Source organism: Macaca thibetana, chromosome 11 (assembly GCF_024542745.1).
Source record: "Macaca thibetana thibetana isolate TM-01 chromosome 11, ASM2454274v1, whole genome shotgun sequence".
Taxonomy (NCBI): Eukaryota; Metazoa; Chordata; class Mammalia; order Primates; family Cercopithecidae; genus Macaca; species Macaca thibetana.
The window spans coordinates 96,378,731-96,504,130 of record NC_065588.1 but is presented as its reverse complement, the minus strand read 5'-3'; the positions used below and the strand labels follow the sequence as shown (position 1 = coordinate 96,504,130).

Sequence of the window (125,400 nt, the reverse complement as noted above, 5' to 3'; positions counted from 1 at the left end):
TAATTATATTGTATTTGCATACTAAAGAAACTCCCATCAGGGCCATGACAGTTTACAAATGCCATGGTAACATGGAGAAATGACCCTATATAATCTGAAAGGGGGAGGAACTTTGAGTTCCAGGAACTCCCTGCACCCTTATTAGAAAACTCATGAATAATGTACCTTTTGTTTAGCATATAATCAAGAAATAACCATAAGTACAGTTGGGCAGCCCATGCTGCTACTCTGCTTATGGGGTAGCTATCCTTTTATTTCTTTACTTTCTTAATAAACTTGGTTTCACTTTACTCTGTCAGCTTGGTCTTGAATTCTTTTCTGCAGAAGGCAGGAACCCCAATTTGGGAGTCACCCTACCACAACCAACATAGCTACAAATATCTGCAGAGTTAGGTTTTGATATGGACAGGAGACGGAAATACTGGGTAGAAGAAGGTAGTTCCCTGGCAAACGACCTACTCTCAAGCCTGGAAACCCGCAACCCTAAATGGGAACAGGCATTTCTGTTTTTGTGCTCAAAAGTTGCGTTTTGGCCTGCCACACCCCCCATATCTTGTATTCATAGAAACCCCAAACCCCAGGCTTCACAATCAGACAAGCAGACAAGGAGATGAACAGAAGAGCAGAGAGAAGTAGTGACTGAACTCCAAGAGGAGTTCCTCTCGGGGGCGGTCAGAGGAGATTGGCCACTGGGTGGCCAAACTCCAGGGGAAGATCATCTTCCCACTCTATCCCCTTTCTTGCTTCCCATCCATCCTGTTGAGAGCCACCTCCACCACTCAATAAAACCCCCACATTCACCATCCTTCAAGTCCGTGTGTGACCAGATTCTTTCTGGATGCCTGGCAAGGACCTGGATACTAAGAGGGCACTGAGCTGGTTAACACTTAAGCCACCTGTGGACAACAAACCTAAAAGAGTGCAGTGTAACACATGCCCACTTGGGCTTCAGGAGTTGCAGGTACCCACCCCTAGACGCTACCATGGGGCCAGAGTCCAAAAGTGCTTGCCCCAGCTTCTGCACTTGCCCATCTGTGTGCTCCTCCTCCTGTAAGGGGTTTGTGTGTGCTCGGTGGCCGAACAGATGAGTCACAACCCTGTGTACTTCGTGCATTGCTGTTAGTCCTGTGAGTGAAGTCAGGGAAACCTGCTTCAGTTTTAAATTCAAGCCTTTGATTTCAGGGTCCATTCTTTTAAAAAAATTAAATGGATTTATTCACATCTTTGAAATAATACCTGCACTATAAGTCTGTCGCCAAATGAATTACTCCTTCCTCTGTGTTCTTATAACACTTTGCTTGTTTTTGGTAAAGTTATTAATATCTAGCTTTATTGAGCTTGGTATATATTAGGGAATTTGTTAAACAGTAGGTACTGATAATATTATCTCTTAATACATGAGATCACTGAAACTGAGAAAGATTAATTAGATGAAGTTTACACAGTCACAAAGTGGCCAGCATTTGAACCAGAGTCTACTAACAGAAATGAAAGTCTAAGTAACATGAATCTGCCTTCCAAGCCAGGTCGTTAACTCTGATGGCAGGAACAGAGTTTTGTTTTTATTAAGGCAACCCCAGGATACTTGAACAGTGCCTGGTTTATAATCTATGATAAATGTTGAGTGTAGTTGGCCGGGTGTGGTGGCTGACGCCTGTAATCCCAACACTTTGGGAGGCTGAGGTGGGCCGATCACATGAGGTCAGGAGTTCGAGACTACCCTGGCCAACATGGTGAAACCCCGTCTCTACTAAAAATACAAAAATTAGTCTGATAATCCCAGCTAATCGGGAGGCTGAGGCAGGAGCATTGTTTGAACCTGGGAGGCAGAGGTTGCAGTGAGCCGAGATCATGATGCTGCACTCCAGCCTGAGTAACAGAGTGAGACTCTGCCTCAAAAATAAAATAAAATGTTGAGTGTAGTCAATCTACACATCTTTCCAGTCTTCAAAAAGGGCCAGCTTATTGGACTACATGTAAACTACCTCCCACCTAATCCCCAAGATGTACAACCACACATCTTGCTAATACATCCCTCAGGGGTGGTACAATTTCTTTTCCTGTTGTAGATGTCACTAATGTTAAAAGAAAAACTTCAGCCAAATTAAAGGAGTTTAATTTAACAATGAACGATTCGTGAGTCCGGCAGCCCCCATAATCACAGCAGATTCAGAGAGATTCCAGCACAGCCACATGCTGGAAAAAGATTTCTGGACAATAAAAGGAAAGTGAGGTCCAGAAAATGGAAGTGAGGTACAGAAACAACTGGATTGGTTACAGCTCAGCGTTTGCCTTATTTGAATACAATCTGAACAATTGGCTACATTTGGCCAAAAACTCAGTGATTGGCACAGGTGTGGGCTATGGTTGGTTTATACCTCTGCTTATTTTCGTAAGTTTATGATGTACAGAAAAACCTTTAGGCCAAAGTCAATTATGTAAGGAGGTAGCTTTAGGCTAAACTTAACACTGAGTGATTTTTTTTTTTTTTTTTTGAGACAGTCTAGCTCTGCCGCCCAGGCTGGAGTGCAGTGGCTTGATCTCGGCTTACTGCAACCTTTGCCTCCCAGGTTCAAGCAATTCTCCTGCCTCAGCATCCCGAGTAGCTGGGATTACAGGCGCCTGCCACCACGCCCAGCTAATTTTTGTATTTTTTGCAGAGACAGCGTTTCACCATGTTGGTCAGGCCAGTCTTGAACTCCTGACCTCAAGTGATCTGCCTGCCTCGGCCTCCCAAAGTGCTGGGATGACAGGAGTAGTCATTTTAATCCCTGAAAATGTTAGCTCTGTTTGGGGCTGGGTAGGGCAGAGCTGTAGAATTGTAGTAGTTTTCCCTATTTTAACAATTTCCTTCCTTCCTTACAGAAATTTTCACATGATATTTACATCTTTAGGTACAACCTAGTGAAGTGGGTAAGGCTGCTGATTAACCTATTTCACAGATGACTAAAATGAAGCTAAAAGTAAAGAAATTATTTTCCCCCGGATAACAGCTAGAAAATACCAGAGTCAGGAGTTGAATTATAGGCCTTCTAACTCCTAGGTCCTAGACTATTAGGAACCATTGTCAACCTTTACTTCCTTTAGGATAGCAATAACCAAGGGAAACATTAAATTGCCACATTCAGGTAAGGGAAAGGCTGAATATCTTAGAAAAAGAAAAAAACAAACAAACAAACAAACAAAAAAAAAGAAAAACCGAAGGAAGAATATGAAGAAAGGCGAGTAGGTCAAGAGAGCAAAGCAAGCAGAGGAGTTAATGGCCGATACTTAAACCATTCTGAGGAGGCCGGGTGCAGTGGCTCACGCCTGTAATCTCATCACTTTGGGAGGCGAGGCGGGTGGATCAGGAGGTCAGGAGTTCGAGACCTACTGGCCAATATGGTGAAACCTCGTCTCTAATAAAAATACAAAAATTTGCCGGCAGTGGTGGTGCGCACCTGTAATCCCAGCTACTCAGGAGGCTGAAGCAGGAGAATCGCTTGAACCCTGGAGGCGGAGGTTGCAATGAGCCGAGATCGCACCACTGGACTCCAGCCTGGGCGACAGAGCGAGACTCCTCTCAAAAAAAAAAAACAAAAGCAAAAAAAAAAAAAAAAAAAAAGTCTGAGGAAATGAAAAAGGGAAGTAGGACGTAGATAAATCAGCCACGGATCAGCGATGGAGGCAGGAACAACATCAGCGGAGGAAGGAGGGAGGAGGGAGCATTAAGGCCAAGACGGTTGGTGGATTGGGAGTCAAGGGCCTTGTGTCGCGATGTCTAAAAGGGACACTGGCGCCAGGGCCGCAAACCTCCCGCCCCCGCCCAGAGCCCGCCCAGAGCCGGCGTTGGCCCCGCCCGGCCTCGTGCCGGCCCCGCCTGGAGCCGCCCCGCCCCCGCCCTCCCCCGAGTCTCTTAGGTGATGCTGCAGCCAAGATGGCGCCCGCGGCGGCTGTGGCGGCCTGAGCGCGATGCTCCGGGTTCTCGGCGGCGGCTGTGGCCTTGGCCGGGGCCTCGCGTCTCTCCCGGTCGTGAGCGATCAGCGCCTCTCCTGTGGCCGGGCTAGCCGGGACAGAGAGGAGACGACCACGAAGAGAGGAGGCAGTGAGCAACAGGACGAGAGCGCGTCGACTCCAGCCTCGGCACCATGGCCGGGATCATCAAGAAACAAATCCTTAAGCACCTCTCCAGGTCAGTGAGCGCCTTGGACGTCGGCGCCAGTCGGCCTCCGCCCCAGCCGGCACTGGAGTCAGCCTGCGGCTTCGGGGGCGGCGGCGCATGGCGGCTGTGCGGGAGGCGACCTTCGGACTTCCCCGCTCTGGCCGGGGCAGAGGTCGCGGCCCCGGATCTCGTCGCCCCCGGCGCCGGGGGCTGGCCTCACGAGTCGGTCCCTGACGCGTCCTGCCCCCGGGCGGGGGCGCGGAGGAGCGCGGAGCGTGGCTGGCTGGGATCGCTCCCGGCGCGGCGTCTGGGGGCGTCCCGGGTCCGCTCTGTGTGGTACTGCGCGGAGGCTGGTGGTGGCCTGGTGTCACCCAGGTGCCTGGTTAATGTGCGGGGCTGCAACTCGAGCTCGGTGCTCGTTCCCCTTGGAGCAGAGCGGTTCCGTTAACCGAGGGCTTCTGGCGCAATGTGGACTCTTAGTGGAGGCTGTGTTCTCAGTAAAACGTTAACCTTGTGATTGTTCTTCTGAATTCCTCCCACCTTGGCGTTCCCGCTCTGAGGCATCAGAGGGTGTGCCTGTTTGCACAGTTAGGATTTGTTTTAGGTAAATAAGCAGAGTTCGCAGCTTTGGCGAGTTCTTTCTGGAGTCATAAGACCCACATCATTCTTACTGAACTTTTTTTTTTTTTTTTGGTTTTTGCTCTTTTTCCTCTGCAACTCTAAAATTCAGGGAGTTAACATCTGTGGTGATTAAACCCAAGACATGTCATTCTCTCCATTTCATAACGCGATTTTAGTCAGAAACATGACTCAGTAAAGCTGGCAATTTGTTACTGCTCTTGGCTTCTCCATGTTTGTCTCAAGGCAGGCTAAATGTAAGATCTTGTTCCAAGTTGTTACCAGCGAACTCAAAGCGCTTGGTTAGGATACCTTTCTGTTCTATTTGTAAGTTAATTTTAACTGATTTTGGGAAGACACTTGGTATGATGATAGACTCGTATAGTAACCATAATTCTTGATTCCCCAGATTGTCTTATACCACAGGTTATATATTGGGAACAGAATTACTACTTGTGTGATTCAGCAAATATTTTCCTCACTTATAATATTGAATAAGATATAGCACTTTTTTAAAAAAGTAGCAAAGTATAGCAGCGTGTGTGTGTGTATGTGTGTATGTGTGTGTATGTGTGTATATATATTTAGTATTTTTTAATAGTAGAGACGGGGGTTTCACCATGTTGGCCAGGCTGGTCTCAAACGCCCAACCTCAGGTGATCCGCCCTCCCGGCCTCCCAAAGTGCTGGGATTACAGGTGTGAGCCACCACGCCCTGCGTGAATGTATATTTCTTAATGTTACCACTCATTGGAAAGTTTCTTTTAAAATTATATATATGGTCCAATTCTGAACTATCTTATTTTGGAAGGTTTTATCTATTTTTAATTTATGTCCTCCAGCCTTTCTCATACCCAGCTCCACAAGAAAATTCAGATCTGCAGAAAATGATTTGAATGCCTATTTTCTCACTCGTCCAAGGATGATGCTGCATAGCTAGTACCACTCTAGATGCTTAGAAGAACAGTAAATTAAATCAACAAATAGTGCATTAGAGTTTAATTCTTTTATAGAACTCCATTTGAGAGAGGCTCTTAAAAATTAATAGCATGTATACCAAAGTATAATAACAAAATTAAGAACAAAGATGTAATGGCTTACTGCATGAGATAGAAAACACCCAAATATTGAAAATTGAGTCCTTAGGACTAATTTTTATTTTATTATTTATTTACATCTTTTTTGAAATGGAGTTTGGTTCTTGTTACCCAGACTGGAGTGCAATGGTGCAATCTTGGCTCACTGCAGTCTCCGCCTCCTGGGTTCAATCAATTCTCCTGCCTTAGCTTCCCAAGTAGCTGGGATTACAGGCATGCGCCACCACGCCTGGCTAATTTTTTACTTTTAGTAGGGACAGGGTTTCTCCATGGTGGTCAGGCTGGTCTCGAACTCCCACTCTCAGGTGATTCACCTGCCTCGGCCTCCCAAAATGCTGGGATTACAGGCCTGAGCCACCGAGCCCGGCCCTTAGGGTTAGTTTCTAAATCTTTATGATTTCTAATAGCTGTGTGATAAGTAATGTGATGAGGATTTTTTTGTTTTTTCAGAGATGAATTTTTGGGACGCTTGAATTTTCAGTTATTTCATATTTCAAAACATCCTTAACTCAGGTGACTAAAGAGTATCAAATTCTTATTTTTGGTTAATAAGTTAATCTTAATGCTAATTGCTGTCATCTCCTAAGAGAAATAGTTATTCAGAAATCTAAAGGCAGCTCATAATTGACAAAAGAAGGCAAGTGTTGTGATAAAGTACAGTTACTCAGTTAGGAATGAACTTTTGAAATTACCTGGTTCAAGTTTAATTTTGTGGAGTATCCAGTAATGAAGATGTCACTACATTGACCTAGTGGTCTGGGATCCAGTAGAATACAGTTTACCAGGAAATAAACATACTACTTTCTAATACTAGACATCACATGAGGCCTGTGTATGCAACCCATTGCACCTTCTCAAAGGAGACCTTTCCTGACCAGAGTTTAAAATTGTGAGCCCCCATACTGCCAGTCCTCTTGCTTGTGTTATTTTTCTCCATAGCACTCATGCTTGTCTGTCATACATATTTATTTCTTTATGTATTTATTTGTCTTTCTCCACTTGAATGTAAACTCTATGAGAGCAGGCATTTTTTTCTTGAGGCTGGCATAAAGTGGATACTCAACAACTATTTGTTGCTTGAATGTGGATACATAACATGAATGAGCTTACTTTCTCTTACATTGCTCTTTTTTTACTGAGGCAAGACTACTGCCAACTTTCTTACAGATTTGGTAATGACCAGTTTCCCTGTGGCTTTAGAAGGCAGTGAGTAATTGAATCATTAAATAAATGTGGTGCCTTTGGAGTCCTGGAAAATGACCTAGTTTTTATAGGGGTTTATGTGAGGGGTCTTCCAGTAAAGAAATGACCTAGTTATTGTATGGGGGGAGGGGTTCTGCCAGTAAGGAGGAAGACTATGAACCAACATGAGAAAGAGCACTCACTTTTAGCCTTGAGGTTGAAATCTAGTGCAGTTGCAAGATTAAAACCATCTTTGCCTGTAGGAAGGGACTTGAGAAGCTGGTATATTGGGAAAGTATGAAAGAGGAATTGTTCTTAAGAGATTAACAAATGCTTTAAGTCAATGCTGAACTATTTGAGAACTGTACATCTATATACTTGTTTCTTGCCTAATACTTTGTATTCCAAGCGTCTCTTGAGTTGTTAATAAAAAGTTTATCTACTTGAAGAATCTGAAATGAGGACAAGGAGTGTGATGAGGGGGCAGGGGGAGGTTAGAGTAGTGACATTTTTCCAACGTGAAGCAGGAAAAGCTTTTGAAGGAGAAACTGCCCCGATTTTTCAAACTGTAATAGGACTGAATATATTTTGGGAAGATTTTCTAGGAGAGTAGTTTTTCACACGGGAACGGAAACTTCTAAAGAAAAGTCGTAGCAAATGTGAGAAAGGAAATAAAAGCAGAAGCTACCTTTCAGCTCAAGACCTTAGTGTGTGTATGTATGTATGTGTATACACAGGTACACATGTGTGAACAGGCGCTTGCAAATTGGCAAAGTGGACGTATATTTAATTAAGCCAGGACCTGAAAAGGGGTACAGACGCTGTCCTCTCCTTCACTCCCTTAGGCTGAGGGCATACTCTGCTCTCCACAAGAGTTGGGAGAGAGTTGACTGGGCAGACATACACCTCACCTGGAGTCATTATATAGTTTAAAGCAGCAGTTGTCAACCAGGGTCAATTTGCCTCCTAGGGGACATTTAGCAGTGTCTCGAGATGTTTTTAATTGTCAAGACTTGGAGGGGAGGATAGTACTACTGCCATCTAGTGAATAGAGTCCAGGGATGCTGCTAGACATTCTACATTGCACAGCATATTCCCCCACAACAAAGAATTATTTGCCCAAATGTCAGTAGTTCCGAGATTGAGAAACCAGTTTAAAGTGTACAGGTGTGTGTCATATGATTGAGCTAGGGTTCTGTGCTGGTAAAGTTGTTTTGCCTGCAAACATCAGAAACCCAATCTATTTAAGTAAAAAGGGAAATGTAACAGAAAGCAGAAGAATATCTGAACAACCAAATTAAGGAAAGAACAGGAACCGGCCAGCTCCTGGAATCTCTTTGGAAGAGTTCTTGGACCTTCCTCTTAAAGTAGCAGTAGGGTTTTTTTTTTTTTTTTTTTTTTTTTGAGACGGAGTCTTGCTCTGTCGTCCGGGCTGGAGTGCAGTGGCCTGATCTCAGCTCACTGCAAGCTCCGCCTCCCGGGTTTACGCCATTCTCCTGCCTCAGCCTCCCGAGTAGCTGGGACTACAGGCGCCCGCCACCTTGCCCGGCTAGTTTTTTTTTTTTTTTTGTATTTTTTAGTAGAGACGGGGTTTCGCCGTGTTAGCCAGGATGGTCTCGATCTCCTGACCTCGTGATCTGCCCGTCTCGGCCTCCCAAAGTGCTAGGATTACAGGCTTGAGCCACCGCGCCCGGCCATCAGTAGGGTTTTTTAATCTCGGCACCATTGACATTTTGAACTAGATAGTTCTTTGTTGTGAAGGTTGTTCTGTGCTGTGTAGGATGTTTAATGTCTCTAGACATTGCCAAATGTCCCATGGGAGGCAAAATTACTCCTGGTTGGGAGCTACAGCTTTAGAGTGCTGGCCTATCTTCCATAATTCCCAGTCTCTGATCTCTCCTGTCAGGTTTCAGAATCCCGAGGGAGAGCCTTTGTAACCCAATTTTGTCTATCCATGGTTCAATTAGCAATGGCAAAGGGTTGTACAGCAAAAATATGGTAATGGAGAGAGCTATTTTGAGTTAGGCTTGTTGCTCCATTTGTCATCTGTAATAGGCACTGCACTAAATTAGATTTCCAAAGGCCTCATTTGCTACGTTAAGGAAATTGAACTTCATCCTGGGGGTGAGGAGTGACTACTAATAAAGGTAAGAGGGATATGCTCATAAAAGCAGTTTCATTTTTGAAGTCTAGGGTTTAGGAGCAATATCTGGGGTGGAAATACGGAGTCTACAAATGGACTTTGAGTAACTTAAGTAGAAAATGGGGCCAGGTGTGGTGGCTCATGCCTTGTAATCCAATCACTTTGGGAGGCCAAGTCAGGCGTATCACTTGAGCCCAGCAGTTTGAGATCAGTCTGGGAAACATGATGAAACTCTGTCTCTACCCAAAATACAAAAATTAGCCAGTCTCATAACCCAGTCTCAAAAAAAAAAAAAAAAAAGAAAAAGAAATTCATTATGGACAGTCGGAAGGGTTAAACACGTACAGGATTTTGTGTCTGAATGGCAAAGTGATGAGAAGGATTAGAGTGCCTCACTTTATGTTGATGGGATAGGCTACTAGATTGAGGCTATATGAGGAAGGGGAGGACAGGGCAGCAGCTGATAGCCTGGAGAGAAAAGGAAAGAACTATCAAAGGACTGGGAATGCTATCTAGGTGGAAGAGTAATGGAGTAAAAGAATGAGATAATTGGAAGGATTGGAGATTTTGTCTGAAACTGCCACATTGAAGTTTAAGATTTTAGAAGTGAAGTAGATCTGGTTTAGGAAAAGCTATCAGAGGCTGGGCGCCGTGGCTTACACCTATAATCCCACCACTTTGGGAGGCCGAGGCTGACGGATCACCTGAGGTCGCGAGTTCAAGACCAGTCTGACCAACACGGTGAAACCCTGTCTCTACTAAAAATACAAAATTAGCCGGGCGTGGTGGCACATGCCTGTAATCCCAGCTATTCGGGAGGCTGAGGCAGGAGAATTGCTTGAACCCGGGAGGCAGAGGTTGTGGTGAGCCAAGATCATTCCACTGCACTCCAGTCTGGGCAACAAGAGTGAAACTCATCTCAAAAAAAAAGAAAAGAAAAGAAAAGAAAAGAAAAGCCATCTGATACGGCCATAGAAGTGAGTTGCTGAAGAAAAGTTAAGGTGCATATAATTGGAGATCAATACTACTAGGTCTAAAATCTTTCCAGTATTGACCGTTCCTAAAAGGAAATGCAGTGTAGCTTATTTAGTCTGCCAGACATTATTTTTTCAAATGCTAACTTCACATCATTATTGATAGGCTATTTGTATCATATACTTTTATGGTAAAGCTCAGTAAATAATTTTTGAGAATTTATGTATTTCAAGTTTTTGAGCACATATATGTGTGCTCAACATATATATTATATGTGTGCACATATATATATTTATGCCCACACAGTGGGCATTAGAGATACAAAGATGAGTAAGACATGGCTTCAGTTTGTGGGAAGCTTCAGTGATTCCTATTCTAACATAAGAAGCATGAGTAGGATCACTAACTGTAACCTGTTTCTAAATTGGACTACTTGTCTGGCATTGCGGGTGATGTGAAAAAGGAAGAAAAAAATAAAAAATAAACTGTTGCCGTATGAAATTTGTGAGATTTTGCAACTGGGAAAAAAAACTGATTTAAATATTGTTTTTTGGATTATCAATTTACTTGGGTAGGTTTGAAGTGTTGTTTTTGTTTGTTTTGTTTTTTTGAGACAGAGTCTCGCTATTCCCCAGGCTGGAGTGCAATGGAGCAATCTCAGCTCACTGCAACCTCCACTTCCTAGATTCAAGCAATACTCCTGCCTCAGCCTCCTGAGTAACTGGGATTACAGGCAGGCACGACCACACCCAGCTAATTTTTGTATTTTTAATAGAGATGGGGTTTCACGATGTTGGCCAGGCTGGCCTCAAACTCCTGACCTTGTGATCCACCCACCTTGGCCTCCCAAAGTGCTGGGATTACAGGCATGAGCCACCGTGCCCAGCTGACAGTATTCATTTTTAAGTAATCTCTAATAATGTGGATTTTGACACTGTATATACTAGTTGCTTATTTAAAATAATTTAAAGAGTGCCTGCCTTGTACCCGCTATTGTACCATACTGCTGGGGATGTAGCACTTCACACACTAGGCAAAGATTCCTGCCCTCGTGGAGTTTACATTTTAATCAGAAACAGATAGTAAGTACATAAGTAGGTGAAATACATAGTACAGTATATCAGTGTGTTAATGAGAAGTACAATAAATTGGGCATGGAGTTTGCAATTTTAAATCCGGTGATTGGGAAGACTTAATTAACAAACTAATATTCGAGGCCGGGTGTGGTGGCTCACACCTGTAATCCCAGCACTTTGGGAGGCTGAGGTGGGCAGATCACTTCAGGCTAGGAGTTTGAGACCAGCCTGGCCAACATGGCGAAATCCTGTCTCTACTAAAAAAAACCCGAAATTAGCCGAGCGTGATGGTGCGCACATGTAGTCTCAGCTACTAAAGAGGCTGAGATAGGAGGATTGCTTGAGCCCAGGAGGCAGAGGTTGCAGTGAACTGTGATAACACCACTACACTCCAGCCTGCAGAGTGAGACCCTGTCTTAAAAAAAAAAAAAAAAAAAGAAAGCAATATTTGAAAAGAGACCTGAGAGAGATGGTGGGAACAAATGCAAAGGGTCCAGAGCTGGGAACTTGTTTGATATTTTAAAAACATATGGAGGCCACCAATATAGGTGGAGAGAGTAAAGTGAGAAGAGGAAGATGCGATCAAAGAGAAAACACGAGCCAAATCATGTGGGACCTCATAGTGACTTTGACTTTTACTCTGAGATTGGAAGCCACTGGAATGCCTTGAGCCAAGGATCACTCTGGCAGCCATGTGGGAATTAAATAATAGGAGCACAAGGGCAGAAGCAGGAACTCAATTAAGAGACGTTAACTATTCAGGTGAGAGAGAAATTGGATTGAATGAAGGCAGATGCAGTGGAGTTGTTAAGATAGTCAGGTTCTAGATGTATTTTGAAGATAGAGGCAGGATTGACTGACAGATAAGATGTGGATTGTTAGAGAAGAGAGCAGTAATGGGTGACCATCCAGAGTTTTTGACATAAGCAACATAAGCAACGGAAAAGGTGGAATTGCTATTAACTAAATTGGAAAATTGGAAAAGACTGCAGGAGGAGCAGGTTTTGTGGGCGAAGATCAGGGGTTTGTTTTGGATATGTTAATTTGGATGAAAGTTAGTTTTTTTTTTTTTTTTTTTTTTTTTTTTTTTTTTGAGACAGAGTCTTGTTCTGTCACCCAGGCTGGAGTGCAGTGGCGCAATCTCAGCTCACTGCAAACCCTGCCTCCCTGGTTCAAGTGATTCTCCTGCCTCAGCCTCCCGAGTGGCTGGGATTATAGGCACCCGTCACCATGTCTGGCTAATTTTTTGTTTTGTTTTGTATTTTTAGTAGAGATGGGGTTTTACCATGTTGGCCAGGCTAGTCTCAAACTCCTGACCTCAAGTGATCCACCTGCCTCAGCTTCCCAAAGTGCTGGGATTACAGACCTGAGCCACTGTGCCTGCCCAAATGTTAGATATTTAATTGGAGATGTCTTCCTTTTTATTTGTGATCTAATTTAGACTACATATGTTTTAGTCTGACAACAATGGAAGTATGTTTGTGGCTATCCTTTGGCTTATGCAATAAATAATTACTGAGAAGTGAATTGTGTGTTGAATTTTCAGGGGTGGATTTTTTGGTATTGGGGTTTTTTTTTTCCTTTTAAGTGCATGTACTACAGTAGTCCTCCTCCATGGGCAACACATTTCAAGACCCCCAGTGGATGCCTGAAACTGCAGATAGTACTGAACTATATGTATATTGTGTTTTTTTCTTTATGTACATCCCTCTGGTAAAGTTTAACTTATAAATTAGTCACGGTAAGAGATTAACAAAAACTAATATGGAACAATTATAACAATGTCTGTATATTATAATAAAAGTTATGTGAATGTGATCTCTCTTCCTCAAACTATCGTACTGTACCACAAGTAACTGAGACCATGGAAAGGAAAATGTTAGGTAAGGGAGGACTGCTGTATACAGCAGGTGTCTTTCTCTTCATATTAATTTCTAACTAAAACTGGATACTGATTCTTCTTGGGTGCTTGGTCTAGGAGATGTTGCAACATTAGCATGCAAGAATCCTGGAATCAGAAGGTATTTGTTCCTATCTCAGAGAAGGAAATTATTAAAACATTGACATTTGTGACTTGTCCAAGGTCTCACAGATAGTGTTGAATGGTAAAGTCACTGATCCAGTACCCTTTTCATTTGATTTTTCTATGCTACCTATTAGGGTATTTCCTACTCACCCCCACCCCACCTTAACTACTTTATTGCTTTTGTTTTTACCCAGCTCTCCACACCACTCTTGTTTTACCATTCTGCTGCAGTATCCCTTAGGAGATTCTTTTATGACTTGAGAATCATTTGACTCTGCAGTCCTTTGAAGTTAGAGGAACATAACATTTTGACTCAGCATTTCTTGAAAGTTGGGGGATGTCTCAGGCCATTCTGTGTTGCTATGAAAGATTACCTGAGGCTGGGTAATTTATTTTAAAAGAGAGGTTTTATTTATTTTTTTGAGACAGAGTCTCGCTCTGTCACCCGGGCTGGAGTGCAGTGGCATGATCTCGGCTCACTGCAAGCTCCGCCTCCTGGGTTCATGCCATTCTCCTGCCTCAGCCTCCCGAGTAGCTGGGACTACACGCACCCACCACCACGCCTGGCTAAAGTTTTGTATTTTTAGTAGAGACAGGGTTTCACCGTGTTAGCCAGGATGGTCTCGATCTCCTGACCTTGTGATCCGCCAGTCTCAGCCTCCCAAAGTGCTGGGATTACAGGCGTGAGCCACTGCGCCCGACCTGTTTATTTATTTTTGGGACAGTCTTTGTTGCTAAGGCTGGAGAACAGTGGCACAGTCTCAGCTCACTGTAACCTCCACCTTTCAGGCTTAAGCAATTCTTATGCCTCAGCCTCCTGAGTAGCTGGGATTACAGTAATGTGCCGCCATGCCTGACTAATTTTTGTATTTTCAGTAGAGATGGGGTTTCACCATGTTGGCTAGGCTGGTCTCAAACTCTTGGCCTCAAGTGATCCACCCGCGTTGGCCTCCCAAAGTCCTGGGATTACAGGCGTGAGTCACTACGCCCGGCCAAAAAAGTTTATGTATAAAGACAAGAGGTTTATTTAGCTCATGGTTCTACTGGCTGAGAAGTTCAAGAGCATGGGGCTGGCTTCCAGATAGGGCTTTTATGCTGCATGACAACATAGTGGAGAAGGTAAGGGGAAGCAGACACTTAAAGAGGGGAGAACCTGAGGGATGTCCTGGCTTTATAACAACCTACTCACGTGGGAACTACTTTATTTGCTGTGAGAGCTTATTACTGCAAGAACAATACCAAGCCATTTATGAAGAATCTGCCCCCATGACCCAAGCACTTCCCACTAGGCGCCACCTCCCAACACTGTCACATTGGGGATCAGATTTCAACATGAATTTTGGTGGGGACAAATAAACCATATTCAGACACTTGCAGGGAAACATAATTTTTCTTTTTTTTGAATAATCTTCCTTTTTTGCAATATTACACTTTGCCTTAGTATTGCAGTTTAAACACTTTTTAAATAAGTCGATCTGTTATTTAATATGTGTTTTAAATTCTGCATATTGTATGCTTAGGATGAATAATTTGTTAAAATTAAATATTGGTATTTAACAGTGGGTATGGCTGGGTGCGGTGGTTCACGCCTGTAATCCCAGCACTTTGGGAGGCCAAGGCGGGCAGATCACCTGAGGTCAGGAGTTCGAGACCAGCCTGGCCAATATGGTGAAGCCCTGTCTCTACTTAAAAATACAAAAAATTAGCCGGGCATGGTGGCGCATGCCTGTAGTCCCAGCTACTCAAGAGGCTGAGGAAGGAGAATCGCTTGAGCCCAGGAGGTGGAGGTTGCAGTGAGCCGAGATTGTGCCACTGGACTCCAGTCTGGGCAACAGAGTGAGACTCCACCTCAAAAAAAAAAACAAAGCAGTGGGTATTAGTGGCTGGAGTTTAGTTTGAATGTAAGTTACAAGTAAAAGGCTTTTGGTTATTTTCATAAGTGAAAATCGAGTAGTTATATTAAAATCAAGTTGTTCAAATAAAATTGAAGCCAGTATGATTCAGGATATAATTTGTTTGGTTTTTCCGACATTATATTCACTAGTAGTTTGATTGACAGTTGATTGACTTATTTTAAGATTATTCCCAGCCAAGATGAATGTTGTGTATAAACTTTGAATTTCCATATTAGTCATCAACTAGGTTGAATTTGAACTTTATGCATATTTACTCTTTTTCTTTTTTTTTTTTTTGAGACAGAGTCTCGCTCTGTCGCCCAGGCTGGAGTGCAGTGGCCGGATCTCAGCTCACTGCAAGCTCCACCTCCCGGGTTTACTCCATTCTCTTGCCTCAGCCTCCCGAGTAACTGGGACTACAGGCGCCCGCCATCTCGCCCGGCTAGTTTTTTTGTATTTTTTAGTAGAGATGGTGTTTCACCGTGTTAGCCAGGATGGTCTCGATCTCCTGACCTCGTGATCCACCCGTCTCGGCCTCCCAAAGTGCTGGGATTAAAGGCTTGAGCCACCGTGCCCGGCCGTATTTACTCTTTTTCTACCCAGAAATACTACTAAGAAAGAGGTCTGGCTTCTTTTTACCACTGCCAGTATAGCATCAAATGTTGTTTTCCTTTACTGTTGTCTATTTGTAAATCTTTAAAAAAAAATTTTAATAAATTTAAAAAATACATTTTTTAAAAGTTTAAATTATTTATTTATTTATTTATGTATTTTTTGAGACAGGGTCTTGCTCTGTCACCCAGACTGGAGTGCAGTGGCGTGATTATAGCTCACTGCAGCCTCGACTTCCCATGCTCTAGCAATCCTCCCACTTCAGCCTCTTGAGTAGTGGGGACCACAGGTGGGCACCACCATGCCTGGTGAATTATTGTACTTTTGATAGAGATGTAATTTTGCCATGTTGCCCAGGCTAGTCTCAAACTCTTGAGCTCAAACAATCCACCCACTTTGGCCTCCCAAAGTGCTGGGATTACAGGCATGAGCCACTATTTGTAAATCTTTTGTGTGTACTTTTGTTGTTAGGGATGAGTATTTGGGAATAAACTTCACGATACCAGAAAATTCAGTGATTTTAAGGTTTGGCAAAAACTATATATATATGTATGTATGTATTTTTTTAAGATGGAGTTTCTTTCTTGTCGCCCAGGCTGGAGAGCAATGGCACTATCTCAGCTCACTGCAGCCTCCACCTCCTGGGTTCAAGTGATTCTCCTGCCTCAGCCTCCCAGGTAGCTGGGATTACAGGTGCCTGCCACCGTGCCCAGCTAATTTTTGTTTGTTTTTAGTAGAGACGGTTTCACCATGTTGGCTAGGTTGGTCTCGAACTCCTGACCTCAAGTGATCCGCCTGCCTTGGCCTCCCAAAGTGCTGGGATTACAGGCGTGAGCCACTGCGCCCAGCCCAACTTGTTACTTTTGCTGTGCTGCAACTTTATATATAACTAAAATGCACTATAAAGAGGGGCACCCATAAAATGTAAGATTTATCTTATTTTTTTATTATTCCTGTTGGTAGATTATTCATTTCTACCAGTACTTAAGGAAGGTTCTGTAAAATATACAAATAAAATTAAGATGTAGGAATGTCTTCTGGAAACAGTCTTGTAGATGGCTGAATAAATAGAATTCAGAATAGATAATGAGTCTTATGAGAGTCACAAGCAAAATGCTATGCAACCTTAACAGAAAGAGACACAGTGAAACAGAGGCGGTCTGAATGTCAGAAAAGCTTGTAAAGAAGTGAAATAAGGCCAGGTGCGGTGGTTCACACCTGTAATCCTAGCACTTTGGGAGGCCGAGGCGGGCGCATCACTTGAGGTCAGGAGTTCAAGACCAGCCTGGCCAACATGGTGAAACCCCGTCTCTGCTAAAAACACAAAACAATTAGCTGGGTGTGGTGGCGCATGCCTGTAATCCCAGATACTCAGGAGGCTGAGGCAGGAGAGTCACTTGAACAGTGGAGGCCTCAGTGAACTGAGATCATGCCACACTGCACTCCAGCCTGCGCAACAGAGTTAGACTCTGTCTCAAGAAAAAAAAAAAAAAAAAAAAAAAGGACATAAATGACAGCTTGAGAGTAATAAAATAGTTATTAAATCTGTTTTCCTGAACTAGGGCATGTATACAAAGGAAATATTTAAGGCAAATATCCAGAGAAGTTAAGGGTAATTTTTTAGGTCCTCCAAATTTGGCTGTAATTTTATTTTCCAATATTACAATTTTCTCCTTTTTTTCTACCCATCTTTTGTTGTCTTATTCCTGCAACCAAATTGTCTGCATCTCTTCATAATAGGCCTTCATCCCTCAGCTTTATTTTAGTAGTGCGTTCTCCATGGGCAGCTTTAATGAGGCTAATCATTGGCCTCCTCCATTTTAAAACTCCTTTAGGTCTTAAAGCATATCCTGTTTGTTTTATTAAAACAAATGCTTTGTTTTTTGTTAATTGTGTGGATAGTCATCTCTTGAAGGGCAGAATCGCCCTGATAATGTTTTAGAAGCCAGGGACTTTGCTTGTCTTGTTCACCATTGTATCTTTAGCATCTGCCACAGGACTGCAGTACATAGTAGTTGTTCCAAAACATTTTTAACCGACCGGAGAAATAAATTTGTACTACTTTGGCCTCCATAGAATACATAGAACATAAATTGGTTGCCCTGAACACATTTTTGGCAGGTTTAACTAGTTGACTCTTATCCAGAAAATTTAGATTAAAAGCTTTTTTCCCCCCACGAATACTATAATTTTCCAATTTATTTTTGAGTATATAGATATGGCCTATTGCTGGATATCTCTTTGGTTTGTGGATTGTTTTTTATGGGTAGCTTTATGCCTCAGTATTCTCAGTGAAATGAGAATTACAATTAAAAGTGGGGCTTTTGGTACTTAAACCAATTTGATAATCTGTATGTGTAGATTGCTTGCTTTGTAGATTGCTTGTCTTAATTCATTTCATATAATGTAAATTATACAGTTCAGCCTTTGTATAACTTCTGCGACATAGTATCTCATTTTTGTTAATTGACAGTTTAATATAAAATTAAAAAGATAATATGAATGTAATTGGGTAGTAGTAATAACAGTGATAGAGAAAATGAAGAAAATCCTGAATGGTTAATTCATCTTAGAATTTAGGCAGTGTGCCTTTAGTTAATCCAGTGTGAAATGCAACTGTATTTTTTTTCCAAAGTGCACCACAGCTAAATTTTTTTTTTATCATCATTCCTTTCCTCTTCCTTCCCTTAAACTTGCTCCCTTCTGTGTCCCCTGTGTACCCATTCCCTGCAGCGTTCCCTGCTGGCTGTGGTGGAGATTGGTGTGCTGTGAATTGCATAATCACCCAAATGAGTACCAGAGGAGTCTAAGAAACCCTGGCAACTGACTGCTTGCTTTCACCAGGAATAGGGACCTTTTTCTGAATTTCCTGCCCTCAGGTAATACTTCTATTCCCCATCCTTTTTTTTTTTTCCATTCTATAAATGCAAGCACTTAATATGCCCGGCATAAAGATACTTTGAGAATATTTTCTTACTGTTTTAGTCAGATAGCTATTTCATTTTCTTTACTGTGTAGCTAGAGGCTCATGTAATTCCTCTCTGAGTGTCTTCTTTCTTTTTTTTTGAGACAGAGTCTCACCCTGTAGTCAATGTCTTTTCTAACAGATAAGGTTTGGCAACATACTTAAAGTTATAACCATCTCTTCCTGATGTTGCAAGAGAGTTTTGTAACTTCCTGCCAGCTATTTGGAAATAGTAGTTAGCATTTGATCTACTTTTAAATGAATGGGTAAGGCTTCTTAGTCTAATGTAATTAGTGAGGTACAAGGTTCTTTTGATAAAGAGGCTGTTTTGAATAATTCTCTCATTCATCATTGAGGGATTTAAGAATTTATTTTGTGTATTTAATGTTAGTTATAATCTTTATCAAAGAGATTGAAATAAGTCTCACAAACAGCAGTGCAAATGGGATTCTTTTTTTTTTTTTTTCTTTTTTGAAGCGATTGGAGTGGTGGGGGGATAAGGTGTTGCTCTGTTGCCCAGGCTAGGGTGCAGTAGTGCAGTCACTGTTCATTGTAACCTCAAACTCCGGGGCCCCAGTGATCCTCCTGCCTCAGCCACCAGAGTAGCTGGGACTATCGGCACGCACCCCATGCCTGGCTGAGTTTTTAAGTTTTTATAGAAATGAAGTCTCACTATGTTGCCCAGGCTGGTCTCAGAACTCCTGGGCTCAAGCAGTCCTCCCACCTAGGCCTCCCAAAGTGCCAGGATTACAGGTATGCACCAGCATGCTCTGCCAGGATTCATTTTTGAAGAGTTTAAGGGTTTTACCCCATTCTCTTCTACCCTCTCCTCTCCTTTTAAAAATTTCATTATCAGGGATAGCAGTTACATTATAAAACCAAGTTCTTGGAAATGGTGCTGAATTTCTTTCAATTTAGGACTCGGTGAAAAACCTAGAAACTCATATCTCTGAATACTTCTAATTCTTGGGAAATTTATCCACATAAATACTTTGAACTTCCAAAAGTCTTGTGATGAATTGTTAATTAAATGCCACAAGTAGAATTGTGCAACTTATTACACACTTACCTAAGAGTAATGGACAATTGATAAACTTGTTGGATGTGTTGGATGTATGCTAACTAGCAATTGTATAGGCCTAGTGACCTAAATATTGTTTTACATTCTTGTCTGCATTGATTCCATGCTTTCCTTTTGGAATCTGGATCTCAAACAGAATTGCCAAGGGAAAGGCGCCAAGCTTTAACTTCAGGTAGAAACCTTTGAGATTCACTTTAATATATTAATAGTTAAAGTCTTTTACTGTTTAAAATGGCTTTCAAGGATGGTTCTGATTTTGTGTATACCTCTAGCAAATCCTCTGAGACACTTGCTCATGAAGTATAATCACAACTGTAGCCCTTTGTTTTTTCTAGATTATACCTCCTTAAAACATATCTTTTTTTTTTTTTTAACCTGGTTTATGCTTAACTTATTCAAGGTGAAGTGTATTCCAAGTTTTAACCACAGCTATCCATGTGTTGAATTATTCAAGTCATCTACCAAGATTAATTCCTTTTTCTTCTTTACCTTCCTATTTTAATCAGTCACGATTATATTGAAATAACTATTGAACTTATCCTCTTTATCCTGAACCTAGGACATAGCAAGTTGCTTGGATAAAGTAGATGTCAGTAAGATTTGAATATCTTTCATCACCAGATTTTATTAATTGTTTATTGCATCAGTTGTTGCAACTAAACACTAAGTATTTTCATGTCCTTTGGGTCTCATACTTCTGTATTCCATCCTTGGCGCTGTTAAGAGAAAGATGTTTCCAAAATGCTAATCTTAACATTTAATTTCTTGCTAAAAATCTTTTAATGGCTCCTGTTTAAGCTTTTTTTTTTAAATAAAAATTTGTGTTTGTAACAGTAGAATTTTTGTGCCCAAAGAGATTTTAAAATAGAACTTTACTACGTAAAGTAGACAAAAGTAGAGCTCCTCTAGTTGAATCAGTAATTGGACGGTGGGTGGTGGTAGTTCCTCTGGCATATTCTTTTTTTTCTTGTCTCACCTGGGTTGAACTGTGAGCAGTCTTCTTAGGGGCACTGTGGGAACAACATTGATGTATAGGTTAAAACCCATATTTCTTGGCGTGGAAAACAAGAGTCCTTCATGATCTGGCTTCAGTTGGCTTCTCAAGGAATATTGTTTCTTTCCAAACTACCTGATGCCTTATCTTATGTCTGTGCCTACTGTGTGTGACCCTATAATCTTGAACATGCTGCTGCTGCCTCTGCCTGAAATGTCCTTCTCTCTGCCTTACTCACTTGGCAAAAACTTACTGTTAAAAACATAGCTTGAGTGCTGCCTACTTTTATGAAGCCTTCCCAAAGTCTTCTTTACTATTTTCTTTATTTTAATAGATAGAGTGCCTTACTCCTTTGCCCTGGCTGTTCTCGAACTCCTGGGCTCAAGTGATCCTCTCACCTCAGCCTCCCAAAGTGTTGGGATTACAGGCATGAGCCACTGCACCTGGACACCTACTTTACTATTAACAGAATTGATCATCACCCTTTTCCTTGTGACTCCATTTTATCCTGTTGCCATTTTTATTGTATGATCTATCACATAGTACCTAGCACATAGTAAGATCATAACATATTGCAATGATTTATGTATACACTTGCTTCTAATAATAAAATGTGAAGTTCTTGAAAACAGTAACTATTTCTTTTTTTTTTTTTTTTTAACTATTTATTATTTGTTTAAATTTCCCAAGAGCCTAATGAGTGACTGGCAAATAGTAGGCACTCAGTTTTTGCTATGAAGGATATATGTCTAGTTGTGTCAGATCTTCTGGTATTTCAATAAAATCTAGATGCCCAGATTTTCTGCCCTGCCCCCCTCACTCTATTACCACTCACTCTGTTGCCCATGCTGGAGTGCTATGGCGTGATCACAACTCACTGCAGCCTTGACCTCCCAGGTGTAAGTGATCCTCCTGCCTTATCCTCCCGAGTAGTTGAGACCACAGGTACGCCACCATGCTCAGCTAATGTTTTATTTTTTCTAGAGATGGGGGGTCTCCCTATGTTTCCCAGAGTGGTCTCGAACTCTTGCCTTCAGCTAATCCTGCCTTGGGCCTCCCAAAGTGTTGGGATTGTAGGCGTTAGCCACCATACCCAGCCTGATGCCCAGATTTTCTTTTTTTTTTTGAGATGGAGTCTCACTCTGTCACCCACGCTGGAGTGCAGTGGTGCAATCTTGGCTCACTGCGGCCTCTGCTTCCCACGTTCTAGCGATTCTCCTTCCTCAGCCTCCCTAAGTAGCTGGGATTACAGGCGTGCACCACCATGTCTGGCTAATTTTTTGTATTTTTAGTAGAGACGGGGTTTCACCATATTGGCCAGGCTTATCTCGAACTCCTGACCTCAGGTGATCCGCCCATCTTGGCCTCCCAAAGTGCTGGGATTACAGGAGTGAGCCACTGTGCCCAGCCTCAATGCCCAGATTTTAATGTAAGGTCTACTCATGTATATATATGGACCTTTATGTGTGTATATGTGTGTGTGTGTGTGTGTATATATATATATATTTAGGCAGGGTCTCACTGTCACGCAGGTGGGAGTATAGTGGTGTGATCATAACTCATTTCAACTTTTAACTCCTGGGATCAAACAATCCTTCTGCCTCAGCCTTCCAAGTGGCTAGGACTACAGGTATGGGCCACCATGCCCAGCTAATTTTTATTATTATTTTTTGAGACGGAGTCTCACTCTGTTTCCCAGGCTGGAGTACAGTGGAGTGATCTCGGCTCACTGCAACCTCTGCCTCCTGGGTTCAAGTGATTCTCCTGCCTCAGCCTCCTTGAGTAGCTGGGATTACAGGCGCGTTCCACCATGCCCAGCTAATTTTTTTTATTTTTATTTTTAGTAGAGACGGGGTTTCACCATGTTGGTCAGGCTGGTCTCGAACTCCTGACCTCGTGATCCATCCTCAGCCTCCCAGAGTGCTGCGATTACAGGTGTGAGCCACCATGCCCAGCTAATTTTTTTTTTTTTTTTAATATTTTGTAGAGACAGGATCTCTGTGTTGCCCAGGCTGGTCTCAAACTCCTGGTGTCAAGCAGTCCTCCTTGCCTCAGCCTCCCTCAGTGCTGGGATTACAGGCATGAGCCACTGTGCCCTGCCTAGGTCTACCCATTTTTAATGGTTTTTATTTCTTTCTTTCTTTATTTGAGAGACAAGGTCTCTCTCTCTCTCTCCCAGACTGGAGTGTAGGGTGTGATCATAGTGCACACTTAAATGCAGCCTCAAACTTCTTGGCTTAAGTGATCCTCCTGCCTCAGCCTCCCAAGTAGCTAAGTCTACAAGCATGCACCACCATGCCTGGCTAATTAAAAAAAAAAAAATTCTTGTAGAGATGGGGTCTTGCTATGATTCCCAGGCTGATCTTGAACTCCTGGCTTCAAGCAGTCTTTCTGTCTTCTGCCTTCCAAAGTGTTGGGGGTACAGGCATGAGCTACAATGCCTATCCTATTTTAAAGGTTAACAACAAATTAAGATTTTTAAAAACACTGTGTGGGCCAAATAGTGTCTGTGGGCAGATAGCTCACAGGCTGCCCGTCTGCATTCTTTCATTTTTTAAATGTTTATTTGGAAAAACCGGTTATATGAGATTGATTTTTTTTCATTACACGCATAATTACAAAAATAACCAAGTCAAACAAACTCTGTGTACATTGAGAATGCATTAAAAAAAAAAAAAAACACTTTTTTTTAACCATTTAAACCATTGGGAGCATACTTTGATTCTTGTTCCATTAATATTGTAGGTTTTATTTTAAAAAAATTTATGCCTTGACATTAATCAAACTCAAAGAGCCTGTCCGTCAGAAGTTCTGGAGGCCCAGACTTGCAACAGGTTTAGTGGGTGAGGACTGGGGTGGCGGTGGGCAGTCTTGGGACTGAGCCCTCAACGTGTGCGATGTGGGATCTGATACCATCTCCAGATAGACAGTGTCTGAACTGAATTACAGGGCACGCAGCTGGTGTCCACTGTTTGGTGTGTGGGGGAGAAAATTCCGCACACATGATCACGGAATTTTTCTGTGTTGATGATTATTGTTGTGTGAGCAGAGGAAAAACATGGTTAGAGAGTTTCCCTATACATCACAACATCAGTTCCTTCTAAAATACCATATATATATATTTTTTAATTTATTGTTTTTGGCTCTGTCTGCCCTGACTGTAGTAAGCCCTGCAGTGCAAAGATCTTTGTCTGTCTGTTCTCTCATACATCCCAAGCACCCAGATTGGTGTCTGCCACATAGTAGGTCCTCAGTAAATATTTGTTGAATGTACAACACCTTTAATCTCTCAGACACTCTGCTAGGGACTGAGGACAAGATCCCTGCTCTCCTGGAGTTGATCTTCTAGTTGGGGAGAAGCAAACGTGTAAGAAGGCAAGTAATTGCAAATTCTGATAGACCAGGAAGATCAAAGTGGATGAAGCGAGCAGAGCATGAGAGGGGAGGAGAGAGGGGAGAAGCTGCTCTGAAGGGGTGATGAGTTAGGGTAAACCTAGGAGATGAGAAGGATGAGAGGGTGAAAAGCATGCCAGGCACAGGGAGCTTCTTGTCCAACTGTTCTCAGGGGAGAAAAGTTTGACCTTCTCTAGGAACAGACGGAGAGAAGGCAAGGGATCCTAAGGGAGATGGTGCAAGGGCTTTTGGGCTTTGGGGGAGTTTGGGGTTTATCTAAAATGTGGTAGAGAAAAGGGTTCTTGAAGAGTTTTCAGCAGGGGTGGGGCATGTGGGATTTGTGTAAAGCAGGGAGCAAACTACAACTCAAGGGCCTGCTTTGGCTCACTGCCTATTTTGGGAAACAAAGTTTTGTTGGATCACAGACACACCATTAGTTTGAGCTACAAAGGCAGAATTTATGAAAAAGAAAATGTTTATACCTGGAATATATGCTAAGTCTTACAAATTTATACTGAAAGCTCCTTGAGGGTAAGAGTTGCCATATATTGCTACAATGCCTAGTAAATGCTCAGTTTTTAAATATGGTTGAATTGAAAATTTATCAGTATGATAATGGAATGGTAACTGATCCTAAAATACCTCTTAAATTAAAATTGTACAGGTTTAGTTATAGTCTGGGCTGTACTTTAATGAGACCTTCAGCATTTGACTTACCCTCTCTAGGCTTGACATTCTCTGCTATAAAATGAGGAGGTTGGATTAAATTATTTGATATTCTTTGTAGTATGAGGACTGCCTATGTCTCTACTTTTTTTTTTTTAAGCTTAGAATTGCTTCTAGTATCTTCATTGGATGGCAGATGCAATGGGGTGGTTTTCAAAAGGCTATGGTTCTAATACCTTATATGTTTTTATTCCCTTAGATTTTATTAATAGTTAACAAGTTCATTTATTTTATTTTATTATTTGAGATGGTGTCTCACTATGTTGCTCAGGCTGGTCTGGAATTCCTGGGCTTAGGTGATCCCACCTTAGCCTCCTGAGTATCTGGGATTACAAGCAGGCACCACCATGCCTGGCTAAATTCATTATTTTTTTAACATTGTTTAACACAACAAAAAATGCACAAATCATAGGAGAAAAAAATAGTCCATCAAAATTAAAACGTGTGTCCTTCAAAAGACACTGTAACTACAGAGCAAACCATAGACTGGGAGAAAACAAATATAAGGAAATCTCAAACTCCCGACCTCACGTGATCCGCCCCCCGCCTCGGCCTCCCAAAGTGGTGGGATTACAGGCGTGAGCCACTGTGCGAGGCCTAGTTTGCATTTTCTAGAATTTTATATAAATGTGTATTTTTTTTCCTGGCTTCTTTCACTCAGCATAATTATCTTGCAATTAATGTATTTTGTTATATGCATACCTTCTTATTGCTGAGTATTCAGTTGTGAATATGCCACAATTTATCCATTTACCTATTGATAAATATTTGGGTTGTGTCCATTTGTCAGCTATTAGAAATGAATCTATTATGAACATTCATGTATAAATCTTCATGAGGACATAGGACTTTCTCTCTCTCTCTCTCTCTCTCTCTCTTCCTCTCTCTTTTACATAATTGTATGTGCTATGCTTTCATACGAAGGACCTAAGATTTTCATTCCTTTTAAGTAAATTCCTAGTAGTAGAATGGTTAGGTATATGCTAGGTATATGTATCACTTAAAAAAAATTCCAAACAGCTTTCCAAAGTAGTTTCAACTTGTTTATTTTACATTCTCACAAATACGTATATGAGAGTTCCAGTTGCTCCATATCTTCACCAATACTCAGTATGGTTAGCCTTTTTAATTTTAGCTGTTTTAATGGATAAGTAGTGGTATCTTACTATGGTTTTTAATTTGCATTTTTCTGATGACTAATGTTGGGCATCTTTTCAAGTGCCTGTCTGCCATCTGTGTCTTCTTTGGTTCCAGAGTCCCTTTAAATCTTTTGCCTATTTTATTTTTTATTTTTTTCTTTTTTGAGATGGAATCTTGCTCTGTCACCCAGGTTGGAGTGCAGTGGTGCAATCTTGGCTCACTGAAACCTCCACCTCCTAGGTTCAAGGAATTCTTCTGCCTCAGCCTCCTGAGTAGCTGGGATTAGAGGCGCCTGCCACCACACTCAGCTAATTTTTGTATTTTTAGTAGAGATGAGGTTTTGCCATTTTGGCCATGCTGGTCTCAAACTCCTTATCTCAGATGATCCGTCCGCCTAGGCCTCCCAAAGTGCTGGGGTTACAGGCGTGAGCCACCGCGCCTGGGCCTTTTGCCTATTTTATTAGTGAATTGTCTTATTTTCAAGTTGTAAGAATTAAAAAAAAAAATTGTAGGTACAAGTCGTTTTTCAAAGCTTTGGAAATATTTTCTCCCAGTCTGTGGTTTGCCCTAGATACAGTGTCTTTCGAAGGGCAGAGGTTTTAATTTTGATGGACTATTTTTTCTCCTATGATTTGTGCTTTTTTTGTTGTGTTAAATGTGCCAAACTCAAGGTCACCAATATTTTCTTCTATATATTCCTTCCTTCCTCCCTCCCTCCCTCCCTCCCTCCCTTCCTCCCTTCCCTCCTCCCTCCCTCCCTCCTTTCCTCCCTGCCGTCCTCCCTTCCCTCCTCCCTTCCCTCCTCCCTTCCTTCCTCCCTTCCTCCCTTCCTCCCTCCCCCCCCCCCCCCTCCCTCCTCCCCTCCTCCCTTCCCCTCCCCCTTCCCTCCCTCCCTCCACCCCATACCTCCTTCCCTCCCTCCCTCCCTTCCTTCCTTCCTTCTTCCCTCCCTCCCTTCCTTCCTTCCTCCTTTTCTGAGATGGAGTGTTGCTCTATCGCCCAGGCTGGAGGGCAATGGCGCAATCTTGGCTCACTGCAAACTCCGCCTCCCGGGTTCACGCCATTCTTCTGCCTCAGCCTCCCGTGTAACTGGGACTACAGGTGCCCGCCACCACGCCCGGCTAATTTTTTTGTATTTTTAGTAGAAACGAGGTTTCACCATGTTAGCCAGGATGGTCGGGATCTCCTGACCTTGTGATCCGCCTGCCTCAGCCTCCCAAAATGCTGGGATTACAGTCGTGAGCCACCGCGCCCGGCCATTTTCTTCCATATTTTAAGAAGTTTTAAAGTTGTAGTTCTTAGATTTAGGTCTGTGATAATTTAGAGTTAATTTTTGTTTATGAGGTGAGGTAACTGTCAAGGTTTTTTTGTTTTGTTTTGTTTTGTTTGTTTGCCTACGGCTATAACAGCATTCTGGTACCGTTGGTTAAAAATATTTTCATTGACTTGTTTTTGCATCTTTGTTGGAAATTAGCTAACCGTAAATTTGGGTCTGTTTCTGGACTCTGTATTTCGTTGCATTTATTATTTATTTACACCCATGATTATTAGACTGCCTTGATTACTGTAGCTTTTAGATAAGTCTTGAAATTGGCAGTATAATGTTTCCAACTTTGTTCATCTTTTTCAGAGTTTTTTTTGGATATTCTAGGTCTTCTGCATTTTCATAAAAATTTTAGAATCAGTATGTCATTTCTCTCAAAAAAGAAACCTGCTTGGGTTTTGCTTAGGGTTGCCTTGAATCTCTAAGTCTTTTTGAGAGACTTGATGACATTTGAACAGTATTGAGTTTAACCCACTAATATGTTTTATTTCTTCATTTATTTAGATCTTCAATTTCTTGAAACAGTATTTTGTAGTTTTCAGTTTCTAAGTCTTGCACACCTTTTGACAAATTTATCCCTAAAAATTTCATATTTCTTATGCTAATGTTAATGGTACTTTAAAATGTTCAGTTTCTGATTGTTGCTACATATAGAAACATAATTGATTTTTTTTTTTAATTCTATTTTTGAGACGGAGTCTTGCTGTGTTGCCCAGGCTGGAGTGCAGTGGCATGATTTTGGCTCACTGCAACCTCTGCCTCCTGAGTTCAAGCTGTTCTCCTGCCTCAGCCTCCCGAGTAGCTGGGACTACAGGTGCGCGCCACTATGCCCGGCTAATTTTTGTATTTTTCGTAAAGACAGGGTTTCACCATGTTGGCCAGGCTGGTCTTGAACTCTTGACCTTGTGATTTGCCCGCCTTGGCCTCCCACAGTGCTGGGGTTATATGCATGAGCCACCACGACCAGCTGATTTCTTTATTATAATTTTTGTTGAGTGAAATTTACATACCATAAAATGGATAAACTTTCCATAATCAGTCTGATTTTTAAAAAATAAGCGTTTAATCTTAGAATAGTTATAGATTTATAGAAAGGTTGTGAAGATAATACAGAATTCTCATACTCAACATGCAGTCTCTCTTATTAGCATTTTACATTTGTATGGTTTGTCACAATTAACTAATGTTGATAATTATTAGATATTATTAGCCATACTGTGTTCAGATTTCCTTAGTATTTCTTTTACCCAATGTCCTTTTTCTGTTCCATGGTCCCATTCCAAATATATTACATTTAGTTGTCATGTCTTTTTAGGCTCCTCTTGGTTGTGCCCATTTCTCAGACATTCCTTGTTTTTGATGACCTTGAGAGTTCTTTTGTTTTGTTTTGAGATGGTCTCACTCAGTCTTCCAGACTGGAGTGCAGTAGTGTGATTATGACTCAATGAGACTCGACCTCCTGGGCTTAAGCGGTCCTCCCGCCTCAGCCTCCTGAGCAGCTGGGACTACAGGCATGTGCCACTACGCCTGGCTAATTTTTTACTTTTTGTAGAGAACATAAGCCACCGTGCCCAGCCAACCTTGAAAGTTTTGAGGAGACCTGGCCAGGTGTTTTGTATAGTTTTCTTTCAATTGGGGTTTGTCTGCTGTTTTCCTTTAAAAAAAAATTCAAAAATTTGTATAAAATTACTAATTTTTTCTAGGACCAAGAGAAATGCAAATTTCAACTGTGTCAAACTATCTTTGGTTGCTCTTTAAAATCAATACACATACAGTCCAGGATTGATAACAGTAGTATAAAAAAGGCATTCTTTGTATCTCCTCCATGATAAATCTATGATTTTAAATCTGATGCATACAAATGAGTCCCCCAGATAACTTCCTAAAATGGAGAAATGGAGATTTCTAGACCCTGCTCCATATCAAGAGCACCAGAATCTCTGGGAATGGGCTTGAAATGGAGTAGTTTTAAAAAGCACCCCAAAGGCCAGGTGTGGTGGCTCACGCCTGTAATCCCAGCACTTTGGGAGGCCACAGCAGGAGGATTGCTTGAGCCCAGGAGTTTGAGACCAGCCTGGGCAACATGGCAAGACCCCATCTCTATAAAAAAAAATAAAAATGAACTGGGCATGGTGGTGCTGGGCATGTTGAGGAGGTCGAGGTTGAGGGAGGAGAGGTTGAGGCCTGGGAGGATCACTTGAGCCCAGGAGTTCAAGGCTGCAGTGAGCTGTGATCACACCCAACTGCACTCCAGCCGGGGCGACAGAACGAGACTGCCTCAAAATAAAAAGTTCTGCGGGTAATTCTGAAGTCACTAGTGTATGTCTACTCTTTTTCTTAGGATTAGATTGGTGTTAGGGGTTTTTGGCAAGAAGACCACAGAGGTTAGTTAAGAGCTGTTTCATGTCAAATCAAGGGTACATATTATCAACGTGTCTTATTATTGTTGATGCTGACTTTGATAACCTGGCTGATGTAGCATTAGCCAGGTTCTCCACTGTAAAGTTACTCGTTTCCCCTTTTTCATACTGAACATTTTGGAAGGAAGTATGTGCAGCCCTCACTAAAAGAATGAGGAGTTATGCTCCATCTCCCTGAGGCTAGAATATCTATGTAAATTTTTTGGAACTTTTCTGCCAGGGAGATTTCTCTATTTTTTCCAAGTTATTTATTTATTTAATTATGTGTTTGTATTAGTGTAGACTTCTGTATTTTTATTTTATAGTTTGTGTTATTATCCAGTACTGTTTTATTTATTTCGTTGCTCAGGTTCTTTCAGCTTTCGCTATTGGTAATTCTTTCATATGGCTCCTCTGTCCCTTCAACTGATTTATTTTTATATTGGCCTTATATCCTACAACATTGCTATACTCATTTTTTAGTTCTGGCAATGTCTTTAGTAATTCTGTATGATTTTCTACACAGGTGATCATGTCGTCTGGGAAAAATAATTTTACTACTTTTCAAAACCAGATGCCTTTTATATTTTTTTCTTACCTTATTGTGTTGGCTAGAACCTTCAATACATTGTTGGAAATAAGTGATGAGAGCAAACACCCTTGCCTTGTCCCTGTCATAGGGGAAAAGCAGTTTTAGTCTTTTCTCATTACGTGTAATTTTAGCTGTAGAGTTTTTGTAGATGTCCTTTAGAGTTTTGGGGAAGTTCTCTTCTGTTCCTGTTTTGTTGAGAGTTATTTTTTCATGAATGGGTGTTGACTTTTGTAAAATGCTTTTTTGGGCTCTATTGAGAACATGATATAATTTTACCTTTTTTTTTTTTTTTTTGGAGACAGGATCTTGCTCTGTTGCCCAGGCTGGAGTATGGTGGTGTTATCTAGGCACCAGCTCCAGCTCCTGGGCTCAGATGATCCCTCTTACCTCAGCCTTCTGAGTAACTTGGACTACAGGCCCCTGCTACTATGCTTAGCTAACTTAATTTTTTGTACAGATGAGGTCTCACTATTTCTGGGCTCAAGCGATCCTCCCATGCCAGCTTCCCAAAGTGTTGGGATTACAGGCATGAGCCACTGTGTCTGGCTAGATTTTACTTATTTTTTTTATTTTATTTTTTTTTTGAGACAGAGTCTCATTCTGTCACCCAGGCTGGAGTACAGTGGCACAATCTTGGCTCACTGCAACCTCCACCTCCTGGGTTCAAGCGATTCTCCTGCCTCATCCTCCTGAGTAGCTGGGATTACAGGTGTGCACCACCACATCCAGCTAATTTTTTTTTTTTTTTGTATTTTTAGTAGAGATGGGGTTTCACCATGTTGGCCAGGCTGGTCTCAAACTCCTGACCTCAGGTGATCTGCTCACATTGGCCTCTCAAAGTGCTGGGATTACAGGTGTGAGCCACCTCGCCCGACCTGGATTTTACTTTTAATGTGGTGAATTGCATTAGTTGGTTTGTGGTTGTTAAGCCAACCTTCATTTCTAAAATAAACACTTGGTGAAGATGTATTATACTTCTGTTTTTTTTTTTTTTTTTCTCAGACAGGATCTCACTTTCTCACCAAGGCTGGAGTGCAGTGGCAGGATCACAGCTCTGCAGCCTCAATCTCCCCGGCTTAAGCGATCTTCCTACCTCAGCCTCCCAAGTAGCTACAGGCGTGTGCCACCATGCCTAGCTAACTTAAGAATTTTTTATAGAGACGAGGTCTCACTATGTTGCCCAGGCTTGCCTGGAACTCCTGAGCTCAAGTGATCCACCTGGCTTTTTGGCCGCCCAAATTGCTGGGATTGCAGGTGTGAGCCACGATGCCCGGCCTATACTTATTTATTGTTTTAAACTTTAGTTCATACCTTGGTTTGTGAAATCATTTTAGTTATGATCACTATTTTATTTTTTGAGACAGAGTTTCACCCTTTCGCCTAGGCTGGAGTGTGGTGGCGTGATCTCAGCTGACTGCAACCTCCGCTTCCCAAGCTCAAGTGATTCTCCTGCCTCAGCCTCCCAAGTAGCTGGGATTACAGGCGCCTGCCACCACATCTGGCTAATTTTTGGTATTTTTAGTGGAGACGAGGTTTTACCGTGTTGGACAGGCTGGTCTTGAACTGCCAACCTCAGGTGATCCACCTACCTCAGCCTTCCAAAGTGCTGAGACTACAGGCGTGAGCTACTGCTCCTGGCCAATCACTGTTTTAAAAGACTGAAATAGAACATATCAGACTATTAAAATACTGCTTCATGAAATTTTGGGCCTTTTTTTTTGTTTGTGTACTTACTAAGTTGTTATGTATAGTGTATTTCTTGCCTTAGGTTATGTCAAAAAATTGGAAAATCCCTTAACTAATTCACATTGTGAGCCTGGAGATAATGGAGTACTTCAGATAATGAAGTGTTGTATTAAAAGAGGTACACCCAGGCCGGGCGCGGTGGCTCAAGCCTGTAATCCCAGCACTTTGGGAGGCCTAGACGGGCGGATCACGAGGTCAGGAGATCGAGACCATCCTGGCTAACACAATGAAACCCCGTCTCTACTAAAAATACAAAAAAATTAGCCGGGCGAGGTGGCGGGCGCCTGTAGTCCCAGCTACTCGGGAGGCTGAGGCAGGAGAATGGCGTAAACCCGGGAGGCGGAGCTTGCAGTGAGCCGAGATAGCGCCACTGCACTCCAGCCTGGGCGACAGAGCGAGACTCCGTCTCAAAAAAAAGAGGTACACCTGGAGTGACAGGAGTGTAGGTGATTAAAGGAGAAAATGAAGAAATAGGAGTTTCTGTAGAAAAGCCTTGATCTCGTGTCATGGTGTTTATCTCTGTCAGTTCATTTATGGCCTTCTCTGCATTGATTATTCTAGTTATCCATTCTTCCATTCTTTTTTCAGGATTTTTAGTTTCTTTGTGCTGGGTACGTAGTTCCTCCTTTAGCTCTGAGAAGTTTGATTGACTGAAGCCTTCTCCTCTCATCTCGTCAAAGTCATTCTCCGTCCAGCTTTGATCCGTTGCTGGTGATGAGCTGCATTCCTTTGGAGGGGGAGATGTGCTCTGATTTTTTGAATTTCCAGCTTTTCTGCCCTTTTTCCCCATCTTTCTGGTTTTATCTGCCTTTGGTCTTCGATGCTGGTGACGTACTGATGGGGTTTTGGTGTGGGTGTCCTTTCTGGTTGTTAGTTGTCCTTCTAACATTCAGGACCCTCAGCTGTAGGTCTGTTGGAGATTGCTTGAGGTCCACTCCAGACCCTGTTTGCCTGGGTATCAGCAGCAGAGGCTGCAGAAGATAGAATATTGCTGAACAGCGAGTGCTGCTGTCTGATTCTTGCTCTGGAAGCTTCGTCTCAGGGGTGTACCCCGCTGTGTGAGGTGTGAGGTGTCGGTCTGCACCTAGTGGGGGGATGTCTCCCAGTTAGGCTACTCGGGTCAGAGACCCACTTAAGCAGGCAGTCTGTCCATTCTCAGATCTCAACCTCCGTGCTGGGAGATCCACTGCTCTCTTCAAAGCTGTCAGACTGTACCCAGAGGTGGAGTCTACAGGAACAGGCAGGCCTCCTTGAGCTGCGGTGGGCTCCACCCAGTTCCAGCTTCCCGGAGGCTTTGTTTACCTACTTAAACCTCAGCAATGGCGGGCGCCCCTCCCCCAGCCTCACTGCCGCCTTGCAGTTAGATCTCAGAATGCTGTGCTAGCAATGAGGGAGGCTCTGTGGCATGGGACCCAGAATCTCTGGGACACATTTAAAGCAGTTTGTAGAGGGAAATTTATAGCACTAAATGCCCACAAGTGAAAGCTGGAAAGATCTAAAATTGACCCCCTACCATCACAATTAAAAGAAGTAGAGAAGCAAGAGCAAACACATTCAAAAGCTTGCAGAAGGCAAGAAATAACTAAGATCAGAGCAGAACTGAAGGAGATAGAGACACAAAAAACCCTCCAAAAAATCAGTGAATCCCGGAGCTGGTTTTTTGAAAAGATCAACAAAATTGATAGACCGCTAGCAAGACTAATAAAGAAGAAAAGAGAAGAATCAAATAGACGCAATAAAAAATGATAAAGGGGATATCACCACGGACCCCACAGAAATACAAACTACCATCAGAGAATACTATAAACACCTCTAAGCAAATAAATTAGAAAACCTAGAAGAAATGGATAATTTCCTGGACACTTACACTCTCCCAAGACTAAACCAGGAAGAAGTTGAATCCCTCAATAGACCAATAGCAGGCTCTGAAATTGAGGCAATAATTAATAGCCTACCAACCAAAAAAAGTCCAGGACCAGACGGATTCACAGCTGAATTCTACCGGAGGTACAAGGAGGAGCTGGTACCATTCCTTCTGAAACTATTCCAATCAATAGAAAAAGAGGGAATCCTCCCTAACTCATTTTATGAGGCCAACATCATCCTGATACCAAAGCCTGGCAGAGATACAACAAAAAAGGAGAATTTTAGACCAATATCCCTGATGAACATCGATGCAAAAATCCTCAATAAAATACTGGCAAACCAGATCCAGCAGCACATCAAAAAGCTTATCCACCATGATCAAGTGGGCTTCATCCCTGGGATGCAAGGCTGGTTCAACATACGCAAATCAATAAACATAATCCAGCATATAAACAGAACCAAAGACAAAAACCACATGATTATCTCAATAGATACAGAAAAGGCCTTTGACAAAATTCAACAGCCCTTCATGCTAAAAACTCTCAATAAATTCGGTATTGATGGAACATATCTCAAAATAATAAGAGCTATTTATGACAAACCCACAGCCAATATCATACTGAATGAGCAAAAACTGGAAGCATTCCCTTTGAAAACTGGCACAAGACAGGGACGCCCTCTCTCACCACTGCTATTCAACATAGTGTTGGAAGTTCTGGCGATGGCAATCAGGAAGAGAAAGAAATAGAGGGTATTCAGTCAGGAAAAGAAGAAGTCAAATTGTCTCTGTTTGCAGGTGACATGATTATATATTTAGAAAACCCCATCATCTCAGCCCAAAATCTCCTTAAGCTGATAAGCAACTTCAGCAAAGTCTCAGGATACAAAATTAATGTGCAAAAATCACAGGCATTCTTATACACCAGTAACAGACAAACAGAGAGCCAAATCATGAATGAACTTCCATTCACAATTGCTTCAAAGAGAATAAAATACCTAGGAATCCAACTTACAAGGGATGTAAAGGACCTCTTCAAGGAGAACTACAAACCACTGCCCAGTGAAATAAAAGACGACACAAACAAATGGAAGAACACACCATGCGGATGGATAGAAAGACTCAATATCGTGAAAATGGCCATACTGCCCAAGGTAATTTATAGATTCAATGCCATTCCCATCAAGCTACCAATGACTTTCTTCACAGAATTGGAAAAAACTGCTTTAAAGTTCATGTGGAACCAAAAAAGAGCCTGCATTGCCAAGACATTCCTAAGCCAAAAGAACAAAGCTGGAGGCATCACGCTACCTGACTTCAAACTATACTACAAGGCTACAGTAACCAAAACAGCATGGTACTGGTACCAAAACAGAGATATAGACAAATGGAACAGAACAGAGCCCTCAGAAATAATACCACACATCTACAGCCATCTGATCTTTTGACAAACCTGACAAAAACAAGAAATGGGGAAAGGATTCCCTATTTAATAAATGGTGCTGGGAAAATTGGCTAGCCATAAGTAGAAAGCTGAAACTGGATCCTTTCCTTACTCCTTATACGAAAATTAATTCAAGATGGATTAGAGACTTAAATGTTAGACCTAAAACCATAAAAACCCTAGAAGAAAACCTAGGTAGTACCCTTCAGGACATAGGCATGGGCAAGGACTTCATGTCTAAAACACCAAAAGCAATGGCAACAAAAGCCAAAATTGACAAATGGGATCTAATTAAACTAAAGAGCTTCTGCACAGCAAAAGAAACTACCATCAGAGTGAACAGGCAACCTACAGAATGGGAGAAACTTTTTGCAATCTACTTATCTGACAAAGGGCTAATATCCAGAACCTACAAAGAACTCAAACAAATTTACAAGAAAAAAACAAACAATGCCATCAAAAAGTGGGCAAAGGATATGAACAGACATTTCTCAAAAGAAGACATGCATACAGCCAACAGATACATGAAAAAATGCTTGTCATCACTGGCCATCAGAGAAATGCAAATCAAAACCACAATGAGATACCATCTCACACCAGTTAGAATGGCAATCATTAAAAAGTCAGGAAACAACAGGTGCTGGAGAGGATGTGGAGAAATAGAAACACTTTTACCCTGTTGGTGGGATTGTAAACTGGTTCAACTATTGTGGAAAACAGTATGGCGATTCCTCAAGGATCTAGAACTAGAAGTACCATATGATCCAGCCATCCCATTACTGGGTATATACCCAAAGGATTATAAATCATGCTGCTATAAAGACACACGTACACGTATGTTTATTGCGGCACTATTCACAATAGCAAAGACTTGGAATCAACCCAAATGTCCATCAGTGACAGACTGGATTAAGAAAATGTGGCACATATACACCATGGAATACTATGAAGCCATAAAAAAGGATGTGTTCTTGTCCTCTGTAGGGACATGGATACAGCTGGAAACCATCATTCTCAGCAAACTATCGCAAGAACAGAAAACCAAACACCACATGTTCTCACTCCTAGGTGGGAATTGATCAATGAGATCACTTGGACTCTGGAAGGGGAACATCACACACCGGGGCCTATTATGGGGAGGGGGTAGTGGGGAGGGATACCAATGGGAGTTATACCTGATATAAATGACGAGTTGATGGGTGCTGACGAGTTGATGGGTGCAGCACACCAACATGGCACAAGTATACATATATAACAAACCTGCACGTTGTGCCCATGTACCCTAGAACTTAAAGTATAATAATAAAATAATAATAATAATAATAAAAAACAAGAAAAACCTTGATCTGTTTCTTAGTTTTGATTGAAGGGATCTTTATGGTTGCATGATGAGGTCCATGGGCTATGAATGGATTTAATTAGTTACAGATAATAACTTTGTGATCCTAGCCAAAGTACTTGGCAGTCTGTCAGATTTGGGGAAGTTTTTCTGAAAACATCTTCTCTTGTATGACTTTAAAATGTGGTTTTAAGGTATTTTCCCATCTGAAAGTATTGTTTTGAATAAAATCAAACAGAAGCTGTTAAATTAATTTGCTTGCTTAAAGATATTGGTTCTTATAAAAACTCTTCATATGATAATGAGAATTTCATCCTTGTAGGGACACATAGTCTTGAGATACTAGCTAGTGATTTCAATTACTGGTTCATATTAAGGATGTGAGTTGGGCTCAGTTGTCGAGAATGGAAAATAATGGAGAAGAATCTTTTCAGTACCTTTCAGTTCTAAAACATTGTGGCTATGTGTTTCTCAGTCACTGTTCGTTATTAATTTATAAGTTTGATCCCAAAGTGGTCTATTTGTTTCAAATTTCTGGAGGAAAGAATATGATTGAATAGCCTAGATGCCATGTCAACCTGTAAATAAATCGCTATAACCAAGGAAGTATGTTAAAAAATATCTTAGATGTGCGTCTTTCCTCTGTTTATACAGTTTTTCCCAGAAGAATGAATTACTGTTAGCTGGGTAGCCACTCCAAGAGGTATTTATTAATAACAAGCTAAATAATTGAATTATAACCATTAAATATTGAATTATAGTGTTGAAATAATTTATTTTCTAGGTGACTAAAATTAATCATTTTCTTTAAGGCAGTGGTTCTTAGCGTATTTTGTGTCCAAAACCCCCTTTGAAAGTCTGATAAAATACTGTAGACTCCTTGAAGCCTATCTAATACCTGCAGATTAAGAGTATCTACTTTTTAAATTTATTAATTAAACAATCTAACGTGCATTGCTAAATTCCGTGTAACATCTAGTTTTTCATGTTATACCATGAAATATTGAATAATGGGAATTGTTTTTTTCTTTTTTTTTTCTGAGACAGGGTGTCGCTATGTTGCCCAGACTAGTGTCAAACTCTGGCCTCAAGTTATCTTCCTACCTTGGCCTCCCAAAGTGCTGGGATTAGAAGCCTGAGCCAAACTGCCTGGCCTGTATCTTAGTCTTAATAATTGTGAACACTTACTGAGTTATTACTCATATTGGGGATCATAACTAGCATTTTACATGTTTTGGGTTAATCCTTAAAACAACTCTGTGAGGCAGGTACTATTATCCCCATGTTACAGATGAGGAATCTGAGATATAGTTTAAATAGTAAGCAGTAGGTAGCATTTTACCTCTTGTTGAGATGATACTTTTTTATTTTTTTATTTTTTGAGACAGAGTCTCTCTCTCTCCCAGGCTGGAGTGCAGTGGTGCAATCTCAGCTCACTGCAACCTCTGCCCTCTGGGTTCAAGCGATTCTCCTGTCTCAGCCTCCAGAGTAGCTGAGATCCACACCCGGCTAATTTTTCTGTATTTTTAGTAGAGACAGGTTTCACCATGTTGGCCAAGCTGGTCTCGAACTCCTGACCTCAAGTGATCCAACCACTTCGGCCTCCCAAAGTCCTGGTATTACAGGCGTGAGCCACCGCGCCCGGCGGTGAGATGAGATTCTTTTTGTGTGTGTGACAGGGTCTTACTCTGTCATCCAGGCTGGAATGCAGTGGCACTATCGTGGTTCACTGCAGGCTTGACCTCCTGGGCTCAGGTGATCCTCCCACCCCAGCCTCATGGGTAGCTGGGACTACAGAAGCGTGTCACCATGGCTGGCTAAGTTTTGTATTTTTAGTAAAGATGGGGTTTTGTCATGTTACCCAGGCTGGTCTTGAACTCCTGGGCTCAAGCAATCCACTTGCCTCAGCCTCCCAAAGTTCTGGGGATTACAGGCATGAGCTCATGTGTGCCTAGCAAGCTGAGATTCTTTTTTTTTTTTCTTTCCGAGATGGAGTCTCGCTCTGTCACCAAGCTGGAGTGCAGTGGTGCAATGTCAGCTCACTGCAACCTCCGCCTCCCGGGTCCAGGCAATTCTCCTTCCTCAGTCTCCTGAGATTCTTGACTTTTTGTGCATTTATTCTCTCTTCCCTTAACCAAATTATAAATCTTTGATTATATGGACCTTTTGTTTTGTTTTGTTTTGCCCTTAAATGTTTACTTAGTACAGTGCACATAATTTAGACCCTGATAATGGTGTATTGACTGTAAAATGTATAATCTAAATCAAGTCTATTTTTTTCATTTGCTTGGAAATTTTATTGAGTTGTTAGCTATTATTTTTGTTTTTTGTTTTGTCTTTGAGACAAAGGCTTTGTCACTCAGGCCTGGAGTGCAGTGGCACAGTTATGGATCACTGCAGCCTTGACCTGCCAGGCTCAAGCGATCCTCCAAGCTCAGTCCCCTGAGTAACGGGGGCTACAGGAGTGTTCCACTATGCCTGACTAATTCTTTTTAAAATTTTTTGTAGACACAGGGTCTCACTAATATAGTGGCTCACTAATATACAGACCAGCCCAGGCTGGTCTCAAACTCTTGGGCTCAAGTGATCCTCTCGCCTTGGCCTCTCAAACTGCTGAGATTTCAGGCATGAGCCCCTGCTCCTGGCTAAATTACATATATTTTAATCCTCCTCATTTTTCACTTTTGCTATTGGCAGGCCAGTCTTTTTTGGTTTCTCTTGAACTTTTGTCTTTATAAAAGTGATACACGCTTGTTATAGAATACTTATACAGAAAAGTATAAATAAGGAGAAGTAAATCTAGGCTGGGTGTGGTGGTTCACACCTGTAATCCCGGCACTTTGGGAGGCTGAGGCAGGAGGTATCGCTTGAGCCCAGGGATTCGATATCAGCCTGAGCAACATAGTGAGTCCCTGTCTTTAAAAAATAACTAGCTGGGGCTGGGCACGGTGGCTCACGCCTGTAATCCCAGCACTTTGGGAGGCCAAGGTGGATGGACCACGAGGTCAGGAGTTAGAGACCAGCCTGACCAACATGGTGAAACCCTGTCTCTACTAAAAATACAAAAATTAGTCAGGCATGGTGGTATGTGCCTGTCGTCCCAGCTTCTCAGGAGGTTGAGGCAGGAGAATCGCTTGAATCCAGAAGGCAGAGGTTGCAGTGAGCCGAGATCGTGCCACTGCACTCCAGCCTGGGTGGCAGAGCAAGACTGTCTCACAAAAAAAAAAAAAAAAAGAACTAGCTGAGTGTGGTGGCATGTGCCCATGGTCCCAACTGCTTCAAAGGTGGAGGTTGCAGTGAGCCAAAATCAAACCACTGCACTCTAGCCTGGGCAACAGGGTGAGACCCTGTCTCAAAATAAATAAAATAAATAAACAGATTAGCTGGGTGTGGTGGTCCCAACTACTTGGAAAGCTGCGGTGGGAGTATCACCTGAGTCCAGGAGGTTGTGGCTGCAATGAGCCATGATCACACCACTGCACTCCACCCTGGACAACAGAGAGAGACTCTGTCTCAAACACAAAAACAAAAAAATCTAAAACTCCACCAGCCATAGGTAGTCATGGGATTTTATGATGCATTTTTTACATACTAGAAATTATAGCACATAATTTTGTGACTTGAATTTTCACCAAACATTATAAGCATTTCTTTATATGATTGGCAACATATATTACTTGATAAGTATGTATTAATAATATGGAGTATTATGATTAGATGGGTTATCCTTCTTGGGACATTTAGATTGTTTTCACTTTTTTTTTCTTGTAAGTATCCTTGAAATGAACATTCTTGTACATACCCAATCAAGGTATTGCCTGATTTCTTCGCTAACCATGTTTCACCTCCATGCCCATATTCCTCCATGCCCAAGACTAAGGATATATAGTCAGATGTTAGAATATATAGTCAAATGTTCTATTTTTAAGTTATTCAAATTAGTCTGTTGTCCATCCTTCCTTCCCTATAAGTATTATAGATTACAGTATTTCTGATATATTTTTCAATTCCGCTTTATATCATGTTCCCTCCCGTCTTAGAACCTTTATGCATTTTATTCCTCTGCTTGGAATACTTTCTTTCCCTACCCCGTTTTCGTCCTTGCCTAGTTAACAACTTCTCTTCCTTTAAAAGTTCCTGTTTCAGAGAAGCTCTGGATTAGAACCCCTGCTATATTCTGTCTTAGTTGTGCCATTTGATCTGTCTCACCAACTAAACTGAAAACTCCACAAGGGTAGGGACCTCAAGTGTACTGCTTCCCAGTATGTGTGTCTGCATAATGAATTCTCAATACATACTTACTGAGTGTTGTCTTCTGGCTCTAATATTCTGCCTCAGGGAAGTGGCAGGGTTTTTGTTTGCTTGTTATCTATGGCTAGGAGTGGCAGCCTATGAGAAAGTGTCATGGTATTGAATCAGGCATGATCAGAAGCAAGTGTAATACAACTCAGCATCATTGGTCAAACACATGTGTTAAATGATTGTTGTATTTCTCAGTTGACATCCTGTGAGAAGATATGAATTCACATAGAATCTGGCTCAAAAATTCTGGTTTGGAGTCACTGGAGAAACATGAGTTTATTGATTGGTATTCTTGTTGACAAGTAGGGCATGTAAATAACCCAGTACATACTATTGCTGTATATTTAATTTCCAAAAAAAGTAAAGACTAACTCTTGTTAGCCAGTAGTTTAGTTTTTTCAGCAATTTCACTTTTGAAAACGTATTTGTTGGACATAGTAATTTTTTATTTTTCAGGGTTGTTTGGAAGATAAAGTAATGTATATGAATGTATTTCAAAGTAGATGTGTAATTTATTATCATTGTTAGTTGTGATATTAGGCAAGTAAGTTCAAGTTTCTCCTTATGTTTACTCATTCAAAAATTAGGGTAAAATTAGTATAGATCCTAATAGGTTATCATGGGAACTAAATGAAGTAGTTGTGTATATATGCCAAGAGCTTGGAACACAGTAAACCCTTGGAAAATGCTCACTGTTATGTTAATTATTTCCAATCTTTTTTTTCTTTTTTTCCTGAGACAGGGTCTTGCTGTGTCACCCAGGCTGGAGTGCAGTGGCACAGTCTCAGCTCACTGCATCCTCCACCTCCTGGACTGAAGCGAAACTCCCACCTCAGCCTCCCGAGTAGCTGGGACTACAGGCATGCGCCAACACGTCCAGCTAATTTTTTTGTATTTTTAGTAGAGACCAGGTTTCACCATGTTGGCCAGGCTGGTCTTGAACTCCTGCCCTCAAGTGATCCGCCCTCCTCAGCCTCCCAAAATGCTGGGATTATAGGTGTGAGCCACCGTGTCTGGCTGCCTTTGTCATTTCTTTGTGTTACAAACATTCCAGTTATAGAGTTAATTACTTTAAAATGTACAATAAATTATTGTTGACTGTAGTCACTTTTTTTGCTGTTGAATACTATATCTGTCTTAGTCCGTTTTCACACTGCTATGAAGACATTCCTTGAGACAGTAATTTATGAAGAAAGGTTTAATTGACTCACAGTTCTGCATGGCTGGGGAGGCCTCAGGAAACTTACAATCATGGTGGAAGGTGATGGTGAAGCAAAGCACGTCTTACATGGTGGCAGAGAGAGAGAGAGAGACAGAAACTGCCAAACACTTTTAAATCATGAGATCTTGTGAGAACCCACTCCCTAACTATCATGAGAATGGCATAGGAGAAACTGCCCCCATGATCCAATCACCTCCCACCAGATCCTTCCCCTGACGTGTGGGGATTACAATTAGAGATGAGATTTGGGTGGGGACACAGAGCCAAACCATATCAGTATCGTATTCATTCTACCTAATTGTGTTTTTGTATCCACTACCCATTCCCACCCCCACTCCCCCCAACTACCCTTTCCAGCCTCTGGTAACCATCATTTCTACTCTAGATCTCCATGAGTTCAATTGTTTTAATGTTTAGCTGCCACAAATGAGGAAGAGTGTGTAAAGTTTGTCTTTCTGTGCCTGGTTTGTTTCACTTAACTGTAATGTTCTCCAGTTCCATCCATGTTGTTGCAAATGACAGGATCTCGTTCTTTTTTATGGCTGAATAATACTCCATCGTGTATATGTACCACATTTTCTTTAACCGTTTGTCATTGATGGACATTAGGTTGCATGCACTGCTATTTTTAGTGCTCTGTATATTTGAAAAAATGACTCTGGAGTGTACTAACTGACACATAAATAAATGTCAATGTATATTCTCTTTCAGATTTACCAAAAATTTATCTCCTGACAAGATAAATCTAAGTACCCTTAAAGGAGAAGGTGAACTGAAGAATTTGGAGTTAGATGAAGAAGTGCTCCAGAATATGTTGGATTTGCCGACATGGCTTGCTATCAACAAAGTTTTTTGTAATAAAGCGTCCATCAGGGTGAGACTTTGATATCTGTGGCTTGATATTTGTAGAAGGACTTTTATGTTTTCTTTCTATATTTTGGCTCTTTTTTTTTTTTTTTAAATTTATTTATTATTATTATACTTTAAGTTGTAGGGTACATGTGCATAACGTGCAGGTTTGTTACATATGTATACTTGTGCCATGTTGGTGTGCTGCACCCATCAACTTGTCATTTACATCAGGTATAACTCCCAATGCAATCCCTCCCCCCTCCCCCCTCCCCATGATAGGCCCCGGTGTGTGATGTTCCCCTTCCTGAGTCCAAGTGATCTCATTGTTCAGTTCCCACCTATGAGTGAGAACATGCGGTGTTTGGTTTTCTGTTCTTGTGATAGTTTGCTAAGAATGATGGTTTCCAGCTGCATCCATGTCCCTACAAAGGACACAAACTCATCCTTTTTGATGGCTGCATAGTATTCCATGGTGTATATGTGCCACATTTTCTTAATCCAATCTGTCACTGATGGACATTTGGGTTGATTCCAAGTCTTTGCTATTGTGAATAGTGCTGCAATAAACATACGTGTGCATGTGTCTTTATAGCAGCATAATTTATAATCCTTTGGGTATATACCCAGTAATGGGATGGCTGGGTCATATGGTACATCTAGTTCTAGATCCTTGAGGAATCGCCATACTGTTTTCCATAATGGTTGAACTAGTTTACAATCCCACCAACAGTGTAAAAGCGTTCTTAATTTTAGATAATTCTGTAAAAACATTTTTATTAATATAATTTCAAAAGAAAGATACCTTTGCATAAAGTTGTGCCTTATATTTAAAGGCATATATTAACTACTTTATAGGTCTTAATTTTTGTTTAAATGTGATTCCATTAATATTTTTAAATTATTAATTTGTTAATAATTACATCCATTTGGTACATGTTCAAAGATAGTTTTTTCTTAAGTTTTATTGTCAAATGGGACAATCTAAACTTGTAGTGAGTTGCTGGGCATGGTGGCTCACACTTGTAATCCCAGCACTTTGAAAGGCTGAGGTAGGCAAATTGCTTGAGCCCAGGAGTTTGAGACTAACCTGGGTAACATAATGAGACTGCATCTCTACTGGAAAAAAAAAAAAATAGCCCAACATAGTAGCACATGCGTCTGTAGTCCCAGCTACTTGGGAAGCTGAAGCAGGATGATCAGTTGAGTCTAGAAGGGTGAGGCTGCAGTGAGTCATGATTGTGCCACTGCACTCCAGCTTGGGTGATGGAGTGAGACCCTGTCTCAAAAAAATTTTTAAAAAGTAGTGAGTAAATACTTTTTCAAATGAAGACATGAGAACTAATAAATTTGCAGTTTTATCTCTTTTCTTCATTAGTTTCTTTTTCATTTTGAGATTTTTTTTTTTTTTTTTTTTTTGAGACAGAATCTTTCTCTGTCACCAGGCTGGACTGCAGTGGCGTGATCTCAGCTCACTGCAACCTCTGCCTCCCAGGTTCAGGCGATTCCCCTGCCTCAGCCTCCCAAGTAGCTGGGATTACAGGCACCTGCCACCATGTCTGGCTAATTTTTTTGTATTTTAGTAGAGATGGGATTTCACCATGTTGGCCAAGATGATCCTCAATCTCCTGATCTCGTGATCCACCCACCTCGGCCTCCCAGAGTGCTGGGATTACAGGTGTGAGCTACCGTGCCTGGCCCATTTTGAGAATTTTAAGGGTTTCTATTTATTGTTAGTATCATTCCTATTATTATTATTATAACTTGTTATTCTACTTACCCTTTTTTTTTTTTTTTTTTTTTTTGAGATGGAGTCTTGCTCTTGTTGCCCAGGCTGGAGTGCAGTGGCACTCTCTTGGCCCACTGCAACCTCTACCTCCCAGATTCATGCGATTCTCCTGCCTCAGCCTCCCAAGTAGCTGGAATTATAGGCACATGCCACCACACCTGGCTAATTTTCATATTTTTAGTAGAGATGGGGTTTCATCCTGTTGGCCACGCTGGTCTCAAACTCCTGACCTCAGGTGATCCACCACTTGCCTCTGCCTCCCAGCATGCTGGGATTACAGCATGAGCCACCATGCCTGACTGACTTCTACTTATCTTTAATCGTATGTCAATTTGTGTCACTTATTGGTTATTGGTCTTAAAGATGAGGCTTTATTTGAGAGTTGTCTGCTTAGTTGAAATACTGCATGCTGATTGTTCCATAAAACTAAAATTTGGGCTCCTAAGAAAAGATTATAGAAAAGTTCCTATATCCTTTGATGGTCACTTTTAATTTTTGTTCTACCCTTTGGAAACCTAAATATCTACAAAGACTTGACACTTTTCTTTTAGTAATTTTTTTCTATTTCGATAGCTTTAGAGATACAAGTGGTTTTTGTTTACATGAGTGAATTGTATAGTGGCGAAGTCTGGGATTTTAGTGCACCTGTCAGCTGAGTAGTGTACGTTGTACTCAGGAAGTAGTTTCATCCCTCACCCCTCTCCTACCTTGCCCACCTTCTGAGTCTCCAAAGTCCATTATGCTACTCTGTATGCCTTTGCATACCCATAGCTCACCTCCCACTTAAAAGAACATGTGGTATTTGGTTTTTCAATTCCTGTTACTTCACTTAATATAATGGCCTCCAGTTCTTTTCAAGTTACTACAAAAGACATTATTTTGTTCTTTTTTTTTTTTTATGGCTGAGTAGTATTCAATGGTATTTACCACATTTTCTGATCCACTCGTAGGTTGATGGGCACTTAGATTGATTCCATATCTTTGCAATTGTGCATAGCGTTGCATTAGACGTGTGTGTCTAGGTATCTTTCTTTTTTTTTTTTTTTAATAGGATCATGTTTGGAATGAGGACCAGAGTCTTTTTGATATAGTGACTTCTCTTCCTTTGGATAGATACCCACTCAGTAGTGGGATTGCTGGATCAAATGGTAGATCTACTTTTAGTTCTTTGAGAAATTTCTATATTGTTTTCTATTGAGGTTGTACTAACTTATATTCCTACCAGCAATGTATAAGCATTCCTTTCTCATCACTTCCGTGACAACAGCTATTGTTTTTCAACTTTTTAGTAATGGCCATTCTGACTGGGAAAAGGTGGTGTCTCAATGTGGTTTTAGTTTGCATTTCCCTTATGATTACTGATTTTCAGTATTTTTTCATGTGGTTGGCCATTTGTATATCTTCTTTTGCAAAATGTCTGTTCATGTGCTTGCCCACTTTTTAATAGGCTTATTTGTTTTCTTCTTGCTGATTTGTTTGAGTTCCTTGTAGATTTTGAATGTTAGTCCTTTGTCAGATGCATAATTTGTGAATATTTTCTTTGTCAGATGCATAGTTTGTGAATATTGACAATCTGTAGGTTGTCAGTTTACTCTCATGATTATTTTTTTGTTGTGTAGAAGTGTTTTAGTTTAATTAGGTGTCATTTATTTTTGTTGCATTTGCTTTTGGGGTCTCGGTCATAAATTCTTTGCCTAGGCCAATGTTCCGAAGAGTTTTTCCTAGGTTTTCTTCTAGAATTTTTATGGTTTCAGATCTTAGATTTAAAGCTTTCATTTATCTTGAGTTAATTTTTGTGTACAGTAAGAGATAGGGATCCAATTTCATTCTTCTACATGTGGCTATCCAATTTTTCCAGCACCATTTATTGAATATGGTGTCCTTTCTCCAGTTTGTGTTTTTGTATGCTTTGTCAAAGATCAGTTGATGGTTAGTATTTGGCTTTATTTCTTGCTTCTCTATTCTGTTCCATTAGCCTATGTATTTAGTTTTCCATTGGCCTGTGTATTCTGTTCAATGGAACAGAATACTTTGCTCTGTTTTGTCCCATTGGTCCATGTGCCTATTTTTATACCTGTTCCATGCTGTTTTGGTTAGTATAGACTTGCATAATTTGAAGTTGGGTAATGTGATGCCTCCAGGTTTGTTCTTTTTGCTTAGGATTGCTTTGGCTATTTGGGTTCTTTTTTGGTTCCATATGAAGTTTAGGGTTGTTTTTTCTAATTCTGTGAAAAATGATGTTGGTACTTTGAGAAGATTTGCATTGAATTTGTAGATTGCTTTGGGCAGTATGGTCATTTTCACAGTATAGATTCTTCCAGTCCACGAGCATGGAATGTATTTCCATTTGTTTATGTCATCTATGATTTCTTTCCACAGTGTTTTTAGTTCTCCATGTGGAGATCTTTCAACTCCTTGGTTAAGTATATTCCTACGTCTTTTTTTTTTGTAGTAGTAGTAGTTATTGTAAAAGGGATTAAGTTCCTGATTTGATTATCAGCGTGGTTTTTGTTGGTTTGTAGCAGTGCTAGTGATTTGTGTACGTTGATTTTGTAACCTAAACCTTACTGAATTTATTTATTAGATCTAAGAGTCTTTTGGAGGCAAAACTTGACATTTTTAGTACAGGGTATATTTCAACATTATATATTTGATGTTTCCTACATTTTATATTAATGGCCTAACTTTTGTATTTATCTTGAATATTTACAAAATGATTGCTCAGAATTCTAGGATTAAACAGGTTGTTAAATGGACAGAACACTGATTATGTTTTGCTGGGAACTCTTCGTTTAAATTATGATATTAAGATTTGTTTTAAGGATTGTTAAAAAAAAAGATATTTAAAATAACCTGAAATTGGCCAGGCGTGGTGGTGCACGCCTATAATCCCAGCACCTTAAGAGGCTGAGTTGGGTGGATCATTTGAGGCCAGGAGTTAGAGACCAGCCTAGCCACCATATCAAAAACACTGTCTATACTAAAAATACAAAAATTAGCCGGGTGTGGTGGCACTTGCTTGTAATTTCAACTACTGGGAGGCTGAGGCAGGAGAATTGCCTGAACCCAGGAGGTGGAGGTTGCAGTGAGCTGAGATCACGCCACCTCACTCCAGTCTGGGCAACAGAAAGAGACTGTCTCAAAAAAAAAAAAAAAAGAAAAGAAAAAGAAAAAAGAACTTACAATTTCTAATCAAAAGATGACAGAAGATACAGCTAGTAATAATTTCTTATATAAAATGGGTACATCTGATTTCAAAAGTATGAGTGAGTTGCTCAGTTTATTTTGTAATTTAAGAAAAGTGATTTTGTATAATTTGTTGTGTCTGTCCTATATGAATATAACACCGGTATTGATTACTGTTTACATTATTTTCTTCTTAGTGATACATCTTAAAAATTTTTCATTTGTAGATCCCATGGACAAAACTGAAAACACATCCCATCTGTTTGGTGAGTTCTGAAGCCTCTTTAGAAATAAACATTTTTATATATACATTATCTAGCTACTCTGTTCATAGTAAACTTTTGTTTCATGGACATATAGTCTGGATTTTTTACCAGTTAGCTTTCATTTTATTTTGATAGGACTCAGATTTTTCATCCTTTAAATGAGAAGTTTTAACGTTAAAGTAGGAGCATCTTTAAAGTGTTTCAGGTCTAGAATACTATGTTCTAAATTGGCATAGTATTTTATTGCATCATTTAACTCTTTGTTGATGTACTGTGGGATTATTCTTTCAATAACATTTGATCCAGACTGTCTTTGTTTCTCCTTTTACTGATCTAGTAAATTATGAAATATGTTCTTTAATATACTTTGCTTTTTAAGGAAAGTTGAAGAAAATCAATCATTTGTTCGTTCATTCATTTAAAAAATATAATGATCAAGAACATGAATAAAACAAGACAGTTTCAAATAATAATAAATGCTGTATGTGAAATAGAGAATGAAGAATGACTGGAGTTGTGTTAGTGATGACTATTAAGGACATTAGATCTTTCTTCAAGGAAAAAAGTATCACCCTGAGAAAGAACTTTTTCCATTATGGGGGTGTTTATTTTTTTCACATTTCCTGCTTATTTTATATTTCCCATAGTTTTGTGTCTCATAGCTCAGATCTTAGATTGTAATAAGCTTTTGGGGGTAGTTCAATCCTATTTATTAAAATATAATTTTATCAATGAATATATCTGGGAGTAGAAATTCTGTTTTCATGAAATCTGATGATTTCAGTAGTTAATGGCTATGTCTTGATTCCTCCCCGCTCCATACATCTGTAATACACACAGTTTTTCCACTAGATAATAAATGCCTTGAGAACGGAGTGAGTGCTTTGTGTTTTTTTGGCATTTGTCTTTTTAGACCTGTAAAGAGACACTTAAATGACTCTGCTCACTTACTGTTTACTTTCTTCCTAAGGAAAAATGAAAGAGAAAATAATCTTACATAATACTTTAATAATATACATAAAATAAAGAATCTAATTGTTTACATTTTAACGTTTTTATTAGTCCCTGGATAAAGTAATAATGGAAATGAGTACATGTGAAGAACCAAGAAGCCCTAATGGCCCATCGCCAATTGCAACTGCTTCAGGACAAAGGTAAGCTACTTCTGTTCATCTGCATGACTGCCAAAGGGAGTTATTTTCTATAGTCAACTCCGTTATTGACAGTAACAGTACATTTAAAAAAAAAAAAAAAAGCCTTAACCTCAAATTGCCTCTATTTCAGTCAGCTCTCCCATCAAACATTTTGCAGTTTTAGTTATATACATTGCAAAGTTGCAGATTTGACTTTTAACTTCCTTTATTCATCTTGTTTTCCTTGCTATTATTAAATAATAGTGATTAATGGCAGAGCAGCAGCAGAAAATGGAAGCAGAAGAATTTAGGCATTCTATAAATAAGAGAGCCTCTGATCAGTTTCTCTGCATATCATTTTGTGTGCATCAGTGGAACTTTTATGACTCTTAAGAATTAAGTTGGGAGGCCAGGAGTGGTGACTCATGCCTGTAATCCTATCACTTTGGGAGGCCGAGGTGGGTGGATTGCCTGAGCTCAGGAGGTTGAGACCAGCCTGGGCAAAACGATGAAACCCTGTCTCTACTAAAATACAAAAAACTTTATGGGCATGGCGCTGTGCACCTATAATCCCAGTTACTTGGGAGGCTGAGACAGGAGAATTGCTTGAACCTGAGAGGCAGAGGTAGTAGTGAGCCAAGATTGTGCCATTGCACTAGAGCCTTGGCGTGCAATGGCAAGACTGTCTCGAAGGAAAAAAAAAAAAAGAATTTAGTTGGGCTTGGTGCAGTGGTCCACGCCTGTAATCCCAGCACTTTGGGAGGCTGAGGTGGGCGGATCACCTGAGGTCAGGAGTTTGCAACAAGCTTGACCAACATGGTGAAACCCCGTCTCTGCGAAAAATACAAAAATTAGCTGGGCGCGGTGGTATCCGCCTGTATTCCCAGCTACTGGGGAGGCCAAGGCAGGAGAATTGCTTGAACCTGGGAGGTCAAGGCTGCAGTGAGCTGAGCTTATGCCACTGCACTCCAGCCTGTGTGATGGAGAGAGACTCTGTCTCAAAAAAAAAAAGAGTTAAGTTGATGCCTTAAATTATAGACCTTTTGGGTGACTCTAAAATTCATTAAGTTTAAGATGTTTTTGCTTTCCACAGGTTATATTTTGATAGATGAAAATCGGATACTAATAAAGCAGAAGTATGGGGACCATTTCATAAAGCTTTTTTGAAATGTTAGAAGCTATTAAAAATTTTTTAAAAATATATTGTCTGCTTTTTTGCACTCAGTTAAATTTCGATCTAGTACTATACATGATTTTCCTGCAACAGGATTTCTGCATTATTTTTGCATTCACATCAGTTGTTCACATAGATTTTTAATGTGATTGATGCCTCTTTGTGTTGCGTCAAATGGCAGCTCTGAACATGTGTAGTATTCTAGGTGTTATGTAAAACCGTTGATAAAACTTTTCTTGAGGGTGAATACATTCATGTGTGTACACAGACACACACTCACTCACTGCTCTTTTACAAAGGTTGAGCCACCTTTATGTTAGTGCATGCCATGAGAATACCTACAGTGCATGCCATGGGAATCTAATGGTGATTCATTCCACCATTAGATTTATCAGATGTGCAGGTTTATCATATGTGCAGTTTATATTTGGACTACAGATATTAGTGACTGGGAAAAGAGCTTTCATGTTAACTTCTTTGTAATGTAGCATCATCCAGCAACTTCAGATTTTACAGGTTCAATTATGATTCCAGGTTTCATAGAATAGTTGTTGGCCTTTAGGTTGGCTAGAGTCAGAAAGAACTAAAATGAATCATTTTGTCCTTGTGTGCTTAGTATAGTCGATAGTGTCCTAATTCTTGTTTTTATAGTATCATAAGCTTTATAATTTTGACTTTGTAATCATGTGATGATTTAAACTATTTAAATCATCCTCATATTTTGATACATGGCAGAGTGGTTAATCTGTTTCAGCATTTTTCATACTTGCCTGATTGTAACAGTCATTTAGAGTGCTTATTAAATCTACAAAGTCTCTGAAGCTCCTTTTCTTGAATTTCTGATTTAGTAGGTCTGGAATGGATATCAAGAGAATGAATACATTCATTGAGTGGTGTTCAGAGTAAAAAAAAAATGGAATATGAATATGTATTTTTGGGTCTCACTCCGTTGCCCAGGCTGGAATGCAGTGGCACGATCTTGGCTCACTGCAGCCTTGACCTCCCAAGCTCAATCGATCCTCCCAACTCAGCCTCCCAAGTAGTTGGGACTACAGGTGCGAGCCACCATACCTGGCTTGTTTTTTGTATTTTTTGTAGAGATGGGGGTCTCCCTCTGTTGCCCAGGCTGATTTTAACTCCTGGGCTCAAGCAGTCCTCCTCCCTTTGCCTCTCAAAGTACTTGGATTATAGATGTGAGCTACTGTGCCCAGCCAAAAAGTCTTTTACATTTTTAAGAAGGGTATTTAAAAAAAAAATTGTGCAGCTCTGAGAACCAGAAAAGGTTTAGAGAGTGAGAAGAGTGTTTTTTTTTTTTTAATTATTTTTTATTTTATTTTTTTAGACAAGGTCTCACTCTGTTGCCCAGGCTGGAGTGCAGTGGTGCCATCTCAGCTCACTGCAACCTCCACCTCCCATACTGAAGTGATCCTCTCAGCTCAGCCTCCGAAGTAGCTGGGACTACAGGCACGTGCCACCATGCCCAGTTAACTTTTTTGTGTTTTTAGTAGAGACGGGATTTCTCCTTGTTGGTCAGGCTGGTCTCCAACTCCTGGGCTAAAGTGATCCACCTACCTTGGCCTCCCACAGTGCTAGGATTACAGGTGAGAGCCACCATGCCTGGCTGAGAATAGCATTTTTTTTTTTTTATGACTTATGTCTAACTAGACTAGATTGTTGTGTTTGAGGTTTGTTTTCCTTTTTTTTTTTTTTTGAGATGGAATCTCTGTCACCCAGGCTAGACTGCAGTGGCACAATCACAGCTCACTGCAGCCTCAACCTCCTAGCCTCAAGTGATCCTCCCACTTCAGCTTCCCAAGTAACTGGGACCACAGACATGCACCATCATGTCCAGCTAATAAATTAATCAATTAGTTAATTAATTTTGAAACAACGTCTCACTCTGTTGCCGAGGTTAGGGTACAGTGGTTCCATCTCAGCTCACTGCAACCTCTGCCTCCTGGGCTCAAGAGATCCTCCCACTGCAGCCTTGTGAGTATCTGGGACCATAGGCGAGTGTTACCATGCTCAGCTAATTTTTAAATTTTCTACAGAGATGAGGTCTCTCTGTGTTGCCCAGGCTGGTCTTGAACTCCTAGATTCAAGTGGCCTCCCAAAGTGCTGGGATTACAGGCATGAGCTACCATGTGTGGCCTTTTAAAATATTTTGTGGAGACAGGGATCTTGCTATATTGCCCAGGCTGGTTTCGAACTCCAGGTTCAAGAGATCCTCCTCCCTTGGCCTCCCAAAATGCTGAGATTACAGGCGTGAGCCACCATGCCCAGCTTAGATTATTGTTTTAATAAAAAACATTTATTTTTTTCAATATAAAAATGAATGATAAGCTGGGCCTGGTGGCTCACGCCTGTAATCCCATCACTGTGGGAGGCCAAGGTGGGCAGATCACCTGAGGGCCAATATGGTGAAACCCCATCTCTACTAAAAATCCACAAAATTAGCCAGGTATGGTGGTGTGTGCCTGTAATTCCAGCTACTCTGGAGGCTGAGGCACAAGAATTGCTTGAACCTGGGAGGTAGAGGTTGCAGTGAGCTGAGATCATGCCACTGCACTCCAGTCTAGGTGACAGAGTTGAGACTCTGTCTCAGAAAAATAATAATAATAATAATAATAATAATATGGTGTTGTGCATATTATCTGTCTGTCTGTCTATCTATCTATCTATCTATCTATCTATCTATCTATCTATCTATCTATATTTTTAGAAAGAGTCTTTCTCTGTCACCCAGGCTGGAATGCAGTGTTGTGATCTCAGCTTACCGCAACCTCCACCTCCTGTGTTCAGGTGATTCTCGTGCCTCAGTCTCCCAAGTAGCTGAGATTACAGGCATATGCCACTGTGCCCAGCTAATTTTGTGTGTGTGTGTGTGTGTGTTTTTTTTTTTTTAGTAGAGATGGGGTTTCACTGTGTTGGCCAGCCTGGTCTTGAACTCCTGGCCTCAAGTAATCTGCCTGCCTCAGCCTCCCAAAGTGCTAGGATTACAGGTGTGAGCCACCATCCCCGACCAGCAATGTGCAAATATTAATAGAACTTTTAAAAATTAGTTTTGTCATTAATGTATTTTATTTTACTTTCTTTTTCCAGTGAATACAGCTTTGCTGAAAAAGTAGTTGAGGGAATTACTGTTTCTGTAAATTCTATAGTCATCAGAATTGGAGCAAAAGCCTTCAATGCTTCATTTGAACTTTCTCAGCTTCGGATCTATAGTGTAAATGCACACTGGGAACATGGAGATTTAAGATTTACTCGTATTCAGGATCCACAGAGAGGAGAGGTAACATTTTTTTTCTTTCTTTTTCAAATGTTTCATGTAGTGACAAGTAAAAGAGAACGATTAAAGAAATCACATCTCATGGTTGCCTTTTACCTTTGCATTTCTCTATATTACTTTTTTTGGGGAGGGTGCGGGGGAGACAGGGTTTCACTCTGTAGCCCAGGCTGGAGTGCAGTGGCGCAGTCACGGCTCACTGCAGCCTTGACCTCCCTGGGCTCAGGTGATCCTCCCACCTCAGCATCTTGAGTAGCTGGGACTAAAGGCATGTACTACTGCACCTGCCTAATTTTTGTATTTTTGGTAGAGACAGGGTTTTGCTATGTTGCCCAGTCTGGTCTTATACTCCTGGGCTCAAGCTGTCCACCTGCCTTGGCCTCCCATAGTGCTGGGATTACAGGCCTGAACCATTGCACCCAGCTCTCTGTATTACATTTAATCATTCAGTTACAAAATGTGCACATTTTAATGCTTTTACTGTAGTAAATCTTTCCATTTAAAGCCCTATTTTAACTTCTCAGCTACTCAGAATTGAATTTTTTAATTCCCCAAACTAAAATATGTTGTTTAGTTCTTTCTTGGTAACATGATTTAATGCATTTGCGCCTTACATTAACTGAATTGCTTAGAATAAAAGCATTAACAGCTTTACATATGATGAATATGAATATGAAGATGTGTAATTGACTTTGATGGAATAATACAATTTACAAAAATAAAAACGTGAATATATCTAAAATGTCATTTGAAAATTAATTGAGAATATACATTTGCTTTGTTTTTAAACTACATTTTTCTCATTCTGTTTTGTATGAGTAAGTGAAGTTAAATCTCTGTGTTCTCCTTAGGTTTTGACTTTTAAAGAAATAAATTGGCAGATGATAAGAATAGAGGCAGATGCCACCCAAAGTTCACATCTTGAAATTATGTGTGCTCCTGTTCGATTAATAACCAACCAATCAAAAATCAGAGTCACACTTAAAAGAAGGGTGAGTCAACAAGATTACATTTTGGATTCATGTGTTAACTCTTGGATTTGACTTTTCGATTTGCGTGTTAACTATTAGTTAACTATAGGAAATTTTAAATAATGTCTTAGGTGAAATATTGGCATACTACCAGTGGCATATTAAAATAATGCAAAATAAAAGGAGGTATGGTTACTCAGATAATATTTATAGAAAACTGGTATAATGTTCTTCAGTCTTAGGTTTAATAGATTTTTCGAAGGTTTTTTGTTGTTGTTTTTATTTTTATCTTATTTTGTTTTTTTTTTGAGGTGAGCTCTCACTGTATTGCCTGGTCTTGATTGCGGTGTCATGATCAAGGTTCACTGAAGCCTTGACTTCCCAGGCTTAAGTGATTGTCCCACTTCAGCTTCCCAAGTAGCTGGGATTACAGGCATGCACCACCATACCTGAATAATTTTTTAAGTTATTTGTAGAGATGAGATCTCATTGTATTGCCCAGACTGGTCTTGAGCTCCTGGACTTACGTGATTCTCCTGCCTCTGCCTTATTTTTATTTTTATTTTTGGAGATGGGGTCTTGCTGTGTTGCCCAGGCTGGAGTGCAGTGGCACAGTCCTAGCTCACTGCAGCCTCAAACTCCTGGGCTCAAGGGATCCTCCTGCTTTAGCCTCCCAAGTAGCTGAGACTACAGGCATGCACCACCATGCCTAGCTAATCTGTAATTTTTTTTGTAGAGACAGGGTCTCACTATGTTGTCCAGGCTGGTCATGAATTCCTGGCTTCAAGCAGTCCTTCTGTCTTGACCTCCCAAAGTGCTGGTATTATGGGTGTGAGCCACGATGCCTGGCCTAAACATTTTTATTTTTGGTAAATTGAATATATTTCTCAGTTGCCAAATATTTGTTGAACATTTACTGTCTTATAAATTTCATTTCTTCTATTGAGTCTTTGAATACAAGTAATTATATAATTTATCAGCTATAAATGCAAAATTAAGTTATATAAGTGCTATATAATTTGTACAAGGATTTGTCTGTCTTTTGTTACCACTGCTTCTCTAGTAGTAGGAGATATTCCTTTCATATTATAGGAACTCAGTAAATACTACCTTTTTTTTTTTTCTTTGGAGACAGAGTTTCCCTCTGTCACCCAGGCTGGAGTGCAATGGCATTGTCTCCACTCACTGTAACCTCTGCCTCCTGGGCTCAAGCAATTCTGCCTCCACCTCCCAAGTAGCTGGGATTACACAGGTGTCCACCACCACACCTGGCTGATTTTTGTATTTTTAGTAGCGACAGGTTTCCACCATGTTGGCCAGGCTGGTCTCGACCTCCTGACCTCAGGTGATCCACCTGCCTTGGCCTCCCAAAGTGCTGAGATTACAGGCATGAGCCACCATGCCCGGCCAGTAAATACTTCTTGTATGAAGGAAGAATCCATATTTAATTCTATTCAAAAAGGTTTTGAAAACATTTTTTGAATACAAATGTATTACAAGGTTTATATCTTGGCTTAATTTTATAAAACATTTTTTTTCCCCCCTACAGTTAAAGGACTGCAATGTCATAGCAACGAAGTTAGTTCTAATATTGGATGACTTATTATGGGTTTTAACTGATTCCCAGTTGAAAGCTATGGTACAATATGCAAAGTCTCTTAGTGAAGCAATAGAAAAATCAACAGAACAAAGGAAGAGTATGGCTCCTGAACCTACACAGGTATGCTGTAAAATTAACAGGAAAAATACTTACTTTACATGAAAGTAGTTTAAAAATTAGAAGGATTTGTTGGTATTTTCTTTAAGAAACAGATTGTGAGGCTTTGAGTACAAGAATCTTCTTTATCTAGATATCTTCTATGTAATTTTATATAAGTAGTAGCTATATGAAAACATATTAAATGTATTCGTATCTGTTAGTGATTATTTTGTTTAGAGCTCTGTATTAGGCACTAAAGTTAATGATGACATAAAGGTATTTGATGTTTTAATACCTCTGTTTAGGAAGTTAAAAGAATACAGTTTTAGAACTACTAAAGTAAAAGCAAATGAGGAAAATCCTGGGTAATTATAGGCAAGAGAGGACATGTGAGAGTTAATTGTGCAGAGAATCAAAGCTGTAAGGAATTGCTAAAATTGAACACAAAACTTCTGTTGGAGTTGTCTGGCTGGGGCAAGAACAGGGACAAGCATAATGAGCTATTTATCACCTTCTTAAAAGTGATTATTAGTTTGTATGGAGCATTATTAGTTGGTATGGAGAGGAAAAGTTTTTCTAGTCTTTCCCAGTAGTAAGTTCTGAGTACCAGTACATCAAGGTCTTTATAGAAGAGACAATGATGATTATAATGGATAATATTTTTAATAATTTTAGGCAAAGTATAAATGAATTTTTATATCTACCTCTAGTAAAAACTTAACTAGATATTATAAAATTATACACCTATGAAGCTCTTTCCTTGGAAACAGTATTATATATCTCAGATATATAGCTTGTTGGTGATCCAGCTTTGTACATGGGAATGGCATACATTTAGGCTTTCTTTGTTTTTTGAGACAGAGTCTCTCTTTAGCTCAGCCTGGAGTTCAGTGGCACAATCTCAGCTCACTGCAACCTCCGCCTCTCAGGTTCAAGTGATTTTTGTGCCTCAGCCCCCCACATAGCTGGGACTACGGGTCAAGTGCCACCTCTCCCAGCTAATTTGTTCTGTAATTTTGTTAGAGACGGGCTTTCATTGTGTTGACTATGCTGGTCCCGAACTCCTGGTCTCAAGTGATCTGCCCATCTCGACCTCCCAAAGTGCTGGGATTACAGGTGTGAGCCACCACACCCGGCCTAGGCTTTCAATGAATATCACATTGGCATTATCTATTACCTGCCTACTATGTCCTGAGGTGCAGGGGTAGACACTATGATGTAAAAATGAATATCATCTGACCCTGGCCTGAAGGACCTAGAGTAGAAGAGTGAGTTAAATATGAAACAGATCTTTGTAGGTGGGAGACAGGGGCTCATGTCTGTAATCCCAGCACTTTGGGAGGCTGAGGCAGGAGGTTTACTTGAGACCAGTAATTCAAGACCAGCCTGGGCAATATATTGAGTCCCATCTCTACAAAAATTTAAAAATCACCCAAGTGTGGTGGTGGTACCTGCAGTCCTTAGCTACTTGGGAGACTGAGGCAGGAGGATTATTTGAACCCAAGAGGTCAAGCCATTGCAACACTGCACTTCAGCCTGCGTAACAGAGTGAGATCTGTTTCCAAAAAAAAAAAAAAAACCAAACAAATCCCCAAATCATTGTAGTTCAACATAAATGTTAGCATGAAGAAGTAAGGGAAAGGGTTCTGTGTAGGGACTACAGAAACACAGAGAGGTTTTAATTAATTGCTTGCAGGGTGTGGAAAGGTTTCACAAAGAGGTTAATGAATTATGTCTTAGAAATAGCAGTTCACAGGCAGACATGGGGAAAAGGTATTTCAGAAGACACAATAGAATCTGCAGAAATATCGTACTTTTAAAGAACATGATATTTTCTGATAAAGATAAGAAATCTGGTGTTACTAGAGTAGTGTTTTTAGGAGTGAGGTTCAAATGCCTCAGGATATATTACAGTTTTCCAAGTTTTATATTTTAAAGAAATTGAGTTCCACACATTCCACCTTGATGTATATTCTTTCTTAAACTTGATCTGCCGGAGAATATGGTTGCATTAAGATGTCAGACTGGTTTTCCCTTTCCATAATGACTCTAATCCTACTTTATAAATGAAAGACATTATTATTCATCCTCAGTCTTACTAGGATTTGAACAGAAAGGGTTTGTAAAAACCCCTCTGGGAAACAAGATAGAGTGGCAATTTGAAATATTGCTATTCATGTTGGAAATTAATGGCTGTAATGACAAAGGAACAAACCAGGTGATTTTTAGTTGTTTTCAACACATGTGTAGGAAGATCAAATAATTGTCAGCCATTAGAGATTATTAAAATAATTTTTTATAGTAGATCACTTTGTGAATCCTGGCAGGTAACTCAAAGGCATTGAAAGAATCAAGTCACATGGCTAAAACAAAACTGCTTTCCTTCCAATCTATCTATGTGAACGAGGTTTTCTAGAGCCTGTAGTCATAAAAACAAATAAACAGATATAGAAGTGAAGGTGAACTCTACCAATAAATTATCCATGAGGTATCTGCAGAATTCTCTGGGGGACCTGATTTTAAACATTTGGCAAACCACTGGGCTCTAACATAGAATAGTTTTCTTGGACTGGTAGCCTGAGTTGAAACAAAAGTTTGCAGTGAATGAAACATGTTGTATAATGTATTGAAGAATTTGGACATTTTCCTGTGGGCATTTGGGAGCCAGTGGAAGTTTTTAAGTAAGTTGAGGATAAGGAAGAGAGAAAAGTTGAGAACTTTAGAATGATAGTTGGTAGTACCATTAGCCAATAAGGAAAGGCAGAAGAAGGAAGTAGGTTTGATTAAGGGAGGTGAGGGTAAGAAAAGTCATTTTGAATCTGAAAAAGTATGAGGAAAGAAGTATAGGAGAGTATTTTACAATATTACCATCATAGACATAAATACTATTCTGTTAAGGCTTGCAAGGAAGATTTTGGTAGCTTAGGTTGTGATTAACAGAGATGGTGGTCGTAGTTAAAGACTGATAGATTGAATGTTGATATTACTATCTAGCTCTTATATGTGGATATGTTTATATAAAATGGAATATGGATTGGAAAACTAGATACATGGACAAAATTCTGTAATCTCACTATGCTAATAAAACCTGTGCTACCATTTTGAGGTATTTTCTTACAGCTTTTTGCCCCAGCATATGTACTTTTTCCTAGTTGTAGTTAGTGGGCATATGCGAGTTTCTTCCATATCTTTAGTCTTTGAAGCTATTATGTTTTGTTGCTCCATAGTATTTTATAGTGGATATACTTAACCGTTACCATAGAATTGCTTTCTTGGGTAGTAGTTATCATGTCACTACTTCAGATATCACACAGAATGTCCTAATCTGATTATTTCAGGTCCCAAGACAGCGTGTCAGAAAGTGAGTTAGTTAAACAGTGTTTCTTTGCTCATCTTTACAACTAGGCAGTTGTTTTCTATTATAAGTATTTGCTTAGCTTCATTTTATTCTTCTCTAGAAGAGAAAGAAGACTATTTTGAAAATTAAGAGTTGTTAACATTATTAATAGGGGCTAGGTGCAGTGTAATCCCAGCCCTTTGGGAGACTGAGGCGGGCGGATCTTTTGAGGTCAGAAATTCAGGACCAGCCTGGCCAACATGGTAAAACCCCGCCTGTACTAAAAATACAAAAATTAGCCAGGCATGTTGGTGGGATCCCAGCTACTCAGGAGGCTGAGGCAGGATGATCGCTTGAACCTGGGAGGCGGAGGTTGTTGCAGTGAGCTGAGATTGCGCGACTGCACTCTGTCCTGGGGAGTCTTGACTCCATCTGAAAAAAAAAAAAAACAAGATTTGGCCGGGCGCTGTGGCTCACGCCTGTAATCCCTGCACTTTGGGAGGCCGAGGCGGGTGGATCACCTGAGGTCAGATCAAGACCATCCTGGCTATCACGGTGAAACCCTGTCTCTAACTAAAAACAAAAAAATTAGCTGGGCGTGGTAGTGGGTGCCTATACTCCCAGCTACTTGGCAGGCTGAGGCAGGAGAAAGGTGTGAACGCGGGAGGCGGAGCTTGCAGCGAGCCCAGATTGCACCAGTGCACTCCAGTCTGGGTGACAGAGCGAGACTCCCATCTCAAAAAAAAAAAAACAACAAAAAACGAAATACAAAATTAGGGGCCAGGAACTGTGGCTCACGCCTGTAATCCCAGCACTTTGGGAAGCCAAGGTGGGCGGATCTGAAGGTCAGGAGTTCGAGACCAGCCTGGCCAACGTGGTGAAACCCGTCTCTACTAAAAAAATACAAAAATTAGCCAGGCGTGGTAGCAGGCGTCTGTAGTCCCAGCTACTTGAGAGGCCGAGGCAGGAGAATCTCTTGAACTGGGACGCAGAGGTTGCAGTGAGCCACGATCGTGCCACTACACTCCAGCCTGGGCGACAGAGTAAGATTCTGTCTCAAAAAAAAAAAAAAAGCAGGGCGTGATGGTGCACGCTTGTAATCCCAGCTACTTGGGAGGCTGAGACAGGAGAATCGCTTGAACCCGGCAGGCAGACGTTGCATTGAGCCGAGATCATGCCATTATACTCCAGCCTGGGTAATAGAGTGAGACTTTGCCTCAAAAAAAAAAGGATTATTCATGAGGCAGAGAGCTTATAGTGGCTATTTTTTTTTCTTCCAGAAATAACACCTGAAAACCTGACTTTTACCATAGTATTAAGAAAAAGGTTTGTAGGGAGATTAATGTTTATATTTTTATTTTTGTCAGTATTTATCTTGATGAAGAGAGAAAACATAATGAAAGAAGTACTAGAGAGTATTTTAAATAGCACCATCATAGACATAAATACAGTCTTGTTATAGCTTTGAAAATGGGAATAGCAGTTTAACAATTAATTCAGTTTGACATCAGTTTAACAATTAATTCATAAAAAGTTTTCTGGAGTCTATAGTATTTAACGTTTTACAGCTATATTTCACCTTTCTGTTTACTTACTGTGGGCTGCAATCATTTGCATGAAGAGATTCTCATTTACTAAGTATACTTTGCAGTTCTTTTACAGTATGATCATAGTTCTTCATAGATGTAATATATGTAAATATATATACATACAAAATACGTATACTTTGATTTTCTTTAACTATCTTCCATTAATAACTTGTTCTAAATTTGAACATTGTTAATTTTTAAAGTGGACAATTTGGTCTCCTTTATCATAATTATAAAAATTCATGTACAGTTTTGTGGCTCATATGTCAGATAATCTTACATTATAGTTATGTATACAAAATCATTTTAGGCTATTAGAGGTTCATATATATTTTTATATGTCAACAGTGTTCTATAGTATTTTTCTTTAGGGAGAAAAATATTTGAACTCACAGCCTATTTATAAATCCTGTCTCCTTTCTGGCTTCTTTAGTTATTCAAGTTGAAAGGACATACCACATTATTTTAGGAGAGGCACCAGAGCACTTAGAGTACTAAATAATATCACATGGACTTCTACAAAGATGTGCTACGGGCTATCCAATTAGTCTCTTTTCAGACTGCTGATAAAGACATAACTGAGACAGGGTAATTTACAAAAGAAAGAGGTTTAATTGGACTTGCAGTTCCATGTGGCTAGGGCAGCCTCATAATCATGGTGAAAGACAAGGAGGATCAAGTCCCATTTTACAGGGATGGCAGCAATCAAAGAAAGAATGAGGAAGCTGCAAAAGCGGAAACTCCTGATAAAACCTTCAGATCTCGTGAGACTGACTTACTACTACGAGAACAGTATGGGAGAAACTGCCCCCGTGATTGAATTATCTCCCACCAGGTCTCTCCCACAACATGTGGGAATTGTGGGACTACCATTCAAGATGAGATTTGGGTGGGGACACAGAACCAAACCATATCAGATATATAGCAGTGTATACAGGGCCCACATTTGTTTTCTTTTTAATATATATAACTAGTAATACTCAAACTGCCTTTAAGAGTTAACTATATTTTCTAAACGGCTATAAATATGTTAAATATAACTTCAGATATTTACTGAGACATATTGGATTCATATTTGATTTGTGTATAGTTTTACAGTTTTTTTTTTTTTTTTTTTTGAGATGGAGTCTCGCCCTGTTGCCCAGGCTGGAGTGCAGTGGCGCAATCTCGGCTCACTGCAACCACCGCCTCCTGGGTTCAAGCGATTATCCTGCCTCAGCCTCCCAAGTAGGTGGGATTACAGGCATGTGGCACCACGCCCGGCTAATTTTTTGTATTTTTAGTAGAAATAGGGTTTCAGCATGTTAGCGAGGCTGGTCTCGAATTCCTGACCTCAGATGATTTGCCCGCCTCGGCCTCGCAAAGTGTTGTGATTACGGGCGTGAGCCTAGTTTTACAGTTTTTAAATTTTAGTTTTATTTTTAGGTTATTCAGAAAATATTTTAGGGAAAATATATTATTGATGAAAAATGTATTATGGTTATTTTTCATGACTTTTCAACTGAAAATATTTAGATTTTTTTGTGTGTGAAATTTATAGTATTTAAATTGGCAGTGATAAGGCAGTTTCGAATCTTTTTAGAGCTCTACAGTAGTCGCATCTGCCCAGCAAGTGAAGACAACACAAACTTCAAATGCTCCTGATGTAAATGATGCAATTGTAAAACTATTCAATGACTTTGATGTTAAAGAAACCTCCCATCATTTAGTGATTTCTCATCTAGATCTACACATATGTGATGACATTCATGCTAAAGAAAAAGGTAAAATAATTTGCTTATTCCAAACTATTTTGGTTTTTCTAGAATTGACTACAAAACTGAATTGTTTATTAAATCTCTTGTGTAGGATGTCCTGTAAGATAATTTGTCACAATTGTGTTCATATGAATATATAGATGAAAGGCACAATTAGAAGCATATATTGGTATGAAATTTTATTTTGCTTAGTACTTAAGCTTAATTATTTGTTAGCTATCAATGCTAACAATAAAATTAGCTTTAAAAAAATCAAAGACAGAATAGATGATCCTCTAGGAGGATAATGAAATATTAGACTTGCCTTTGAATTAACTTTTTCATAATGTTGATATTGTCTCCAAATTAAATTTTAGTCCATACTTAATTCATAATTATTTTTAGATGTGTTTCAGCATTGTAGTTTTTCTGCCTATTTTGAATAGAAGCACAACTGTGCGGCTGTTTGACATATTTTATGACCACCTCTCCTCCCATCCTTCCAAAATGTGATTAGGAAGCAAAATTCCAGTTAGGAATTTTCTTTTAGTTTTTGTCCCTGTTATTTTTCCTTATTTAGTAGACATAACAGGGTAATCAGGAAGCTGCCCGTTGCCACTCTGAAAATACGTAGTTTTGTAATCTAGGTGCTGGGCATTTTTGTTTCTCTGCTGGAGAGTATCCCTAGCCCAGAAGCATGGGGGTGAGTTCAACAGACCTACCTTATAGGCCTACCTAAGGACTATAATTCTCAAACTTTTGTGAGCATTACAATCAAGCTGAAGACCTTTAAACAATAGAGTTATCTGATCTCTGCGCCTCAGATCTGAATCAGGATCTATATCTATGAAAACTTTTGCCATGTGTTTTTAAGCTGAGAAAGTGAATATTGAGACCCTGGATACTTAGCAGTAGAAGTTACCCTGCCTTCATTAGACAAGGTAGCCTAAAAGGTTCCAACCTAAAAGGTTGGAGGGGCAAAGGTGAGGAAGATTTGGGGTTTGTGGAGGGATTTGTTATCTTTTCTTCTGACCACCATTGTGTCATTTGACTTGTAGTTGGCATCTTTTACTTTAGAGATTTGAAAGGAAAATCCAGAAAAGTTAGAACAAACCAAACTAAGAAAATGAGGTGGTCTAGATTAAGTAATAATAATGAGAATGGAGAAAGTGTTTTCTAAGGCCTTATATTCCTCACTATTCCCTCATAGAATAAATTGAATGATTTTATTTAGGAGGAAAACCTTTCCACCAAAATATCTCCTTAATAGTACAGGTCTGTAATCACTACTATTCTGAAATCCAAAAGGCTCTGAAATGTTATGTTTGTGAAAAACTAATTTGGTGGCAAAACCTGACTTACACCAATATATTGTTTTTTTATTCTTTGCCTACTTCTTATAAATATTTATGTTTTGCTGTTTTTATTAGTGCTGCCTCAGAACCTGCTGCGGGTGTTGCATGGTATATCCTGTATATACCATATCATATTAGTGTCATGAAATTTGAATTATGAAACATTTGGCTTTCCAAAGGTTTTACATAAGGGATTGTAGACCTGTGCTGGAAATTCTACTAGTTGAGATAAAATGGATTTTATAAATTAATATAGGGAGTGTATACATAGCTATGTTTCAGTTTGTATTTTTCTTCTGATTGATTTGCCCATTTTGTTTTAAAATTTGATATTTATGTTCACGTTACACCGATTTGTAATCTACTTTTGATCTGACTGTAGCTGCGTGACTTTGGACAACTTACCTAACCTAACAGACTTTTAAATTTCCTTTTCTTTCTCTTTTTTTTTGAGATGGGGTCTCACTCTGTTGCCCAGGCTGGAGTGCAGTGGCTCGATCTCAACTCACTGCAACCTCTGCCTCCCGGGTTCAAGCGATTCTCCTGCCTCAGTCTCCCAAGTAGCTGGGACTACAGGGGCGTGCCACCATGCCCGGCTAATTTTTGTATTTTTAGTAGAGATGGGGGTTTCACTATGTTGGCCAGGCTGGTCTCGAACCTGTGATTCACCCGCCTTGGCCTCCCAAAGTGCTGGGATTACAGGCGTGAGCCACCACGCCCGGCCTTAATTTCCTTTTCAATAAGAGATAGGATGATATGGTATAGTGTTTAACATTTCCTGGGTTTAAATCCAAGCTTTGCACTTAACTAGCTGTATGTCCTTGGCCTCTTTGTGCCTCAGTTTCCTTATCTGGAAGATGGGGATAATAATGATTGTACCTATCAAATGGGGTTGTTATGAAAACCAAATGAGTAAGTATACCTAAAGTATTTAAAACAATGCCTGACATAAGGGGAGGCCTTGTCAATACAAAAGTTCTGCTAGTATCATCTCTGAACTCTACCAGGGCAGGGATTTTGCTATTATATTCTTACCTTTTATCCTAGTGCCTTATGAATGAGGGGGATTCAGTAAATACTCATCGGATTGAATTATATTTCCTAAAATCCTTAATGTGCTGTCATAAAAGAGAGATAGTTATTACTACTTGGACTCCAAGTACGCTAAAATTTTTTTGTGGTAAATTAAATCTTTCTGATAATTTACTTAATATTTTTTTTCCTCTTTTTTATCCCAGAGTCAAACAGACGTATTACTGGAGGGGCAATGCAACTCTCTTTTACACAGCTAACTATAGATTATTATCCTTATCATAAAGCAGGTGTGTATAATAGCTTCTTTAAAAGATATGTGTTGCTTTCAAATTATATAGGTCATTTATTTAGTTTAGTTTTGTTTTTATTTGTTAACAAGAAATGAGATGAAGAGATTGGTATTTTTCTCCTGGCAGTATTTTACTAAGAAAGTAGAATTGCCAGAGAATATAGTCATACAGTGTATATTGAGATTTATGTAGATTTTTAGAAATCATAATTTTTAGAAATTGACAGTTTTCCAAATAACCAATTTAAAACTTAAAAAATTGGGGTACAGAGGACATGTATTTGTGCTATTTTGTTAGTTGTGACAAAAACAAGTTATTAATGTTTTAAATTTTTAAATGATTTATATATTTAAAAATTAGAAAAGAGTATGACGCTAAGAATGAAAAGAGTATGAAGCTAAGAATAAGAGTACGTTTAGCTAAATTATAAGATTCCAGATTTCATAGGCTCTTAACGGTCTAGTATTGGTAGATTCTGTCTCCCAAATAATGAAAAGAAAAAAAATATGATTATTGTGACCAAATTAATTTGACCTTATACCCATTTTTGCCTTTTGTTAGTATTTAGCATTCACACAAGTGAGAAAAACCAAACTAGAGATCATAGTTTTCTAGGACATTTAAAAAATGGTTAAGTTTTTCTGTTCACACATTTCTGTTTACACATTTTTTACCAATGTTTGTCATTTCTATGTTGGTACCTGATTAAATTTAAAGGTTTACAATTTTTTTTTTTATTTTAAGTTTTCATTGCCAACATTCAATATAATAATTATCTTTTGAAGGATTTTTGTCTTATATACTATCCTCTTGACTCATAAATTAACTTACAAATTCATAAAATTTTTAACTAGATATTTATTTTGAAGAGATGTAAAACATTCATAGAGTAGATTTTCTTGTTTTTTTTGATCCAAGGCCTCATGAGTGCAGTGGTGTGATCACTGCTCACTACAGCCTCCACCTCCCACCTCGGCCTCGCAAAGTGCTGGGATTACAGGTGTGAGCCACTGCACCTGGCCTGATTTTATTGTCTTAATCCTTTGATGTGCATTTTTCTTAATTGCTACAGAGAAACCTGATAATTCTGATTTTATATTTTTCTTCCAAAAACTAACTATGGCTGAGTACATCTTGAGAAGTTTTATTGGTTTCTTAAATGTTTTAATCATTATCATCCTATTATTTTTGTGGTTTAGGTTTTTGTTAGTTAACTTTATAACAAATCTTTGATGAAAGGATTTTATTTCTTTGATAATACTTTCTGGGATTAGTTTAATGGAGGTTTACCAGGTAATTCAGCATCCAGTGAAGGGTGATGAGTCCTATGGCTTTAAATTGAATCTTAGTGATTTTCTACTAGGAATGGGTACTAGATAGAGACTCCTCCAGATGATTTGCTTTTGATATTCTTTCCCTCTGTTTCAAATGTTTTACTCATATTTCAGAATAACATGTAGGTGAAGGCTGTACATTTTTCAGATATCAAAGTCTTTCTTGAATAAATGACTATATCTCATTGGAAGCATTACTATAGTGTAATAGATGAAAATTGTACATTTTTCAATGAAATACCTGTTATTCATTTTACAGGAGATAGCTGTAATCATTGGATGTATTTTAGTGATGCAACCAAAACAAAAAATGGATGGGCCAACGAGTTATTGCATGAATTTGAGTGCAACGTTGAAATGCTTAAACAGGCTGTGAAGGATCATAATGTAGGTTCACCTCCTAAATCCCCAACACATGCCTCTCCCCAGCACACACAAACAGGTATTTTACCTATAATAACATATGGCATTCCCCTAATATTAAGGGTGTTTGTGCTCGTGTGTGTGTGTGTGAGAGAGAGATCATAATATTTCCTGTAAACAAGTTTTATTTTTTTTGTTTTTCTTTTTAATGTAGAGATGGGGTCTTGCTATGTTGCCTAGGGTAGTCTCAAACTCCTGGCCTCAAGCGATCCTCCCACCTTGGCCCTCCCCAAAGTGCTGGGATTACAAGTGTCAGCCACCATGCCCAGCCAAGTATTTTTTTTTTTTTTTTTTTTCTTTGAGACAGGGTTTCACTTTGTCTCCCAGGCTGAAGTGCAGTGGTGCGATCTCGGCTCACTGCAACCTCCGCCTCCTGGGTTCAAGCGATTGTCCTGCCTCAGCCTCCCAAGTATCTGGGATTACAGGCACATGCCACCATACCCAGCTAATTTTTGGATTTTTAGTAGAGCCAGGGTTTCACTGTGTTAGCCAGAGTGGTCTCAAACTCCTGACCTCAAGTAATCCACCCGCCTCAGCCTCCCAAAGTGCTGAGATTACAGGCATGAGCCACTGTGCCTGTCCTAAGCCAAGTATTTTTAATTAATTCTAAACCCCTGCATCTTTCGCTCAGACCAACATAGGCTTGTGGACCAAAGCACTTTTAAAATTAATACAGCCAATAATAGTCACACCCAGGTAGAATTTTTCTAGAAGATTTCTCTCTTTTTTTTTTTAGTCAACACATAATTGTACGTATTTATGAGGTACAGTGTGATACTACTACTTTTTTTTTTTTTTTTTCCTGGCCCAGTAAGGATTGAAGTGTGATATTTTGATACATGTATACAAATGTGTAACACTAAAAGCAGAGTAATTAGCATATTCATCACGTCAGACATTATTTCTTTATGTTGGGAACATTCGAAATCTGCTCTTACTAGCTATTTGAAAAAATAAATTATTATTAATTATAGTCACCCTATAAATGCTAGAATTTACTCCTCCTATCTAGGTGTACCTTTGTATTCACTAATTACCCGTTGTCTGTCCCTGCCCTCCCCTCCCTCACCCCCTCCCCTTTCTCCTTCTATATAAATGTCTCATTTTTAACAAGAATCCCATTCCAAAGTTTCTGTAGAAGAGTAACTTAAATGTGACATGTGTGATTCTTCTTAAAAGAATAATAATCACAATAACTTATATCTTGTATTACTTTGTAATTTATAAAGTATGTCCACAAATATTATCTTGTTTGAGAAGTTAGTATTCACATGAATTTCTAGTACCTGCCTTAATAATAAAAGAGTGACTTTTAAAAATAATTTTGCAACAAATTGAATGGTGTTTTTGTTTCCAACAGAGAAGGACTACCCTCTGAAAGGGACATGCAGAACACCTTCAGTATTATCTCAACAATCAAAAGCTAAGCTAATGTCTAGTTCTGTTGTGGTTAGACTTGCAGATTTCAATATATACCAGGTATGTTTTCTTTTACAGTTAAATCTTCTCATAAACACTTTAGTATCTCATCTTAGCAACTCAAATAAATTCTATCATTTTATTTAAAGCATCTTTACAAGGTTTATGAAATGGCCATATTAGATGGCATAGAAAATATCCGTTTATTAATTTCTGATCATATGGTTACTCAGAGTTAGCCAAACTAACTTTATAGGCACAGCCCTTAAGTTTGCCTAAATGCTTCCAACACAAAACAGCATGTTCTCATACAAAAACACATGGATGCATAGACCAATGGAACAGATTAGAGAACCTAGAAATAAAGTTGCACACCTACAAGCATCTGGTCTTCGACAAAGTCGACAATAACAAGCAGTGGGGAAATGATTTCCTATTTAATAATGTTGCTGGGATAACTGGCTGGCCATATGCAGAAGACTGAAATTAGACCCTGTCCTTTCACCACGCACAAAAATTAACTCAAGATGAAATGAAAGACTTAAATGTAAAGCCCAGCACTACAGAAACCCTAGAAGACAACTGAGGAAATAGAATTCTAGACATTGGCCTCGGCCAAGATCTCATGAGGAAGACTTCAAAAGTAATTACAACAAAAACAAAAACAAAAACAGACAAGTGAGACCTCATTAAAGAGTTTCTATACAGCAAAATAAACTATCAACAGAGTCAACAGACATCCTACAGAATGGGAGAAAATATTCACAAATTTTTCATCTGACAAAAGTCTAATATCCAGAACCTATGAGGAAATTGAATCGACAAGCAAAAACCAAACATCATTAAAAAGTGGGCAAAGGACATGAACACACACTTCTGAAAAGAAGACATACGTGTAGCCAACAAGCATATGAAACAATGCTCAACATCACTAATCAGCTGAGAAATGCAAATCAAAGCCACAGTGAGATACCATCTCACACCACTCAGAATGACTTTTTAATAACTTAAAAAGTCACAAAAAATAGATGTTGGTGAGGTTGTGGAGAAAAGGGAATGCTTATTCACTATTGGTGGGAAGGTAAAATAGTTCAGCTATTGTGGAAAGCAGTTTGGAGTTTTCTCAAAGAATTTAAAAAAGAACTACCAGTTGACCCAGCAATCACATTACTGGGTATATACCCAGAGGAATATAAATTTTTCTACCAAAGATACGTGCAGTTATATGTTCATGGCAGCACTATTCACAATAGCAAAGACATAGAATCAACCTAGATGCCCATCCTCAGTGCAGTGGGTAAAGAAACTGTGGTACATATACACTGCAGAATACTATGCAGCCATGAAAAAATGCAGTCACGTTCTTTGTAGCAACATGGATGCAGCTGGAGGCCATTATCCCAAGTGGATTAATGCAGGAAAAGAAAACCAAATATTGCATATCCTCACTTTTAAGTGGGAGCTACACATTGAGTGTACATGGACACAAAGAGGGAAACAGTAGACATGGGGTCTTGAGGGTGGAGGGTCGGGGGAGGGTGAGGATTGAAAAACTACTTAACGGGTACTATGCTGACTACTTGGGTTGTGAAATTATGTATACACCAAACCCCAATGACACACAGTTTATCCGTATAACAAATCTGCACATGTACCCCAAGAACCTAAAGCAAAAATTGGAAGAACAAAAACAAAGGCTGCAGACACCAACTACAACTTTGGGAGTTTCCAAAAACTACCCTCTGGTTCAATAATTCACTAGAAAGACTCACAGAACCACTGAAATATATTAAAGTCATATCCATTGTAGTCACATTTTACAAATTAGAACCAGCCATAGGAAGAGAAGCGTAAGGCAGAGTCTTTTTTTCTCCTCTGTATTAGTCCGTTTTCATGCTTCTGATAAAGACATACCCAAGACTGGGCAATTTACAAAAGAAAGAGGTTTACTGGACATACAGTTCCACATGGCTGGGGAAGCCTCACAATCATGGCAGCAGGCAAGGAGGAGCAAATCACATCTTACATGGATGGCAGCAGGCAAAGAGAGAGCTTGTGCAGGGAAACTCCCATTTTTAAAACCATCAGATCTTGTGAGACTCATTCACTACCACAAGAACAGCGCAGGAAAGACCTACCCCCATAATTCAATCGCCTCCCACCTGCTTCATCTTACAACATGTTGGAATAGTGGGAGTTACAATTCAAGGTGAAATTTGAGTGGGGACACAGCCAAACCATATCATTCTGCCCTGGCCCCTCCCAAATCTTATGTCCTCACATTTCTAAACCAATCATGCATTCTTAACTGTCCCCCAGAGTTTTAACTCATTTCACCATTAACTCAGAAGTCCACAGTCCAGTGTCCCATCTGAGACAAGACAAGTCCCTTCTGCCTATGAGCCTATAAAATCAAAGCAATTTAGTTACTTCCTAGATACGATAGGGGTACAAGGCATTGGGTAAATACAACCATTCCAAATGAGAGAAGTTGGCCAAGCAGAGGGGCTACAGGATCCATGCAAGTCCAAAATCCAGCAGGACAGTCAAATCTGAAAGCTCCAAAATGATTTCCTTTGACTCCATGTCTCACATGCATGTCATGCTGATTTTAAGAGGTGGGTTCCATGGTCTTGGGCAGTTCTGCCCCTGTGACTTTGCAGGGTACAGCCTTCCTCTTGGCTGCTTTCACGGGCTGGTATTGAGTGTCTGTTGGCACCTTTTCCAGGCACACGGTGCAGGCTGTCAGTGGATCTACCCTTCTGGGGTCAGGAGGATGATGGCCCTCTTCTCACAGCTCCACTAGGTGGTAGGTACCCCAGTGGGGACTTGGGCTTTGACCCCACATTTCCCTTCCACACTGCCCTAGCAGAGGTTCTCCATGAGGGCCCTACCCTTGCAGCACACTTCTGCCTGGGCATCCAGGCATTTCCATACATCCACTGAAATCTAGGTGGAGGTTCCCAAACCCCAATTCTTGACTTCTGTGCACCAGCAGGCTCAGCACCATGTGGAAGCTGCCAACGCTTGGGACTTGTACCCTCTGAAGCAACGGCCCAAGCTTTGTTTTGGCCCCTTTCAGCCATGGCTGGAGCAGCTGGGATGCAGGGCACCAAATCCCTAGGCTGCACACAGCACAGGGAGCCTGGGCCTGGCCCACAAAACCACTTTTTCCTTCTAGGCCTCTGGGTCTGTAATGGAAGGGGCTGCCATGAAGACCTCTGACATGCCCTGGAGACGTTTTCCCCATTGTCTTGGGGTTGACATTAGGCTCTTATGCAAATTTCTTTTTTTTTTTTTTTTTTTTTTTTGAGACGGAGTCTCGCTCTGCCGCCCAGGCTGGAGTGCAGTGGCCGGATCTCAGCTCACTGCAAGCTCCGCCTCCCGGGTTCACGCCATTCTCCTGCCTCAGCCTCCCGAGTAGCTGGGACTACAGGCGCCCGCCACCTCGCCCGCCTAGTTTTTTGTATTTCTTAATAGAGACGGGGTTTCACCGTGTCGGCCAGGATGGTCTCGATCTCCTGACCTCGTGATCCGCCCGTCTCGGCCTCCCAAAGTGCTGGGATTACAGGCTTGAGCCACCGCGCCCGGCCTCTTATGCAAATTTCTATAGCTGGCTTGAATTCTTCCTCAGAAAATGGGGTTTTCTATACCATTGTCAGGCTGCAAATTTTTTGAACTTTTATACTCTCCTTCCCTTATAAAACTAAATGCCTTTAAGAGCACCCAAGTCACCCTAGAATGCGTTGCTGCTTAGAAATTTCTTCCACCAGATATCCTAAATCATCTCTCTCAAGTTCAGAGTTCCACAAATCTCTAGGGCAGGGGCAAAATGCTGCCAGTCTCTTTGCTAAAACATAACAAGAGTCACCTTTCTTCCAGTTCCGAACAAGTTCCTCATCTCCATCTGAGACCACCTCAGCCTGGACCTTACTGTTCATATCACTTTCAGCATTTTTGTCAAAGCCATTCAACAAGTCTCTAGGAAGTTCCAAACTTTCCCATATTGTCTTGTCATCTGACCCCTCCAAACTGTTCCACCCTCTGCCTGTTATCCAGTTCCAAAGTCACTTCCACATTCAGGTATCTTTTCAGCAGTGCCTCACTCTACTAGTACCAATTTGCTGTATTAGTCCGTTTTCGCACTGCTGATAAAGACATACCCAAGACTGGGCAATTTATACAGGAAAAAAGTTTAATAGACTTACAGTTCCACATGGCTGGGGAAGTCTCACAACCATGGTGACGGAAAGCAAGGAGGAGCAAGTCATGTCTTATGTGGATGGCAGCAGGCAAAGAGAGAGCTTGTGCAGGGAAACTCCCATTTTTAAAACCATCAGATCTTGTGAGACTCATTCACTACCACAAGAACAGTGCAGGAAAGACTCGCCCCCATAATTGAGTCACCTCCCACCAGGTTCCTCACACAACATGTGGGAACTGTGGGAGTTACAATCATGAGATTTGGGTGGGGACACAGCCAAACCGTATCACCTCCACAGTACACTGATGTAATAATAATAAGACAGAGTCTTGGAGCACTTGAAATGTGAAACTTTTCCTCAGGACTTGTTAGCTTTCTAAGAATGTGGAACCCTATGCATAGATGTGTAAATATGTGGATGGATGGATATTTAACAATATGCATGAAGTATTGCTCATGAGGTTTTACTCAATCTCTAGGTGAATTAGTAATCAGATTACCCAAAGCTCCCACCCTGTAAATGCAACTAGGCTATCAAGTATGGCCAGCTCCACCCTGCATCGTTTTATTATAAACTATCAGCTGTGGTGTCAGGGGCTGTGTTAGGCTGTTCTTGTGTTGTTATAAAGAAGTACCTGAGACTGGATAATTTATAAAGAAAAGAAGCTTAATTGACTTATGGTTCTGCAGGCTGTATTGGAAGCATGATGTGGGCATCTGCTCAGCTTCTGGGGAGGAGGCCTCAGGGAACTTTTACACCTGGTGGAAGGTAAAGCAGGAGCAGGCACGTCACATGTCAAGAGCAGGAGCAAGACAGAGAGAGAGTGGCACTGAGAGGTGCCACATATTTTTAATCAACTAGACTTCATGCTAACTCACTATTGTGAGCACATCACCACGCCATGAGGTATCTGCCCCCATGACTCAAACACCTCCCACCAGGCTCTACCTCTAGTACTGGGGATTACAATTGAACATGAGATTTAGAGGGGACAGTATCCAAACTATCAGGGGCCCGCCATAGGTAGGAAATTCCAGTTCCTAGTTGCTTCCCAGGAGCAGGATCAGAGGGATACCAATTTCGTTATTATACAATAGTCTCTGCGGAAGGATCTAAAATGCCTTTTTTGCTTTACAGAACTACAGTATACTGTATATACTGTGTTGGCTATACTGTGAATATAATTCTATAGCTAAGAACTCTGTCCTGGCCGGGCGCGGTGGCTCAAGCCTGTAATCCCAGCACTTTGGGAGGCCGAGACGGGCGGATCACAAGGTCAGGAGATCGAGACCATCCTGGCTAACACGGCGAAACCCCGTCTCTACTAAAAACACAAAAAATTAGCCGGGCGAGGTGGCGGCGCCTGTGGTCCCAGCTACTCGGGAGGCTGAGGCAGGAGAATGGCGAGGCGGAGCTTGCAGTGAGCTGAGATCTGGCCACTGCACTCCAGCCTGGGCGACAGAGCGAGACTCCGTCTCAAAAAAAAAAAAAAAAAAAGAACTCTGTCCTATTTATACTAACAATCTTACTCAGCTTATAATCACCTAACATGGTCTAATTGAGATGTTTGAGACCAACACGATAAGAATATATGACCTATTCTTAAAAAATAAAAGATTTCTAGATTTGTTTTATCATTTATAAATTGTTCTGGTTAATTTTGATACGTCTATGGCTTTGAGACTTAGTTTTATGTGAAAAGATTTTATTTAACTCAATGATTCCCCTCTGGGATTTGGCAATATCTGAAGATAGTTTTGTTTGTCACAACTGGACATGCTGCTGACCTCTAGTGAATAAAGACCAGTGATGCTGCCAAATATCCTACAATGTGCTGATCAGTTCCCCACAATGAAGAATTATCTAACTTAAAATGTCAGAAGTGCCAATGTTTAGAAACTCTGATTTAACAGTTATTTTCTCATTGTGCAGTTACTATTTTCTTTACATTTGATATACAATCATGTGTTGCTTAACATCATAAACTGTGCTTAGATGGTATGTAGCCTACTTAAACTCCTAGGCTATATAGTATATCCTATTCCTCCTAGGCTGTATATCATGTTACTGTATTGAATACTGTAGCAGTTATAACACAATGGTATTTGTATATTTAAACCTTACCAAACATAGAAAATATACAGTAAAGGCCAGGTGCGGTGGCTCACGCCTGTAATCCGAACACTTTGGGAGGCCTAGGCGGGCGGATCATGAGGTCAGGAGATCGAGACCATCCTGGCTAATACGGTGGTGAAACCCCATGTCTACTAAAAATACAAAAAATTAGCCGGGCGTGGTGGTGGGCACCTGTAGTCCCAGCTACTCGGGAGGCTGAGGCAAGAGAATGGCGTGAACCCGGGAGGTGGAGCTTGCAGTGAGCCGAGACCGCACCATTGCACTCCAGCCTGGGTGACAGTGGGAGACTCCATCTCAAAAAAAAAAAAAAGATAATATACAGTAAAAATGCAGTATAAAAGTTCTGTTATAATCTTATGGGATCCGCATCTTATAAGTGGCCTGTCATTGGCAGAAATGTCATTATATGGTGCATGACCATATACTTCAGCTTTTTAAAAGACTGTAAATTTTAGGATTTAAATAAATTTATGTGGAAATGAGAAAGAGGAATCACTTATAATCCCACATGGTTGCAAGTGAAATACAGTAAGAAACCCCACATATGTATATACACAACCACACTAAACACAAAATAAAAATAAGTAGAAGAACATAAGATAGTATGTTTGTCCCAATTTGAATAGGTTTTTAACTACTAAAGGAAAAAAGAAGCTGTTGTTAAAATAAGTTGACACTTTGAATTGAAAAGAATTTGTTTCCATATATGCAGAGAAAAGCTTTTTAATTAGATACTATAAGGAACTGACTTGAATTTGTAAAGACTATACAAATTAAAATGATTGATTAATCAATTTGGGCGCGTTGGCTCATGCCTGTAATCCCAGCCATTTGGGAGGCCAAAGCGGGCAGAGTTGGAGACCAGCCTGGCCGACATAGCAAAACCCCCTCTCTAGTAAAAATACAAAAATTAGCTGGGAGTGATGGTACACGCCTGTAGTCCCAGCTACTCAGGAGGCTGAGGCACGAGAATCGCTTCAATCCAGGAGGCAGAAGTTGCAGTGGGCCGAGATTGTGTCACTGCACTCCAGTCTGGATGACAGAGTGAGATTGTATCTCAAAAAAAAAAAAAGATTGGTTAGGCAGTTTATATAAGTAAACCATTGAAAAATTATTCTACTTCATGTGAGACATATATACATCTATTGAATGATGAATGGAAAAAAGAACATACATCCCTGGGTCTACCAAGTTAATACAAATAAACTGATAAAACTTTATTGGTTGAACTTTGTGAATATTAATATAAAAATTTTTGATGTAATTAGCTGGTTTTGGGGGGTGAAAAAAATGTAACTAGAGCCTTAAAACTAATAGTTTTTAAAAAAAATTTCAACTTTTATTGTAAACTCAGGGTACACGTGCAGGTTTGTTATATTTTTATATTGCGTGATGCTGAAGTTCAGGGTGTGATTGATCCCATCATCCAGGTGGTCAGCATAGTACCCAACAGGTAGGTTTTCAGCCCTTATTCCCCTTCCTCCCTTCCTCCTTTTGGGGTCCACTGTCTGTTGTTTCCTTTTTTGTCTCCATGTGTACCCAACATTTAGCTCTCACTTATAAGTCAGAACATGCAGTACTGCAGCCTCACCAGCATCTGTATTTTGACTTTTTAATAATAGGTATTCTGGCTGATGTATCTGAGATGGTATCTCACTGTGGTTTTGATTTACATTTGTCTGATGATTAGTGATGATTGGTATGTTGAGCATTGTTTCGTATGCTTGTTGATTGTACATACGTCTTTTCAGAAGTGTGTGTTCATGTCCTTTGCCCACTTTTTAATGGTGTTTGGTTTTTGCTTGTTGACTTTTGTTCAAGTTCCTTATAGATTCTGGATATTAGACCTTAGTCAGATGAATAATTTGTGAATATTTTCTCCCATTCTGTAGGATGTCTGTTGACTCTGTTGATAGTTTATTTTGCTGTATAGAAGCTCTCTAATGAGGTCTCACTTGACTATTTTTGTTTTTGTTGTGATCGCCATTGAGGTCTTAGCCATAAATTCTTTGCTAAAGCCTGTGTCCAGAATGGTATTTCCTAGCTTTTCTTCTAGGACTTTTATAGTTTGACCTCTTATATTTAAATATTTGATCTATCTTGAGTTAATTTTTGTATATAGTAGAAGGTGTAGGGGTCCAGTTTCATTCTTCTAAATATGAGTAGCCAGTCATCCTAGCACCATTCATTGAATAGGGTGTCCTTTCCCCATTGCTTATTATTGTCCAATTTGTCAAAGATCAGATAGTTATAGGTGTGCAGTTTTATTTCTGGGTTCTCTATTCTGTTCCATTGATCTGTGTCTCTGTTTTTGTATCAGTACCATGCCATTTTGGTTCCTTATAGTATAGTTAATGTAATGTCTCCAGGTTTGTTCTTTTTTCTTAGAGTTGCTTTGGCTGTTCAGGCTCTTTTTTGGCTTCCATATGAATTTTTAAATATTTTAAATTTTTTTTCTAATTTTGTACAAAATGATGTTTGTAGTTTGATAGGAATGACATTGAATCTGTAGATTGTTTTCAGCAGTATGGTCTTTTTTTTTTTTTTTGAAGCAGAGTCTTCTTCTGTTGCCTAGGCTGAAATACAGTGGTGCGATCTCAGCTCACTACAACCTCCGTCTCCCGAGTTCAAGTGATTTTTATGCCTCAGCCTCCCTAGTAGCTGGCATTACAGGCGTGTGCCACCATGCCCAGCTGATTTTAGTATTTTGGGTAGGGATGGGGTTTCGCCATGTTGGCAAGGCTGGTCTTGAACTCCTGGCCTCAAGTAATCTGCCAGTCTCAGCCTCTTACAGTGCTGGGATTACAGGTGTGAGTCATCATGCCTGGCCAGTTCTTGTAGAGATCTTTTACCTTTTGGTTAGATATATTCCTAGGATTTTTGTTGTTGTTGTTGTTTGGCTTTCAGCTTGAATGTTATTGGTATGTGTAAATACTTACATTGATTTTGTGTCCTGAAGCTTTATTGAAGTTGCTTATCAGTCCTGGGAGTCTTCATGGAGTTTAGCATTTTCTAGGTACAGAATCATATTGTCAGTAAAGAGAGATAATTTGACTTCTCTTTGTATTTGGATGCCTTTTCTTTCTTTCTCTTGCCTGATTGCTCTAGCTAGAACTTCCAGTACTATTTTGAATAGGAGTGGTGAGAGGGGGCATCCTTGTCTTGTTCCATTCCTTAAGGGAAATGCTTTCAGCTTTTGCCCCTTCAGAATGATGTTAGCTGTGAGTTTGTCATAGATTACTCTTACTGTTTTGAGATATGTTTCTTTGATTCATAGTTTGTTGAGGGTTTTTATTGTGAAGGACGTTGGATTTTATCAAAAGCATTTTCTTTGCCTGTTGAGATAATCGTATGGTTTTTGTTTTTAGTTCTGTTTGTGGTGAATCACATTTATTGATTTGTGTATAAAACATAGTCTTTTTGGAAAATGAATTTGAGCGATCAAACTATTTGACAGAAGTGTTTATAGCTATTATTTTTAAATTAATTTTTTATTGTGGTAAGGTATAACTGAATTTACAATAATAATTTTATACACACACACACACACATATTTAGGTATTTGCCATTGAAAGTAATGGCAAAACTGCAATTACTTTTGCACCAACCTAATGATATTGGCCAGGTGCAGTGGCTCACTGCTGTAATCCCAGCACTTAGGTGGGTGGATTGCTTGAGGTCAGGAGTTTGAGACCAGCCTGGCCAACATGGTGAAACCCCATCTTTACACACACACACAAAAAAGGCTATGTCTATATCTATATGTTTTATAATAATTGGCGTTAAGTACATTCACATTGTGTAACCAGTACCATTATTCGTCCCCATAATTTTTATTATCTCAAGCTGAAACTATATATAACTCTATTATTTTTCATGGTAATGGAGAAATTATGGTAAAGAATTATTTTAAACAGCGTACAGGGAAGCATTCTGGATTTGAGGACTTGGATCTATGTCCTGACTGCCATTTACTTATCTATATTATCTGATAGAATATCATTATCATTATTTTTCTATCTGTTGTTTTAAGGCTCACAATAATAAGTTTATAAGGAATATTGTACAATGTTGATTTTGTGATTGATAAGGATCCAAAAAGATTATAGAGTTTTCTGAATAGTTGATGGGTGTTTAAAAATAATTCCATGTGAAGTTAAATATATAATAAAGTTTACACTGGAAATTAACCGTTAGCAAAGTTTTGTAAGTAGTTTTAAAAGTACTGTCTGGGTTGCATAAATTATTTGGAACGGTTTTTATTCAGTGTGATTTCAGTAAACTTATTTATCTTTTCAGGTCTCTACAGCGGAACAATGTCGTTCTTCCCCCAAAAGCATGATTTGCTGCAATAAAAAATCCCTATATCTTCCACAAGAAATGTCAGCTGTCTATATAGAATTCACAGAATATTACTATCCAGATGGAAAGGATTTTCCAAGTAAGAGAGTTTTTTATTATTATTTGTCCATTATTTGAGAAGATGTTTTTTTCTTGTTAATATTTTTGAGTTTTATAAATATGAAAAATAAATAAAACTGTTATTGTTCCTTATTTATTATATTATTCCTTTTTTGAGAGAGAGCATCTCACTATGTTACCCAGGCTGGTCTCAAACTCCTGGGCTCAAGCCATACTCTTGCCTTGGCCTCCCAAAGTATTGGGATTACAGGTGTGAGCCACTATGCCCAGCCCCTATTGTTCTTTATTCTTATTGTGTATCGTACATAAGTCTAGTCTAACAGTTTTAGATGTTGTTATTGTTTGTTCATGTATCCTTTTCCCTCCCTAGCTTGTAGAATCCTTGATGGCAGGAATCATGAGGTTTTTTCATTTTTTTTTTCCCCGATATGGAGTCTTGCTCTGTCGCTCAAGCTGGAGTGCAGTGGCACAATCTTGGCTCACTGCAGCCTTGGCCTCCCGGGTTCAAGCAATTCTCGTGCCTCAGCCTCCTGAGTAGCTGGGATTACAGGCATGCAGCACCAGGCCCAGCTAATTTTTTCTGTGTTTTTACTAGAGACAGAGTTTCACCATGTTGGCCAGGCTGGTCTTGAACTCCTGACCTCAAGTAATCTGTCCACCTTGGACTCCCAAAGTGCTGGAATTACAGGCGTGAGCCACCATGTCCAGCACATCTGGTATTTATGATTCATTTTATTCCAGATATTCAACTTACTTTGTGCTTAATAGCTATTTGTTAAATTAAAGAATCAGTGAAAGTTAGGTTATTTGTAGAATAAAGTCATTTGTAAAACTCCATTTATATTTCAGCTATATAACTTCATTTATATATTATTGAAGAAGTAACTGAAGTCCTTTTAGCTGTAGAGATTTTTTTTTTTTTTTTGACTGTTTTAAAATGCCCACATGTATACTTTGGACTTTGGGCAACTTTTGGCATTTACAGTTTTCAGAAATATTGAATTACATGAGTTTTTATTTTTAGAAGCTTCTTTGGCTTTCTAACATTAAAATGATTGTATATTTGTATTCTTTGAATATTAAAACTCTCTGCTATCGTCTCAGTTCATCTAGGAATTCTTTTTTTTTTTTTTTTTTTTTTTTTTGGAGACAGCGTCTTGCTCTGTTGCCCAGGCTGGAGTGCAGTGGCATGATCTCGGGTCACTGGAACCTCTGCCCTCCCGGGCCCAAATGGTCCTTGTGCCTCAGGCTTCCAAGTAGCTGGGACTACACATGCGTGCCAGCACTCCCAGCTAATTTTTGTGTTTTTGGTAGAGATAGGGTTTTGTCATGTTGGCCAGGCTGGTCTCTAACTCCTGGCCTCAAGTGGTCTGCCCACATCAGCCTCCCAAAGTGCTGGGATTACAGATGTGAGCCCCTGCACCTGGCCCATCTCGGAATTCTTAAACTAAATGTTGCCCTCTTTTATGTGATAACTTTTTCATCGTGTTAGGTGAAAATCATAGTTGAAAGTATTTAGGTGAAATAGGTTTTGTTATCAGAGACGTAACAAGTTTTATGTCCTTTCTTTAAAAGTAGAACTCCCAAAATACTTAGACCTACTTGCCCATTTGTTTAATATTGATTTATTTATATATATATATTTTTTTTTCTGAGACAGATTCTTGCTCTGTTGCCCATGCTGGAGTGCAGTGGTGCGATCTCAGCTCACTGCAACCTCCACATACCGGGTTCAAGCAATTCTCCTGCCTCAGCCTCCTGAGTAGCTGGGACTACAGGCATGCACTACCACATCTGGCTGATTTTTGTAATTTTTTTTTTAGTAGAGGCGAGATTTCTTTTCTCCTTGTTGGCCAAGCTTGTCTTGAGCTCTAGACCTCAAGTGATCTGACCTCCTTGGCTTCCAAAAGTACTGGGATTACAGGCATGAGCCACTGCACCTACCCTATTAATGTATGTTTTTAGTTTCAAAAGGAACTTCTGATCCTCATACCATAGATTTTGCCTTTGTTGCTAAATTAAAAGATGGCATCCTGGGAATTACAAAGATATCTATCTATTTTATTGCTTTATTCCTAGTTTGGGTGAAAATTCTGGCATTGGCCAGGTGCAGTGGCTCATGCCTGTAATCCCAGCACTTTGGGAGGCTGAGGCAGGTGGATCACCTGAGGTCAGGAGTTCAAGATCAGCATGACCAACCTGGTGAAACCCCATCTACTAAAAATACCAAGTTAGCCGGGTATGGTGGCACATGCCTGTAATCTCAGCTACTTGGGAGGCTGAGGCAGGAAAATCGCTTGAACCAGGGAGGTGGAGGATGCGGTGAGCTGGGATCACGCCATTATACTCCAGGCTGGGCAACAAAAGCGAAACTCTGTCTCAAATAAATAAATTTTAAAAAATTAAAAAGCTTTCTGGCAACTAATCCTATCTTCATGTTTCAAGAATCTTTTGTGGGTTTTTGTTTATCTGTGTGTATTTCTCATTTGTTTCTCTCAGCTGCCTTCCTAAGCAGATGAGAAAACTCAGATAGGTGAAGGAAGACATCTGCTCAGCATCTTATAGGGAATAAAATGGCACAGTTGAAACTCAGGCATTGTCTTGTAAATCTGAATTCATTGTTTTTTCCCCACTGTATTACACTGCTCCCCTTTGCCCCTGTATTCACCACGGCCATTGTCTGTTATTGCATAATCATAGTATTCCAGCCATGCCCCCATAATTGTTTTTCTTAAATAAAATATGTCATTGAACAAGTAATTTTTAAAAATTTTATTCTATATTATTTTTATTAAAAAAATTTTTTGGCCGGGCGCGGTGGCTCAAGCCTGTAATCCCAGCACTTTGGGAGGCCGAGACGGGCGGATCACGAGGTCAGGAGATCGAGACTATCCTGGCTAACCCGGTGAAACCCCGTCTCTACTAAAAAATACAAAAAACTAGCCGGGCGCGGTGGCGGGCGCCTGTAGTCCCAACTACTTGGGAGGCTGAGGCAGGAGAATGGCGTGAACCCGGGAGGCGGAGCTTGCAGTGAGCTGAGATCCGGCCACTGCACTCCAGCCTGGGCGGCAGAGCAAGACTCCATCTCAAAAAAAAAAAAAAAAAATTTATTTCCATAAGTTATTGGGGAACAGGTGGTGTTTTGTTACATGAATAAGTTGTTTAGTGGTGATTTGTAAGATTTTGCTGCACCCATCACCAGAGCAGTATACCTTGTTTGTAGTCTTTTATCCCTCACCCCCTTCCCACCCCTTCCCCCAAGTCCTCAAAGTCCATTGTATCATTCTTATGCTTTTGCATCCTCATAGCTTAGCTTCCAGTTATGAGGAAGAACATATGATGTTTGGCTTTTCATTCCTGAGTTACTCATTCCTGAGTAACTACTAAAAGTAGTTACTATTACTACTTAGGCTAATAGTCTCCAGTCTCATCCAGGTTGATGCAAATGCCATTAATTCATTCCTTTTTATGGCTGAGTAGTATTCTGTTATATATACACACACACCCCCACCCCCCACAGTTTCTTTATCCACTCATTGATTGCTGGGCATTTGGGTTGGTTCCACGTTTTGTAATTGTGAATTTTGCTGCTATAAACGTGTGTGCAAGTATCTTTTTCATACAATGACTTCTTTTCCTCTGGGCAGATACCCAGTAGTGGGATTGCTGGATCAAATGGTAGTCTTACTTTCAGTGCCTTTTTTTTTTTTTTTTTTTTTTTTGAGATGGAGTCTTATTCTGTCACCCAGGCTGGAGTGCAGCGGCGTGATCTGGGCTCACTGCAACCTCTACTTCCCGGGTTCAAGCAATTTTCCCTCAGCCTCCTGAGTAGCGCCACTGCACCCAGCTAATTTTTGTATTTTTAGAGATGGGGTTTCACCGTGTTGGCCAGGCTGGTTTTGAACTCCTGATCTTGTGATCCGCCTGCCTCGGCCTCCTAAAGTGCTGAGATGACAGACATGAGCCACCACGCTCTGCCTACTTTTAGCTCTTTAAGGAATCTCCACACTGTTTTCCATAGTGGTTGTACTAGTTTATATTCCCACCAGCAGTGTAGAAGTATTCTCTGTTCACCACATCAGTGCCAACATCTACTATTTTTTGATTATGGCTTTTCTTGCAGTGAGAATGGTGGTATCACATCGTGGTTTTGATTTGAATTTCCCTGATCATTAGTGATGTTGAGCATTTTTTTTTTCTGTTTGTTGGCCACTTATATATGTTCTTTTGAGAACTATATACTCATTGTCTCAGCCATCAATCCCTTTTTGGTGGGATTGTTTGTTTTTTTCTTGTTGATTTGAGTTCATTGTAGCTTCTGGTTATTAGTCCATTGTCAGATGTATATAGATCGTGTAGAGTTTTTCCCACTTTGTGGGTTGTCTGTTTACTCTACTAACTGTTCCTTTTGCTGTGCAGAGCTCTTTAATTAAGTCTCAGCAATTTATCTTTGTTTTTTTATTACATTTCCTTTTAGGTTCTTGGTCATGAAATCCTTGTGTAAGCCAATGTGTAGAAGAGTGTTTCCAATGTTGTCTTCTAGAATTTTTATAGTTTCAGGGCTTAGATTTAAGTCCTTAATCCATCTTGAGTTGATTTTTGTATAAAGTGAGAGATGAAGATCCAGTTTCATTCTCCCACATATGGCTAACCAATTATCCCAGCACCATTTGTTGAAAAGTGTGGCCTTTCCCCACTTTATGTTTTTATTTGCCTTGTTGAAGAACAGTTAGCTGTAAGTATTTGGGTTTACTTCTGGATTCTCTATTCTGTTCCATTGTTCTATGTGCCTATTTTTATACCAGTACCATGCTGTTCTGGTGACTATGGCCTTATAGTATAGTTTGAAATCAGGTAATATGATGCCTCCAGTTTTGTTCTTTTTTCTTAGTCTTGCTTTGGCCATGTGGGCTCTTTTTTGGCCCCATATGAATTTTTGAATTGTTTTTTCCAGTTCTGTGAAGAATGATGGTGGTATTTGGATGGGAATTCCATTGAATTTGTAGATTGCTTTTGGCAGTATGGCCATTTTCCCAATATTGATTCCACCCATCCATGAGCATGGGATGTGTTTCCATGTGTTTGTGTCATCTATGATTTCTTTCAGCAGTGTTTTGCAGTTTTCCTTGTAGAGGTCTTTCACCTCCTTGGTTAGGTATATTCCTAACTATTTTTTAATTTTATTATTATTATTTTTTTCGCTGTTGTAAAGGGGTTGAGTTCTTGATTTGATTCTCAGCTTAATCATTGTTGGTGTATAGAAGAGCTACTGATTTGTGTACATTAATTTTGTATCTGGAAACTTTGCTGAATTCTTTTATCAGTTCTAGGAACTTTCTGGAGGAGTCTTTAGTAGGGTTTTTTAGGTAAATAATCATATCATCAGCAAACAGTGACAGTTTGACTTCCTCTTTACCTATTTGGATGCCCTTTATTTCCTTCTCTTGTCTGATTGGTCTGCCCAGGACTTCTAGTACTGTGTTGAAGAGGAGTGGTGAGAGTTGGCATCCTTGTCTTGTTCCAGTTCTCAGAGGGAATGCTTTCAACTTTTCCCCATTTAGTATTACGTTGGCTGTGCGTTTGTCAGAGATGGCTTTTATTATGTTGAGGTATGTCCCATGTATGCTGTTTTTACTGAGAGTTTTAATCATAAAGCGTTGCTGGATTTTGTCGAATGCTTTTTCTGCATCTATAGAAATGATCATGTGATTTTTGTTTTTAATACTGTTTCTTTGGTGTATCACATTTATTGACTTGCGTATGTTAAACCATCTCTGGTATGCATCCCTGGTATGAAACCCACTTGATCATGGTGGATTATCTTTTTGATATATTGTTGGATTCGGTAAGCTAGTATTTTGTTAAGGATTTTAGCATCAATGTTCATCAAGCATATTGGTCTGCTTTCTTTTTTGGTTATGCCCTTTCCTGGTTTTGGTATTAGGGCAATACTGGCTTCATAGAATGATTTAGGGAGGGTTCCCTCTTTCTCTATCTTTGTGGAATAGTGTCAGTAGGATTGGTACCAATTCTTTGAATGTCTGGTAGAATTCTACTGTGAATCCATCTGGTCCTGGACTTTTTTTTGTTGGTAATTTTTAAATTATTTCAGTTTGGCTGCTTGTTATTGGTCTGTTCAGACTATCTAATTCTCCCTGATATAAGCTAGGAGGGTTGTATTTTTCCAGGAATTCTTCCATCTCTTCTAGGTTTCCTAGTATGTGCACGTAAAGGTGTTCATAGTTGCGTTGAATGACCTTTTGTATTTCTGTGGTGTCAGTTGTAATATCTCCCATTTTGTTTCTTACTGAGCTTATTTGGATTTTCTCTCTTCTTGGTTAATCTTGCCAGTGGTCTATCAATTTTATTTATCTTTTCAAAGAACCAGCTTTTTGTTTAATTTGTCTTTTGTATTGTTTTTGTTTGCTTCAATTTCATTTAGTTCTGCTCTGATCTTGGTCATTGCCTTTCTTCTGCTGGGTTTGGGTTTGGTTTGTTCTTGTTTCTCTAGTTCCTTAAGGTGTGACCTTAGATTATCTGTTTGTGCTGTTTCAGACTTTTTAATGTAGGCATTTAGAACTATAAACTTTCCTCTCAGCGCCACCTTTGCTGTGTCCCAAAGGTTTTGATAGGTTGTGTCACTACTGTTCAATTCGAAGAATTTTTTAATTTTCATCTTGATTTCATTTTTGACCCAGTGATCATTCAGGAGCAGGTTATTTAATTTCCAGGTATTTGCATGGTTTTGAAGGTTCCTTTGAAGTAGATTTCCACTTTTATTCCATTGTGATCTGAGAGAGTGCTTGATATAATTTCAACTTTCTTAAATTTATTGAGGCTCTTTTTGTGGCCTATCATATGGCCTATCTCTTGGCGAAAGTCTGTTGAATAGAATGTATATTCTGCAGTTGTTGGATGGAATGTTCTGTAAATATTGTTAAGTCCATTTGTTCCAGAGTATAGTTTAGTTTAGTTTTGTTTTGTTTTGTTTTTGAGATGGAGTCTTGCTTTGTTGCCCAGGCTGGAGTGCAGTGGCATGATCTCGGCTCACTGCAAACTCTGCCTCCCAAGTTCACGCCATTCTCCTGCCTCAGCCTCCAGAGTAGCTGGGACTACAGGCACTCGCCACTATGCCTGGCTAAGTTTTTGTATTTTTTTTTTAAGTAGAGATGGGGTTTCACTGTGTTAGCCAGGATGGTCTTGATTTCCTGACCTCATGATCCGCCTGCCTCAGCCTCCCAAAGTGCTGGGATTACAGGCATGAGCCACCGTGCCCGGTCACAGTATAGTTGAAATCCATTGTTTCTTTGTTGACTTTCTGTCTTGATGACCTGTCTAGTGCTGTCAGTTGAGTATTGAAATCCCCCACTATTATTGTGTTGCCATCTATCTCATTTCTTAGGCCTATTAGTAATTGTTTTGTAAATTTGGGAATTCCAGTGTTAGATGCATATATGTTAGGATTGTGATAGTGTCCTGTTGGACAAGGCCTTTTATCATTGTATAATGTCCCTCTTTGTCTTTTTTAACTGCTGTTGCTTTAAGGTTTGTCTGTTATAAGAATAGCTACTCCTGCTTGCTTTTGATGTCCATTTGCATGAAATGTCTTTTTCCACCCCTTTACCTTAAGTTTGTGTGAGTCCTTATTTGTTAGGTGAGTCTCTTGAAGGCAGCAGATGGTTGGTGAATATCGGGGGAATCCACCCCCAAAATTTCAATGTATGTTCTTTCTATTTTCCCTAAGTGTTGGCCGATCTGAGAAATAAAGAGAAAGAGTACAAAGAGAGGAATTTTACAGCTGGACTGCCAGGGTGACGTCACATAGCAGTAGGACCGTGATGCCCACCTGAGCCACAAAACCAGCAGGTTTTTATTAAGGACTTCAAAAGGGGAGGGGGTGTACGAACAGGGAGTAGGTCACAAAGATCACATGCTTCAAAAGGCAGAAAGGAGAACAAAGATCACATGCTTCTGAGGCCAATAAAGATCACAAGGCAAAGAGCAAAGCAAAGATCACAAGGCAAAGGTCAAAATAAAAAACTCCTGATAAGGGTCTATGTTCAGCTGTGCACGCATTGTCTTGATAAACATCTTAAACAACAGAAAACAGGGTTCAAGAGCAGAGAACTGATCTGACCTCAAATTTACCAGGGAGCAGTTTTTTCCCCACCCTAATAAGCCTGAGGGTACTGCAGGAGACCAGGGTGTGTTTCAGTTGTTATCTCAACTGCATAAGACAGACACTCCCAGGGCAGCCGTTTATAGACCTTCGCCCAGGAATGCAATTCCTTTCCCAGGGTCTTAATTATTAATATTCCTTGCTAGGAGAAGAATTTAGTGATATCTTCCCTACTTGCACGTCTGTTTATAGGCTCTCTGCAAGAAGAAAAATTTAGCTGTATTCTGCCCAACCCTGCAGGCAGTCAGACCTTATGGTTGTCTTCCCTTTTTCCTTGAAAATCACTGTTATTCTGTTTTTTTTCAAGGTGCACTGATTTCGTATTGTTCAAACACACATTTTACAATCAATTTATACAGTTAATGCATTCATCACAGTGGACCTGAGGTGACATATATCCTCAGCTTACTATGAAGATAACAGGATTAAGAGATTAAAGTAAGACAGGCTATAAGAGTGTTATTAGGGAAGTGATAAATGTCCATGAAATCTTCACAATTTATGTTCCTCTGCTGTGGCTCCAGCCGGTCCCTCCGTTCGGGGTCCCTGACTTCCCACAACAGGTGAATTCTTATCTATTCTGCAGTTCTGTATCTTTTAAGTGGAACATTTAGGCCATTTACATTTAGTGTTAGTATTGAGACATGAGGTACCATTCCATTCATCATGCTGTTTGTTGCCTGTATGCCTTTTTTTTTTAAATTGTATTTTTGTTTTATAGATCCTCTGAGATTTATGCTTTAAAGAGATTCTGTTGTGTTTCCAGGATTTGTTTCAAGATTTGGAGCTCCTTTGAGCAGTTCTTAGTTCTGGTAGTGGTGACTTGCTAGTGGCAAATTCTCTCAGCATTTGTTTGTCTGAAAAACACTGTATTTTTACTTCGTATGTGAAGCTTAGTTTCACTAGATATAAAATTCTTGACTGATAATTGTTTTGTTTGAGGAAGCTGAAGATAGGGCCAGAATCCCTTCTAGCTTCTAGATTTTCTGCTGAGAAATCTGCTGTTAATCTGATAGATTTTCCTTTATAGGTTACCTGGTGCTTCTGTCCCACAGCTCTTAAGATTCTTTCCTTTGTCTTAACTTTAGATAACCTGATGACAGTGAGCCTAGGCAATCATCTTTTGCGATGAATTTCCCAGGTGTTCTTTGTGCTTCTTGTATTTGGATGTCTAAGTCTGTAGCAAGGTCAGGGAAGTTTTCCTCAATTATTCCCCCAAGTATGTTTTCCAAACTTTTAGATTTCTCTTCCTACTTAGGAACACCAATTATTCTTAGGTTTGGTCATTTAACATAATCCCAGACATCTTGGAAACTTTGTTAATATTTTCTTATTCTTTTTTTCTTTGTCTTTGTTGGACTGGGTTAATTCAAAGACCTTGTCTTTGAGCTCTGAATTTCTTTCTTCTACTTATTCAGTTCTATTGCTGAGACTTTCTAGAGCATTTTGCATTTCTGTGAGTGTGTCTGTTTATTCCTGAAGTTTTGATTGATTTTTATTTATGCTATCTATTTCCTTGAATATTTCTTTCACTTCTTGTATCATTTTTTGGATTTCCTTACACTGGGCTTCGCCTTTCTCTGGTGCCTCCCTGATTAGCCTAGAATTCTTTCTCAGGTAAATCAGGGATTTCTTCTTGGTTTGGGTCCATTGCTGGTGAGCTAGTGTGATTTTTTTGGAGGTGTTAAAGAACCTTCTCTTATCATATTAACAGAGTTGTTTTTCTGGTTCTTTCTTATTTGGGTAGGCTCTCTCAGAGGTAGTGTCTGGGACTGAAGGCTGTTGTTCAGACTCTTTTGTCCCATGACATGTTCCCTTGAAGTGGCATTATCCCTTTTTTTTTTTTTTTTTGAGACAGAGTTTCACTCTTGTTGCCCAGGCTGCAGTGCAATGGCATGACCTAGGCTCACCGCAATCTTCGCCTCCTGGGCTCAAGTGATTCTCCCGCCTTAGCCTCCCGAGTAGCTGGGATCACAGGCGTGCGTCACCACACCCGGCTAATTTTGTATTTTTAGTAGAGACGGGGTTTCTCTATGTTGATCAGGCTGGTCTTGAACTCCTGACCTCAGGTGATCTGCCCGCCTTGGCCTCCCAAAGTGCTGGGATTACAGGCGTGAGCCACTGCACCTGGCCGGTATTCTCCCTTTTTTCCTATGGGTGTGGATTCTGAGAGCCGAGCTATAGTGATTGTTATCTCTCTTCTAGATCTAGACACCCAGCAAGTCTACCAGGCTGTGGGCTGGTACTGGGGGTTGTCTGCAGAGTCCTGTGATGTGAACCATCTGTGGCTCAGCAATGAGTACCAGTCCAATATTTGGGTTGTCTCTCGGGTCCTGCGGAGCAATCTGTGTCCTTCAGAGGGTGTATGGGTCCTCTCAGTTTTCCTGATTTATTCCTGTAGTCGTTCTGGAGCAAAACTTCACTATGTGAGCCTCCACACACTGCTATGTCCGTACAAGTTGGAGCTGCAAACTAGTCCTGCCTCCTGCCTGCCACCTTGTCCCTAAACAAGTAATTTTTCTTCCGAGTTAAGAGTAGTTTCCAGTATTTATGACTTCTAAGCTGTTTGTTTTTTTTTTTTTTTTTTTTTAGATATTCTTTTCTTTTTTTTTGAGACAGCCTCACTCTGTGCCTAGGCTGGAGTACTGTGGCACAATGATGGTTCACTGCTGCCTCAAACTCCTGGACTCGAGTGATCTTCCCATCTTAGCCTCGCTAATAGCTAGGATTATAGGCATGAGCCATCATGTCCAGCTAATTTTAAATTTTTTATAGGTACAAGATCTCACTCTGTTGCCTGGGTTAGTCTCAAACTCGTGGGCTCAAGCCATCCTCCCGCTTTGGCCTCCCAAAGCGCTGGGATTACAGACATGAGCCAACACTCCCAGCCATCTAGGCTTGTTTATACAAGTTTTGTTAGGTACCAAAGGAATTATAATTTCATTCTATAATCTGTACTTTTTTTTTTCTGAAAAAAATTAACAAAATTCCTTCCTTGCGTGTTAAACTTGACCCCCGTAGATACCTGGTAGTGGAATTTCTAGATTATGTTTAACTATTTTTTAATTTAATTTTTTCTTAGAGAAATTTTCAAAAATAAACAAAAGTAGAGAATATAGTATGTTGAACCCTCATATAGATGAGTTAATTTTCATTCCTCATTATCTCTATTTTGAACAGTACTAAATGTTCCAACTTTTATAATCTCTTAACTTTCCTTTTACCATTGTGAAAGTAACATATGCATTATATTTTAACAATAAAGAAGAAAAAGCCAAAAAAACAATGCTTGTAAGCTTGCGGTTTGGAGACATCTGCTCAAATGTAAGTATATTCATTTGTTAGGGCTGCTATAACAAACACCACAGACTAGGTGACTTAACAGAAATTTATTGTCTCACAGTTCTGAGGCTAGAGGTCCAAGATGAAGACTTCAGCAGGATTGTTTCTTCTGAGACTGCTCTCCTTATAGATGGTCATCTTCCGCCTATGTTTTCACATGGTCTTCCCTCTGTGTATGTGTGTTTGTCCCTCCTGTTCTGCTCTTATAAGGATATGAGTCACAATGGACTAGGGCCCACCCAGTGAACTCATTTTACCATAATTGTCTCTTTAAAGGCTTTAGCTCCAAATAGATTCTGAGCTACAGGGAGATAGAACTTCAGTAAATGCATTTTGGAGGGACACAGTTCAACCCATAGCAATAAATATAGCGTTGTTAGTCTTGTTTTTTAATGCATGTATTTCTTTTACATATTTAATTTGCACCCTGCTTCTTTTCCTTAGTGATATCAGAATATTCAATGTTTCTACAAGCTGCTTTTAAGTATTATTAACTACATAGTAATCTATTTTATAAGTAGACTTCTGTTGGAAACCACATATAGATCTTTCTAGTGCTTAGTGTCCTGGGTTCCTTTTTCAGTCCCACATCTGCTCTCAGGCTTCTTTCTGTGCTCTAGCTCTTGGGCAGCATTTGCTTCCTAGTCTACTCTGTGGCTGCCATCATCAATCAATCTACGTTGAGATATTCCCTCTCCTTCCTTTCCTTTCAGAGTGTGATGCAGTCTCTGCAGCACTCACTTTATTTCTATTCCCAAAGGCAAGCACCTACACTTCACAATTGCATGTCTCTGATAGACTTAAATTGTAATTTTTCTCTGTTTGTATCTGTCTCATGTAATAAACTATGACCTTTTAAGGAAAAAGGACCATGCCCTATTTCTTTTGGTGTTCTTTGTGCTTAGGGTAAGACAGACAATGCAGTTGACATTTAGTGGATCTTAAAGGAAAGTGAATGAATAAATGAATAACATAAGCAAATAAACCATATTCAGGACATTGTTACAGTGTTCCCTCTCCACTGGTGTCTCACACCTTAGATTTATTTTTCTTAAATTTAGTCTAAATGCTCTAGATATGCATAACTTTAGCTTTGGTAGGAATAAATATGTCTGAATTTTTAGAATCAAAGATCTTCATCAAGGTGCTCTGAAAACAAAATGACTGGTATGGTAGAAAAATATGTGTATTTCAGGAAGCGATGTACCCTCTAATTGTAAATATTAGTTTATTTTGGGAGAGCTATGAAAAAGAGTGAATTCATTTTATTGTTGAGGAGATACTTGGTTTTCACATTGCTCCAAGCACTATTACAGGCCTTGATTAAAAGTGGGGAATAAATTTATGCGTGGTCCCTCCTTTCAAGGAGAACCTGCTAGCATAGCACTTGCATAAAAAATTGGTCATTAGACTTAGCTTTCTCATTTTAGAGGATTTAGATTAAGATTCAGGTTGTAAAGTCTACAGAAATACATGATCAAGGACCACTTTGATGTGATACTTCATCAAGAAGGTAATGTTTTTACAAGTTCTTGGTGAATACAACCTTAGGAAAGAAATTGAAACAGTGCTTCCTGTTTTATGCAGTTAGTTTTAGATTAATTTATATATTCAAAATATTCATGTGTTTTGTATATTTATATGTTATAGATATTTTAAAATATTAAAACTTTTTTTCAGTTAGGCATGGGAAATTTTTTTTGTCTATCTAAATGTGTTTGTTATTCACATGTATCACTTTGATTTTGTAAATAACACCTCAAATTTGTTTTAAGAAAGAATAAAACTGACTAAACATGTATTTTTTGTTCTCAGGGAAGATTTAGAAACATACAATTAAAATTTTTTTAAAAAAATCTTTTCTCCACAGTTCCATCTCCCAACCTCTATAGCCAGCTGAATGCACTACAGTTTACTGTGGATGAAAGAAGCATTCTATGGTTAAATCAATTTCTGTTGGATTTAAAACAGAGTCTTAATCAGTTCATGGCTGTGTACAAGTTGAATGACAACTCAAAATCTGACGAGCATGTTGATGTTCGAGTTGATGGCTTAATGTTAAAGGTATCGTACAAACAAGTAGTAGTAATGATTTAATTCAATTTTGTTCTTTTTATTTTGCAATTTATTTTGTGCATATATATATGTTACATTCATTATTAATTCATGTTATTGTTTTTTAAAAGATTCTCTTCTTAGTGGTCATGTAAGTCCCCTTTACTCAATTTCATAAGATTTGAGGGGAAGAGTTAGTGTTTTATGTCTTAATAGGAAAGTAGTATTTTGGGGGGAAATGTCAAGAAAAAGAATTTCTGAGCTAAGTCATGTTCTTTTATCTTTAAGATGTATGGATTTGACAGTTGGATGAGATTAATTTTTCTTCTCTTCTAGTTTGTCATTCCTTCTGAAATGAAATCTGAATGTCATCAAGATCAGCCACATGCAATTTCTATTCAGAGTTCTGAAATGATTGCCACAAATACAAGGCACTGTCCAAACTGTCGACATTCTGACCTAGAAGCTTTGTTTCAAGACTTTAAAGATTGTGATTTTTTTAGTAAAACATATACCAGCTTCCCCAAATCTTGTGACAATTTTAATCTTCTACATCCAATTTTCCAGAGGCATGCTCATGAACAAGATACGAAAATGCACGAAATTTATAAAGGAAATATTACTCCCCAATTGAATAAAAACACTCTTAAAACTTCTGCTGCCATGGATGTTTGGGCTGTGTACTTTTCTCAATTTTGGATAGATTATGAAGGGATGAAAAGTGGAAAAGGACGGCCAATAAGTTTTGTAGACTCATTCCCTCTTTCCATTTGGATTTGTCAACCAACAAGATATGCAGAGTCACAAAAAGAGCCGCAGAGTTGTAATCAAGTATCTCTAAACACATCACAAAGTGAATCTAGTGATCTGGCTGGCCGATTGAAGCGGAAGAAACTGTTGAAGGAGTATTATAGTACAGAGTCTGAGCCCTTGGCAAATGGTGGTCAGAAGCCTTCTTCATCAGATACATTTTTTAGATTTTCCTCTTCCTCGTCAGAAGCAGATATTCATGTCCTAGTTCATGTTCATAAACATGTCAGTATGCAGATTAATCACTACCAGTATCTGCTCCTGCTTTTGCTGCATGAGTCACTTATTCTTCTTTCAGAGAACTTAAGGAAAGATGTAGAAGCTGTAACTGGCAGTCCTGCTAGTCAGACATCCATTTGTATTGGAATTTTACTTAGAAGTGCAGAACTGGCTCTTTTGCTCCATCCAGTGGATCAAGCAAATACTCTTAAGTCTCCTGTTTCTGAAAGTGTGAGCCCAGTGGTACCTGATTATTTGCCTACAGAAAATGGGGATTTTTTGTCTTCAAAAAGAAAACAAATTAGTAGGGATATAAATAGAATTAGAAGTGTAACTGTTAATCATATGTCAGACAACAGATCTATGAGTGTTGACCTTAGCCATGTCCCTTTAAAAGATCCTTTGCTTTTTAAATCAGCTAGTGATACAAATCTGCAAAAAGGCATTTCTTTTATGGACTATTTATCAGATAAACATTTAGGGAAAATAAGTGAAGATGAAAGTAGTGGACTTGTTTACAAAAGTGGCTCAGGAGAAATTGGATCAGAAACAAGTGACAAAAAGGATTCATTTTATACAGATTCAAGTAGTATCTTAAACTACAGAGAAGATTCAAATATGCTATCATTTGATAGTGATGGTAATCAAAACATACTTTCAAGTAGTTTAACTAGTAAAGGAAATGAAACCATAGAGTCCATCTTTAAAGCCGAAGATTTGCTTCCGGAAGCAGCTTCACTCTCTGAAAACCTGGATATCAGTAAAGAAGAGACCCCCACAGTTAGAACACTTAAATCACAGTCATCTTTAAGGTAACAACATTTTATTGGCCTTTTTAAAAATTAATTTATTTTGTGGAGTGTGTGTGCCTGTGAGTGTATTTTGTTTTGAGGCAGGAAAGCTCATGACAAAATAAGGCATTGTTAACATGTGAAAGAGTAGGTGTTTCAAAATATGAAAACACTTTGAGCTTATATATTTAAGTATAATTTCAGCTATGGATGCTATATACGTATCTTAATTTTCTTAGACGTATTTTTTAGATAGAATTCTTTTCTCTATATCTACTAACTTTCTAATTATTTTGTTAACAGTGGAAAGCCTAAGGAACGTTGCCCACCCAACCTGGCTCCTCTCTGTGTTTCTTATAAGAATATGAAAAGAAGCTCTTCACAAATGTCATTGGATACCATTTCACTTGACAGCATGATATTGGAAGAACAGTTGTTAGAAAGTGATGGAAGTGACAGCCATATGTTTTTGGAAAAAGGTAAAGTTATGATATGATTTAAGAATTCATATTACATACATACACCTTTGGAGAAAAGGGATGCTTTTAGTTATATTCAATAATTGTTAACTGTACCCATGCTTTTTAAAGTTGTTGAGCATAACTAAAAACAAATGAATATTTTTAGTTATATTCAGTAATTGTTAATTATTAATAATACTTAGTTATTTTTAGATATATTCTAATTGTTCATTATAGCCCCCCAAAAAAGACTTATTTATACATACATGGACTATGCAAGAGTACCGAACTTTCCTCTAATGGTTGTTCCATTGTTTCTTTTAACCAGATACTCCTGCCTCTCTATGGCTGAGATCCAGCAATTATATGTATGCAGTCACTTAGACCATAAAGCAGCCAATATTAAGGCTACCAGCCTGTATTACAGAGACTCCTATATTTGGAAATTTGATTAGATGGGCTTAATTTGTATGGTGAATTCTACTGATTTACAAAATTAGGATTCTTTCACGTATATGATAGTATATGGTGGAACTACGTGATTTTCCCATTTTATTGAGAGACAACCAATGCCCTAGTAAAGACTGCTAGAAATGAATTAGAAGGTGTTTGTTGCATCTCCTTCATTAAGGCATTGAGTTTGTAAACAGGAATTAGAAGTATGGGCCATAGTCAGAAAGGAGTTGCTGCAGACACAAAAACATAGGAGACCAGAGGCAAATATGAATTACTTTGTTTTTTCTTTTCTTTTCTTTTTTTTTTTTTGAGATGGAGCTTCACTCTGTCGCCCAGGCTGGAGTGCAGTATTGTGATGTCAGCTTACTGCATTCTTCGCCTTCGGGTTCAAGCAGTTCTCCTGCCTCAGCCTCCCGTGTAGTTGGGATTGCAGGCATGCACCACCATGCTCGGCTAATTTTTATACTTTTTCTAGGGATGGGGTTTCGTCATGTTGGCCAGGCTGGTCTCAAACTCCTGACCTCGAATGATCCATGCACCTCAGCGTCCCAAAATACTGGGATTACAGGCATGAGCTGCCATGCCTGGCCTAAATTACTTTCTGTTTGAAAGGAAATAAGCCCATTGATTTAGTTGAAAAGCTTAGATTAGATAATTAGTAACATAAATATAACAAGTATGTAATAAGTAATAATATAATATATATTACTAATGTGCCATAATAGTAGCTACCATTTGTTGCCAAGCAATGTCTGTTTTGTTCCGCTATCACAGAATACCACAGACTGGGTAATTTATAAAGAACAGAAATTTATTTCTCATGTGTTCTGGAGACTGGGAAGTCCAAGATCAAACCTCATCAAATTGTAAGGGTTGTAATTTGCAGTCCTCTGTAGGTCAAGAGAAGCTACCTGAAGCCTGTTTTGTAAGGGCCTTAATCCCTTTCATGTAGGGGCAAGCTCTCATGGGCTGATCACCTGTTAAAGGCCCTACCTCTTAGTACTATCACTTTGCCAACACATGAATTTCAAAGGGACACATTCATACCGTTGCAGGTGCTTAAATAGTTTACTTCTTTTAATTAGAATTACAACTCTGTAATAATAGAAGCTAACATTTATTGAGCATTTACTTTGTGTTGGTACCATTCTATATGCTTTGTATATATTTTAATGAATTTAAACCTCACAACAATTCTATCAATAGTATACTGTTATCTTCAGAGAGAGGTTAAATAACGAATCCAAAGTAACACAGCTAGTTAGTGGTTTAAATTCAGGTATTTTGGCTCTAGAGCCTATTGTCTACTATGTACCAAATTGCCTCAGCCCTATGAGGTATAAGTGCTTATTCTTATCCTTTTACAGATACGGAAACTGAGGCTCCTGAAGTTTAAGTAGTGTTCCCATAGTCACATTATTGTACGCAGAGCTGGGATTGTCTTTCTTGTTATTCTTGCTATTCTTTTTTTTTTTTTTGAGATGTAGTTTTTTTCTTGTTGCCCAGGCTGGAGTGCAATGTAACGATACTGGCTCACTGCAACCTCTGCCTCCTGGGTTCAAGTGATTCTCCTGCCTCAGCCTCTCAAGTAGCTGGGACTACAGGCATCCACCACCACGCCTAGCTAACTTTTGTGATTTAGTGGAGACAGGGTTTCACCATGCTGGCCAGGCAGGTCTCGAATTCCTGGCCTCAGCCATCTCAGCCTCCCAAAGTACTGGGTTTATAGGTGTGAGCTACCATCCCCAGCCTCTTGTTTGTTATTCTAAGCTAATATTTACTAGGGACTTACTATACCAGTTACTATCGTAAGCATCTTACATGTATTTAATCTTCAAATAAATTGAGGTAGGAACTGTTATCTTCATTTTAAAGGTGAAGCAAACAAAGCCTAGGGAGGTAAGCAGCTTGCCCAAGGTTATGCAACTAGTAAGTGGTAGAGTTTAGCATTTGAACCCAGTTAGTCAGACTTCAAAGTCTGAACTCTTCTATCTGACGCAAACATGTCTTCTTAAAAAATTTTACCCTTTACACAAGTCAGAGAAAAATCTCTCTACTAGATTCCAGTTTACTTTATCTTGGTGGGAGACACTAGTCAGTTTACCTTACATGATAGATGATATTTAATAACAACAATAGCAAACATTTATTGAACCACCCCTAGTCATACCGCCAAGTGCTGTAAAACACATTATTTAATCCTTAAGACCATCATATGAGGTGGTTATTATTATTGATCACTTTTCTATAGATTTAGAAACTAAAGCTTAAAGAAATAAGATATCTTGTCCAAAAGTTGTAGCCAGCAAGTAGTAAGAGGCAGATTTGTCAGCTATTCTGACTGATGAGCCCAAGTTTTTAACCAATCATTAAGCTATTCTAGCTCCCCAGACTTGGGGAATGTGTACCATACATAAACAAAAATTCTCAGTCTAAGTCTGATAATTCATAGCAATCTTCTTTCCAGCATATCACTTAAATGTAGAAGAGGTACTGATATGTGTCATGAAAATCTATTCAAGATTCACAGATAGCTGTAGTTCCCCTGTGCCCCCTTTATTGTTTAAAATCCTACCTTATCAGAGGATTTTTTTGTCCTTTGATCAAAATATACTTCAAAAACAATGTTCTTGTGGCAGATAACCCTACTTAATCTGAAAGCATCAGTGGTTTTATTATTTCTAATAAATAATAGTAAGGAAAAGTGACTACCACTCAATGTGGAAAACTTGGAAAATACAACCATAATTTGGAGAGTAAAATCACCAAAAAGTCTCTCTCACATTCACAATATATCAACTGTTATTTATTTTTGAATTTGTATATGTAAACTCCTTTGAAAATATTTTTAAGCCTGTATAAAATTATCATAAGAATGTACCATAGCCTTTTAAAGATTTCCCTGATGTTGGATGTTTAGATTGTTTATAATTTATCAGTTATAAAAGTGCTATAATTATATTGTTGTTCACAAATTTTTGTCTGCATTTTTGATGACTATCTTAGAATAGATTCCAACAGTAGACTAGGATCTTAAAAAGTGTGGACTTTGTGTAGAACATTTTAATGATATACATTCCTGGTTCTTTTGAACAGTGACTTATTTTTATGTCAGGGTCATTAATTTTTATTGGAAGGAGACTCTTGGTATTTTGTTTTAATTTTACAAGAAATATATGAATATTTTCTCATTTTAAAAGGAGAATAAGGGTGATACTAAGGTGATAACTTCAATTTTTACTCTAGGCATTTCCTTAAACCAGATAATATGGTCTCCTTGATATCATTCCCCATTGCAGAAGTAACTACCATCAACTTTTGGTATATATGCTTCCAGGCCTTTATCTATGTATTTTTTTATATGTGTGTGGGTGTGTCAGATACATACAAAGGTATGTGTATACAAAAAGATATGTATGTGTATGCGTGCATGTATACATGTTTGTGAATGTATGTACATATTTATGAACACATAAACAACATAGCTACCTCTGGTCCCTAACTAGTCTTTCCACATCTCTTCTTATCCATTTGCAGTTCATACGTTATTCTATAGCCAAAATATATATGTATTTTTTTATACCAAGTCTCTATCGCCCAGGTTGGAGTGTGGTGGTGTGATTTCGGCTCACTGCAACCTCTGCCTCGTGGGTTCAAGTGATTCTTCTGCCTCCTCAGCCTCCCGAATAGCTGGGATTACAGGTGTGTGCGACCACACCCAGCTAATTTTTGTATTTTTAGTCAAGACTGGGTTTTACCATGTTGGCCAGGCTGGTCTCGAACTCCTGACTTCAGGTGATCCACCCCCTGCGGCCTCCCAAAGTGCTGGGATTTCAGGCGTGAGCCACTGTTCCTGGCCAGGCAAAATACTCTTTTAAAAAACACAAATTTGGCCGAGCATGGTGGTTCACACCTATAATCCCAGCATTTTGGGAGGCCGAGGTGGGCGGATCACAAAGTCAGGAGATGAAGACCATCCTGGCTAACATGGTGAGAACTGGTGTCTACTAAAACTACAAAAAATTAGCCAGACAAAGTGGCACATACCTGTAGTCCCAGCTACTTAGGAGGCTGAGGCAGGAGAATCGCTTGAACCCTGGAGGCAGAGGCTGCAGTGAGCTGAGATCGCACCACTGAACTCCAGCCTAGGCGACAGAGCAAGACTCTGCCTTTAAAAAAAAAAAAAAAAAAAAAAAAAAAGGAGGGGAAAAAAACCCCCACAGATTTGATCATGTCATTTTCCACTGTACTGCTGATAACTTGTAATTGCTTTAAGGCTATTAAGTTAAAATCCTTAACATGACTGACAATCCTCTGTGTGATGTGGCCCCAGCTTACCTTTTCTGATGTTTTCCCATGTGCTCATTATACTTCAGATGGATCATAGTTTATTTCAGTCTTTCTCTCACTTTCCTTACTGTGATAAACTTTTCCATCTTAGTCTGTTGTAGCTGTTTCTGGAATGCTCTTTTTCATTCTGTTTATTTTATTATTTTTACTTTTAATTAGAGTTGTTAAGGATAACTCTTGGCTTTATTTTTCCCCACTCATTATTTTATCCACTCAGTGTTTTTCGGAGTGTCTTTTTGCTCTCCTTGCAATTATTCTTTTCCATGTAAATTTAAAAAAAATTTTTTTTAAAGGGGGCCAGGCAGTGGCACACGCCTGTAATCCCAGCACTGTGGGAGGCCAAGGCAGGCAGATCACTTGAGGTCAGGAGTTCAAGACCACCCTGGCTAACATAGTGAAACCCCATCTTTACTAAAAATACAAAAATTAGCCAGGCATGGTGGCACGTTCCTGTAATCCCAGATACTTGGGAGGCTGAGGCAGGTGGAGGTTGCAGTGAGCTGAGATCGTGCCACTACACTCCATTCTGGCCAACAGACTGAGACACTGTCTCAAAAAAAAAAAAATTTAAGGGAATCTTTTTTTTTTTTTTTTTTTTTTTGAGATGGGGTCTCACTCTGTCATCCAGGCTAGAGTTCAGTGCAGTGGTATGATCTTGGCTCACCTCAATCTCTACCTCCTGGGCTCACGTGGTCCTCTGCCTTAGCCTCCTGAGTAGCTGGGACCACAGGCAAGTGCCGCTATGTCTGGCTAATTTTTTGTATTTTTGGTAGAGATGGGGTTTTGCTGTGTTGCCCAGGCTGGTCTTGAACTCCTGGGCTCAAGTGATCCTCTCACCAAAGTGCTGGGATTACAGGCATGAGCCACTGCACCCAGGCTCGTTCACTTTAGCAGAAATACTATTTTATCACAGATGTTCTCTTAACCCCTGATGATGTTAGGAACCCCTTATGAAATGCCTTTATTAGCCCCTCATACCACAACAGTATTCACAGGTATCTTCCCTGGGCCATTTATTTAATAATTTGTTGAGCACCTACCACATTGCCAAGCACTACGTTAGAAGCTGATTACAGAGTAGTAAATATAATAATAAATTGAGACTTATGTTTTGTATGTCTTTAGGTTTTCTTACCTAATTTTTTAATTCATTTTTATGGTATTTTTAAAAAGTATTGATCTGTAATGGCTACTGAATTTTTTTTTAAATTGTCTTTTACCACAGATAGTTGGAGAAATATTGAATTATAGCACATTCATTGTTTGATAACTAATTACAATCTAATTTTTCTTGGTCCATTTTTTAAAGGAGGCAATGCTTGAGAAAGAGTTGAAGGGGCCGGGCGTGGTGGCTCACACCTGTAATCCCAGCACTTTGGGAGGCCAAGGTGGGTGGATCACGAGGTCAGGAGATCGAGACCATCCTGGCAAACACGGTGAAACCCCGTCTCTATTAAAAATACAAAAAATTAGCCGGGGGTGGTGGCGGGCGCCTGTAGTCCCAGCTACTCAGGAGGCTGAGGCAGGAGAATGGCGTGAACGCGGGAGGCGGAGCTTGCAGTGAGCCGAGATGGTGCCACTGCACTCTAGCCTGGGCGACAGACTACGTCTCAAAAAAAAAAAAAAGGAAACAGTTGAAGGGATAGTTCTTTTTTGTTAAATAAACATACAGTGTTAGAGGATGTGTAAAACTGATTTTAATTTATTAATTTACTTTTGTATTATTTCAGGAAATAAAAAGAACTCAACTACAAATTACAGGGGCACAGCAGAAAGTGTGAATACTGGTGCAAACCTACAAAATTATGGTGAAACTTCTCCAGATGCCATCAGTACAAATTCAGAGGGTGTTCAGGAAAATCATGATGACCTGGTAATAAATATTTCAGATAATTTCAGAGAGATTCTATGAAGATAAATGCCACCAGTTTTATTTCATATTTGACATGTATATATTTTGAGACACTCATATATAACATGAATTCTTAGATGGTGGGCAATTCATTTTGCAGCTTTTGTTCTTGAAAATGCTTCCCCCCAATCAATTGTTTTTCCTTTGATTTTACTTTTCTAAATTTGTTTTATCATATTGAGGAGTGAAGGCTCTTTCTTTTTTCTGTCTTGCCTTTTATGTTTTTTATTTTAATTTTTTTAAAGACAGGATCTCACTCTGTTGCCCAGGCTGGAGTACAGAGATGTGTCCATAGCCCACTGCAGCCTTGAATTCCTGGGCTTAAGTGATCTTCCTGCCCCAGCCTCCCTAGTAGCTGGGACCAGGTGCACACCATCACACCTGGCTGTTTTAAATTTTTTTGTAGATATGGGGTCTCACTGTGTTGCCCCAGCTAATGGTTTCTTTTAAGCCCTCCTGATGTAGTGAAAGACTTGAAAAATATATTTTGTCTAGCTTTTAATGAAAATCATTTTACAATCCTTGTGACCTAATTTAATAATAAATGAAAGGTTTTCACTATAATGTAACAACCGTTTTCTGTAGATCACAAGTATATTTTTGGTCTGGTAGGTCATAATTGTATTTTTAGAGGGTAACAGTAGTTTCCTATATTATTTCTTAAATTTTGTTTTGAACTGCTTGGCATACTAATATTATTTATGCAATCATTAATAGATGTCCGTTGTGGTATTTAAAATTACTGGTGTTAATGGGGAAATTGACATCCGAGGGGAAGATACAGAAATCTGTCTTCAAGTGAACCAGGTGACACCAGACCAGTTAGGCAATATCAGCCTTCGGCATTACCTTTGTAATCGTCCAGTTGGTAAGGGTTTTTTTTTTTTTTTTTTTAATTACTTTTCATATACAATGGTTTAATATGTTTTAACTTTTATATATGTCTCACCAGCAATCCTATCTTGGCTATAATTGAATTCAAGGAAAATTGCATTTACTTATTATAATAATTATTATTTATAGTTTGTGGTTTTTTCTACAGTGTGTGGAGCTTCAATAGGAAGACATAGTGTAATAGTTCCATGGCATAAAAGGTAGCAGGGAGGAGTGACTTTGACAAAGAAAATTTTTGTTTTGTTTTATTTCATCTCCAAAAAACTCATTTTGTTTGAAATTATTCCTGGCTTTACTCCATGGAATGAGAATGTGTATGTGTGTAGATCTAGACAGATAAAAAGGCAAAATAAAATCACATTAATCAAGTTGTTTGTTGGCAAGTTGTCTTGTTCAGCAAGCTCACTCTTGTTTTTCTTGCTATGGGAAAGAACACTAACCATTACCAATTTATGGCTGTTTCTTTTACCTTCTATTTTAAAAAATAAAAATATTTGAATTTTGAAATATTTTAATCTTTGGAGTTACATTTGAACTCTTGCATTATTTTCTGGAGTGTTAATAAGTAGTAATAACACTAATTAAGTATAATTCTGTACCTGGAATACAAGCTTCAAGAGCAACTCTCTACCTGGAATTGTGAATGGAGACCTATCCTTGGTGTAAATAAATACACACATCTTTAATTTCTTGCAAATCTCCCCCTTTCACAAATATGCATACATTTGACCTGTTTAAGACTAGTCACACTCATGCTGAAGAAAAATAAAATACCTTCTCATTATGAATTTTTGAAAATCCATCATGAATTGATATAGCAGTCTTCTTATGAGGACCCATGGGATAAATAACTTTCATACCTCAGAAACTGAAACAGCTTTGCCTTTCCAGAATGAGTTTGTTTTTATCTTAAAGGTTATATGAGTTGTGAAACTATCATATTTTTATCTTTTTTGCTAGGGAGCTCATTTTTGGTCCACCTTTTGGTGTAGGAATTTAAATAATGCATTTTGGGTTATTAATCTTAACAACTACCTTTCCCTTTTCCCTTCCATCCTTCCTTTTTTCCTTGTCTCCTCATTTTTTATCAGATTATACCATGTGCATATTGCCTCTTACTCATTTTGGAACCAAGTAACATAAAATAAATAAGCAAAATAGTTACCCTGAGTGTGAATTTACAAGTAATTTACTTCAGTGGTTTCACTAGGAACTTACGTTTTTTAAGTTAGGTATTTTATTATTGGAATTTTAAACTTTGTTTTTAAACTATGTGTTTATACCTGTCTATGCAATCTATAAATTTTTGGGGGGGATAGGGTCCAGGCATAAGTAAATGTAATTTTACACACACACACTCACACATACACACACTGTCTCTCTCTCTTCCCTTAATTTCAGTTTTTGGTTTGCCTTCTAATAGAAACAGTTTAATGAGGTCTTCTCTGTTTACTTTTCTGTTATTTAAAGACCCAGTTTAATGAGGAAGGTGCAAAACCTCAGGCTTTGTTACTTCTTAAGAAATGGCTTAAGAGTCACTTTAAATGTCTGACTTATTTCTGGTTCACAGCCAACATTTGAATGTATACTTAGGTATACAGTCAAACACACACTAAGTATCTGAGGCATGTATCACACCTGAGTTCTATCATACATATTTTTCTTGTTATCAAAAAAACAGAAAATATAGAAAAATCAACATTATTGTAGTAGAAAGTTGCCTTAAAATATTGAAATTAGTGTGTGTACGTATATTGTATATGTACTATAGAATATCACTTAAACTAGGGGTGAATAGTAAAACTAGTATTATTTTAATGTACCACATGGCACATAATTGTAATATTATTGAATAATGCTACAAACATTTTTGTATGTTCATTTTCCTTAGGTTCCGATCAGAAAGCTGTAATTCATTCCAAATCCTCTCCTGAGATTTCTCTGAGGTTTGAAAGTGGTCCTGGTGCTGTAATACACTCTTTACTTGCAGAAAAAAATGGATTTCTGCAGTGCCACATAGAAAACTTCAGCACTGAGTTTCTTACATCTTCTCTTATGAATATTCAACATTTTTTGGAAGATGAAACTGTTGCAACAGTAATGCCAATGAAGATACAAGTTTCTAACACAAAAATAAATTTAAAAGTATGTTAATAAATAATTTTATATTTTCATGTTCCTTTTGCCTATCTGAACTTTCATTCATGTCTAAGAATGTGCCTTTTCTATAATATAAGTTCTATCAGCATTTATTAAAATGATTTTGTCTTTTTTGGTAAATGATGTAGAGATCTGTTTTGGAAATTAGGAAATGTCAAAATGTAACAGGTAGTTTTCTCACTGTATCAGCTGAAACATATAAAGATACATGTGTTATCTTTAACTCATTAAAAATATGACCGACTGAAGTAACATGGCAATGTTATTTTTCTTTCCTGTAGGATGATAGTCCCCGGAGTAGTACAATATCCCTTGAACCAGCTCCTGTAACTGTACATATTGATCATCTTGTGGTAGAGAGAAGTGACGATGGCTCTTTTCATATCAGAGGTATGTATGAAAAACTGTTTATTTATTTGTGATACGGAGTTTCGCTCTTGTCACCCACTGAAGTGCAATGGCGGGATCTTGGCCTACTGCAACCTCTGCCTCCCTGGTTCAAGTGATTCTCCTGCCTAAGCCTCCCAAGTAGCTGGGATTACAGGTGCCTGTCACCATGCCCAGCTAATTTTTATATTTTTAGTATAAGAAAAAATTTTAGTAGAGATGGAGTTTTGCATGTTGGCCAGGCTGGTCTCAAACTCCTGACCTCAAATGATCCACCTGCCTCAGCCTCCCAAAGTTCTGGGATGACAGGCCAGCCCCTGCGCCCAGCCGATGAAAACTCATTTAAATAAATACCTACTCAAATTTCGAAGTTAAATTATTTACATACTGATTGTTTCTTTTCACTTATATTTCTTTTATATATATACATACATAGTAGTGGAAGATTGACAGACACCTTCAGTACATCGTAATAAAGTATCATCTATACATGTACCAGCCTCTACCCTGGAAAAAACTTCATATATAGTTGGTTTAGTACCTGTTGTACAAATGTGTTTTGAATATTGTTGAAAGTGAGAGAGGCCTTCAGGGTCTTACATATCTCTTGATCTTACTCGTGTCTTTCAGTTGATCTCTTTCTTAGCTTTATTTCCTACTTATACTTCTTATAATGGAACTTACCTTGCACTTCTCTGCACTTTGCACATCTCTGCGTTCTTACTTGCCTTGTTATTTCTCATTGGAATTGCTCATCACTACGTGGATTTCATTCATCCTTCCATTGTTCTCTCAACTTTCTTCTTTATACTGATACTTTCTTTTTATTAATATTATTATACTTTAAGTTCTAGGGTACATGTACCCAGCGTGCAGGTTTGTTACATAGGTATAATGTGCCATGTTGGTTTGCTGCACCCATCAACTCGTCATTTACATTAGGTATTTCTCCTAACGCTATCCCTTCCCCAGCCCCCACCCCATACCCCCCAACAGGCCCCAGTGTGTGATGTTCCCCGCCTCATGTCCAAGTGATCTCATTGTTCAGTTCCCACCTATAAGTGAGAACATGCAGTGTTTGGTTTTCTGTCCTTGTGATAGTTGGCTTAGAATGATGGTTTCTAGCATCATCCATGTCCCTGCAAAGGACATGAACTCATCCTTTTTTACGGCTGCATAGTATTCTGTGGTGTATATGTGCCACATTTTCTTAATCCAGTCTATCATTGATGGACATTTGGGTTGGTTCCAAGTCTTTGCTATTGTGAATAGTGCTGCAATAAGCATACATGTGCATGTGTCTTTATAGTAGCATGATTTATAATCCTTTGGGTATATATCCAGTAATGGGATCACTGGGTCAAATGGTAATTCTAGTTCTAGATCCTTGAGGAATCACCACACTGTCTTCCACAACGGTTGAACTAATTTACACTCCCACAAACAGTGTAAAAGCGTTCCTATTTCTCCACATCCTCTCCAGCATGTTGTTTCCTGACTTTTTAGTGATAGCCATTCTAACTGGCATGAAATGGTATCTCATTGTGGTTTTGATTTGCATTTCTCTGATGACCAGTGATGATGAACAGTTTTTCATATGTCTGTTGGCTGCATAAACATCTTCTTTTGAGAAGTGTCTGTTCCTATCCTTTGCCCACTTTTTGATGGTGGTGTTTGTTTTTTTCTTGTAAATTTGTTTAAGTTCTTTGTAGTTTCTGAATATTAGCCCTTTGTCAGATGAATACATTGCAAAAATTATCTCCCATTCTGTAGGTTGCCTGTTCACTCTGATGGTAGTTTCTTTTGCTGTGCAGAAGCTCTTCAGTTTAATTAGATCCCATTTGTCAATTTTGGCTTTTGTTGCCATTGCTTTTGGTGTTTTAGTCATGAAGTCTTTGCCCATGCCTATGTCCTGAATGTTATTGCCTAGGTTTTCTAATTGGGTTTTTATGATTTTAGGTCTTACATTTAAGTCTTTAATCCATCTTCAGTTAATTTTTGTGTAAGGGGTATCCAGTTTCAGCTCTCTACATATGGCTAGCCAGTTTTCCCAGCACCATTTATTAAATAGGGAATCCTTTCCCCATTTCTTGTTTTTGTCAGGTTTGTCAAAGATCAGATGGTTGTGGATGTGTGGTGTTATTTCTCAGGCCTCTGTTCTGTTCCACTGATCTGTGTATCTGTTTTGGTACCAGTACATGCTGTTTTGGTTACTGTAGCCTTGTAGTATAATTTGAAGTCAGGTAGCATGATGCCTCCAGCTTTGTTCTTTTGGCTTAGGATTGTCTTGGCTCTGTGGGTTCTTTTTTGGTTCCATATGAAATTTAAAGTAGTTTTTTCCAATTCTGTGAAGAAAGTCAGTGGTAGCTTGATGGGGATAGCATTGAATCTATAAATTAACTTGGGCAGTATCGCCATTTTTATGATATTGATTCTTACTATCCATGAGCATGAAATATTCTCCATTTGTTTATGTCCTCTTTTTTTTTTTTTTTGAGACAGAGTCTCACTCTAGCTTGGGACTACAGGTGCCCCCACCTCACCCGGCTAATTTTTTGTATATTTAGTAGAGATGGGGTTTTACCGTGTTAGCCAGGTCTTGATCTCCCGACCTTGTGATCCGCCCTCCTCGGCCTCCGAATGTGTCCTCTTTTATTTCATTAAGCAGTGGTTTTTAGTTCTCCTTGAAGAAGTCCTTCACATCCCTTTAAGTTGTATTTCTAGGTATTTTATTCTCTTTTTAGTAATTGTGAGTGGGAGTTCACTCATGATTTGGCTCTCTGTTAATGGTGTATAGAAATGCTTGTGATTTTTGCACATTGATTTTGTATCCTGAGGCTGTGCTGAAGTTGTTTATCAGCTTAAGGAGATTTTGGTTTGAGACGGCACAGTTTTCTAAATATACAGTCATGTCATCTGCAAACAGAGACAATTTGACTTCCTCTTTTCCTACTTGAATACCCTTTATTTCTTTCTCTTGCCTGATTGCCCTGGCCAGAGCTTCCAATACTGTGTTGAATAGGAGTGATGAGAGAGGGCATCCTTGTATAGTGACACTTTCTTTATAATCTGATGTGAGTTCTTCCACTTCTTTTGGCACTTTTTATACCGTTAGTTACTTGCGGTATATTGTCTGTGTACTTAGTTCACCTTTAATGTGAGTTTCCCCACTCTAACAAAATTTTTAAGGTCGCTAATGTAAGGTCTGTGTCTTTTAAGGTAGTGAGTAGTGGAAAGAGCATGAGTCAGTAGATCTATGTGTTCTGGGCTTCACTATTTTAGTAGCTAGTTGAAAGAATGACATGTACATCTGTTTCATCTCCTATCAAAAACCTCATGAAATGACAGAAAACATGTCAACTAAAGAATAAAGTTATTAACAATGCTACAGAAGAAAGGAGAGAACAGTTGCAGATGTAGGAACAGTTTGTGGGAGACTCTTAAAGAGTCCTGTCCTCTGTAGTTTGGGAACAAGTGGAGACAGACATAGGAGAAAGGCCAACGAAGATCAAAATGGTAGCTCTATTATGCTTAGGTCTGTGAGAAGACTCTGCCTGACTCTCTCCCAAATCTTTTAGCTCCCAAAAATTCAGGTCTGTCTTGTGAAAGAAAAAAAGAAAAGAAAAGATTGCACCCTCTTGGCAGGAGGTACAGCATATACCAGAGCAAGAGACTGAACTACATATATATAGTTCTTTTAAAAAAAAACAAAAACAAAAAAAACCATCAATCAGATAAATCATACCTTCTTCCCTGGGAAGCAGTGAGAAACAGGACCAAAAGAATCCAAGAGGACTACACGACTGAAGTTCCTCCTCAAAAATAGGAGGAATCTCCCCAACAAGATACTGAGGTTAGAATGAGCCCCTGAGGCAATAGCATGAATAATCTGGGCATTCCTTTTTGGAATCCTCTCCTGTGCCCGTGCCCAGTAGTAGGCCTCAGTAGGGTTTGCATATAGACTAAAATATTGAGGGTAGATTATGCAGCTGCTAAGCCCCCAGGAAGGGAATGATTCCCTATCCAGTTAACATACTTGGTGTATCTCACCCAGTAGAGCAGCCTTTCCTTTCCCGTAGTCACTAGAGGTTGGCTGTGGTAAATAGAAACAGCATTCATAGGCAAGAAAATGGGATAAACATAAACAAGAAAATAGGAAAATACAAGATATTCAACAATTCTGAAACATTTGAAATCAGTAATCTCTGAAACATTTGAAAATAGCAGTATGAATCAGCTTTTATAAGTATAAACTAGAAATGCTCTCTAGCTGATTGAGTAGAAAAGGAGCTTGGTGAAAGATAATTGGAATGAGTTGAATTGAGAGTCCAGAGATAAACTCTTACATTAATTGATCTTTGGCAAGTCTGGCAAAACAATTCAATGAGGGAAAGAACAGCTTTTTCACAAGTGGTGATGGAATGACTAGATAGCCACATGAAGGAAGCTGAACTTCTTCCTTATACAGGCATACTTTAAATATATTGCAGATTGGGTTCCAGACCGCCACAATAAAGTGAGTATCACAATAAAGCAAGTCATACAAATTTTTCGGTTTACCAGTGCATATGAAAGTCATGTTTACACTATTATGTCTAAAAAATGTACATAGCTTAATTTAAAAATACTTGATTTCTATCTGGGCACGGTGGCTCATGCCTGTAATCTCAGCCTTTGGGAGGCTAAGGCAGATAGATCACCTAAGGTCGAGAGTTCAAAACCAGCCTGGCCAACATGGGAAACCCCTGTCTGCTAAAAATACAAAAATTAGCTGGGTGTGTTGGCGCACATCTGTAGTCCCAGCTACTCAGGAGGCTGAGGCAGGAGAATCGCTTGAAGCCAGGAGGAGGAGGAGGTTACAGTGAGCCAAGATCGTGCCACTCTACTCCAGCCTGGACAACAGAGCAAGAATCCATCTCAATAAACAAACAAACAAACTTGATTGCTAAAAAATGCTAATGATCATCTAAACCTTCAGTGAGTCATAATCTTTTTGCTCGTGCCTCAAGGTTGATGGCTGCTGACTGATGACAGCCATGGTTGCTGAAGGTTGGGGTGGCTGTGGCAATTTCTCAAGACAACAGTGTTCAATTGTTCTGTTTTCTTTTTTTGCCTGTGCTTTGGATGTCCTGTGTAAGAATCCATGGCCAAATCTGAGGTCGTTATGATTTTCTCATGTTTTCTTCTAAGAATTTTATGGAATTATCCATTAAATTTAGCTCTTTAACTCAAATGTATCAATTTGAGTATGGGTAAGGATTAAAGACACATAGGTTTGTTTCTGGATTCTCAATTCTATTCCACTTGTCTGTATGTCTGTCTTTGAGACTACTGCACTGTCTTGATTACCAGCTTCCTTTAAAGTAAGTTTTAAAATTGGAACATGTGAGTCGTCCAACTTTATTGTACCTTTTCAACATTTTTTTTGACTCTTTGGGTCCCTTGCAATTCCATATGAATTTTAAAGTCAGCTTGATAATTTCTACAAAGAAGCCAGCTCACCTTCTGATAGGGATTGTGTTAAAGCTGTAGATAAATTTGGGGAGCATTTCCATTAAATCTTCCAATCCATGAAGAGTGGGGATTTTTTCCATCTATTTAGATCTATTTATTTCTTTCAACAATGTTTTATAGTTTTCAGAGTATAGTAAGTTTTTTGCTTCTTTTGTTAAGTTTATTTGTATTCTTTTTGACAGTATTTTAAATGGAATTGTTTTCTTTCATCTGTGGATTCTTTATTACACATTATAGAAATGTAGTTTATTTTTATGTATTGATTTTGTATCCTGCAACCTCACTGAACTTGATTAGTTCCAGTAGTTTTTTAGTTGTTTCCTTAGTTTTTTTCTATACCCAAGATCATATCTAATAGAGATAATTTTACTTCTTCCTTTCCAATCTGAGTGTCTTCTATTGTTTTTCTTGCCCAGTTGCCCTGGTTAGAACCTCTAAGACAATGTTGAATAGAAGTGACAATAGCAGGCCGGGCACGGTGGCTCACACCTGTAATCCCAGCACTTTGGGAAGCCGAGGCTGGCAGATCACCAGATCAAGAAATTGAGACCATCCTGGCCAACATGGTGAAACCCCATCTCTGCTGAAAATACAAAAATTAGCTGGATACACCAGCTACTTGGGAGGCTGAGGCAGGAGAATCACTTGAACCTGGGAGATGGAGGTTGCAGTGAGCCGAGATTGTGCCACTGGCAATTGTGTCACCGCTCCAGATTGTGCCACCGCTCCAGTCTGGCAACAGAGCGAGACTCCGTCTCAAAAAAAAAAAAAAGTAACAATAGCAGACAGCCTTGTCTAGTTTCTGATTTTGGCCAACAGGAAAAGAGTCTAGTCTTTCACCATTAAGTATCATATTAGATGTGGGATGTTTATACATGATGACCTTTTATTAGATTGAGGAAGTTCCCTTCTATTCCTAATTTGGTGAGTGTTTTTATCATGAAAAGGTATTGGATTTTGTCAGATGCTTTTACAGCATCTATTGAGATGAACATGTGGCTTTTGCCTTTTATTCTGTTGATGTATTACATTAGTTACTTTTTGGATGATAGATATATTTGCATTCCTGGGATAAATCCCAGTTGACCATGCTTTATAGTTATGTTTGTATGTTGCTGGGTTCAGTTTACTAACATTTTGTTGATGATTATGTCCATATTCATCAGCATATTGGTCTTAGTGTTCTTGTGTGTTTTTTGTTTGTTTGTTTATTTGTTTTTGTCTAGATTTGATATCAGGGTAATACTGCCTTCATAGAAAGTTTGGGAATGCTCCTTCTGTTTTTTGGAAGAGTTTTTAAAGATTTGATATTATTCTTTAAATGTTTGATAGAATTCTCCAGTGAAGCCACCTGGGCCTGGGCTTTTCTTTTTGGGTAGTTTTATGATTACTGATTGTCTCTCTCAGCTATAGGTCTATTGACATTGTCTTCTTGAGTATTTGGATAGTTACTGTCTTTCTAAGAATTTGTCTATTTCATCTAAGTTACATAGTTGTTTTTGTTGTTATTTTTGAGATGGACTCTGCATGATCTCAGCTCACAGCAACCTCCACCTCCCGGGTTCAAGCAATTCTTCTGCCTCAGCCTCCTGAGTAGCTGGGACTACAGGTGCGCACCACCATGCCCAGCTCGTTTTTGTATTTTTAGTAGAGACGGGGTTTCACCATGTTGGCCAGGCTGGTCTCGAACTCCTGACCTCAGGTGATCCACCCGTCTTGGCCTCCCAAAGTTCTGGGATTACAGGTGTGAGCCACTGTTCCTGCCCTAAGTTATCTAATTATTGACATACTGTTGTTTATAGTATTCCTTTATAGTGTTTTATTTCTGTAAAGTGGGTAGTAATGTCACTTCTTTTGTTTCAGATTCTAGTAATTTCTTTTCCTTGGTCAATCTAACTAAAAGTTTATTAGTTAATCTAATAATAAGCCTTTAAATTAAATCTATTAAGTCAACCTTTAGTATAAAAACATAATTATGTAATTAACTTAGTTGAAGTTGACAAATTCTTAGGAAGAATTCTTAGGAAGAAATGTTTATTTAGTTGATCTTTTCAGAGAATAAGCTTTTGGTTTTATTGGTGGTTCTATCTCATACTGCTATCCTCATACTAATATATATAGATACTTAGCTTTAAATTAGATTTTCACAATTGAACTTTTAAAGATTTATCAAGTATTTGGAAATGTTATCTGAGCATGTTATTTGTTTGATCAGATTCTCACATGCTTAACACTGGAAATGATTTGAAAGAAAATGTCAAAAGTGATTCAGTGCTGCTGACCAGTGGAAAGTATGATTTGAAGAAACAACGCAGTGTCACTCAAGCCACTCAGACAAGCCCAGAGGTTCCTTGGCCTTCTCAGTCAGCTAACTTTCCTGAGTTCTCCTTTGACTTCACTAGGGAACAGGTAATGGGAAACCTAATTCAGATTCAGCTTCAGCAATTAAATAACTAAGTATTAAGATACTAATAGTTAAAACATTGTTTACTTATTTTATTAAAATGTACCAAGTGCTTGTTATTGTGCCCAGGTGCTTTGCTAGGTGCTATGGTTAGAGTGTTGAGCAAAATAAAGAAAAAATTAATACCTTCTGCCTTCCTCCAGTGCTCTCAGTATTTTTGTGATTTTTCCTTGTAGATTCTTTTTTATTTGAAAAAAAATTATATTCAAGTATACATGCTATATAATTTTACTTGTTTAACAAAATTTTTTCATATTGCTGTATTTGCTTAATTTTTTTTAATGGCTGAGTAATATGGTTTTGGGTGTGCTATCATTTCTGAAACTTCCTATAAACATTTATTAACATTCAAGTTGCTTCTGATTTTTTTTTTTTTTTTTTTTTTTTTGCCATTATAAAGAAACAAAATGTTCAGCAGAGTTTTAATCTGTATGGTGGAACCATAGAATGAGTTAATGCATCTGTTCAGTGAGGATTTATTCAATGCCAGCTCTGAGCTAGGGATATAGAATTGAGCAGTGGATGATCCCTGACTGTTGAAGAACTCAAAGTCTAGTGGGACGAGAATGTTCAGTTGGTAGTCACAACATACTGTGTCAGATGCTATACTACAGTTGAAGAGAAGTATAGGAAACTACCTCACTTGGTCTATAAGGCAAGAATTCTTAAGCTAGATCTAGAAGAAGTTTGAGAACTATTTGAAATTAACTGCATATATTTTAATGTATCTATGTAATGCAGAAAGTTCTTAGTTTTATCATATCCCCATACTTAGGAATGGCTATATTTGCTCCAATATATTTGCTCTAATATAGCCATTCCTAATTTTGAGGGAATGGCTCTAAGAGGATAAAATACTTGAACTAAGTCTTAAAAGGGTGGTGGGGGAAACGTATTGGCCATCTAGATGAAAATATCTGGCCAGGTGCGGTTACTCACGCCTGTAATTCTAGCATTTTGGGAGGCCAAGGCGGGCAGATCACCTGAGGTTGAGAGTTTGAGACCAGCTTGACCAACATGGAGAAACTCTGTCTCTACTAAAAATACGAATATTAGCCGGGCATGGTGGCGCATGCCTGTAATCCCAGCTACTCAGGAAGCTGAGGCAGGAGAATCACTTGAACCCAGGAGGCAGAGGCTGCAGTGAGCTGAGATTGCGCCATTGTACTCCAGCCTGAGCAACAAGAGTGAAACTCCACCTCAAAAAAAAAAAAAAAAAAGAAAATGTCTGATGACACATTCAGAATTTGAGTCTGGAGCTCAGGAGAGAAGTTTGTGCTAGGTGAGTCTGTTTATGATAGGTGGAGCCATGAGAGATAAGATCATCCAAGAAAGTGACTCAGGACAAGAGAAGACGACTGAGCAATGGAACTAACAGAATGTCAAATTTTAAGACTTCTTAAAAGGTAAAAGAAAAGATGAAAAGGGCATACATAGGTTGAAGGGGATATATGAAATAGTTGTGGCATAAAAGCCAAAAAAGGAGAGAGGCTGAGAAAGTAGGGTTCTAAATGTCTGAATGTCTAGAGCCATAGTGAGGTCCAGGAAAATTCATATGAAATGAAGTCGAAATTAGGAGTTAGTGTTTTGTATTGCTGGGTCAAAACATGGGAACATTTTTTAAGTGCTTGATGTATATTTCCAAATATTGTCTCAAAGCAATTTTCAGCTTAAGTGCACTCTTACCAGCATTGGGCATTTTTACCATCCCAAGTGTCACGCCTTTGGATACTGTATAAATAGTCTGTATTTCCTGAAATGATTAAATTATCTTATTCCCCCCCTCCCCGCCATTTATCATTTCAGCTCATGGAAGAGAATGAATCTCTTAAACAGGAACTGGCTAAAGCTAAAATGGCTCTTGCAGAGGCTCACTTGGAAAAAGATGCTCTTCTTCATCATATAAAGAAGATGACAGTTGAATAGCAGAAGTGGCAGTCAAAACTGAAATTATAGCTCTGGAGTAGGAAGGTTATATTTATAATGTGGATGTTACCAGTTAGGGGAAGAGTTTTATTTTCATGAAAAGACAATAAAGCAAAATGGAATGTGATGAAGTGATGACTATTTCAAAGCCAGTTTAGAAAGTATTAGGTACGGGCATTACAATCTTTTGGTTGTTTTGTGTTTTGGGGCTTAGCCCTCTTTTAAACTGTTGTGATCTAGGGAAGTCAACACATAGTGTAAAATAATTACATGTCTATTGAAAAGAAGATGTCATTTCCTAATTTTGATATCTCATTGTAGGCATTTTTTTTTAATGAAAAAGGAAAACCTCTTGTGTTCACACAGATTGCTGAATTGGTTTCTCAATATTTGTTAATAATTTACTATTATTTACAAAGATTCAAATGCTTTTATGACTAATGTAAAATGAAAAGAGGCTTACATTTTAAATGTTATTAAAATTATGTACTTATATCTATAATTTAACTACTGTAAAAAGTCCAATCAGATTAATAAATTATATAATTAATAGGTTTGGAAAATCATCAGCCTACTGAACTTATAAAATATCTTGAAAATGTGGAAAAAATCATTTTAAATAATGGGTACATTGTATAAGTGGAATAATTTTCAACAAAAAGATGGTACAAATGTAAAAGTAAAAAGCACAAACTGTACAAAAGCAAAATGTTAGAGTATATGACCAAGTGATTTAAAAAGCATTACTTGTACATTCCTTTAAACATTTGTTGTTAGAAGTAAAATAGTAATTTATCCTGCTAAATTTGGCACCATTTGTAACTATAAAAATTTTGATTAATACTATTTATATTAATTTCTTTACCTTCATTTTTCTCTTTAAGAAGTTGATTGTTTTTGGAAAATTTTTTTTCCTTGCACATAAGACAATTTCATACCATTCTTACAGTATCATATTAGGTGGGTGTTTGCACATACTGAATTTATAAAGCTAGTTTTGATTAAAGCTCTATGTGAGATATATATATATACATACACAATCTTCTATAATAAGAGTCATTGGTGAATTTTGAATTCTATTTTGTTAGGAATTAAGGTTGAAATCAACATGAAAGAAAATCATGCATTATAAAATAAAAGTACATGAGTGTTAAGAAACAGAGACTTTTAAAGATTTAAAATATATTTCTGATAGAATTAAGCTAAGTGGTGTCTATTTTAAAATTCACATTCTTAAACATAAATCTCTCCAAGATAAAAAATGAAATAGCTGGACTACTCTTTCTTTAAGATACTTGAAAATTTTAAACCACGTTCCGACACTTTATGGTGCTTTGCGTATTTGGCATGACATACATAGTGGTCCTTGTATGTAAGTGCTTGGGAGAAAATACATATTTCATTTACATTAAATTTTGGAGTGATTTAGGGCTTTATTGAAAACAATACCGGCCTTTCCTCCCCCCACCCCAAACATCCATTTTCATTTACATTATTTAAAATATACAGGCACTGTTTTGGGTACTAAGGATACAGCCAAGAACAAATTGATAATAGTTTACCTCAGAGTATTAAAAAAATCATAATAAGTCATGTTCATCTAAAACTGATAGCCTTAGATTAAATGTGCAGAGGTCTAATTAAAGATTTAAAATGTATAGCATTATGTCCTTAGAAGAAAACATTTGATTTTTAAGTATACGTTTGGCAAAAACAGTCTGTTATGGAAAAGAAGGATTGATGGGACATAAACTTGTTCAGAGCTAACATTGTTTCTCTAGATTCATCTATATAAATTTAAATTTTTCTATGTTTTTCTTTTTTTGTGTGTGATGAAATTTCGCTCTCGTTGCCCAGGCTGGAGTATAATGGCACGATCTCAGCTCACCGCAACCTCCGCCTTGTGGGTTCAAATGATTCTCCTGTCTCAACCTCCTGAGTAACTGGGATTACAGGCGCCTGCCACTACGCCCAGCTAATTTTTGGTATTTTTAGTAGAGACGGGGTTTCACCACATTGGCCAGGCTGGTCTTGAACTCCTAATCCCCGGTGATCCGCCCACCTCGGCCTCCCAAAGTGCTGGGATTACAGGTGTGAGCCACTGTACCTGGCCTCTATCGTATATTATAATTGCTTATTGTTATTGAAGCTGAATGTTTTACTTACTACTTTTAAATTTATTTGATCTTCCCAAGGAAATCATACAAACAGTAGATATTATGATAATCTGAGCATTCTATGTGCTTAGTTTGATTTTTTTTACTTATAAAGAATACTATTTTTATAGATGTTTAAAATTCATAAAACACTGTATTCTGAGAGGTAGGTATTATTCAAATGTTAGAAGTTTTTTTAAAAAAATACCCTAAGGCTTAGAAAGTACAAATGACTGAAATCACAATTAGTAATCTGGTCTTTGGACTTAAAGCCTAGTTATATGCTTTTATTATGGCGTAGTCATTAATTCACACATTTTCCCTTACCTTTTTTATCTTTTAAAGATGACCATAAAACTTTAAATTGTATGTGTACGTCTATGTATGAGGTATATGTTACCGTGTTTGTGTCATTAAAACTACCTAAAAGATAAGATGATTTTTGTTTAAGTGAACCCCAAACTATTTAGCAGTGTGAGAAATACAGGAAGACCTGACAATTGACTTACCAGGGTTGCCCTTTTTTTAAGTTACCATAATTTAGATACAAAGTTGTCATGTCCTGAAATTTAAAAAAGAAATCTCTAGCTGAGAGATGTTAGTAGTCATGAGATGAAAATGGTAATTGTGCTTTGCTTTTTATTTTTATTTTTTGTTTACTTTTGAGTTTTTTGGAGTTTTTTCCTATATTTTTAATTGAGAAGTAAAATGTATATATTTATGGTGTACAACATGATGTCGCGATACATGTATACATTATGGAATGGCTAAATCAAGCTGTGTAACATGTTACCTCAAACTTTTTTTGAAGCGAGAACACTTAAAATTTTGTAACAATTTTCAAGTATACAACATATTGTTATTAACTATAATCAAGTGATGTACAGTAGATCTCCTGAACTTATATTCACTAAATGCAATTTCTTGTTCTTTTACAAACATATCCCCATTTCCGCATCCCGCAGCCTCTGATAACCAGAATTTTACTCTCCACCCCACGCAGTTGACTTCTTGCACTCCATAAGTGAGATCAGGTAGCATTTGGCATGTCTTTCTGTGCCTGGCTTGTTTCACTTAACACAGTGGTCCCCCATGTAGCTGGGACCACAGGTGTGTGCCACTACACCCAGGTTTATCCATGTTGTCAGAAATGACAGGATTTCCTTTTTTATTTTTTTTAAGTTGAATGGTATGCTCTTGTGTATATTTTCCACATTTGCTTTATCCATTCATCCATTGATGGACAATTAACTTGATTCTGTATCTTGGCTGTTGAGTAACGCTGCAGTGAACGTGGGATTGCAGATGTCTCTTCCACATACTGATTTCATTTCCTTTGAACATATATGAAATAGTGGGATTGGTGGCTCATATGGTAGTTACATGTTTTAAATGTTTTGAGGACCCTCCACACTGTTTTCCATAATGGCTATAATTACATTGCCACCAACAGTGTACAGAGCTTTTATTTCCTTTTCTCTGCATCCTCTCCAACACTTCTCTTTTGTCTTTTTGATAATAGTCATTCTAACAAGTATGATTACAGTAGCTTTGTAGTAGGTTTTCTGTGCTGTGCTTTTAAATTTCATGTATGTAAAAAAAAAATTGGGTATTTTGAATGTTTTTCTTTTCTTACCTTATCCTAGAACTTGAGGCTGGGCACGGTGGCTCATCCCTGTAATTTCAGCACTTTGGGAGGCCAAGTTGGGCAGATCACTTGAGGTCAGGAGTTTGAGACCAGCCTGGCCAACATGGTGAAACCCCATTTCTACTAAAAATACAAAAATTAGCCAGATGCCGTAGCGCACGCCTGTAGTCCCAGCCAATCAGTAGGCTGAGGCACGAGAATTGCTTGAACCCAGGAGGCCGAGGCTGCCGTGAGCCAAGATCGTGCCACTGCCCTCTAACCTGGGCAACACAAAAAAAAGAACTTGGACATGCCCCCATATATACCAGTTGTGGTGAAGCATTATTTCGAGTTAAGTCGTATAAGAATGACTGTATGATCAAAGGCAAATATATGTGGAAGAAACTCACCAGGAATTCTTCTGTGGGTTTTTATTCAATACATGTCAGTAGGGGAGTTATACCCCCTTTTTAACAAGTTTGTGATAACCTACAGTCTAATCGAGGCATCTTATCCCAGTGAATGCCACCACCATTCCCCCTGTTCCCAAACTGGTAACATGGAAATCATCTTAAGACATCTTCCTCTCCCTATCACTTCTTCAAGTCCTGTCATTTTTACCTTGTAAACATCTCTCAAATGTGTCTACTTCACTTCTCACCACTCCCTAATCTAAGCTACCATCAGCACCTTTTGTATGCATAACTGCTGTTGTCTCCTAACTCTTCTTCCTGCAGTGACTCTGGCCCTCCCTGTATTTACTCTGCTGCAGGCAGAATTCTTCTTTTTATTCAAAGTTGAATTTTAATCCAGACAACCCACCTACCTACCCCCACTTGCACCCCTAGCTTAAAACACTTGAGTGGCTTTTTATTGTCCTTAATGATGGAAATATTTTATGTGACCAAATATATTTGACATATGAGGTCAGATATATTAGGGCCACTATCTAAAGCATAGTTCCAAGCATTAAAATAGTTACTGTCTCAGAATAAAACAGTGACTGGCACATCACCTAAAAAACACTCAATAGAGGTTACCTATTCTTGTTGCCACTTAGCCTCATAGGTACCATGTTTTACTCAATACCTTCATTGTCCTTTAAGTATTTGGAATGAGAATTACAGTGCTTCATCCAGCATAAGACTTTTGTTCATGCTGTTTCTTTGGCCTGAAATATCTATCCCTTCCCATTGCCTAATTAATTCCTATTTGTCTTTCAGATCTTAGTTCATCACTTCCTCAGGGAAACATTCCCTAATTTCTGTCACAGAGTAAGACCCGCTGTTATACATCTCACCTGACCACATACCTCTACTTAGCATTTAACACGTGTAATTTTGTATGTATTGGTTTAATGTCAGAACCACTAGATTGTAAACTCCATGAGGACAGGAATTTTGTTTCTGTCATTGTCATTGTTCAATTTTGTATTCTTTATGCCTCATACAGTGCCTGGCACATAGTAGGTGCTCAATAACTTTATTGAAAGAATAAAATGGATGAGGTGTCAAGGATGTTTTTCAGATATCAAATTCTTCCTTTCAGTTTGATTGAAGGGAGATGGAACACAGAAAACTAGTTGCTGTTAATTATTAAAAGGGGGGCCAACTTCTTGAATCCAAAGGAAAAAAAAGATGGGAGGGTGGAGTGGGAATATTTGCCATACTGTGGGCTTCTGGATTTTGAATATGTCAACTTATAGTTGATTTATCACAAAACAAAATTAGCCTATCACTTCATGGTACTACAATGTCAGAATGTCATCTGGCTTTGTAACATACGATGTTGTGGCTGTTGAGATCTACCAATATTCTCAGCTAAACAGATGGAAATAAGTCCAAAAGAGTAGTGGGTGAAGCAGTTTCTCCTTGAGAAATTGACTAATACTCAGAATTAGTTTCAGTTGTGCCTAATTCCTTGAGGTGTAAACAATCTCCTTTTAGTCTGTACTTTGAAGTGCTATAGAAAGTAAATTTTGAGCTATGTTTCAATTTTCGTTTTAGAACATATAAAATACCAAAAGGTAGAGATACACAGTATATAGAAACAATAAAGCAGTAGTGTTTTTAAAATGCAAATTTCATTAAATTATAATACTTGATTTTTTTGTGGGGGGGAGACAGGATCTTGCCCTGTCACCCAGGCTGGAGTGTAGTGGCACAGTTATAACTCACTGTAGCTTCCAGCTTCTAGCTCAAGCAATCCGCCCCTGTCAGCCTCCCATGTAGCTGGGACTACAGGTGTGTGCCACCACACCAAGCTAATTTTTTTTTTTTTTTTTTTGTAGAGATGGTGTCTCCCTCTGTTGCCCAAGCTGGTCTTGAACCCCTGCCTCCCAAAATGTTGGGATTTCAGGCATGAGCCACTATGCCCAGCCAATACTTGATGCCTTTTTTTTTTTTTTTTTTTTTTTAGGTGGAGTTTTGCTCTGTCACTGAGGCTGGAGTACAATGGCACAATCTCGACTAACTGCAACCTTCACCTCCCAGGTTCAAGCAATTCTCCTGCCTCAGCCTCCCGAGTAGTTGGGACTACAGGTGCACGCCACCATACCCGGCTCTTTTTTTTTTTTTTTTTTTTTTCTGTATTTTTAGGAGAGACAGGGTTTCACCATGTTGGCCAGGCTGGTTTTGAACTCCTGACCTCAGGTGATCTGCCTGCCTCAGCCTCCCAAAGTACTAGGATTACAGGCATGAGCCACCACTCCCAACCACTTAATACATTTTTAATTTTTGGGTTCTTAAGGTGGCCTTTTTTGAGGTGTAAAAAATGAAAGTAGCATGAAACAATGTAAGCATGATGATTTTTTATAAACCATTAGATATTAGATAATTGTAAGATTTAAAGACATTCATGTGAATGTTAAAATACTGAAATTTAGCATACATGTTGTCAACAGTATTGTTACGACCTTAGCAGGTTTGAGAATTTGAAACCTTTTAGGGAAGCATATTAAAAAATACAAACTCAATGTTTTTCCTGCTCTATATATAGTATTATAAATTATGTGCAATAAATTTTTGGTCCCAGAAAAAACACATCACTTAATAAAGAGTAATCTGGATTTTTTTTTAAATTCCGAAATCATTTAGATGGAAAGGTAATATTATATAACTTATAAGTTAGTTTTTATTTTCAACATGCTGTCATTAACAAAAAAAATTATTTACAAACTATACTATTTGAATGGTAAGTGAAATTTCTTGTGTTATTTAAAAATTTATTGGTTAATTTATTGACCCAGTTGACTGACTTGCATTTCTCATATTCTTAATTCTTCATTGTGTTTAGGAATACTTGAGCATTATGAAAGATAGGAAAGTATATAGCGAAGTGATTATGCAACCATTCAGCAGAAGCATTTTGATTTATGTGACAAGAACTCAAATACTAACTCAAAATGTTATCAAGAATGATAATTTTTTTGAAGAAAAATAGACACGTGAATAAATGTTTAAGAAAAAGATGGCCAGGCACGGTGGTTCACACCTGTAATCCCAGTATTTTGGGCGGCTGAGGTGGGTGGATCACTTGAGGTCAGGAGTTTGTGACCATCCTGGCCAACATGGTGAAACCCCGCCTGTACTAAAAATACAAAAATTAGCCGGTCATGGTGGTGCGCACCTGTAGCCCCAGCTACTTGGGAGGTTGAGGCAGGAGAATTGCTTGAACCCGGGAGGCAGAGGCTGCAGTGAGCCAAGGTCGCACCACTGCACTCCAGTCTGGGTGACTGAGCAAGACTCCACCTTAAAAAAAAAAAAAGAAAGAAAGAAAAGGAAAAAAATCAGAAGTATCTAGGCCAGCATGGTGGCTCACACATGTAATCCCAGCGCTTTGGGAGGTCGAATGGGTGGACCATTTGAGGTGAGGAGTTCGAGACCAGTCTGGCCAACATGGTGAAACCCTGTCTCTATTAAAAATACAAAAAAATGAGCTGGGCGTGGTGGCACGCACCTGTAATCCCAGCTACTTGGGGGGCTGAGGCATGAGAATCGCTTGAACCTGGGAGGCAGAAGTTGCAGTGAACCTAGATCATGTCACTGCACTCTAGCCTAGGTGACTGAGACCTTGTCTCAAAAAAAAAAAAAAAAAATCACTGAAGAATATGGGTAAAATAAATGTATGGGGATATGATGAAAGTCCATCCTTCACAATATTTAAAATCACTCCAAGGCCGGGCTCGGTGGCTCACGCCTGTAATCCCAGCACTTTGGGAGGCTTAGGCAGGCGGATCACCTGAGGTCAGGAGTTTGAGACCTACCTGGTCAACATGGTGAAACCCTGTCTCTACTAAAAATACAAAAATTAGCTGAATGTGGTGGTGAGGGACCTGTAATCCCAGCTACTCAGGAGGCTGAGGCAGGAGAATTAGTTGAACCTGGGAGGTGGAGGTTGCAGTGAGCCAAGATCACGCCGTTGCACTCCAGCCTGGGTGACAGCAGGATTCCATCTCAAAAAACAGAAACACTCCAACTAAAATAGATACACAGTATAACCAGAGCAGGGGATTTTGAAAATTATATTGAACAAGTCAAGTATAAGGAAATATGTTGAACAAAATTCCAATAATTAAGCACTTGTGAAAGATCTATAATAATTCACTTGGCATGTGTGTCATTTGAATTAAAACCTAAAGCATGTTGGTTGTGGTGGCTCACACCCAATATTCCAGCACTTTGGGAGGCTGAGACAGGAGGATTGCTTGAGCCCAGGAGTTTGCACCCAGCCTGGGCAACATAGACCTTGTCTTTACCAAAAATTTTAAAAATTAGCTGGGCATGGTGGCACAGGCCTGCAGTCCTAGCTACTCAGGAGGCTGAGGCAGAAGGATCGCTTGAGCCCAGGTGTTCAAGGCTGCACTGAGCTATGATTGTACCACTGCACACCAGCCTAGGCAACAGTGAGACCCTGTCTCTGGAAAACAACAACAACAACAACAACAAAACCCTAAAGCAAATAAATTGGCACATACAGAAATTCTTCAATTTAATGTAAAATAAATGGCACAAGCAATCCAATTTTTCATTAAGTGATATACCCACAAGGGTATGTCTATTGGAATCTTATGGTTCCAATTTGACATGAAAAGTGAGTCTGGACTCTCACTGCTATCATTATACCAATAATGTTGGGGCAATTTAGTGTTTATTTGAATTCAGTATAGTTGCTTTATAATTTATTATCATAATTGGCATAGCTATGATAGCCATATTTGTTGCTTTTTTCCACTAGTTTATTTTTACTCCATTTCTTGCAGTTGAACAACAGATTTTTCAATCAAAACTTTGGAACTGTGAAGATGGAAGAGTTTTTAAGAGGGATATAGAAGGAGTAAATTAAACAACTTTTTAATATTCTATTTCTATAAATTTCCAGAATTTAAAAATTCCTGATTATAATATCTAAAAACATGCTAAGGCTAAGTATATCTTTATTTTAAATGTTAAGTTTTTCCTAGCACAGATATTTGAGAATTATTATATTCATATATGTAATCCTTTTCTATAAATCTTATTGGGGGCCCAGTTAGTATTTGCAATTTTTATGTGTATCAATAATTCTACGCCCTCTTTTTTTTTTTTTTGCCTTCAGGAACAATTGAGTTTCTTGTTAGTACTCTTTACTGAGTATCCTTCAATTTTGATTTTCTGGGGTAGTTCCATAAATATGTGCAGAGGCTATTATAGTGCCACCAATTTTGGAGATTGAAGCATGAATAATATATACACGGGTGATTTTATACTTACAATCATCCCTCCATGTCT

The 125,400-nt window shown here is 39.1% G+C and overlaps 1 protein-coding gene across 2 annotated transcripts; it reads left to right on the top strand.

The window, feature by feature from the left end:
- The first annotated feature begins 3,884 nt into the window (after positions 1 to 3,884).
- Positions 3,885 to 121,146, top strand: BLTP3B (bridge-like lipid transfer protein family member 3B). 2 transcript variants are annotated; one of them, XM_050750113.1, is made up of 22 exons: positions 3,885 to 4,171; positions 18,498 to 18,643; positions 43,007 to 43,169; positions 48,347 to 48,385; positions 49,448 to 49,539; positions 53,795 to 53,984; positions 54,830 to 54,970; positions 56,499 to 56,669; positions 63,157 to 63,337; positions 65,904 to 65,987; positions 67,584 to 67,766; positions 69,108 to 69,226; positions 79,807 to 79,948; positions 93,321 to 93,514; positions 93,842 to 95,346; positions 95,629 to 95,804; positions 102,323 to 102,465; positions 103,222 to 103,372; positions 105,290 to 105,543; positions 105,840 to 105,948; positions 113,675 to 113,868; positions 115,730 to 121,146. In XM_050750113.1, the coding sequence occupies exons 3-22, from the start codon at positions 43,107 to 43,109 to the stop codon at positions 115,847 to 115,849; spliced, it is 4,251 nt and encodes a 1,416-aa protein (XP_050606070.1). In that variant the 5' UTR covers positions 3,885 to 4,171; positions 18,498 to 18,643; positions 43,007 to 43,106; the 3' UTR covers positions 115,850 to 121,146. The 2 variants fall into 2 exon arrangements, with proteins under 2 accessions (XP_050606070.1, XP_050606068.1); XM_050750111.1 differs by lacking the exon at positions 18,498 to 18,643.
- The last annotated feature ends 4,254 nt before the right edge of the window (positions 121,147 to 125,400 follow it).

What these genes read in the sequence shown, in the direction of transcription:
- BLTP3B (XM_050750111.1), top strand. Translation starts at nt 4,128, where the DNA reads ATGGCCGGGATCATCAAGAAACAAATCCTTAAGCACCTCTCCAG. An exon ending in ACACAAAAATAAATTTAAAA is followed by an intron (nt 105,544 to 105,839) that starts GTATGTTAATAA and finishes TCTTTCCTGTAG; the next exon opens with GATGATAGTCCCCGGAGTAG. An exon ending in TGGCTCTTTTCATATCAGAG is followed by an intron (nt 105,949 to 113,674) that starts GTATGTATGAAA and finishes TTGTTTGATCAG; the next exon opens with ATTCTCACATGCTTAACACT.